The sequence below is a fragment of the Streptopelia decaocto genome, assembly GCF_964273445.1.
Source record: "Streptopelia decaocto genome assembly, chromosome: 7".
Taxonomy (NCBI): Eukaryota; Metazoa; Chordata; class Aves; order Columbiformes; family Columbidae; genus Streptopelia; species Streptopelia decaocto.
Window position 1 is genome coordinate 13,911,462 of NC_138661.1, and position 144,179 is coordinate 14,055,640.

General features: G+C 42.3%; 1 protein-coding gene across 4 annotated transcripts; it reads left to right on the forward strand.

The window, feature by feature from the left end:
* Positions 1 to 7,568: 7,568 nt before the first annotated feature.
* Positions 7,569 to 97,391, forward strand: BCL11B (BCL11 transcription factor B; the record flags this gene model as incomplete). 4 transcript variants are annotated; one of them, XM_082058044.1, is made up of 4 exons in its annotated part: positions 7,569 to 7,723; positions 21,335 to 21,703; positions 49,304 to 49,519; positions 95,380 to 97,391. In XM_082058044.1, exons 1-4 carry the CDS (start codon positions 7,666 to 7,668, stop codon positions 97,389 to 97,391), a joined length of 2,655 nt encoding a protein of 884 aa, XP_081914170.1. In that variant the 5' UTR covers positions 7,569 to 7,665. The 4 variants fall into 4 exon arrangements, with proteins under 4 accessions (XP_081914170.1, XP_081914169.1, XP_081914172.1 ...); XM_082058043.1 differs by having other exon boundaries at positions 21,338 to 21,703; XM_082058046.1 differs by lacking the exon at positions 49,304 to 49,519.
* Between the last annotated feature and the right edge of the window lie 46,788 nt (positions 97,392 to 144,179).

Genomic DNA, 144,179 nt, shown 5'->3' on the forward strand with positions numbered 1-144,179 from the left:
ACATACAAAAAGGAAATATTATTTTTATTATTTATTTTGTGCCATGTATACCATAGGAAGAAAAAATAGTTAAAATCACTTCAGTACCGCTGTGTTTTTCATTACAAAGTTATTACATATAGAAATTACTCCAAATTATCTGAAATGAATGGAAATTATGAGGTTTAAATTCCCCAGGTTACTGCAAGCACAGCACTGGAAATTTATTTTGTCATCTTGCTGAACATAATTGCTACAACAAAATTTCTTCCATTTTACAACCACAGCATAACTTATTTATACCAGTGTTGTTGTAATTTTACATCAATAAGTTGCATGGGAAGGAGTACACAGGTGGTAATTGAAAACAATAATTTGTAGTGGGGTCCAGGTGGAACAGTTGGCTCAGAAAAGACTTCATTTGCTGCTCCGTAAATGCTTTGCATCTCTGTGGCTTTTGACTAGGGTGCTATCAAACCTCTAGTTTACCCAGCGCTGAGGTGGCCTGATCATCCTAAATTATGTTTCAAAGTGTCAGTGGAGGTGAGAGGAACAACCCCTCTGTCACTGTGGCACCGACCTGCAGCTCACACGCAGAAGCAAAAGAGAGATGCCTGGGGAGAAAGCGAAACCAGACCTGGGAAAGTGGTGAGCATGATCCTGGAGACAGAAGCAGCATCCTTGAAGGAACCAAGGTGGAAGGAAACACAATCTGGGTCTGGGGGATGTGTGTGAGCACACATGCATGTGCTCTCAGGGTGTTAGGGCCGACACTGGCTGTTTCCCCTGGCTTTTCTGCTCGACCACCTTCCATGAGCGTGACAATACATTGTCATTTGTTTGTCGAAGGGAATGCTGTTATTTGATCATTTTCAATTAAGATGTGAGTAGTTGCCTGAGACATGAGCAATGACATTCACATTCATACTTTGCTCCAGTCTTTATGAACAGGAATGTGTAATTTGGGTGCAATACACAGGCGCTCCCAGGCCAGGCATCCACACTTCTATGATCCGTAATTGTCAACAGGAATAATGAAACTGCAGAGGCTGGTACTGAATCCAGAAACTGATAAATTTCCCTGTTTGAGTTTCGTTGCCCAAGTTAAAATAATGTAAAATAATAATAATAACAATGCTAATAGGTTACTATGGATATACTCTATTTAAATAAAATAAAGAAGGAAGAACGTAGAGGAATAAAGAACAAGGATGAATGAGGTGCTGTTCTCTTCTGATGTTCAGATTTGGATTTTCATGATTCATAAGAGACAGGCTGGAACATTTCTGTCATGAGTTCAAGCTGAAGATTTCATTGCCATGTTCCAAGCTTAGAGGTCTTTGTTATTTTAAACAATCCAAAGATTTCAAATCCTCTTAAAATAATCTGTGAAAGGAAAGGGAATAAATTGGTTGAAACTTGCACTTGAAAGCAGCAGAGAGCTGTACAGATCCCAAATTTCAGGTTGTATAAGTTCTGAAGAGCACCTATGGAGGAGGGGTTCTTTGTCCCTTCCACATGCAAACCAATATATATATATATATATATATATATTTTTTTTTTTTACAGCGAAACTAGTGTTGGTTCATAAAACTCAGCCTTTTGTACCAATCAGTGATGGCATTTGTTTTCTGAAGACACAAACAATCCTTGGGTTTAATTCATCTGGGAATACGTACCAGCAAGAGAGGAATTTACCCATTTTTTTTCTTTTTTCTTTTTTTTTCTTTTCTTTTTTTTCTAACCCAGGTGTTAAGTGGATGCCCGAGTAGCATTCTTAGTGGGTTTGAGCATATGTAGCAAATGGCATGTTTGTCTCCTGCTTACTCTGGATGCTTGTAAAGCGTTTTCCCTCTTTCTTTCTCTGTCAGCATGTGCACCCAGATGCAGGCAGTGAACACAGGATGAGAGAGGTGCTGGAGAGAATTGTTACCTGACTTCTAGAGAGATCCTCAAGTAACAAATGTAGGGGCATGTCTTTCACTGCAGTCCCTGAGGGTCCTGCAAGTGATTTCAGTGGGGACACCACTGAATTTCTACTGTCGGAAGGGCTGAAGTTTAAACAGACCAAATTCTGCCTTTAGGAATTCACCTTTTAAACTGAAGAAGGAAAACAATCCTGTGTTTTATCTGAAAAAAAAAAAAAAAAAAAAAAAGTGTTTTGTCTTCTGCTCTGGCTTGCTGGTTCCATGATTTTTTGTGGGGTGAAGGGAGAGGTATTGTTTTGATTTTGTTTATTTTAATTGAAAAAAGGTGTGGAAGAAAACTGGGCCCCAGCATTTGGACTGTTATCAAATATTTTTAACACTTGGGTAGAGTTGGAAAAATTATGGACTCTGCAGGAAAACAAACAAACAAACAAAAATCACAAACCAAACAAACAAACAAACCCCACAGACCATTGAATAAGCAGGGGACTCTGGGGAAGGTTTAGAATGTAAATGTTGAGGAAATCTCATTTTCTAAATTCATTCCTGGAAACATCAGGAAGTGACAGCCACCAAAAATAAGGGGACACAAAATATCTTGAAAACACAGCAAAACCTGCACTACTTTTGCCTCTGTCCAAAAAGTCTTGGGAATGGGGCAGGGGATAATACATTATCTGCTTAAGCCTTCGTTTCACTGCACTCTCAAATATACCAGTGTCATGGAAAAGAAAATCAAGTGAATAAACATTGCAATTTATATATATTTGAATAGATAACAAGAACAATTTTACTGTTTGCCATAAATGAAAACCCCCACCAAATCATCCCTCTGATTGAGGCTCTGAAGCTCTGTTTATGGCTGCAAAGTGATTTGATACAAAAAAAAAATACACATTTTGAGTTATTATATCACCCAGAAATTTGATGCCACTTAACTATGTAATTTTCAGAAATGATATAAAACCACTGCAGAAAAATATTCAGGGAAGCCCAAAAGACCTCTTTTTATCTTTTTTTATGGGTCTAAAATGAGAACTCGCAGAGATCCTTGCACTGTATGTGAAGGCTGAACTGCCACCTCGGGAGCTTTATTAATATGTATGTAAATATGATCTGGTTAGATCCTGTGTTTCTGTGTCTTTTCACAAGGTGGAGCGGAGTGACTAACTAAACCGATCAGATCAACTCCCCATCTTTATGCTTTTCCCCCCCCCCAAGTAGTAACATTTAAAGATTCAAAGAGAATAAGGACAACAGCCTCATTTATGTCAAGATCGTCTCAAACCTCCTTCCTTCCTTTCTTCCTCCCCTCTCTTCTCCCCACCCCCCACTCTCAGATCTGTATCAAAAACAATTTACTTCTAACTTAGCATGAGCTTTCTCAGTAAAGACTGGGAAGAAACTAAAATCACATCACACTGAATCTGCAGCTCCAATTTTTCTTCCACTGAAAAGTTATTTGAGCAAATGGGGAGAAAGTGGAAATGCCTTCAAAATGTGTCCAAGTGACACATCAAGCTTATCCTCCATGAGGATACTGGGACTTCCTCTTTATATTGAAGCTACTGTTATTTATGTACATATATCTGTGCCAAATTTTAGCTAAAGAGATGGTATGATAAAAAAAAAAAAAAGAAAGAAAGAAACACAGAAGCTGAACTTGTGTGTGCAGAGAGTTCTTGACTCAGCATGCCTCGTTGTCTATGGCATAAAACAGAATATTTAACATCATATTAGCTTTGTTTCCCCTATGATAAGGACAGTATTTCTAGAAAAGAACTCCTCAAATCCCTGGTTTATTATGAAAACAGAAATTATGATTACCTTAATACAAGATATCTTGTGCATAAGCGTGCTTCCCCCCCTAATTTAAACCAAGGGACTATAGCACCTTTAGAGATAGTGAAAAGCTTATTCTGTTATTGCAGATTATGCTCCCGGTTTGCCTGCCTTTTTTTTATTTATTTGGGGGATGTTTTCGTTGTTGTTGCTTTGTGGCTTTTTGTTGTTCCGGGTAGCTGCGGCTCCAGGTTTGCAGGACGGTGGCGGGAGGCCGGTGCTGTGTCATAGACCCTGGACGGCAGAGCAGGGGCAGGGGCTACAGGCCCCCTTACCCAGCTGCGGGAGCCCGCCACGGCCGCACAGCCCGGGACAAAGCGGGGCGATGTCGGGGGCCGCCGCCGCCGCCCGGGGCAGCCCCCGGGGACCCCGGCCTCTCTGGCGGGGCGGCTGCCACCGGCTGCTGCGGGAGGGGGGGGACGACACCAGCGCGGGGCCAGCTGCAGATGGAGGCGGGTCGAGGGATAGGTCAAGGTTAGAAAGAGCCTGGTATTGATCTGGCTTTGAAAGCGAGACAGGGAGAGCAGAGAGACTAAAGGGGGAGCTGTGAGACAAGACATTAACAGCTTTCAGTGCTAATGATCACAAGTGCCAGACAGGGGAGGAAAGAGGAGACTGAGAAATCACTTTGGATTTTTTTTTTTCTTCCCTATTGGGATGTATTTTCGGAGAAGGAGGAGGAGGAGGCAGGCTGGGGTTTCACCCCCCGCAGTCCTGCCCGCAGCCAGCGAGGCGGTGCGGGCTGAGGGGTCTCCGGCGGCCCCGCCGCCCCAGGCAGCCGGGGCGCCCGCCTGGTCAATCATTGCCGGCCCTTATCTCCTGCGCTCAGTGCCCACTGGAAGACACTGGTTAATCAACAGATGATGCCCAGTAACTTCCCGATAAGCCGCGCTCCGAAGGGGTGCAGCTTCCTGCAGCTTGCTGAGAAACGGCCGCAGCCGCTGCGAGACGGACTTTGCACCCCCGAGAGTGGAAATTCACCCCCACAACCCCCCGTGACCGCGGCCGCAGCCCCGTGGAGTGGCCCTGGGGCCGGGCCGCGCTTTGTACGGCAGGCACAGCCACACAAAGCCTCTCGGCCTCGCCAGCCAGGAGGAGAGGAAGGATCAAAGCAGGGAGAGCAGTGAGGGCAGCCCCCATCCCCGCTGACCTGCCCGGGCCCTCTTCCCCGTAGGTGCGCAGGTCGGCAGAGGGGACCCCCTTCCCTCTGCTGCCCCGCGAGGGTGCCCGCACCCCGGCCCCCGCAGTTCAGACACCGCTGCCCCACAGGGCCAGCCCCAGGGGTGCACCCGCGCGGCGGGGGGGCCGCGGCTCCTTCCCTCCCCTGCCCGGCGGCGCGTAGCCTCTGCCATCACCACGCTCGTTTTTGTGTGCAGGACCCTGCGAAACAAACCAAAACACACGGAGAAGAATCTAAACAGCTTAAGCGCCGTTAAATGTCTTTTACGTGTTTGCCGTGCGTTAATAAAGGCGGAGGGCTGAGTCGGGGCAGAGTAGGGCACCGCAAGGCTGGCCTGACGCCCACTGCCCGGCCTGGGAGCTGGTGGGGGGCCCGGCTGCCCTCGGCGTTCCGTCGGGCCGGGCTTCGGGGGCTGGCAGCGCCGAAATGCGGGCTGTGAGCGGGCGGGCGGGTGTGGGGAGGAAAAGGCAGATTTGCTGTAGGAGGCGAGAGTGTTGCTGTTTAGCCAAATTCTACTCAAAGCTGATTAAGGGCACCGAGATGAATTCTGTTCCCCTCAAGGCTCTCATGCGATTTAATACAAAAAAATATCAATTTAAAGTGGAAAGTAAATGACACGACTGCAGAGCGGCTCTCCGAGCGTGCTCCGGGTGGAGGCTAGGTTTCTTGGGTTTCTGCTCCATCTGCCTTCAAGCCCCCAGTCCTCCCCCTCTCGCCGTTCCCTTCGCCCTGTCCAGACCTGGTGCTGAAAATCTATTTGCACCTAAAAATGTCCTTGTCTTGGGGGGCAGAGAGAGAAGACAAATAATCGCAGGACATGGGCTGAGAGAGAGGAGGTAGGGGGGGAAAAGTTGGTTTCCAAGAATCTCGCAAGTTAGAAGCGCACGCAGTTGTGGGCATTTACCTGCGTGTGAAATAGAAGGACAAGTGCACTGAGATGCGGTCCCTGGGAACCCGGCGTCTCTCGATTCGTGGCTAAGACTTAATTCCTCCAAGGAAAATACTCTTTGCCAGTATTTTAAGGGAATGGGGTGGGGGAGAGTGAGAGAAGAAGGTCGGAGCATGTGTGCGTGTGCGGATCGGCTGTGCGCGCGTGTCCCGCTACCATCACACTTCGGGTAGGGAGAGAGGAGGAAAAAAAAAAACAACAAACCACCACCACTCTCCCCAACCCACACAGATATTTGTGTTGTTGTAAAACTGTTCGAAAGAAATGCAGGGGAAACGCGCTCACCGCCGAGGAGCTGCGGCGGCACCGGGAGGGAAGAGCAGCCCGAGACCCCTCGGGAGCTGCCGCTCCCGGGCACGGACGGCGGAGAGCACGACCCAGCGCCGGGCCCGGACGGCGGAGATCAGCCGCCGCAATGAGTAACGGCGAGGCGGCGGCACCGGCGGGCAGCGCTCCGCAGACCCGCGCCTCCCTCCGCCGCCGGGCGCGGAGCAGCGCGGCCTCCGGCAGCCGCCCCCGCCCCGAGCGTGGCCGGGCCGGGCCGCCGCCCCCGCCCGAGCCGCCCCCGCTGCGGCCGGCGCCGGGCGCGGGGAAGTTTGGCCGTGCGTGAGGAAGCGGATTGATTCCTTCCCCCCCCCCCCGCGCTTTCCTTCGCTGCCGGCGCTTCGCGTACCCGAGCGAGCAGCGCTGCACAAAGCCCGGAGCGGCTCCCGAGCCCGGCATGTGCTGTAGTTTGTGTGTGTGTGTGCGGGTGCGTGCGGTGTGTGCGAGTGGCGTTTCTTGTTCTCTTGCAGGGTACAATGTTAAAAAGCCACCGCTAGTCGCCCCCAGTGCTCCTACTCTCTGGGTCTTTTTGTCTCTAGTGCAGATTAAACGTCACGTCCGCACTTGAACTTGAATTTTATCCCATTGTACAGAGGCAGCCCCAGCCATAGAGAGACAGAGCGCTCCCAGAGAACCAGGACTCCGCCATCTTCACATTGCAATATATAATAGTAATAGCCAGCACCAGCCCAGCTGCACTGGGGGCTTCCTTCCTTCCAGTCCCAGTGCCAGGCGAGGGGGGAAGAGTGCAAAGTGGTGCAGGAGCACTGGCAATCCAAAAGCACCAGGGCAGAGCAGTGCCACTTGAACTGGGAAAGAGGAGACACAGTTTTGGCTACCCCTTTTCAAAAAAATTCTCTCTATATATCTACCCAGCAAGGGTCAAGCTCTGAATATTTTTTTTTTGGCAATTTTTTTGTCTGGGCAATCCCAATTCTAGTACTTTTTAAATATACATTCCTGCCTTTTTTTTTTCCCTTTTTTTTTAAAAAAAATTTATTTTTTCTTTTATTTTTTTTTTTTTTTTTTTCTTTTTTACCCTCCTGTTGGAAAAGCGCACTTGCCAATTTGCGAAGCACTCTGGAAAGAGGGAAAGAGAAAAGTGTCACTGGCGGTGCTATCCTCCTAAGTTCAAGAAGAGATCTGGAAGTCCAAGTGCCAGAAGCAGTGGAGAAAAGACAGAGTGTGTGAAAGAGAGAAAAAAAAAGAGCGAGAAAGCTTTTCCTGATGATGATGATGATTTTTAATTGAGAGAGGATCCCATCCAGTGCACCACAGCAGCAACAAAAAGGAGGCTTTTTTTCCCTTTTTTTTTTTTTTTTTTTCCAAGAAGAAGAACTCGATAAAGAAGAAGAAGAAAGAGGAAAAAAATAAAAAAAGAAAGAGGAGGAGGATCGCCCCCCCAACACATCACCCCAAACCAGTGCAGCTCTCCAGGCGATGCCAGTGTAAATGCCAGGGCAATGTCCCGTCGCAAGCAGGGAAACCCGCAGCACTTGTCACAAAGAGAGATTATCACACGTAAGTTTGAACTTGGAACCAGACTGAGCCGAAATCGAGAAGCAAAATTAGGGAAGGGGAGGAAGCGGCTGGGGGGGGGGGAGACTCCAAGAGCAACCAAAGCTGGTAAATGACTTCAGAGAGAGGGAGAGGAGAAGGGAATTAAAGAGGGGAGGGGGGTGTGTGGCTAGGGGGGATGGGCTGAGGGTGGAGGGGGGGAGAAGCCCGAAGTTTGCCGTGCGTTTTTGCAGCGGTGCGGAGGTGAGGCGGTCAGGCAGGCGGCGTGGAGCGGGAAAGGCGCTGCCGGCGGGGAGAGCGCGGCGTGGCGTGGAGCGGCGCGGGGCTCCTCCGGGGAGCGGGTGCGTGTGCGGGGGGCGGCGGAGCCGGGCGCGCAGCTGCGGGCCGGGCCATCCAGCCGGGGCTCCGCCGCTCGCCCCCGGCCCCGCTCCTCGTTCCGCGCTCCTCGGGCAGCGCGGAGCGGTGGGAAAAGTTGGCCGAGCGCCTCGCTTCGGCGTGACAGCCGGGCCGGGGCGGGGGGGGCGGCGGATCAAGGTGGGCAGCGAGCAGGGGTGAAGCCGAGCGGCCGGGGGGGGTCTTAACGGGAAGCACATGGAGGCGGTGGGCCGGACGGAGCGGCCGCCGAGCCCCCCGGCGCGGGGAGCGGGGGCAGGTAGATGGGCAGGCTGAACCCTGCCCGCCCCAAATGCATCGCCGGCGGGGGGAGATAACTCTCCTCCAAAGTGGGGGGGAAGGCAGGAGAAGCTTGTTTGAGGCTAGAGCCAGGGCAAGGGGTGCAGAGGGGCCGGGGGCGGGAGGAGGTGTCTGTCGGAGACATGGAGCGCGGGAGAGACAAGGTGGAGGACAGGGCTGGAGGGCACGAAATGAGGACCAGGCAGCGGCACCAGCTAGGGTGCCGGGGCAGGAGCGGATGCTGCACTTTGCTGCACTTTGTCGAAGCTCCCATTGTGAAATGAAAACACACACATACCCGCCCGCCGCGCGCCCCCCCCCCCCCCCCCCCGCAAAAAAAAAAAAAAAAAAAAAAAAAGAGAAGGAAAAGATAAAGCGAGGGGAGGGAAGGAGGCATTCCCCTCCAGCTCCAGCATCCCCCTTCCTCCCCGTTTCCACCCCTAAAGCCCCGGGAGAAGGGCGAGCGCCTGCAGGCACGGTCGGGGGCAGGTCTCCGCGCCGGGCGCCCCGCTCCGCTGCTCCGCCGCTCCCGTCCCCGCGGGGCTTGTGCCGCGTGGGGGGGGGAGAGGAGTGGGGGCTCCCCCCGGCGCGCGGGGCCACCAGCGCTCCCCACTTCTCCTCTACCACCGGGGCACGGCGGGGGGGTCAAGGAGGTCCCCATTTCCCTCCTGTAGCATGGGACCCGTTTGGGGGGGTTGGTAGAAAATTCCCGGCACACCGTGGCGAGGTTCGGGGGAGCGGAGGCCGGGATGGGGCCCAGCACCCCGCCGGGAAGGCCGGCCGGACACCCCTTTCCTGTAAGAGGAGTCCGCAAGTTGCTGTGCTGCGGGGGGCGGCGGCGCACACCGAGCCAGCCCGGGGCTGAGCCGGAGCCGCGGTGGATTCGAATATTTATGTTGAGATTTTAAAGAATTTAAATAAATAAATAAAATATTCCCCCGGCTTCTCTCCCTCCCCTGAAAGCCAAGAATAGGAGCCATCTGCCAGGAGCATTTGGTGCTTGCGAGCTCCTCTTTCTTTGTTACCGGTGATAAATTTCTGTTTGTAAGATTTCCTTGGGAATCGAGATATCTATGTGTTTATCATTTTTCCACCTCCTGTGAGATTTTTTTTCTTCTCGTATCGGAGGGGTTTAGGGGGGGAGGCGGTTTGAGTCCCGAAATTTCAATTTCTTAGTCTCTTTTTTTTTTTTTTTTTGTGTACCTTTATTTTTTAACCCGTTCCTCCCTCTCCCCCCCCCGCCTCCCAGCCCATCAGCTGGTGGAACACAAATGAAGATGCATCTAATATTAAGTTATTTCTGGGGGGGTTGTTTTTAATTCATTGTTATTTTGGAGCCAGATTGGCATCACCATAAAAGGTGGATTCCTTCCCCCCCCAGCTTCCTCCCCTTCGTTAATTGCATTTTTGTTTTTAACCATCCGGTTTGGAAAATGCATTTCCTTTTTATTGGTGGCTTCTTAATTTTTTATTTTATTCTTTTTTAAGAAAAAGCATCAACAACCTAACCCCTCTAAATCGCCCTGTGAAATTTCTCCCACTTTTCTGTTTCAGTTCCGAGGATATGTGTGGTGTTGAAAGGGGGTGTGCGGAAAATCTGGTTTGTTGCGCACGTTTGAATTTGTTTAAAGGGGTGAAACATTTATTTTCTCGCTGATGTTGCTGGTGGTGGGGGGAGGTGGGGTGGAGAAGAGAGACAGGTAGGTTTGTTATTCCAGTTTGATCTCCTTTTCTGATCGCTTTACTTGAAAGTAAATAATGAGGCAGGAGAGCATGAGAAGGTGCCGAGGAGCTGCGTGTACAATGGGTTTAGCGAGGAGGCTGGGGAGGAATGGAGAGCAGAGCGGTACGCAGATTCCCTCCCTCCCCTCCTGTATTTATCTGTCTCTCCATCCTGAGGAAGCTGGCGGAGAAATCAGGCTGCATACTGAACAGTGGCAGAAAAAAATGAAGGTATTCAGGGGAGGAGGAGGTGGGAGCCGGGGAGGGGGGGCGCGCTGCGGCTGGGGCTGGGGGGAGCAGGGAGCGCAGGCATTTCAGCGCACAGGCGCGGAGCCTCAGCTGCAGGCTTGCAGGAGGAGGTTTCGCAATCCCCGCACTCCCCGGGAAGGTGTCATTCTTTGGGGAAATAGCAGCTAGGGAGACTGTCCTCTGCAAGGGAGAGTTTGGAAAGTAGCGGGCGACAGAATGGGAAACCAAAACACTTACAACAAAATAAAGACAACCCCAAGCCAAGCCCCCAAAGCTGGGATGGTTTGATACTATTTTCTGAAATCTTGCATTTATGTCAAGTTCAGCTTGGGCTCACTCTCCCTTTTTGGCATCTGTCAGGAAAGTTGCATGTCAGGATGGATTGGAGGTCTCTGCCAGGCAAGGAAAGAGAGATTGGGAGAGAGATGGGGGGAGAGAGAGAGAAGGGTTTTCTGACACTGTTCAGCTGGAGTTTATTTGGTTTCATGCTCTTGGTGTTCAGAGAAACATTTAGATCCTGTGTAAGACAAACAACACAAAAAGCAGAGGGGCTGAAATGTAGTCGTGCTCCAGAGTTGCAGTGTATCCTTAGCACAGTGGTCTTTAAAACTGCAAAACAGGGTGGCCTGTTTGTCCTTGCCAGGCTCACCCAGGCAGCCCCGTAACAGATGCATTTGCAGGGCAAAAAGAAGGAAAACACTTAGAGAAGAGCAGCTCTGGACCTTTATTCAGCCGTGGTGGACAGAACAAACTTGGTAGTCGAGCTCAGTTAGATGAGTGGACAAAGCCAAAGAGGCAATTATGTAAAGAGGAGGCTGAGCTGTTGAGCTGCTCTATGCAAATAAACGTTATTTTGGTTTGATTCAAATTGCTGATTTTCCAGCTAAACATCTTTTTTTAACTCGAGAAATCTGTTTTCAAACTAGTCCTGCATTTTGTATTTGAAGGAAATGTGAAAGGCGAGAGCATGTAAAAAGCTTGCTGATAGCAGTTTTGCAGAAGGCGGCAAAGCAAGAACATTTCTGTACAGCAGAAGTAAAGACTGGGAGGGAAAGGTTCAGTAAAATCATACAATTCCAGGTAGAAAGCCAGGTTTCCCAAGGAGGCTTTTCAGTACCTGGTCAACAGGTTCCCTAGGAAAAGTAATAATTTCCTTTATTGCTTTGTATTTGTACGTAGTCATTAGCAATAATAATAAAAAAACCCTACAAGTTTTTGCATGTCAAAGTTTTCCAAATTGCTTCAAGGAGCTTCTCTTAAAATGCATTTAGATTTAGTGCAATTAATGCACTTTTTCCTACAGAAAAACAAAAAAAAAAACCCAAAAAACAACAAAACACACCAAGGTAATAAATTCTAATACAAAGAGAATGTAAGCTGTGACTAAAGAATTAGAGAGGAAATTATTATTATTTTGGAGGCAGCTGACTTTTTCATAATACCTGCATAGTTGTGCACAGAAAAGCTTAACATATTTTTAAAAGGCATTACATGTGTTGGCTTTAAATAGGACAGGAAAAAAAAAGGTTGCATGTTGTTGACTTTCACTTGCCGTTCATTTGAATGTATTTGTACCAGACTTGCGAGATTAAAAAAAAAATACTGGCACATTTTAATAGTTTCTGGTATTTTAAAATGTTTTTTAAAAACTGTTGCAGCGTAGCTAGATTGAGGATCTAGGTTGTTCTGTCATTTTTTTTTGATGTGCTCAGTGGCTTAAATAGATATACAGCGGGTGAGAAATCATTTTGCATTTTATGTTATTTGCTGGTCGGCAGATGCAGAGCATATTTTGTCAGGCTTATTTAAATATTGAGAAATAAAAGTCTTCAAGATTTTACAACCTGGCTGCCTTTAATAGGAGTGGTTGGAGCCCTTGTCTTGCGCAAAATGTATGTTTCTCTGGAGAACAAAGGGTTGTCTTGTGGCATATTTGACAATAATTAGGACTTACAGGAGTGTGCGCTTGTAGAAGTAGTACAAATTATTGATACCGGTTACCGACTCCAGTTGACACCTCTTCAGCGGCTCTTCCCGGGGCTGAGCTTCCTGCTGGCAAATCTTTTCGCTTAAAAATTGCCTCTGTGCGAGACTTTTGCTTCCCTTCCGCGTTTCCTACCTGGATCGCTTTGCGCTCCGTGCTGTTTGTTGATGGAAAAACACTTTCCAAAATAAACTTTGCTGGCTTCTTTTTTGCTCGCCTCCCGAGCCTGCCTGGTGGCCCGGCTGCCAGTGGCGGGAGATGACGACTAGGGGGAGCTCCCGGCCCGCGGCACGGCGGGGCCGCTGCCCGGGACGGGATGCGCTGCCCGGGGAAATCACAGCCGCGGCTCAGGCAGTTTACGGTGTTGCAAAATGTTTTCGGTGTAAAGTTGTGGTATTGATTTTCATGCGAAGATCTATACAGCACTAGCTGAGAGGGGCTGTGAGCGAGACAAATCTATTTTTAGCTAAATTGTGGCTGAGTAATGGGCTCGGGCAGGCAGGAATTTTTAATTCAAATTATTTTTTAACGATGCCTTTTATCGTCAACGTACGATGTTTAAATTCTCAATTTGTTGTTGTCAGATAGCAATCAGGCTAATTATACCTGTACATGAGTGAGTCTCTGTGCGTGGGGGGAAAAAAACCCACAGAGACCCATTTGTTTGTTCCAGTGGACATAAAAACACAGAGCGGGGAAACTGGAGTTCTAGGGGAAGGTGTGTAGAGCAATAAAGCAGACATACATGTACGTAATTTGGTGTTGATTACATGTCAGAAAGCCACATGTATCCCTGCCGAGAGGATTTAACATTAGATAGTTTACCTTACTTTCATCATCAGACCCTTATAGCAAAAAAAATCTGCAGTTCCTGCAAACAAAAATAAGCTTTTTTTTTTTTTTTTTTCTAGAGAAATAAGCACAAAATCACATCTGTCATGCAGAAGTTGCTGCTGAGCAGCTCACAGGCTGCTCTGCTGGTCTTGTGCTGTTCTCTGCTGCAGTCGGCTTGTGCTTCATGGATGGACTTTAGCGGGACGCTTTCTTGCCCAAACATATAATTTTGTGGCGTACACATGGGAAGCTTTGATCGGTGAATGTTTATTTCACCCAACCCTAGAAATTCATCAGGTTATGGTATTGCTAACATAGCACAAGCATCTTCTTATTTTTATGGCACAATATGTGGATGGAGGTTATCCTGTGACAGGAAAGTGCACTTTATTCTAACCTGAAAGAGAAGTAAATTAGGTCAGACAAAAGATCAGGGCTGTCATCAGCTGTACAAAACCCCTTCACTCTTGGGTAGTGAGGGCCAGCAATTTATCTGATGATTTCTCTACTTCATTTATGTTTGAATTGAGCTAGTTGGAAGCATATAGACAGCAGCCAGCTCGTTTGACAGACTGATAAGCTGAAGAGCACAGTGCCCAGGCCGCTGCTGATGCTGGCATTCCCCAGTCGAGGGAGAAACCTTCCCTTCTCCCCTCCTGAAAAATCAAACTTTTCTGACGATGGCTTTCCTTCCATTCCACGACTGTTAACTTTCACCAAGAGAAACAGCAATCTCCCTCTCCTCCTCCCCGTTGCCTCTGCCCACCCAGCACACGCACAACCACACTCCCCTTCGTCCTGCTCCCTCCTCTGCCTCCCACCCGTCCCACTCCCCCAGGTTGAAACCTGGTAGAAAAGTCTCCCCACAGAGACCTGCTACCCGAAAATGGCTCTCTGCTTCACTGATGGAGCTTTTCCTTCTTTTCGATCGCAGTTTTGTTTCTCCAGGGTTGTGTTGCAGTGGTCGGTTGAATTTGGTCTCCCCTCGGTAGCCTCTAGAGAAAGCAGGCGGAAAAATAAATGAGGGCTGGGGGTTACCGCCTGCTTTAAAGTTAGTGGTACCATAAAAGTGCTTGGTGAAGCATCAGCATTGGCTGTAGATGGATTTATATATATGTATCTTTTTAACGAGGGAGGGAAACGACAGCAATAACTGCGTGCATTGATAAATGCATGATTCATTCAGCTGCTCTTACTACGGCACCTTCCTCCTTCATGTTTATTTACTTTCTTAAAATGTATCTGGGCAGGCTGCACATCGTTCCTCGGCACCCACGGTTACAGCCTCAGAAGCAGCTGTGTGTTCAGCTCCCGAACATCGGTTAAATTTGCTCGCTGTCCCCCTCCCTCCCAAAATGCTGTTTCTTGCTCAGTACTGTAGACCCTTGTTGGAGCTTTAAGTAGTAGCCTCTTTCTCTTTCTTTTTTCGTTTCTTTTTCTTTTTTTTTTTTTTTTTCAAAGGATATATAAAAATGCCTAAAGCAGGCTATTCAAAAACAAATTAAAGCAGAGGGACACACTTCATGCGTTGCAGGCACACGCCAGTAGAAGCAGGTTAGAGAATATCATGATTTTACTGGCAAAAGTGACACCAGATCGGGGATTTGATTAATGGTGCAGCATTCACGGGGACATAGTTCTGTATTTTTGACATATGCAAGTCTTTTGTGTAGTTGCCTCAGTGCAAGGAATTCCTTTTTTTTAAAATTTTTTTTATTCCTGGAGCAGCTGATAATTTGTGTGTGTGCTGGATATGCCCAAGGTACTTTCCAAAGACTAAGCACTAGGCAGCACAGTATAAAAAAGGAATCCAAAGTTAAGGGAGAGGAAAAAAACACGCTGGTTTACTTAACTTTTTTATGACCCCTTTTACTAAGCCACTGGAAGAAGCCATAAATTCGCTGAATGTTATAATGAATATGTTTCAATGAAAGTAAAAAAAAAGGCTTAAGAAAATTGCATATGAGCAACAGTGTGCCGTACACAATTGAGAAACACAGTTGCTTTTGAGCCTGATATTTAAGAAGAGAACAGAGCTGTTGTGTGTTTAATACATGTTCGAAACTAATTACTCAATTTTGACCATGCCTTTAAAATCCTTGGGTAAGAATCTGTGCTTCCAATATCCATTTCTATGCCAGTTAAAAGCTTGCACCCAAATACTGCTCCTTCTCCTTTTGTGGCACCGAGCGCTCCTTTCTCTCCTTGGTTGTCATTTAGTTTTAAATAAAACAAATGTATTCACTGGGGAACAAAGCATGCTTTTATATCACATCATCACATCCCATTTTATCTGTGGAGATTTACAGCTGCTGCAGTCTATAGAAGAGCCTATGCATTTTACACTTTCTAAAGCAATAAATATTTTTTATGAACGTATAGTTTACTTAAGAGGAGAGACATCACTGCCTTCTTTACCACTGTATATAGTTTCTGATAAAATAACATGTGACAAGTGTTGGGGGTTTGTGTAGATCCTCGGATATTCTTGGCTTTTGTCCTGTTTGGGTCCAGTGTGGTTATTGTGTTGTTTTCCTTCTTCGTTTCCCTAAACCCTGATGCCTTGCCTGGCTCTTTGTGGGGGTGCTTGGGCTTGCTCTGTCTCAGGTGTGTACGGAGGGTTAAACTGCTTTCCCAGGGATTTGGGATACTTCTGCAAAAGGTGTCTGATGTACCGGTGTTGCAGGAGAACCCTCTCACTCACAGCTGTGCACGGGCTCACGCAGGTGCTAGAGTGAAACCGGTTATTTCCCGCCCCACACCACAGGGTCCTGCTCCACTTGGTGCTGGTAACCAACAAGGGAAGCTCCAGGGGCTCCATCCTGCTGCTGCAGGCCAGTGTCAGTGCCCAGCCTGCCCCAGCCACCATTGCCACCACCGGACAGGGACACAGTGGCTGGTGTGTGGCAGCAGGGACCGGACAGCAGCGGCTCGACAGCTGCACCGGGGCCACACACGGCACAGCAGACGGAGGTTTGCCGCTGCTCCTGCCGCCTTTGTGCACTTGGCACATGCCTGGGAGCCGCTCGCAAAGAGCGGCAGAGCTATGGGCCCTGGTGTTTCTAGGGCTTCCCCATCAAGTTGTCTCTTTTGGCCAACTCGGGCTCAGACTTTAATTAAAAAAAAAACAAAAACAACACAACAAAAACCAACACTCTGAACAATTGTTTTTCAGTCCTCAGAAAAAAATTTAAAATTGGTGGCAGATAAGCAGTGCCTAGCACCACTGAGCACGATGCTGATGCAACATATAGGCATAAGCTCAACACTGCACCTTGAAGCTGCAGGGAGCTGCAGGAAGGCTCTAGAAACAGGTTATTGATAAACTTAGATGGTGAGGAGCCCCGTCGCCTGCTTCGAGCAGCCGTTAGTCTTTGTGCAGCGAGGATCCTGACACCGATCTCGGCGATAACCCAGCTAGAGAGCGTGTGATCTGAGCTATTTCCGTTAAGCATGTTGATGTTACAGTAAATGTGACATGTGGGTGTTGATTGAAGGGACATCATTTTCAGGCCTGCTTTGGGCCAACACCCTGAAGAGCAAGTCACTTCTTTGTGCTTGCTCCCAACTAGGCTGAGCTCTTTCTGGATGTGCCTTCAAGACAGCAGTGCCTGTGTGTGGAGAACGGCATGCTCCGCACACTGCGGCAGGCTTGCGGGTGGTTCCCATGCCTGCGCACCAGAAGCTGTGTCACCATGGCAGACCTCAAGCAGCCCCAGCTTGTCCCGAAGGCAGGTGACCCCTGAGGTAGCTCAAGCTTTGCCCCCCGCTGGGCAGAAGGTTGGGCAGTGGCTGTGGCGGAGTGCCCGGGCAGGCAGGGCACTCACCCACCATCTGCAGCAAAGGCACTGGCAGTGCTTGCCTTAACCCTCCGTTATCGATTTGTGCAGAAGCCGACCGCGGAAGGGAGGTTTGACATGCAATGCTTTGGCCCGGCACCAAACTGTTCCCCCTTCCCCCTTCCTCTGCCTCCTCTTGATACCGTGGGACAGGAAAAATACAGAAGAGAATAGGCTGGCAACTTTTAGAGCTGTTCTTACCTTGGTTCTGCAGTGCAATAAATTACTGCTGCCTGGACCCAGCCTCACCCAAACCCCGTAAACAAGCATCCACGGTTTTGTCCTTTGAGGCCTTGGAAATGATTTTTAGTAACTCAGTCTTTTTCACTATTAATGGGTACAATTTTGAGACATCTGACAGGCAGAAAGTAGTAAGCATGTGCATTTGCTTTAATATTGGGCACGAGAGTATTGTTTGTATGGGGCACATATGCTCTAATGATGTCACCACACAGAAGTAGGAGCGCTGGTGGTTTTGCGACAGTGCCTTTATGAAATTAAAGAGTTTGTCCACTGTATTTTGGCATGTTAGGCAGCCAGCGAGCTTGGAGATGCTGCTTAGACTCCAGACAGCAAGTGTAATGCTTTTCAAAGCAAAGCAAATGATTTAGATTGTCCGATTGCATTAATTTCCTGTAGCCATCGGATAACAGCAGTGTCAATCACGTCCCCACAGATCACCCGTCCGTGGCTCGCCGTGCTCCCTCGGCAGGCAATGCCAAGGCAATCCTCTTTGGAGGAGTCTTTGGGTGCAGGGAAAATGCTGGGCACACCTTAGTGCACCTGGAAGAACCAGGGCACGATTCCTGGCTGGGAATAACTCCTTTGCATTTTTTTTTTTCCCCTTTTCCCCCGTAAGGGAGTTTTTTTTTGTTTGTTTGTTTGTTTTTCTGTGTGGATTGATTTCTCCTTCTTAAAAAAAATAATTAAAAATAAATACTTGTGAGGAAACACCCTCCTTCCCCCAAACCCAGCTACCAACAAACAGCAATAAAACCACAGAGTTAAATTCAAATAATGTGAAGCGACTTATTGGAAACCCACAGACACCAGTGGAGTCAGAACTTTAGATTGAGACCGGCCTAAATTGCCGCATTGGTATTAAAGGACTCCTTAAACAGCCTAAGATCTTGGCTGTTGTATTAACTAGGCATGACCCGATGTGTTATGGGCTGGACTTGTAGGCTTTTTTCTCTTTTCCTTTGTGGGTTTTAAATCTCTCCTGTAATGTTACTTGAATATAGGTTTTTAATGGCTTAATTGAGTTGTCAATAGGAAGCCTTTTTTCCTTTTCTTTTTTTTTTTTTTTTTTCCTTATTCTGAGTGAAAAAAAATGCAAATTGACATGGATAAAATGCATTTGAAGATCTATTCAGTATTTTGTTTTTCATTCTGTCTGTTTTCTTTGTTACAAATAAGGGGATGTCATATAGCTTCTGTATTGTTGGGTATATGGCTGGTCTCATGCTTGATGATTTGCATTAAGCTCAAATCAGAAATAGAGCTGAGTAAAAAAATCTTTTGACAGTTTGAAACCCAATTACTACTGATCATGAGGGCTCGGCATACCAAGAAAACGAAAAGCTGATTTTTGGTAATGCGATGACTGCCAAAACATGAAGGAATACCAGATGCAATTTTAAAAAAGTGCCATTGCAGAGTCCTTGGAAAGAGAGAGTGAGCGAGCGTAAGTGAATAGGCATATCTGGATTTAACTAATATTCAAATGAAGTTTAGGACAGAAAAGAAAGAATTCGCAACAGTTTAGCTGTTTAAACCTCCTTCGTGTTTTGCAGGCACCTGGTCAATACCCTTATCAAATGCAGCAGTTTTGCTACATTTTCTGAAGAGCACAATTTAAATCATAGGCAAAAAAAAAAATAAAAATCCTCACATCAAAAAGATAATAAAGTTGAGATCTGTGCTTCTCTTTTTATTTGTTATATGTACAAAAATGCCAAAATTCAGCCTTTGTAATTTGAGAGACGGACTTTAATCTAAAGGCTTTACAGGAATGCTAGGTGGAACTAGTTGCAAGCATTTTCCCCCTTTGTCACCTTTCTTTCCTTACGACCCTTGGTTCAGTTCCTATTTTCATGTTGTCTTTTCCAGCTCTTTGTCCCATGTCATGTGTGTGCATCTGCGTGACTGTGCCTCTGTGTGTGCATGCTTTTTTTTAATATTTTGACGCTCTACTCCCCCTTAATAGGAATTCTTCCTAGAAATAGCGTGCACATTTCTAAAGGACCCTTTTTACAGTCCTTTTCTTTTGGCTCTAAAACAATGTATTTGTAATTGGTAATTAAAGGTGCAAGCTCTCTTCAATATAAACAATATTGCTCAATGTTGGACCATTAAAGGGAACTGCAGCACTAAATAATTAACTTTTACACCATGACATGGTGTTTGCAGGCATCCGCTGCCTTCCCAGCAGTCCCTGTTCAGTGCAGGGTTATGGTTACATTTTCGCTAAGGCAAGGAGGCATCTTTTCACGATATAAATTGGTGAACTAATTACATAGCACTGTCTTCAAACTCCTTTTAAAATTAGATTAAGGGGAAAAGGTAATTAATGTTTTCCAGAATGAGCATTGCGCTGTGTATTTGGTAAGCCTGGTGTGGTTTAGGAAAATGAAGCCTTTCTGTGCCCATCGTCTGCTCTGGCAGGACAGCCCGTGCTGGGGCACTTCGCTGGGGTCTCAGTCCTGCTGCTGCCGCTGGTGCTGCGGCTGCTCTCTGCTTCGCCGTCTGTGAGCTCCGGTGCACCCTGTCATACATCTGGTAGAGACACCGATCAATTATTTATTCTGGAAGGCAAAAAGAGGGGGTGATTCTTTTTCTAAACTGCCTTTTTCAAGGCTCAACGATTTTTGTATCCAGGTAATACATTTCACCTTCTACCCCTTGTCCCTTTAATACTTTTTTTTTTTTTTTTCCCCCCAATTTTCTGAAAAGTAGGACGAAACTCCTTTTGTTTTTGATCAGGAGGAGAATCCAGATCTGAATTGTAACATCTGTTTATCTCAGTCCCACTTCTCTGAGATATTTGTGTGACTTGCTTTCCCCAGGAAATCCATAAGCAAACCACTCAGGCTAATAGAGAACATTTTTCCTCCTTTTCCTTTAATCCTGATTCGATTAGAGGTCTCACTTGCTGATTTACATACTGTTGGTTCCTCTGTTTTGTTCAGCCCAAATCCTATAGTCCTTGCAGAGGCAAAACAGCCTTAGGCAAAAGTCAGTGGAAATTTTCCCCGAGTAAAGCCCAAGGTTTGTGTGATTTGGCAGTTACATGGCAGAACAAGAGAAAACAAACCAAAAAAGCACGTTTTGCCCTAGAAATGGATTGTGATCTGTAATTATTTTATAATGTAAGAATTATCTCTAAAATGCTCATTAAAAATGCGCTGTTTTATTAATTATGAAATGAGAAGTTACTTATTTCTTAGAAACTGATGCAGCTCACTCAGAAATGCTTTCACAGTCTTTGGGGGTAATGGTATGAAATCCATCAGGTCCGTGTACAAGATTAAAACAAAAAACTTTTATTAATCTATATAGCAACTGCAGATGTATCTGACATCAGTATGAGTCGAAGATTTCAGGCTCAGCTAATATTCCAGTACATTAAATAAGTGCCTAATTCTCTTTCTCACTGCGCACACTTTTGAAACCCCTTAACTTCTCATGAGACCATATCCTGCTTACCTTAGTCTTGCAGTTGTGTTAACGGGTGGTTGTTTAACCTTGCCAGTATCTTTGTAATGGAGCAAAGTGGTACTCATTTCATATGCCACAGGTAGCCCAATCCTGCTTGTTTGGAGCACACAAGCACTTCCCTCCTTGCTTTCTCCCCCTCTGAAATAGGAGGAGAGGTTCAGGTGCATAACATTTGCTGGATGGGGCCTTAGCCAGATGGCTGGGAGATATGGTGGGAATGAGAAGGTGGGATAAAAAGAGAGGAACTATTTCAGAAAGTGACTTGGGGCTTGAACATTTGTGAAATGGCTCTTTGCTGATATTCTTGCAGTGCTGGCAGCAGTGGGAAAGAGCTGTCAGAAAAGCTATGCCAGGTCAGCCTTTCCATTTTTTTTTTCAGGCAGGGTTTGGTTGCAAAATATATTGAAATCATTCTGGGAGAGCAGAAAAACTGAGAAATAAAAGAAAGATCTAATCAGGCTTGGCTTCTTTGGGAGGGCGGGGGGAGGCTGGGCCTCTCATGATGCATCCTTCAGAGTGTGTGAACATTCAAAGCAATCTCTTTCTCTTCTCCCCTCATCCCTTTCCTCCCTCTTTCTCCTTGTCCATGTAAAGCAGAGGCTGACCATGTGGAACCGGCACTCGCCGACGAGGATGAGAGCCTGGCAATAGCAGAGCCGGGTGGCATCAGCATCGCCGCAGGTGGGACAGACCCCGACTTGTTAACCTGTGGACAGTGTCAGATGAACTTCCCGCTGGGAGACATCTTGGTTTTTATAGAGCACAAGAGAAAACAGTGCAATGGCACTGTTGGTGCCTGCTATGAAAAGAGCATGGATAAGAGCAGCCCTCCCCCCTCCTCACGCGCCGAGCTCAGGAAAGTGTCAGAGCCAGTGGAAATCGGGATCCAAGTCACACCCGATGAAGAAGACCGTCTTCTCACGCCTACAAAAGGAATTTGCCCCAAGCAGGAGAACATTGCAGGTACAGCATGTTTTACACTCAATCAACTGCCTAGGTAATCTTTTAACGAGAGCCCTCTAGAAAGTGCCATGAAACAGAAGCTTCAGTAACAGATCTTTATAGGAACCAGCGGTCTGGAGGATCTTCACAGCTCCGCAGGGCTCAGCAGGGCTGTCCATCCCACACTTCATTCAGCGTAGCTGTCTGCCAGGGCCAGCTCCTGGAGGGAGGGAACTCTTAATCTCCCCAGAGAGCTCAGGGGCAACCTGTACACATAGGAAAAAGCAGAAGATGGTGGTGAGAAACCATTTCAGGAGCATCTTTAAAGAGGTAGCAGTGGTGGAGGGATAAGTGATTTTGGTGAGATGCTCAATTCAGTCCAGTTCAGACACTTTGTAATATGCAGACCCACTGGGAAGGACCAAATCCTGACTCCACTGAAGACAGTGGAATAATCCTCTTCCCACTGTCCGCACTGCCTGCAATGGGAAGAAGATTTTGTTGCTAGAGCAGGGGTTTATTAAATCCTTGCTTGTCCCCTTGATGGGGATAGACATCAGCTTCTGGTCTGCATTGCTGACTGTGCTGCCTGTCCTGGGTCTCTGCAGCTGTCTGGAGTTGGGTGGGCGACACCTGCATTCACATGCACACCCCAAATGGGGCTTTTGAATGAAGAGACTAGAGCACAGGCTGGCCCAGATGAGTGAATTACAGGCATGTCTTTTTCTAAAACACTGTGCAGTTAACGTTTGCTCTGCGGACCCCTCCAGCTCAGAGGCGGGTAGTTGGGTGATGGAACCCACCTGGTCAAGCTGCTGTGCAGCGGGTCCTGCAGAGCACCCAGCGTGGGGCTGCTTCCGACATGCTGGGCGTTTCTTCTCTCTGCAGCCGTGTGTTCCTCTGCAGCAGTGAAAGGAAGGCTCTGCTCCCTGCTAGTGTGTAGGAGTTTCAGGTTACACAGCAGGATCTTTCCTCAAACGGGCCTTTTTTGTTCGAATCAGCGGTATTCCATACAGGAAGCCAGTGGCAAATTGTCATTGTTGCCACTATTCCAGTTTCTCTAGGAATTGTCCTATGGGATTAGATCTGACTGTCCAGGATTCTGCCTGTAGTAGAGATGTTCCCATTAGGGTGTCCCCAAAAGACTTGTGGGAGGCTCCTATTTTTACAACTGAAGATTCAGAGTGTCCCGCTTTTTGTACTGGAGGTCTCTGAGTCAGTCCCCAGCATACCTGCTGGGCTTGGCCATCATATAAATGAAGATGGGGGCTTTGAACTGCTTCAGTCTTCACATCTCCAGATGATCTATAGGCACATGCCACCCATTGAGTACCTTGTTGATTTCTAGGAATCTTTTATGGGTGCAGTCACCATCTTAGCAAGGTAGTTTTGGGGGCATTAGCAGTGGCAGCCTGCTCTGTAGTGTTGTAAGCAACCCTGCTGTAAGACCTGACCTTGTCCTTTCACCATCCTTTTTCAACTTTCCCCATCCTTTTGCAGTTGTGAATAGCTACCTCATGTTGTAGCAGATTTGAGGGCTATATTTCCTTCCCTTTTGGTGGGAGCAGCAGAGACGCATTCAGGACCTTCTTTTCCAGTCTGCTGAAGGCTTCCTGAATGGTGCTGAGCTCTCTCAATAGCTGATGGTGCTCAGCCCCTTGCAGAGAGTACCCAGTGCTTAGTAAGATTGGTCCAGGAGACCCACGCTGTTGTTGCTGTCCAGATCTCACATTTTACTAATCTATGCCCAAGTTCAGTCCACAGCAAGATACCTCAATGGCTTTACCCAGTGCAGAGGTTGCTGTCCCATCCCAGCTTCTGGGGGTCAGCATCAATATAACTAACGCTTTTGCCATGGAGAAAATCTGCTGGGGGAGGGGGTGATGGGGGTGTTCACACATGGAGAAAGCATGAAAAAAAAATTTAAAAGCCAATCTGCAGCACCTAATCTCTTTCAGACGAAACTGAATATCAAATGAAAATATGTAGGAAAGATTTTGAATTGAGAAAAATAAAAGGATTTATCATTTGACTGGCATTTTCTCAGCAGTGCACGGAGATAGGGACATCCACTAAATAGTGCAGTAAGAATGCTTTCTCAATTAGGAGCCCAGCTCCGAGATAAAAAGGTGCAGTGTCCTTCCATATTTTTTTAATAGCAGCGGATAGTTTTCAATAGTAGGATAAAAGCCTCACATTACAGCCATGGAGGGTAGCCATGAAAAACCCACAGAAGTCATTCACTGGAAAGGCTTTAGTGGGATATACCAAACCCCTTATTTATATTTCAATAGAAAGGCTTTCTGCATTAGCCAAGAAAATCAGAATCTGCATTTAACATTAAAGGTATTTCCCAGTGAGCGGCTGTAGAGCATTGTTGTTAGATTTGTTAAAAAAAGAGACTAAATACGATTTCATAAAAGGGAAACTTAATCTCTAAGGCAGCTTTCTCCCACCCCGCCACCCCCTCTCTTTATTTTTTTATTTTTTTGGTAATAATGCAACAGCCTACAGTATTTTTACTTTATATGTGACGAAAGATATTCTTAGCCTTTCTGTACTGCGACAGGAAGAATGAATTTCTTTATTCCACCAAGAAATATGTAAAATAATCCCTTAGAAGTATGGGGAGATATGTTTGTTCAAAGCATTTAAAATGTTATTTTAATCAAAGGCACAAAACACTTCTACATGCTGTGTCAGCTAAAGGAGACCATTACATTTTAACAGCAAATCATGCTCTTTTTCCCCCTCCTAGCCAGCCCCCCTACTTTGAAACTAACTTTTTTTTTTTTTATTAAATAAAAAGGGGAAAAAGATTAAAGAATAAAAAAAAACTTCAGTGGCTCAAATGTACAAAGTAATTTAATATGGTGGAAGCATTAATTATTTTAGCTTAATTGAATTCTGAGGACTGCAGTAGTTGCATTTTTGTAGACAAGCTCTGTTTATTATTTCTTTGTGTAGATTAACAGTAAAGGAAACATAGATAACTTTCAGTTATTTATTGTAAAATAAATGTGTCAATTCATGTGTAAAGCAAGCTGTTCAAAGATAATTGAGTCTTTATATTTGAAGAGGGAAACCAGAAATCACCCACTTGCCACTCCGGCTCCCTGAAATATGCTGCCACTGCTGCTGCCCTCAAATAGGTTTCAGCTCCTCTCCTTGATCTTCTGTTATTTTTGTAGACCTTCTTATTTGGTCGAAATGATTTGTGTGGCCTTCTGCGGTGTGACTAAGCAGCCAAACTGTACAGCTTACCATGGCTGAGTGTACGGAGGGTATGTCAAGCACTGAGCTTGGCTCTGCCATTGTACCTCTCTTCCCTCTGGGCGTGAGGATGCTGGGATGCAGCACCATGCCGAGTGTTCGCCCTGATGCAGGATGCTTCGGAATGTAGACGTCTTTCCTCCTTGCTTGCTTTTTTTGCTTTCTTTCTTTCTTTCTTGGTAACTCTGTTTGCTGTGGTCACTGAATGTCTCTTGGCCACACAACAGGCCTTGTGCTGTTTCAAGGGAGGCAGGTAGAACTCAGGAGTCTGCAGGAATTTGCATGCTTGCAACACAAATCCCAACTGACATTTCTAGGTATCAGTAGAGACAAAGGCAACTTTATCTTTGCAATCAGCTTTTAAAGACCTCCTGATAATGAAGTCTGTCATCTTTTCCTGACTGGCAACTTGCAAATTCAAGCTTTTCAATGTGCTTTCATTTAGTTACGGCTGTTCCTGAGGTGTATGGTAGTACGTTACTGGCACTGGAAGGATGTGACTTGCTTAGGAGCAGTCTGTCCTGTAAAGTTTCTGGTTTTTTTTGTTTTGTTTTAAATTGGCTGACCTTTTTGAAAATCAGTTCTACCTCTTGTACAGAGGGTGTGATAGTATCAAACAGATGTACCAGATTGTTGCACAGCAAAACACAGGCAGGCCAATGGGTTGGCTAGGAGTTATCAGTTACTGCTGCTTTCATTTCACCGCTGGCAGGTATTTTGGAAACAATTAGACCACTGTTGTATTTTATACTTCTTTTTATCTTTCATATTTATCAGATCTTGGGCATAACCAGGTGACCTGTCCTGGCTGAAGAAGGTCCCGGGGAGGTAGCTCATGTTGTCCTTTTATTGATGTTATCTCCTTTCCTCCTCATGGCCCTGCTGCGCTCATGGGCCATCAGGCTGTTTCTTACCAGGGCTCTTTGAAATGATCCAAATTAAAGAAAAAGTAATGTACAGCTTGTTTTTAATGCTGGACGGTTTCAGAGAACCCCAGCAGAGAGGAGATAGCCTCCATGGGCCAGGCACCGCTTGGACCAGACCTTCTCCAGCTTCGCTTGCTGGTCCACATGTTCGAGACAGCATACCCTTGCAGACAGATAACCATACCAGAAGCAGAGGTTCATTAAGACAGGATAGTTAATTTCTGCAAAGATGGTGGTAGGAATGGGGAGGGGGTTGGCTGGAATTCCTCGCGCATCCCATCCCGGCCACCAGTGCTGGCCTCCGTACACTGTGTACTTGAACTCGATGTGCATCGAGAAAAAAGGCTCCCTGTCAGAGGCAGGATTTAACTGCAACCCCTGCTCCATGAATGTTCATTTCAGGCTTTTGAATGGTAAAACTGCCAGTGAGAGAAACTAAATAACTCGCATGTGCTGGAAGCCAGAGATAAACACCGCCGCAGGTTCCCATGAAATAGGCTATTTGATATATTTAGAATTGTTATTTTTTTCCAAATTAAGATTAGTTAAATCCATGTGTGTTGTGTGAGTGATTGTTAACTCAATGGCATGGATTATCCTTTTTTCAAATCATGACAGCTAATTATTATTGCTGTCTACCCTGAGACATTCACTTACAATGTACCATTATGGACCTGCGCACCCATATTAACTGTAGGATTCAGACAGCCATCGTGATGCCTTCACACGTGAGGGGAGGAAAACGTGAGCTGAAACAACCCGAGGCTGGTGGCAACAATGTCGGTGTCAGGCAGGTTGGGAAGAGATGTCCTGAGCAGCATCGAGCCAGCACAGGGCTCGGAGGCCAGAAGCTGCCACAGCACAAGGTCCTGCTGCCAGCACCTCTTTAGGGCCGTGGGTGTTGCAGGAATGACTTGTCAAAGCCAGGCCAGGGAAAACACTCCTTGAGGAAGAAGAGGCTTCCAGAAGTGTGTGGTAACAGTGCCTGAGAAACTTGGGTTGTAGCTGCAATCTTTTTCATGAGGCTTTTCCAGGCATGTTTCTTCCCTCGCATCTGCCATGCTTTCCCTGAACACAGATTAGTTACCTGGCCTCCTCCTTCTCCTCCTCTGCAGCTTTACCAGGTATTTAGCATTGTGTTTTGCTAGTTGGTGTGGCTGAGCAGCTTGGTGGGGAGACACACACGGAAGGTGTCAGCTGCAGCTCTGTGAGAGCAGGGCTAACAAGCAAGTCTCCTGCCCCCGGGGACCTCGGCTGAGGTCCTGGCTTAGGTTCTGGGTAGAAAAACAAGCCGTGTGATCTCACCCAGCGCCCTGTCTGCACCCAGGGAGGGTGGGGGCATGCTGGGGGAGCCTGGCTCTCCTCTGAGGGACAGGACTCTTGCAGCTGCTTTCCCCTGGCTCACTGCAGCTTCAGGCATGACGGCGGGCTGCTGAAATATTGACAGCTTGAAGTTTTAAGGGTGACGGTGAGGCCAGGTGGAGGCATTCCAGAGGATGTTATCCATATTTTTAGGGGTTTTTAGTGGGGCTGGTGCAGAGGGTGCTCAGTGGTGGCTTGGCAGCCCACCATTCTCGGCATGGCCCCCAGTTGGCACTGAGAGAGGGCAGGGCTGCGGCTGTTGGTACTGCCAAGGCAGCGGTAAGCACCCTGCTGATCCCAGCAAGAGTTAAAGGGGAGAAACCTGCAATTATGAAACCCTTTCTTCCCCTTGCTTGAACTTCACCGCACCCATGTGGCGTGGCTCCAGCAGCCTCTGCTCAGCCCGGCCCAGGGGCCACCAGCCACGTTCTCCCCTCACCCATCTCAGTTTGCCCCCAGCCGTGTCCTTCCCAGGGTGTGGCCCCACCAGGCACTGAGGTTTTCCCAGCATCCGTCAGAGTCAAGTGTGAAATTAATCACACCAGGCTTTAAAAGCAGACCAAAAAACCGCTGAGGAATATCATGCCCTCAATTCTCCCTGCTGGTTTCAGCCTCTTGTTTTGTTCCTCTCGCCATCCTGTTTTTCAAAGTTATTTTCTGTGCCCTGTGTGTGATGAGCTGGACTCCCTTGAGGCCAGGACAGCAGGTGACGATGCCAGAGGAGCAGCAAGTGGTCGAGCCCGGTTTCACCTGGGGTAACTCCCCTGAAACTGGTGGTGCCATGCCACACGGATGGGGTGGCACAAGCTGGGACCTGCCCCCTAATGTGCGAGGTACCAAACTGTGAAACAGGAGCTTGCTGCTGTTATTTTCTCTCTCTAATCACTCTTAGTTACAGTCATCTTTGGTTTTACATGTGACAATGCTAGATAAAACTCTTTCGACAGAAGTGCCATTTTGCAGGCTGATGAGAGGGGATTTAAGAAGGTCATTCAATAAACGTGGCCAGAGCCTTCTCGCTCCGGGGTGGATATGTACCGGGAGTCACTCTGTTAAGAGCGAAACTTGCTTGTTTGCACCAGCTTGGCATTACCGTTTCCCTCTTTTAATTTAGTGGAAGGACTCTGGACTTCCTCAGAGGTAGAGCCTAGACAAAATGTCACCCAATAAAGCGTTTTTTTTTCCTTTATTTGGGTCCTCTTGTGAAATTAGTTGGGTCATGTGTGGGAGACCAGAAACTGCGTATATCTCCGCTTAGTATTAGCACGGAAAGACTGGTAGATTTTTTAGACAACAGTAATGGTAAATGATGAAAAGGCACTGGTCAGCTAGTCATTACTCATTTTGCTTGACAACTTTGTGAGCAACTGTTAGGAGTAAAGTAAAAGTAGTGCCCAACCATCCTATATACTGCTTTGGCATCTGCTTTGGTGTGACTAATAGCAATAGGCTTGTGCTCAGTGGAGTATTGACTGCAAGAGAGGAATTTGTGTGCATTCGCAGGGGAATTTTGCACTGGGATGTAACCGAAGGAAAGCCAGTTCCATAGAAGTACTATAAAACAGGAAAGCTCCTATATAGATAGAAGAAGTTGCTGTTCCTCTCCTGTGGTGAATAAATACATAAAGGCACAGAAATTGTTCCTTTGCTTCAGCAGGACAGAAGTGCTGCTATAGCATGAGGCTGCCTCCCTTCATGTCTTTTCAATAGATTGTTTTTCTGTCTCAGCCCGTGTTTGAACTGTGCTGCCTATATACACAGTGACCAAATCGGCTGTGACATAAAGGTTGAACCTTTCTAGGGTTTTTTGGAGATTGGAACATTTTTCTATCATAACTGGAGAAAAAACCTTGTGAAGTAATCATACTTTTTGTACAAGAAAGGCTTGGATTTCTATGTCATGTCACATAACTTCAAAGGGCATAGATTTGGGGCTGAGTTTCAGCGCTGGCTTCAGTGGCTGAGTGGGAAGATGGGAGCCCAGAGGGTGAGAAATAGAGGAGGGAGGCCAGGCATAGCAATAAAACTATGTTTCTCAGCAGAGAGCCCTGGAAACCTGGAGAAACTGGGTAGCTCTCAGCCGGGGAGATGTAGGCACTCGCTCCAGCGAGAGCATCCTTTTCAGCATGGTTCCTTCTCCCTGATCCCTCCCACCCTCCAAATGGTAATTGGTGGGCTGTGCAGTATAAATGTTATAAAAAAAAAAAAAAAAAAAAAGAAGAAGAAAAAGTGGGTGGGTGGGGTATCTAGGGATTTGGTGTCTAAGCTCAGGAGTTAAGCCGGAAATCCCAGAGATGTAATGAAAACAAAACGGACTTTTCACTTGCGCTGTGGCATTCTGGCAGTGAGAACGCTTTCGTGAGCCAATGTTTTCATTGTAGGTTTTCTCGAGAGAAGTAGTGGAAACGAATCGTTAACCCCTTAACAGGAATGAATGTGGTTACTGCAGCGGGGAAAGGAGATCTGTCTTGGCTTCTAGTTGCCATGTTGGAGAGCTTGGGGGTGTGTGTATGTTTGTGTGTAGTGGGGAAGGTGGGGTAGATACCGCTTGTAAGGAGTTTAATAATCTTACTGGCAGATGTGAAGTGGTTACTTAGCGGTTGTTTTTTCCTCTTTGTATGTATGCCTTTGCAGAAAGGTTCGAGCACGATCAACACAAACCACTGTTAAGCCCAACGGCTCTTAAACTTGCTCTTTCTTCTGGCATTAAGTAGTGTATTTCTCGAATGAGAAAAAGGGGACACTGCTCACTGGTCCCTCAGCAGGGTTATAAAAGCTGCAGATGGAAAAGACCTACCAAGCAGCAGATCCCAGTTTTCTTGGAAAGCCGAAGTACAGGATATGTGTCTGTCGCAGGCTTGTTACACATATAGCTTTAAATGTCCAGCAGCTTTGGATGGCGTTCAGCCTTACAGGAGTAAGCCCCTTCATTAAAAACAAGGGAGTTTGGGGAGGAAAGGAGGTGGGAGTGATTAATCTAATTTACCTTAACAACCACTTTTGGTGAAGAGATTGTCTATCCCTGTCCTCCATGCTCTGATTAGGCTGCATTTTATTTCGATGTTTTATTTCACCTTTTGATCATATCTGGCACTCACCATGTTTCTCTCTCCACTCTCTCATTAGGGTATTGTATCTGCATGTATTCTTGCAAGCAGCATAGAGCAGCAGCCCCCTGCTCTAGCTAAAGAGCATCTCATCTACCCTTTAAGCATCTCGGAAGAGCAATTAAAATCATTATACCCCTTCTTCCAGCTGCCCTAGATCCTCTGGTCCAACCCTTGCGTGCAGGTTGTGGGACTCTCGGTGCTGTGCAGAGTTTGGATGTAATTGCATTGCTGCTGCACAGGGCTGTGTCTCAGCAGCTGACCTTGCTCTGCGTGTCTGGCCCCTGAATAGATGTTTGCTTTCTTTCTTCCCACTCTGACAGCTCCCCCCCTCCACAATCTAGCTCCTCACTCTGCCCCAGCCCATTCCTTGTCTGTTCAAGCTGGAAAAGCACCACGGTAGCAAGGTATTTGTGGCTGAAACTGTCTTGGCAATGAGCAGAGGCTGAGGAGAGCGTTGGTTCTCCCACATGCCTCTGTTTAAAGAGGGGAAAAATAAGAAAGGAAAGAGATGCTGCTGAATAAATGATGGTTTTACATGTTTTTTTATACCACGCTGCTTGTGTAATGGTCATTTAAACAAGGTGGAGTAGTGGGGGAGGAGAGAACAAGATGAGACTGCAGTCAGGTATTAAACAGCTCTCTTCTTCTTTTAAGACATTTATTATTTTCAGAGTCAAACCTGTAACTGTAAAAGTCTCCTTTGAATTATTGGCGAGGCGCTCAGAAGTCTTCTATTATAGCTGATGTACTTGTGCACAGGCAAAATCCAGATTTCATATTAGCACCTACTTGTTTTATTTTCTTTACTAAACCAACTCCCAGCTCATTTTTTCCTTTCAATACCCGCTTTTCGTTTCCTATTTTCTAGAGTGCCCTATTACTAGCTCATAAAAAGAGTTAGAAGCTGAAGGGAAGTTTCCTGAGCAAGAAGGAATTTTCTTTTTTGGCCTTTTTTTTTTTTTTCCTTATGGCTTGGCCTGGAGCCAACCTGTCTTTCAACAAGTAGAGAGCCATTCCAAGTTGAAATTTATAGAGCAGAGTCCAGGTTCAAGGGCTGAAGCCCGCCAACAGCTCCAGCCTCTTTGTTACTGATTAATTCTGCAAGCGGTTCAGCTGGTTTGCTCACTTCTGCCTGCTCTTCACAGCACCGCAGCACTTCCGAGCGGCTGCCGCTGCCTCCCGCTCCGCTTGCCTCCTTCACTGTAGTGCAAGCCCCCAAAATCATTTTAACCCCGTGCAGTCCAAGCTGCGCCACCTTGACTTTATGGTAAAATTATGAAAAAACTTTTCCTTAATTTTTTTTTTTTCCCCCCCTACAGCTAATTTTAAACATCTGGAGCTTCCCATTTCACTTCAGCTTATATTAACAATTGTTTCTTCGCATTGTTTGGAACCCAAGTTCCCAGATTTTAATTAGTTTACTCAAATGCACGCAGCAGGGCAAAGTAGTTTCTTTCAGCTTTACCTGCAAAGAACGTTTCCCGTCTCAGCGAGGGGGGTTTCCCTTGCCGAGGGATTTGAAAGGTAGAAGTTTTCAAGTGGTCTCAATATGGGGCCCCACAAGAGTGAGTGTGGGAGGTGAGGGGGAGAAACAGCAGGAAGGAAAAAAAGGAGAAAAAAAACCCAAACCAAAACAAAAAAGAGTTTGGGAAAGTACCTTGAAATGAGGATGGTCCCAATCCTGTAACAGACTGGATGTCAAAGCACAACCTTATTGACGTCAATGGGGGTTTTGCCACTGGCTTTAGTGAGGGCAGGATTTCATCCCTGGCTGGCGCCGAGCTGTAGGTACGCCAGCCGTCCTCGCAGTCAGCGGGATTACTGATGTGCAGAAAGTTAAGCATGTCTGTAAGCGTTGGCAGGATTAAGATCTGTGCTGGTATTTTCAGACCAAGTGAAATGCATGTGGGAGGTTTTTAAAGAAGAAAGCGCATGGGAGTTTTAAAAAAAGGAGCGGATAGCCGAGCCTGCCATTTTTAAGTGCCTTGGGGAAAAACCTAGGTTGCTATTAAAAATATCGGAGGACTAATGTGTTACTAATTGTGACACAATTAACTTCTTAAAAGTATTTGATTGTGCGTCCCAAGAAAATAAAAAGATGAGGATAAATAACTAGAAATTCAGGCCTGCATTTCAGTTTAAACATTTCTTTTTTATTAACTAGTAATTAAAGCAAGCCTAGAGGTTCACTTTACCGTGCATATTGGTTACTCTGCTCCTAGAAGTCTACTTCAGAGTAGGTTATTTAAAGAATTAAAAAGGACAACAACAAAGAAGCTCAAACCCAGTAGCTGTCTGAGACCCCTATATGTGGCTTTACCACAAAGCTCTTAAACTCTTGTTTAAACATTTCTCCAGAGCTGTTACTTGAGAAATAAAAAATGTGTGCTGTTTGTCTATAGCAGATTAAAAGTTTACCTTTAATGTGACAGCTTCTCAAACCTAGTGTCGGAAACATGCCTCTATTTTATGGTATTATAAAACAGGTCTGGAGCAGAGACAATGTATTTAACTAAGAAAGAACGAGACAGAATTTGTGGGTTTCTTTCTTTAATGATTTATAACTAGAAACCTTTTCTGTGTCTGTCTCTGAAACTTTTGTGCATACAAGTGGCCAGCACATGTAAACCACACTTTGAAATTTAACAGTTAACTTTAAAAAATTTTAAGTTCAGCAAAATGGCGTTATTTTTTTAGTCTACGGACAGCTCTTTGTAATGATCTGGCAGAGGAACCTAAAGTTGTTTATTTTGCTCCAAAATATTCATAATTTCAGCAGTAGAAAAGTGAAGCACACCCGAGCTCTGAGAAGGCTCTCTCACATCTGCCTCTGCCTGTGTGCCGATTCCCTGGGGTCCCATTTATAACAATCTAACAAGATAGAATCTGCCTTTGAGTATCAGTAAATATGGCTAAAGATCACAAAACTGTACTCATAATTGTTCAAGACTAAAAGGCAGAATATAGTGTTTGATTAATGTTTATGGTACAGGGATTTCTTGCAGAAAGAAGTTAAAACAGTCACCCCCAGGCCTTCCTAGAAAAATCCCTGAGCCTCCCCTTTGGTCACCTCAGACTCCACGGAAGGATGCTATCTCATTGTGCAAAGTTTATAATTTAAGATGATGCACTTTATTTTTGCTTTTGAAACTGATCAAGCATACCTGATCAGAGCCGTTTCTTGAAAGAGATGTACAAGGTAGTTTTCTGTTAGCAGCATTGTACACAGGAGTGAAGGACGTCTTTACTAACCACCATGTGCACCCATCGCTCAGGTCGGGGGCTTTTGACCATGCATTGTCTTGGACTGGCCTCATCCTTATCATGTTTGCTCTGTGGATGAGGAAAAACATTCAGTCCTCAGTGGTCCCTATCTGATAATGAACGTTCATTAGAAATATTTAAGCAGAGGGAGGTTATGAGGGACCCCTAGCAAAGGCTTGTGTTGGAAGGACTGATGAGCTGGACTGATGAGGTGTCCTTTGGCACTGGAGCCTTGCTGATGCTCTGGCTGGGGTTTGTGCCGGGCAACCAGCAGCTTGTGGCAGGCGTTACCTGGGTGGGGTTGTACACGGGGGTGGCTTGTCCTCACTCCCTCCAAGGGGAGCTTGGGAACTCCTATTGTCTTCGCTACAGGGAGATTTCCCTGCTGTCTGGAAAGGTTTATTTTTTATAGTGATAGTGGGTAGAGAATTCCATACAGATGGATCTATTTCTCTTTCATTAGCTCTTTTAAGATGCTTGTTTAAATGTGTTTGCTTTGCTTTTCAAATGGTAAATGTCAGTGTTTCAAATATCACTGTTAGTAAAAAAAAAATATTAAAAAAAATAGGTCTTTGAAAAAGCACAGGCCAGGACTTCATTCAAATGCTGGTCTAAAAATGGCAAAGGTGACTCTGGGTGTGTACGAAGAGGGGAAGATGCGGAGAAGAGTCGGGGTTAGTTTACATTCAGGACAGGTCCCTCTCCTGCCAGGGCGCAGCCCAGAGTGGGTCCTGCAGAGGGGGCAGTGGCAGGGGAGAGCTGTGAGTAGGGCTGGGTGCTGGTGAGGGTGCCCTGACTTCTGCAGTGAAAAAAAACATGCTTTTGGGAACAGGGTAAGGGTACAGAGGCAAAACCCTGAGGGACAGACTTGTGTATGCTCCTGCGGAGTTTGTTTCTTACTGAGGAAACAGTGGCCTTGGGGGTGAAACACTGACTGGTCTGGGCAGAGCGCTGTGCTAGCAGAAATACTACTCCAGTGTGCCATCACGGAAGAACCTTGGCGCTTCCAATACCCTTTAATACTTCTGTTTCCCACCCTTCTGTCCCTACACTTCACCCAGTCCTGACTGTGTGATGGCAGTGCTGAGCAGAGCCTAAACCCTGTCCTCCGTAACCCTTCTCTAGGTCTGTGTGGCTTGGTGGGTAAAGCACAGGAGACCATGAGCGCTTCTCTAACCCTGCAAACCCACCTTTGTTCCTGGGAGTGGAGCAAGTCCAGGAATATTTAGTGCTCATTGCTGTTGGTTTTAACCCTCCCATCTCTTTGCCAGCGCCAGCTTTAAACCGCCCACAGGAGATATGCAGATAGGCACTCTCATTTCTCAGATGATGCAGAAAAGATGTGAATGGCTTGGTTTTCCAAAGTGCCTGGCTGTATCCGGCAGGGGCTCAGGGCAGCCTGCCGTGCTCAGCACCCGTTTGGATGAGGCCACAAGCACTACCGTCCAAAATGACAGCAGGGAGCGGGTGATGGCAGCGGGGCTATCGCTGGGAGAGCTTGCCCTCTGCTTCACTGCTTGCAGCCCTACCCTTTTGTGCGTGCATTGATGTTTTTGAACAAGCCAAATCCCTCCGGGTCTTCATGCTGTTAGCATGTTTCCCCCTTCCCCAAATTACTCAGTAAAAAGGTTTGATTAAACAAATGTGAAATCACCAGCAGGACACTGGGGGGTGGGGGTACGGCCATCTCACCTGTCCTGATCTCACGCTCTCGCAGCCCGCCCGTGGCTGGGGATGAACAGTGGATGGGGAGGCTTCGTACCATTTCCCGGAGCTGCGGCAGCAGTGCCACCATGGGCATAGCGCCAGAAGATAGCTTTTGCCTTGTAACTGAAAAAGAATCTAAGGAAATTTAGCTTGCAAGTGTACGATAGGGCCCTTCTGTGTGGGGGGAGATGGGAGCCCCAGAGCCGGGTGTCTCGGGTGAGATTCTGTCTGAGTTTGGCTGGGTGGATGAGGATGCGTGTCCTCGCTGCTGTGAGTGCCAGTCCCAAGAGGAGCTGGGACTCATTCGCACTGCATCTCTGAAATGGGGTGCTGAGGAAGAGGAGGAGGCAGGGAGGAAGAGCGGGGGGGAGAGGAAAAAAATAAAAGATCTCTGACAAAATCATGCGACACCCACGTAAATATTGTTTGTATGAATTGGGTCCTTCATCTTTTGTTAGCAGCAGCTTGTTAATTAACAGCAGATTAGTGCTGCTTTCTTCTGACACATGAATATATTTTGGGCTAGAAAATACTTGTACTCAATAAAACTGTGTGACTGAACAATTCAGAAAGTACCAGCAGAGCGCCGTAATGGATTCCCTTTTCATCCCCTCCCCCCGCCTTCTCCTCCTCCTGCTCTAAATGCAAGCAGATTTCTGCAGTCTAGTGCAGAAGAGACATGTTAAACACAGCTAAATAAATCATGTTTACTCTTGGCGTTCTTGGTAGTGAAAAATCTGTTGGCTGTTTTTACTTCCTTATTTCTCAGCATTTGCTTCCTACCTGTTTTTGAGCCTGTGCCCAGAAATAGTAGTTTTGTCAAACGAGTGGATTATGCCAACCAGCAGTTCCCTCTGCCAAGGAAGCTGCTGGATCGCAAAACCTGGTGACTTCTTTCTTACAGTGACACTGAGATTCTCCCCCTTCCTCCCTCCCATATTAGAATATAAAATAAAAGTATTAAAATATGGAGAGGGAGAAAATGTAACCAGATCCTGGCAGTTTAAGAGCCCAGATTAAGGAAAGTTAAACTTCTGTTCCAGAAGCACTCCCTTAAGCTGTTTGTGGAAGCGAAAGCACTGCAGATAGCAATAATAGGAACCAGACATTTTCCCTTTCTTGTTATCATTCCTTGTCCCACTCCCCCCGCCCCAAATGGATGTGGGTTTTGTTTCAGTGTTATTATTATTATTTTTTTTCCCCCTCTACAGAGAGCTTTACGGCTGGGAGGGAGAGTTAACTAAGCCTTTATTTTAACCAAGTCTTCTCATGAGGTCTGCTATTGTAGGCACTGGGTGAACTCTGGCTACCAAAGCCAAATTCTAGGCAGCCCCATAAAGCTCCGGCTGCCGGAGGGGCTGAGCTCCCATTGCAAGGTGGGCTGAATGTCGATGTGACAAAACTGTGCACAGCTATATGTGCATGTGTAGTTATAGATATGTTTGTATATACATATATGGCACACCTACTGTTGTCTGCAGAGCCACATCAAGTGGAGGGAAGTGTAGCCCCAAAGGTAACTAATTCCATTTTCATGCAAACCTGGGTATTAAGTGCTCCTCTTTGACCTCAGGTGGCAACTTTTTAGCCTGGACCCATCCTCCTTGCTGCTGTTAATCCCAGACACCAGTGATCCTAAATGTGACTGTAACATGGATTACGAGGCTGGTGGACTCTCCCTGTTTGGTTTTAAAATTAGAAAAAAGATCCTTTTTCCCATCAGAGCTTTGCATGTATTTACTCTTTGATCACATTGGAAGGGCCTTATCCTGTCTCCAGAGAAGCTTTAGTTCAGCTTTCAGTGGTAACAGGGATCTGGCCCAGGCTGAATATTAGCATTTTAATGGCTTACTTAAAACCCTGTTGCTGGTTCGCTCACAGGGCTCCCGGCAGGAGGAAAGTCCAGCTCTGGGGTTTTGCACAGCGCTGTTGCAGGCTGCAATGCCTGCTGAAAGAGAGGAGCAGGGATGGCCCATTTGTCATAGATTATTAGTATTGTCAATAATAACATGTCTACAGAAGGCAAATTAATTCCTTCTTCCACTTTACTAAGTCCAAGAAATGTCAGATCAGTTTCAGAACAAGGGAAAAAATAAACAGAATCAAAGTTTGTATGTTATGATTCCTCTGAATTTCTGGTGGGAATACTCTGCGATAGAAATGATATTTCCATAGAGGCATTGGCTGCCAGTTTGCTTAATTACATTAAGTAGCGGTATAAACCTCGGCAGAACATAAACCTCTGTTACAGTCAGTCATTAGAATATTGAATCACAAGGAATAATGATACCAGTGCTAACCTGTTATAACAGTCTTTATTATATTAGTGATTGAAGTGTTATTTAAAAAATAAGGTTTGTTGTAGTGGTTTAGGTGTGCATGCATATTTTCTCTGATCACCTATTAAGAGACCGAAGACTGGATTTGAATTTATTATAGAGAAATAAAAGGCTTGCTTAGAGAAAGACCTATTAGATCGTTGCTTATGATTTTACAATTTGATTCCGCTTGTCCTTAAGGAAGGTTCATAATGCTTACTTTGGAAATGCTATCTACATCTAGAAAATTAGGGTTAAAAGGACTACTTTGTTGAAACTAATTACAGGCTAGTTCAGTTTTTTAGTTGGTGACATTTTAGAGATTTTGCTTGTAATGCAAGAGGATATAGAAAGATTTGGTTGGACCGTGTTATACAGCAGGAAGCTGCTGTTTGAGTATATTGACATTTTCATCTGAAATGAAACAAAAACCCACTAGCCTTTATTTTACTGGGGTGATAAGTATGAATTTAGTATCGCTTCCTCATCCTAATCATGAATGTTTGAAGAAGTTATTTTGATTCACCTTGGTTTGCACAGTATCTCTATTTTTTTTTATTATTTTTTTTTATTTTATTTTATTTTATTTTTTTTTGAATACGCTTTCTTAGGTAATCAACTTCAGCTTTCATTTCAAGCAGATTTGATAATCAAAAGCCTTTTTGTGTCTTATACTTTTATGGAGAAACATGCCATTCTGTACAAATAAATGGATGAACTGGGAGTTATGTGGGAAAAAATATACCTCAGAAAAAATGTCATGTGTGCAGAATGGTTTTTGGTTTCTTGTCTTTGCTCTCAGTTTTGTGTCATACTGAAAAGACTTAAGGGATTATTTTTATACTGCGTTTGTGTTTTACTTCTCCTGGTGTAGGGTTCAGTTATCCTGTCTAATTAGTACGTGTGACTGGCCAAATTCTGCTTGGATCCAAGTCTTTGGGTGAAACTTTTCATTGTCCTATTTAGCAGCAGGATTGGGCACAGGCTCGCAACATGCTTCCTTGTGCAAATGAAACGTCGGTTTATTATTTCCTTTTTTTAACCTACATTATAGTCTGAACTAGATTCCTCATTGCTGGTTTATTTGTCTGCTTTCTTTCATTATTGAAAAGATGGTTAATTTTCTAACCTCTTTTCCATTCAGAGAGCATTATTTACTCAGTTGTGGTGGTGTCCAGTAAATTGAAGACTGAAGCTTTAGATCTTCAGGGTTCCCCTCAGTTGGTAGATTGTTTTACCATCTACAGCTGATTGCTCTGCTCATTTAATTTGACAGATTCAGTTATCAGACTTGGACCCACTTGCACACACGCAGCTGGATTGATTTTCCCCTGAGAGATCCAAAACTCAAAGGAAATCCTCATTTAAAAAATCTCTGTTGCTTTCCACCTCACCATGGTTGCTCGCCCTGTTTTGCTTATTTAAGTTTGCTTGGTGTTAGTGAAATGCTCCGCTGAGCGTGAATGTCCTCCGTGCATGGGAAAAATTTGCAAATTATAAACGTGCATGTTAATGGGACCCCCCAACACTGTTAGTGTATATTACTGTGTAATATATGCATTCATGCTAGGCAGGTAAACTGTTTTTCACATTGAAATTCAGCACTTATAAAGTGCCTACACTTATATTGCTTTTGGCAAGGAGTGAGCCAAAAAAGCAGGAGCTGTGATTCTCTCCCAGAGCTAATTGTGTCTGTGTATTAAGTTTGTCCATCTGTGCTTTGCAGGGCCATCAGCATCACCTGGTAGTCCTTCACATTTCCAGCAGTGAAGCAGTTAACAGTGCTGCTGCTTGGAACATTGCTTTTACAGACTCTTTTCAGCTCCCAGGTCATTTAATGAAATCAGGTGGATGTCATTAGCTGGTTTTCACAGATGGGGAGACTGAGGCACGGAGAGGCAGGGTGACTTCATCTACCCCTCTTTCCCCAAGTACCCCTCCCTTCCAGGAATTGTTTTTGCTACCGAACAGCTGAAGAGCTGCTAAAGCCTCAGCCTGCCTAATTCTACCAGTGATTCTGCCACTCAGTTTGCTGCTGCTACTGACTCTTGCCTATCTGGGGCTCTTCCCTGGCCACTTCATTTACCGCATTTTAGCACTCTTGACCATGCTTTTATGGTCAAACCCTCAGATTATTTGTAGTGGTATTTCTCTCTCTAGCTGCCTGTCTGTATATATTTTGCCCTTTGGAAACGGCTCTTTCCATCCACTGAGTTCCTTTATTAATTTGAGGGCCTGTTAAATTGTTGCAATCGTCTATGGGGGTGGTTTCAATTACATCAGGAATATTTGCTGGTATATAGAAACACGGTATAATCAGGACTAAAAATTTTAATCCCCACAAGGATTTTTATAACCATTGAAACTCCCCAGGACTTAATTACAAGGGTTGGGGAACAAACTTGGGAAAATTGATGAACTGTTTACTGTCAACCCTTTATGCCTTTGGAAAACGAACTCCACAGATCAGGGTGATTATTGTTATTTGTTAGTTTATTGCGGTAGCTTCTGGACATTGCAGCTCAGATCAGGGCACCATTGTGTGAGACACTCTGCACCCCTGGAGCGAGAGCTGGGCTCTGCTTGGAAGCGTTTGGGGCAGAACAAACCAGACACAGAGAGGGTGGAAAGGGGAAAGCTGAGCTCTGGGGGGGACGTGCCAAACCCCCTGTGGCTCCTGCCCTGGGGTGTGTGCCCTGACCCCTTTCCCAGCCCAGAGCCCTGTCTGCAAGACCACCATCCTGAGACGACAAAATGCTCTGGTTCCCTGTATCACATCTGTTCATATGCTGTATTTACTTATCCCTCATGATGTTTTAAGCTCGGTCCTGCCCTTGTTTCCCGTCCTCTTGCTCCCGGTTGCTCTCGCAGCAGAGGAGCAAAGCCTTGCGTCACTGGGGTGGGCAGAAGGCACGGCAGGAGGACGCGATGAATGCAGCCTTGGGGGAGGCACGAGCCCTTTTTCTTGTGTGTTTAATGGGGGTGAGGCAAGGTGCTTCAGTTTTCCCCTTAGCTTCCTGTTCAAAGCACAGACAAGGATCTGGGAGCAGGTTTGGATGAGCATCAGGTGGGAGGGGTGATAGCTGGTCCTGCAGGAGTCCTCGCAGGGTCCCGGCTTGTGGTGGAGCTGCCGATGCTGCCACGTGGCACCTGGACACCCCCACAGGCCACCCACTCCAGCCCTTGAGCAGGCCCAGTGACAACCCACACCCCCATTTCCTAAAAGATGAGTTTTGGCACTGCATAAGCAGTCTCGTAGGCGTAGTGTGGGCTGCTTCTGGGGATCCACATGGTCTTTTAGGTAAGTAAAAATCTCCACAGTTTGTCCTCAACATCTGAGCCTCCAAAATGCCATGTGCAAATATGTGGACAACATAAAATGTAGATTTCTACACAGTGAGAAGACTTGCATGCTCAAAACAGGATATTTAGATATATTAGGATATGTATTAACCGCACGGGGTGTTCCAAGCTCCGTTTATTTATCTTTGTAAAGTGCTTCCAGATCTTTGCATGGAAGGCACTAGAGAAATGAAAGGCATATTATTATTATTATTGTTATTATTGTTGTTGTTGTTGTTATTATTATTATTACAGCATCTAACTACTGACAGGCAACCACAGCTGCACGCTCAATTCAAGCCACTTAAATTTAGAGGCTGACTTTTACAATATTGACTCGTAATACCTTTTCCTATTGACTCCATATGCTGAAATGTGTGTTCACCTGCCCTGCTGAAGTATCATTATTCTCCAGAAATATGTAAATGGGGTTCTTTTAAAGAAAGGGAGAAAATGTGGCATAAATATTAAGTATTCACATTTATGTGCTAGAACTCAACTGCCATTTAAGACGGGCTTCAAAGCAACCAACTGTATGAGCTGGTAGTTGCTTCTCTGTCATTAAAAAAAGAAAATGCATTGATTAAAATAAAGCCAAGGCATCTCATAGAAAAAGGATAACATTTATAGCATTCAAGGGTCTGACAGGAGCTATGAAGAGCCCAGGAAATGGAGAGCTGAGTTTCACAGTCAAGCGCTTGCATCAGTGCGGTTGTGCACAGCCGCTGCCGCCTGTGCGCGTTATGTAATGTCACACCTCACCCGCCCACACACACCTCAAGACAACAGGCATCTTCCAAAGGGCTTGGCATATTCGGAGGAAAGACTCCCAGCAATACCCCTGCATGGTGTTTAACCTTATCTTTACTTAGGGTTAGGTGTTTCTTTTTTTTTTTTTCTTTTTTTTTTTTTCCTGTTTTTCTCCTTCACTTCTCTCTCTCTCTATTTTTTTTTTCTTTGCCTTTTTTCATTTTATTTCCTGTGGAATGTAAGTAGTGGGTTTTTTTGTATCTCCAAAAAAAGGAGCAGATATGTGGGAAAAATCCCATTAGCTCCATGATGTGTTTTCACGGCAGCTCTGAAGGTTCTGGTCATGGCCGTTTTGTGTGTTTTGTAGCATTGTCCTCATGCTGTTATTCTTACTATTATTTTTCTTTTTTTTCTTTTTTTTTTTTTTTTTAAGTAGAGTTGAAATGTTACATTCTGAAAACACCAGCTAATTATTAAATGGCACTTAGACTATGCTTTCTTTAGATTTTAAAATAGGAAATAATTAACCAGAGGTTTTAAAGATCTGCAGAAAAGCCAAACAGGCCTGTGAAACCACAGGATCTAATAAAAAAAAGGTGAGTCGGTTTTCCAATGCCTTAAGAGTTTGAAGACATCCTAACTCTGTCTTTTGAGTAACAGAAAGAGCTCAACCACATTTCATCCTCGTATAAGGTAGCCCTGAAGTTAACTGCTTTTCAAAAAAAGACAAAAAAAATAAAAGGATGTTGCTGGCTGCTAATTAGAAGTATTTTAACTGCAAAATCATTTTAGCAGCTAATATTGTTATTATGTGCTTCAGTGTGAATCCCTAGTTGAGCTGTGAAACTGTGAGAGCCGGAACTTATCAGACATTTTGTAACATGGCTGGATTTTTGCATCATTGTTAAGAAACCTGTGAGGAGTGGAGGACCTTTCTGGCTCAGACACGGAAAACACATTTCTTACCAACTGATTACCAGAGTGGGCAGCTGAGACCTCCTTAACCCTCCTTTTGCACTTTTTTTTTTTCTTTTCCCCCGACAATAATATTTCTTCTTTCTGTTGCACTCCCTCACTCCTCTCCCAGACAGTGGTCAAACCCCATGATGCACCATCTAGATGAGGAAAGGGATTTAACGGCAGGGACTGGCCTTGGTTATTTCGAGATACTTTTGACTCCTGCCTGTCGTATACAAGAAGTTGGCGCTGCTCAGTAGCCCTTAGGCTCTCAGCATCAGGCAGGCTCCTGCTTTTGAAAAGCAATAGCCCACAGCAGACAGTGGACTTAGCCATCATTTTCCTATCGCTTTCTCACCCAGGATTCTTACTTTGTAATTGCTGGGTTGGGTTTCTCAGGGTTTGGGCTTCCCCCCCTGCCCCGCATCTTATTGCATTAGTTGCTTTTATTCTCCTTCGCATTCTAAAACAAAGTGACTGATACAATATTCAAACTGATGAAAAAGAAGGGGATTTTTTCCCCGTTATTTGCTCAGATTTGAATTGGGTTATCTGCCTATCTTGTTTATAAAATTTTGTGCTGTCTTTTCTGCACAGACTGTGACTCCCAAATCTTCCACAGCTCCATTTCCATATTCCTGCGTGCTTGTTCTTTGTTAATCACTTGGCAAGCGCTTATTTGAATATTAAAAATTTCTTTAATCATCAAAGGCAGGAGCACAGCTTCATGAATATTCATATTTTTTTCCTCCTCAGACTGGATTCTAGTTCATTACCCTGCAGTAAAGCCAAACAGTCATCAATCGCGCTCATTACAGCCGCTGGCGTTTTGATTGGCTGCCTGCTGCTGGTAGCCCGCGTCCCCCATCCTCCCGCTCTCCTCCATGAGCTGTCGTGTACCTGCCAACAACAACAACACAAAAAATATATCAACAATGCAAGAATAAATTTCTCCGGTTGAAAAACAACTTTGCAAACTTGTCAAACAGTCCTTGTCACTTTTTTTTTTTTTTTTTGGTTTTACACCAAAAAATTAAAAAAAAAAAAATTAGAAGGGAGAAACTTGAGCTTTAGAGATGAATATTTGTCAAGAGAGTTGACGTAAGTTTCATTTGCATAATGACTTTGTACTTCTGCATTAATAAAATTTGCATATGAAGCCATGTTAATTACTCCTGATCATGCTTTTTGCATTCATGCATAGTAATTTTCTCCGACTTGTGAGAATTAATGTCTTGGCATGGGGGGAGGAAGGGGGGGAGTTGGGGTACTGTCAAATTTCTGTACCAGTGCCCCTCACTCATACTCTTTCTCCTTCTTGCTCACCATGTCGCTGTTCTTGATCTATGACTTATTTATGCATTATCATTTGAAATTCTTGGGAGAAAGAAATTTATCAATTCAAAGGGAATCCTTGTCTGCCAAAACAACAACAACAAAAATCCCTGTGCAAAATATAACAAGAAATCCCTTCCCTACCCTCCTTCTTTCCCCAATGCAGCCTTTCTATTTCCAGCTTGAACAAAGTTTTAGGCTTAGCATCATAAGTTGGTGCAGGGGAACGGCTCCAAAACTGCCATGTGTATATGTGTGTGTGCTGGGGGCAGAGGTGAAGGCTGGTGTGCAGGTGTGTCTGGTTGAGCACTGGGCTCCACGCATGTGTACTGTGGCATGTCTGCCGATGCCATTGTGTCCTTCTGCCTTTCCTGGGGGATGCTGTGTATGTCTGCCACTTGCAGGGTGTGCACGCCTTGCTCTGCTGGTTGCTGTTGGAAATGTTTGTGCATCTATGTCTCTGTGCACGGTGTGTGTGTACACGTGCGTGTATGTGCACATTTGCTTTGTCAGCCCTGTTGGTATCTGTATAAAAAGCCATGATAGAAAGATAACAATATCAGGTGGGAAGTCAGTATAAGGGGGTGTAACACAGATGAGACAAATTCTTTTAAGAAAAGCTTGGAAAAAAATCTCTTGGAAAGATTAGTGAATATATGTGTCTTTCACTTTTGGATATGTCTGCTCAAGGCTGCTGCAATGGTACATGTAAAACCCATCTCAAAACATCTGCAGTACTCTCCTTGAACACGATGGGCACAGGGCAGGGATGAGGCTGCAGTCTGCACTCCGCATTTGTAGCTGCACACTGAACAGATGTTTTTCTTTTCATTGAAAGTGAGATTTTTAATAATGAAACTGAGCTTTAGTCTCTAACCAGCTATTGATTGATTTTCCATCACCAGACAGGCACAGAGAAACACACAGAAAAACTTGGTTCGTGCCCTGTTAAGTGGCTCACATGTCTGCCTGTGCTCCCGCCCATCTGCCTGTGCACAGACACACACCCCAGCAAGCACACAACACCCCCAGGGATGCACCAGCTACATAGCTACTTGTGGCTGCATTTACACGCGACACGAGACATAAAGCAAGATCTATTAAATTATAAAGATCAGGTCCCCTGGTCTGAACCATGCTGAGGTGGGACATTGTGAATGCTGCTTGTGGCTCCATCTTTGTGCTTTGCTCAGGGACTTTTCTGCAGATGTGCCAGAGGAGCATGGTGCTTTACATATACCATATCGTATGGCCAGTCATGCCTAGGCTTAGGGAGAGGGACAACAAAAGGATGCAATTTATGCCTTGATTGTGGCTTTTGTTGTGTTCATCTGGGCTCTTATACTCATTTCCATTTTCTAGGGTCATGTCCAATTTACCTTATTTTCTTCTTTGCAAGTTTAAAAATAGCAGAGAGCATGGTGCCTGGAAGTCAACATAACCTGTGAGCTACTGCCATGTACAGGCACTGAGTATACACCGAACCTGCTTAAAGCGTAAGGACAAAAATCCTCCTTTATTGTCAGTAATGCAGATCTTTTATTTACATGGTGACAGTCCCTGTGCATGTTTCACACTCATGCTACGTGCAAAACTCCCCTTCGCATCCGTGCAGAATGAATGCAGAATATATAATTGAGATCTGCAGTGCAGGTGAGTGATTTCCCAGTGCTGGCCAAGGAAGAAAATCCAGCCTCACCCATCATGTCAGTGATGTCCGAGTGACACAGAACTGTGTGTTTGTGTCTGCTCACCACATCCAGATGGAATATTTGCCTCTCAGACAGCAGCACAATTCTTGTGATCTGCTTTCCCTGAGTGCTGTTTGTGGCTATGCCCTTTGTGGCAGTCAGGGGCTTGCAGGAGTGTTTAGTTTTTGAAACCTTTGTGCAACATGATGTGGTTGATTTGCCATAGGATTCCAGAAACTGGCTCCCCTCCCTCACCTGGTGCTGGGTGCATTGAGCAGAAAACTCTCAGCACCACTTTAGGATACCGTCTGTCTATTTACCTGTATCTCTTTTTCTTTTCATCTGTTTGTTCATTTTTGTTTGTCCATCACCTGTAGCAGTTAAGTTGAAGAATGATAGAGCCTCTGTCTTAATTTTCAGCTTTAAATATTTTCAGCTTTAAATAGTTTCAGCTTTAAATATGGCAAAAAATCCCATTGGAGAAGAGTTGGAGAGGTAAAACATGGGCATGTTCCTAGCAAACACAGGCTGAGCATTTCTGAGCACCACTGTTACTCTTTCTATAGATATGAAGAGGTATCACGTACCTAATGTGATGCCTTTCCTTGAGGCCAGTGGATATGATTTTCCTCTTCATGATTTGTCACTTGACCTGACTCTATAAGACTGTCCTGATTTGTGACAAAGAAACAAACTAGATTTAAAGTGGTAGCAAAGAGGAGGAGGTATCACCTGATTTGACTTTGCTTGTTGGGGCAGACTCAGTCTCCTGGTCTGGTAGACCTACAATCTTTTTCTCTTAGCACTGGACTCAGGAGTGGTGGTTGGACTCCATTAGCATCTGCCAGAGTCTCTCTTTGTCCATTCTTCCTCTCCCTTACCAACCCTTTCCTTTCTGACAATAGGTTAGAACTTTTTAGATTTCTTCATATACACATCAAAAAATAGAAAAAAGACCTGACTGACGTGTTCAGTTCCATCCACTTACCAGCAACTGGTTCATATAGTTCATATAGTTCATTTGTTAGGCACCTTGTTAAAGTGGATTGCTGGTTTGTCCCAGTGCCTCTGTTGGAAAGCTCTTGAGGATCCCTTTGCCCAAATAGTTAGATACCTCCTGTTTGAAATCTTAATTTCCTTTCCACTGGAGAGGAGACGTATTAGATAAGAGCAGGGAGGGCCTCCTTGTACCCACTTGGTGAGCTCTTAGCATCTTCTCAGATTCCTCAGGGCTGTGCAAATTGTATCAAGTTAATTGTCAAACAAAAGGTAGGACCCACCAGGACTAGAAGAGAGGCTATTGCTCTCAGGGTAGCATTGTGTGCTAGGATCCATGCACCTCTGCATTAAAACCCCATGCCATTTTGAGGGATTGTACCCTTGATGGACTTCATATAGTTTGTCTGTGTGATGAGCTCCTTCAAAACCTGTAGTATGGTACCAAGATGTGCAGAGGGCCAAGCGACTGCAGGACTTGTGCCCTTAGTTATGTTAGGGCTACAGAACTGTCTAGATGTGACCTGAGAGGTAGCTGTCCTATGGCCCTACTCTAAATCCTGATTTCAAGCTCACAGCTTTCCCAGCAAGGGTCCAGGCAGCTCAACATAGCCTATGATAACCTAGTTATTTTAATAAGATTAGAAATACAAGAGACAATTGTTAGGTCATTTCAGGGAATCTTTGTTACTTTGTGCTTGTTCCCTGAAAAAAACCAAACTTGTCATTCATATATGTTACGGTGGCAGTAGGGTGGTTCATATACACATAGAAATCCATGTCTGACATCAGATTCCACATGCCTGGCACACAGTCCTGCCCAAAATGTAACATAGGTATAATGTGGATAGTAGTTACCATTACCTGCTTGTGTAGTACTTCCAGGAAGATCAAACTGTTACAAAAGCCAAAGAAATGAGCGCTCCCCCGCCCCGCCAATAATCCTTCCTCGTCCCACAAGCCACAGAGATGGCTTCTATTGAAAACCAGTCCTCAAAAAAGAGCACAAATTTTATCCTTGATGCTTGAAGCTTAAGTATTTACACAGGGAATTTAGACTCTTCACTTGTGGTTTTGGCAAAAGCTTCACACAAATGTTTTGCACTGGTGGTCTCTTAGCCATTTAAGATAAATGACAAAATCAAATGCAGTCCTTGTAGACTGGAGTGCTGGATGCTGTGCCAAGGATGAAGTAGCCCCGTTTACCTCACATGTTAAACTGTCAGATCAACATGCAGGCCTTGTTTCCTAACTGGGACTCCCAAGGTGGAGAGTCTTCCTTAGAAAATATTACTTTTCTAGAATTGGAGGGAGCACAGATAAATATTCCTCATTGCTGCCATGGTGTTTTTGTGTGTCTGCAAGGTGCACGTGCACGCACAGACAGAATTGCCACCATTAAAAAAAAAGAGCATTTGCCAGAAGTTACCCCACAATTAACACACATATTTCCTGATCTAAATACAGGGGGAAACTGTGGTTTCTGATCTACCACTGTGTGGTAACTGTTGGCAAATGGCAGCTTTTTAATGGTGACCACTCCACCACATATCTTCATTTGGGAACAGCCCTCGATTAGTAGCTGCCCTTAATTTAATAATTAAGTGGCAAGCATAGTTTTAAATGAAGGGATGGGGTTCTTGGTGGATGTAAAGTGGTGCTATTCACTCAACTTCCCTTTAAACTCTGCCAATTTCCGCCAGCCAAAAATGCGGCTCCTACCCGATTCTGCATGTGTGTATGTTTGTGTGTATCTGTATCTGTGCAGGTGTATATCGATATTTAAGACTTGCATCTTAGTTTTTTCAAAGCTGCGGAGCTCGGTTTGGACTAGTGCCAGGAGGAGCAAGCGTTTCCAATGGAGCAGGAGAAAACGCTTAAATACAGCTCTTAAATGGCAGGTGATTCCTAGAGGGGTTGAAAATAAATAATACTGTTGGAGGTTACAATGTCATCTTCTAGCTACCAGGAAAAAGGTTGTTCCCTTCTTTACAGGCTCAACAGGGAAGCAGCCTGGCTAATCGGGGCATGCAAAATGCACAACTGGCCGCAGCTCAAGTGGGAAGGCAGCACAGCGGCCGCCAACGCTGCTTCTGGGAGCTCGGCTCCTGGCACCTCGCTGAAGCCATTTGAGCTCTAAGTCACAGCATTTTGTCCGGGCTGGTGTGTGCAGCCCGCTTCAGAGGCGGCTGGGCAGAAAGCCTGCCCAGTGTTGTGTCGGCTCAATTCACTAACACAGCCGTAAAACAATAATCCTCCTTTTGATTTGGTCCCTGAGCAAGTGCCGGTGGCGATGTCCACTGCCTCTGGCTCTGCTCCATGCCAGGGCCGGCCATCTCAGCCCTCCTCACCCCTCTCTGTGCCTCTGCAGGCCCCAAGCTCAGGTTCATGGGTCCCCCAGGTCTCTTCTTGCTCTTCTCCCACCCGGCGTGAGCCCACCAGCCTCAGCCAGACCCAGAGAGGGGATGAGACCAAGCGTGTTGCGCATTAGGCAGCCAGCCCCCGCCTCGCCTGTTTCCCCTGATGATGCCTCCTCTGTCCCTTCAAACTTAGATACGACTGACAGTTTTTTCTATTGTTTTTTCTCCAGGGCCGTCCAGGCCTGCAAACCTGCCGGGGGCTCCCATAGCTGCCTCCTCCCACCCTCACACATCCGTGATCACGTCACCTCTCCGCGCACTGGCCTCCCTCCCGCCCTGCCTTAGCCTGCCCTGCTGTGGTGCACGTGCAGTCTCAGTTGGCGGGACTCAGACTGAGATTCAGACTGAGACGTCAGGCACATTTGGATGTCATTGTCAGTTGTCAGGTAATAGAAACATTTTTTTTTTTTTGTTGCTATCTGAAGGTCAGTAGTGCTGCCAAGTGATGCCATCTTTGCTGTGGGAGAGCTGCCTTTGCTGGGTTGCTTGGGGAAGGCAGAGAAAATGCCTTAGGCCACCCCCCTCCTCTTCCTCCTTCCCCCTCCATGCTGGCGGAGGATGGGGAGCAGGAAACGGCCTGCGACTCCATCCATTTCCCCATCCCTGCCCTCCTGCCTGCCCACCTTCAGCTGTCACCAGCAGCCGCTGCTGGGCTACTTGTGCCATGTTGTAAACAAACATCTGAGACTCCTCACAGAATGATACCCTGGTATCAAGATTTCATCTCTCTGAGCCGTGTATTTCAAGCTTAATTGGATAACATTTAACAACTGAGGTTTTTTTTTTTTTTCCTCCCTCCTTTCTCCCCCCCCAATAATTCGTATTAAAGGCTCTCCTCCATGTCCATGTGCACACAGGATGTATGTGCTCCATGCCATTTTCTCCCTTGCTTTGAGAAAATGGTCCTTGGTAACTTGCCACGCATCCCTTGCCTCTCCCTTGTCAGCATTTCTTTTCTTTTATTCCTTTTGGGTGCCTGACTTTTGTCACCACGAGGAGGGGAAAGTGATGTGGAAATGAGGGCAAACAGACTTAGCCAAAGAGGATATGGACATATTGTTGCCAGACTCCATCATTTCAGACCCAGCGATCTCTTTGAAATCAGTGGGTGTTTCTGAGCATGGCTCAATTGCAAGATTTGGTCTATGATGAACTGCAGGTTGGAGAGGTGAAAACGGGGAGGGCTTGAAAGAAAATGCAGCTGTGGCAAAATCCGCAAACGTTTATGGAGCCTCACTGTGGTGGGCCAAACCCTGCAGCCCTCATTCATGCTAACGTGCATGGAGTTTTAATAGGAGTTCTCAGAATGATGTGTGGGTACCAGAGGATTTAGAAAGACAGTAACAACTGTCGTGGGTAAAGCCTTCGGGAAATGTCTCCTCATGTCCCTCTGAAGCTCACAAAACTTTGCTGAGCTCAGCTTTTTCCTTCTACAAACAGTGGTACCACCTGGCTGCAGTATGCTATATCTCGTGAAAATGTCCCTGTACATCTCTCATTGTTGTAATAAAGCAAGACAAAAAGTTTTGCAAGAAATTTAAATTTGCGTCTTGGAAACTCTCAGTCTTGAAAGACAGAATAAATTCAGTAGGAGGCTGTGAGTCCTCCACATGGTCCTGTTTCGACCCTGGGTGAGGCTCAGGGTGTATGTGTAAGTCTCCTGTATGGCCTGGGAGAGGCTTAGCCTGTGCCCAGGAACCGGGCTTGCAGCGATGTGCTGCATGGTGCACTGCAGCATATCCAGGGGATTTGGTCAGGCTTCCTATTCGAGCTGAGGTACACAGCATGGAGGGGATGATCTTATAATCTGGCTCTGCTTCATCAACCTCAGCACATTGACCAACTGGCTTGAGACAGGTACACATGGGCTCTTCTGAATGGTGAGTGCTGGGTCAAGAAGTCTCCTGCCTCCCTGCTTTCCTCTTGCATGTAACCAGTAAACCAAACTGGAACTGATCTCATGTTTTACTGTTCTCTCTCTTTGCTGGTGCAGTATGCAGGCAGGTGCCTTTGGTAGGTAGCTATACCAGTGAACTGAATGCCCTGGTTCCCTGTTGCTTCTGATGCCAGCAGCTAGTGGGGAGGGAAGCAAGTACAACTAAATATAGAAAAGGAAGGAAGGAAGGAATAATTTATTAAAGAACGTGGGAAGGCGAGGCTTTTGTACTTTGTGTACTTTTGAGTTCTCACTTTGGAGTTGTGTGCTGTGAGTTTTCAGAATTGCCTGTTTGCTGGGAGAGTGATGCCAGCTCTGCGGCGAGAGAGACCTGTTATCATGGCTTCCTGTAATTACTGCTGCAGTCTGTGGCACTTAGAGAATAGGTTATATCAAAGTGCATGCTACATGTTTATGACAGTAGTTGGTCAAGTCCTGCGTGAAGGAAACATTTTCTTGCCTTGAAAAAGGAGATTATGTCTACTTAACCCTTTCTTAGCTCCCGTAATATTCACTGTATATTCACTGGGCATGGTTTAAACCATGTAGCAAGGGTTACGGGATCTTTCTGGCTCCCGAAATGTTCTGTGGAAATGAAAGAAAAGTGAGTTCTTTGTGTTGACTAATAATCTAGTGATGATCCCTGCATCATGCCCTCTTTTTTTAATACAGACATTTACAACACTCGCTACAGCTTCAGAAATCTGCTTGTCTCTCTGACTTGATTAGCCTTTTATTCTGTCAGCCTGTTCTTGCTTCTGAGGAATTGTTTCCTTCTTTGAACAAAAGCCATCAACAGTTCCCTCCTCTCCTCCTCCTTCATAATTTCTTACCTTTCCTGTTTTTCAGCATTCGTTTAAGTCAGGACCTGGAGCTTTTCTGTGCAGTTCTCGAGCAGGCTGCGACTCTAGAGGCTCGAAGTTGCAGGTACTCCAGATCTCTGCTAGGCACTCACAAACTCAAGAGTTCCAGCAGTTTTTTGTGGGAGAACCTAAACTTCTGGCTGCCAATGGGATTTGGGCACGCATGTGTGAAAACTGCATTTGTAGATCTCCAACCTAGATAAGAGCGATCACCCAGTGGTATTTGGTCATGCACAGGGGGAGTTAGCCTGCCTCAGCCAGAGCTATTTGCGATCTTCAGAAGACATACTGCTGAGAGTAGTTTCAATCACAGTAAATGATGCTGGGAAGTCTGCTTGGGTGTCCACTGCGTTGCTTGGCTGATGCTGGTCATTGTTGCCTCTCTCTTTGTTCAATTCTTTGTGTTCAGGGCACTACAGGATGAGGAATTTGCAAGTCAAGGCCTGTGTTTTTCCATGTGATTAAAAAAAAAAATCCACCACTGGAGCAATCTCTCATTCTCTTTATTTATTTATTTTTGCCTCAGAGGCTGCTGTCTACTCAACTGGCTTCTCCTGTTTAAATGTTTTTAGTGCCTATTTAATTAGAAGTTGGAATAGAGTCATGAAATTCACAGGGTTGTGTAGCTTGCATCTAAAATATAAATGGGCAAAGCATTCATTTTGCTTTACCCCTTGCCAGATTAGGGTGCTTTTTTGAGCCTGCTTTTTATTTCTTTTCAATGAATTGCAACTGCTCAGAGTAACTGTAAAACGCACACAGGTTTTTTTTTTTTTGCATAACAGAGACATGCAAATGGTTGTTGAGAGACGTAATTATGTAAAGAAAAGTATATGCCCATATGCATGCACACATACATGGCAATACTTTTTGTGGGGTTACTTTTTCACAATACATCTTCATAAGGCTCTTTTTATAATGGTGATTTATTAATATTGTACATTAAGGCTTAAATTGTCAAAGCTGCCTAAGAGATTTGGATGCCCATTTCCCATTAAAGTTAACGAGAAATGAGCTTTGAAAATCTCAGCACAGAAGTGCATGGCATTTTACAATGTGCTCTCCAAAGAAAAAAGTCTCTGCCCTGAAGATCCTGCAGTGCAAAAGCCCCAGAAATGGAATTATAATCGGGATAAGACAAAGTGGGTTGTAATGGCACAGATAATAATTTATCCCCTAAGCCTGCATTCAGATATATACCTGATCCAAAAATCTTTGGACCTGGGCCCATGAGTGAGGGTTTTATATACCTCCATAAAGATAATTAAATCTGTCCAATACACATATATTCAGCTAACCAGCGAAACTGCTTCCTTCCCACATATAGGTTGATGGAACGAAGTGGAAAGCAATTACGATACTTAGTTGCGTATATAAAAACAGCAAGTGGGCATGGACAGCAGTGATTAATGGACAGGGCTGTGAAGTTTAAGGTCTAAAATAGAGGAAAGCATGGGGCTATAGCTCAGAAGACTGGAACAAGCTCCCGTTAATTCAAGGAATCAGCTGTATTAGTCATTAGGACATTCTGAAAATCACACAGTCGTAAAGTTAGTATAAATTTACCTGGTTACTGAAATTCTACTTCCTGCATCATTTAACTAGCCTGGTGTTTTCTTGGCGAAAGTTAAGGTGACAGTAAAGATAAAAGAAGTACCTGTAAGTAAATAACAGGTTTTAAAAGAATACTTTCCCCTCATTCAATTATATCACCATATTCATTTTGTGTTGGCTTTATAACTGTAGTCAGCCAGTAAGGAGAGAAAGATTAGACCACCCTGCTGTAAAAAGCTTGATGCAATTAATAGAGTCTGTCTAGAAAGCAGTACTATTTCAAAAACTTTTATGTTAATGATATGGTATGCACTCGGCGCATTTCTTGCTAGAACAAGAAGCAAGCTTTTGTTCACTCCAGACTGAGTTTTGTTAACACAGGAAGATCAATGGAAAAAAAAAAACCAACAAAAAACCCAAAAAAGCCCAACAGTAATAAGAGCGGAGAATGCAAACTCAACCAGCAAAAACCTAACTCATCAAGTCCCAGGACAATGACTGATACTCTACTCTTCACTTTTTGTTGAGTATAATCTCTCACACGCAAAAAAATCTACTAAAACTTGATGTCTGATCAGCAGTGGGTGCTTTTTTGAGAAAGAGGAATTTGGTCTATGTGTCTGAGGGTAGACAAAGACCTATAGTTTCCCTGAGACCCTTTGTAAATGTATCTTTTTTATTTTGCTGCATAAAGAAGAGGTTTGCATTAAGTACTGGCTAGAATTCAGGGGAGATGTCCCCATTAGTCATGGTTACATGTATTTATTTATTTTAGTGAAATATTTAATGCATGCTATACTAGCATTGACTTTGTGGACAGTACTTACAGAGTGCAGGGATGTGTGAGAGATGTATATACTGAAAACGGTAATGCATCAGTCTGAGTGTATGCATCCATCTTTTCATCTGTCTATCAATCTATGTGTTCATCCATCTATCCAAGTATTAAAATCATATGTGACCTGTCTGTCTATGCAGATCTCTGTCTCACTAGATATTAAAATCAGATCCAAACTCAAAATAGATGGATCTGATCATGAACTGATTTTCTGACTGAACGGTGTGTTTGTCAAGAGGCAGCAGAGACCTGAAGGCAGCAAAGGGTGGCTAAAACCAGGGTGCTGCATGGGGCAGCAGCGCTGGCAATTTGAGCGTGGCTGAGGCTTTGTTCTAGACAGACACCCAATTGCTATAACTTTGTAAGTCCTAATTATGTCAAGTTAAGAACCAGCAGGAGCAATAGTGATATTTAAAGGTGCTTTAAAGTGGATACCTGTCATTTCCAGACATGGCAGGAAAAAAGAAAAGCCCTTAATTGCAATATTAATGGGTGGAACCAAATCTGGTAGTCTTGGGACAAAAGGGTTCAAGGCAACATTGCCTGCAGTAAAGACAATGGCTCCAACATTGAGAGAGTTAACTCGATCGCATACCACTATGCTGAGCCTGAGAGTCTGAACTCTTCAAACGCTCCAAATGGAGAGCTAAATCAAAGAATCCTGTTTCAAATCCATCCAAGATGTTGCTGTTTTTCTCCTCTGACAGGAGAAGCATTTGGAAGTGCAGTTTCTTTCTTTTTTTATAGCTGTCTTAAAAAGGAGTTTGGATGTTTAGCACAGCTGGTGCTCATTACATTATGCACTATCAATAAAATAGCATGTGTAATTAATTTTTAATGCAGTGCTGTATGCAGCGCTTTAAAGCAGTTACTGTGTGGGGAGAGCCGACACCGGTCACTGACATCAGAAATATTGAAATAGAGGGCTAGATTTTGCATTTTTAAAGGGTGTATGTGTGAGTGGGGGAAGGGTAATTCCCAGCCAGCAATTCTCTAGCCACAATCAAATTTAAAAATATAGGAACAAGATGGATGAAGGTGATTTTATAATTTGCTTATTGGAATGAATGAATTTATTTCCTTTTAGAGTTTGCTGAGTGATGGCTGGGTTAGGAGCAGGTGACTTCAGAGTATAGGTAAGCACCAGGGAACTGCACAGCAAGTGATCCATCTTTGTTAAAGCACAAACAGGCTTTGGTGGTATCAGGTGGGAGATGAGGCAAAAGGGGAGGTTACAAGAAAGCAAAGGAAGGACATTTCTGTTTCATCTCATTGGGGATTTTTTTTTTTTTTTACAGGGCTTCTTTCTTGTTGTTCCCATTAATAATAAACCCCATTTCCCCACCTTGATTCAGTAAATATTTGGGAGCTATCAATAGTTTGGAAGGGAGAGAGTAGCTTGGTTACAAAAAGGTACCACTGATGGCAAGTTGCCTGCTGCTCTGACAGAAGACCCAAACAAATCACAGAGTCTTCCTTTTCATGGCATTTGTGCAATACTTTCCAGGAGACACCAGCACAAATAAATACTGCTTTCATGGGGTGCAGTCGGCAGGGTGTGGGCACCACCATAGCTTTTGGCAGCTATTATGTACAAAAACACCTTGGTTGTCCGGAAGAGGAGCAAAGCTATTTTTGAAACTGTAGTGTGGTGCATGTTCATATTCAGCAAAAGGATGGGAATGGCTTCCATGTTTCTGCAGCAGAGTAGCCACCAGGGATGGTTTGCAGGATAGGATCAGCTTCTCCCTGCTGCCACCTCCTTCCCAGCCTTTTCAGGGAGCTGAATGCCTCTTGGTGAACACTTCCCAAGAGAAGAATTCAACTGCAGGAAGGAAGGAAGCAATCACCTACAAAGCGACAAAATTAGGGGTAGTGTTTGTCAGGTGCCTTGCCTTTCGGTTGGGCAATGCACCAGCTTTCGAAGAGCTGATTTTTTTTTTTTATACACATGCACGAGGCATAAATGTTTGCAATTATTCTTTCAGTAAATTGCCATTCATTTGTACATAGCATATGCTAAACGGTTCACTTGTACAGCCTCACCTGGCATATTCAGGATGGAGTTTTCTCCTGCCCCTTCAGTAGTAGTTTTTTGTCATCACTTTTCTTCTCGCTTTCTGTCAGACATGTGCGGATGCGTTTGTGTGTCTGAGCCAGGAAGTGAATTGGGCTGTTCAGTTTGTGAGAACAGAGATAAATCTCTAGTGCACAAATATGATGTTCAGCGTCAAAGGAAGTAGGGCGAGCCATGGGGTATGGTGTAGGTAGTTGCGATAAGAACCGCTCTTGAATTCACAAGCCAGTGGGAAAGGTGGAAAAAACAGTGAAGTGTTGTACATTTTTTAGTGAAATAGCTTTATTTTATTTTAATTTTTAAAGGAATTGGTTCACATATTGCTGGGGTGTCTTAGGTTTAGGCCAGAGAACTGCAAAAAAATTACCTTATGTCCCTCCAGAACTGCCTAATTCAGAGGACCTGGATTCTTTTTTCTTTTCTGAGTGCTTCATAAAAATAGATGAAAGGAAGGGTTCTGTGCTCAGATGGGATGCTTTATGTTCAGAAAGGAATTTGAGTCAAAGAAGCCATGCTGATGCACCTCGCATGTGCCCCACTGGGCTCCCGTGTGCTGCATGTTGGTCTGTCTTTCTGCTAAGCAGTAAACAGTTGAGCAACTGTTAGCAACATACGCTTTTATGCTGTTTGCTTTCTTTTGGACAGGTTTTTTCCAAGCCTTTTTGCAGCACGTACAGGAATCTGGTAGGGTAGAGTATGGTATGTGCCTTTGACATCCTTATTTCCCTCTTACTTTTTTCTTAATCCATTGCTATGGGTTCCTACTCCAGCTAACGCAACCTGCTGTGGCACAAACTGGAGAAGTCAGGTTCTATGAGTCAGTAAAACGTGCGCTTGGAATGAAACAGGCAAAAATCCCACATAGCGAGGGCTTACATTTCTTAGGAATTTAGCTGTAAGAGTCAGAGGTCCTGGGACTTCTGGAATGAGGTTAACTCAGGCACTAAGCAAGGCAGTGGGGAGACATAGGCACTGGAATCATGCCATGAAACAATGCTTTCTAAATTTTTGTCTTTGCTATTGACATAAGGAATCTCTGGTTGGAGAGAGGCCAGTTTGCAGAGCATACCTGCAGCTTTTATGCTTGTTTAAATGTCACTTGGCTACTTGGAGCCTATTGTGAACTCATTATTTTCAGTCCATCCCCTGGCAATGGGAGGGGAGCATCTTACCCTTTTTGTGTGTCAGATGGTCTCCTTACCTCTCTTGTATTGACCTAGACTACTTTACTTGAGGCCCAGGTCTAAACCTGATCCTTACGTCTCTTCCATGGCTGTGTGACAAGCGTGGTTCTTCCAGGGCATGCTGTACCATGCCAGCAGTCCACTGACGGATGGGTTAGGGACTGCCGAGGGATGCTTAGCTGAGCACCTCTCTAGGAGCTGCTTTCTGACTTCAGTGGTGTTGTACTCTTATACCAGCTGTGAACATGATCTATGGAATTCAGGGATGTACGGAAATTTAAGGAAGAATCAGAGTATTGTCAGGAAAGATGTACCGTTTAAAACTGTCCATGGTGTTCAGTGAGAAAAACAAAAAATCAATGGGACATAGTAAGACCTCAACATGGCAGCAGCACCCTTTGCCTGTGGGGGACCTATTTTTTTTCAGTTTGCATCTCCTAACAGAGACTGGGGTTATTTTCTCTCTTCAGGTTGGACAGGGAGACAGTAAGTTCATTTATTGTGGCACAGACAGTCTTATAATGCAAAGTCTGTCTAAAAATTATGTTTGAGTGTTTACGGATTGATTAATCAAAAACCTTTATAAAAATGTGTGAACCATCAATTCAACTGGGAATAGGATCATTGTGGTTTTGGCTACGGAGAGGACAAGATTACTGAGTAAGTTTACCTTTCTGCAAAACTTTATAAAATATAATTTTAAAATAATACATTCTTTCTGTATTTTTTCTATGTTCTCCTGAAACTGTATTAATACCTCCATTGTAAAGTCGAGGTAGCATCTTAAAAACTCTGTAGCCTACTGAAGCCAAACCCTTCTCTATCATTATCAAGAAATACGTAGCATAGTTGCACAAAATCTTGTGAAATCGCTGTAAACTCCCTCCCAATTTCCTTCGTACTTTCTCTGCACATTTTCCATGCAGAGCAGTGTGAAAGCTCCAGTGATGCTGGCCCCTGCCTTCACCACCACTGTCAGCGTTCATTAGTGCAGTCGAGCACACTCATAAATGTCTTCCCATATTTAGAACCCTCTAGCCAGAAAATCTTCCCTTCTCTTCTCCCTGTTTCGAGTTAAAAACTGATGGTCAGGGTTTGAGGTTGGCACCTGTGGTTTAATTTTAATTCTGATATCATCAGAGCTGTAAGGGAGAATGAGGATGTGTGGGAGACAGTACTATCACTGTTAAATAATTTGCTCCTTGCCCTTTCCTGTTAAGTTTGCCAGGCCATATTTTGTGATTGTAAGCTGGGACATCTTAAATTTGTTTTCTCCTTAATAGGTAAAGATGAGTGAATGTTGTTTCTCACTTTCTCCTCACTCTTTTTGTGCAGATGTCTCTACTCTCTGGGGCTGGCTGGGGCTGCTGAGGAGGTGTTAACCAGGGGATTGCATTGTCCGTGGTTAGATTTGCTCCCCTCCCTGGCAGCACGGGGGCTGTATTGCATAGAGCTCCCTCCCAGCAAGGCCCAGTGAGTCAGCATCCCGCTTGCTGGGCTGGCTGATAGGAACAGGCTGCTCTGTCCTTGGCCACCTTGACCATGGAGTTTCTCCCCACCCACACCTTTCCCTTCCCCTGCTCTGCCTCAACTTCTTTCTTTTTTTTAATATATAATTTCAACTTTGCCATCAGGTAGGTCCTTCATTCATTGCTGTCTCTGCCAGTGGTCCCTGCAGTAATAATTACAGCATTTTTTCTAAAAATCAAGTGCATTTTGCACTTTTTCTTTTTTTTTTTTTTTTTAAGTGGAAGTGGCTGCTGAAAGTTAACACAGCTTGCAACATGCAGACTTATTGGGCCGGCATGAATTTCCTTAATAAGCTGGGGTATGTGACAGTGCGTGCACATGTGCCTGTGTGCTTTTTCCCCTAAACTCTGGAATAAGAGTCCTGTCTCTTTAAATCCTAACTCCAACTTTACTGGCGATTTTACAGAGCCTGGTTTCATTTATAGTGGAGCCAGACTTGCTGTGTGAGAGCCGTCCGCATGCTGGAATTAGTCTTAAGCTCGCTTCTGTGGCGTTGCCAAATTCCATGTTTGTGTTTTATTTAGAATTCTTTTCACGGCCAGTCGAATCTGTTCAGGCACACATAGGCAGTGTTGCGCCCCATGGAGAAAATAAGCAAGTTTGCGTTTTCTTTGGCATAGGCCATGGCCACAAAAGACTGCGGTCTAAAAAAACATTTTTTAAAAGCTATTTTAACCCATAACAGATGTATAAAGTAGGCACATGCATGCCAGCTTCCTTAGTTTTAATTAAAAAATAATTACAGCTTTAATGGGATGCTAGTGACAAATTTGGATGAATGGTGGGTGACATTATCTCAAGGCTTACTTCAACTAATAAATTAGTGCATTTCGCTTGGCCAGTGGTAGAGATGAAATTAAATGAAGGAGCAGATTAATATTTCTTAAAGTTACATCGAACCAAACGAAAAACCAAATAAAATAAAAACCCAAGACCCCTTCCTCCCTCTCTCACTCAGATTCCCGTTTGCATGAGATCACAGAGCATGGAGGAAAGGTTATTTTCCCTGGCTGATAAATGATCTGGCCAATGATAAACTGGTCTTAGCTTTGCAAGGTACCTGCACCTTTCGTAATTTGACATCGGTAGCCACATCACCAAATTATTGTGATTAATGTCAGCAGGCACTTCTATTTATAAATACATCTAACTAGCCAACACAGTACCTCCGAGCCAGGAAATCTTAAATATAAAACCATCCCTAGGTGCTGCATGTTGCAATGGTTCTCTCTTCATACCTCAGCTAACTGGCTGCCTTTTGCGCCACGATGCTGGCTGTGATTCTTCACATCTTTAGGCTATTTTCAATTTGAGGCTTTTAAGGCTCACCAGAACTGGGCTAGATGCACAGCCTTGCACAGGTAACAACAGTTTATATTTATTAAGAAATAAACAAAGGAGTAATAAACATGCAATGAGCTAACCCCAGATGGTATCTCTCCTGTTATTACAGTCAGGTATATGCGGCGCTGGGGAAGGGAGAGGGAAGGATCAGCATGGGAGGCTGTGGATGTCGAAGGAAGAGGAGGAGAGGTCTGACACGTTCACTGGAAAAGTGTCTTCCTCCTTCCCATGCAAGCCTCCATCCCACCCATGGACAACCTGAATAGGTGCTCAGAGGAGAAGTGATGAAGCAACTAATTTTTTCATGGTGTCCAGTAGAACCTCATTTCCTCTGGACTTGCTTGTCCCACCCTGGCACTTTCCAGCAGCAAAGGCAGCCCAGAGTGGGATGGGGCTTTCTGGATGTGAGCAGACGATTGGTTTCATGATCTCTGGCACAGGCAGATGAGTATCATTTGTGTGTGGATGGCCAAACCCTGCTCACCATTCTCAGATGTATTCTTGCATGAAACTTCTCATCTGCTTAACATTTAGCACCTCCTTATAAAAAGGCTCTGAAATGCTGCTGATACATGTAATCTAGATTGTGAGAGCTCTTCAGCTGGGAATTGCCAGTTTTCTGTAGCAAGCACGCTATCTTGTTTCCTCGTTAAAAACTATAAGCAATTTTTGGAAAAAGCAATTGAAGGAAAGATAGAAAAAGGAATTATCAGGTGTTTGGTGGATAGCTACGTAACTTCTCCTAGACCAGTCCAGATTTGTCTTGTGATCTACAAATGGTTTGCTACTAATCTCCATGCAAATATGTCAGTGTCCCCCAACTTGTCCGCTGAAAGCTGTCTGCCATGTGAAGCTGGGGAAACACAGTGTAACGAAGCAACTCTGCTTGGTTCAAGCTAGTCTGGAGAATCTGAGCTCCTCAGCACGATCTGCTTGATCCCTCAGGGAGGGCAGTGTCTACCCTTGGTGTGCAGGGGGTTCATTGCCTGACGACGAATCAAGCCAGACTCTCCAAAGACAAGATTCTTAGCCTTTGTTTAACTGCAGTGAAAGAGAAAGATATTTTCCTTTGTCGTCTGAATGAGGATTTCTGTGGTAATATTTCCCTGAGCTCGAATTCCTCATGAGTGAAAATGAAGTTCCAGCATTAAAAACATGAGTCACACAGTGCAGATGAGAGTAATTTTTGCATTCCTGGAATTTTTGGAAGGGAAACATTACATTTGCATTAATCCTTTCAATTATACCTTATTGCTAAAATAAGCCATGAGGCATTCTGCAGTAGAGCCCTTTGCTATTTGGTTTCAGCTGAGGCTTTGAAACTAGCACCTGAAAGCTTTTAGACTTCTGTGTGTCAGTATCTTAATTTTCTTTTTATGTTGCTGCACACAGGATGGTCTGGTATCTTTTTTATTTACTCCTTAGGATTATTTTGTTTAATAAATAAGGGTAATTTGATTTGTTCTGATCTGTCTCAAGTATCTAATTGCTGCTGTAAAGAATGATTAATGTCCAGTTGAAAGGATTCCACATCTATAAATGAGAATTGAAAGCAGATGTTAGTTTGATGAACGTGTGCTGCCCATTCCTTGTCTGCACTGGCTCAGAGAGAAGGCTGCTAAGATATTGCTATTTATCAAAAGAGAGATGTTAGATGCCAAATACAGTTCAGAGTCACACACCTATCACGAGCCAAGTGAACAGTTAACAAATAATGTATCCCAGGTAGTATTTTTCTCTGCTTGTGAAATATCTGTACACAAGACAGCATTACCCTCAAATTGTCAGAAATACTTGACAAACTCCAGTTCAAGAGAGTGTACTGTGAGTTGATTATAACCAGGACTTTGTGTCTCAGTTCTTACTCGGGGAGTATGTCGTCCGAGGGCAGGTAAGTTCAGTTTCCAGAGCTATTGCCTGCACAATGCTGATTCTGAAGTTAATTCAACCCATAAAAAGAATTACGAAGCTGATACTGTTCTCTTTTCTATTTGTGGACTGGCTAGGTGCTCAAGCATTTCTGGCAAGCCAGGCCAAATGCTTTTCAGAGTTTGCTAGCTTGAGTTCATGCAGAACTGTGGAGAGCAGACAGTAAAACGACCAAAAGACTGAATTGCCTGGGCACAAGATCAGTTTTTGTAACATCCTGCCAACTTTGACGTACACTCGCACACAGTAAGTGCAAGAGCTTTTATATAAAAGCAGGTACCAACAGAATCTTTTCACGTGGGCTCTTCAGTTTAGTAATGCATGATGCTGTACAGTCCTTTCACACGTGGTGCTCTCTTGGCCGTCAGAGTTTGCCTTCCCAGCCAGTATGTAACAGCAGGTTAGCAGCCAGCGCATGTCAGAGTGGAGGAGGAGAAATTCTGGCCAAGGGCAGGCATTTCTGACAATGGCAATAGGATTGTGAGTGTTTCCAAAAAACCAAGAGATCTTTCTTTTTTAAAACCTCTCTTAAAAATCTTTCCTGGACTCTTTAAATGTTCACCAGTATGACTGTGGACAAAAGAAAAAAAATAGATTAATAGATTTAGTTACTTTGGGTTTTTTTTTTGGCGAAATGGTCTTTGCATTTTTATTTTTTGTTAAATCATCATTCAGATAATACCAAGACTAGCAAAGTATCTCACAGGTGGACAGATGGAAATGTAAGGACCAACACAAATCTTCCTTGCTGTCTATAAATCAGGCCGATTTGCGATATGTGTGTATGGCAAGAGAGAGAGAAGAGAGGAGAAGGACAAAAAAAGGTACAGAGAAAGGACCTGGAGTGATGGAGAAGGACAGGTACTGGCATCCCAGAGCTCTGGCTATGTCAGCTTCTGTGCTGCAGTCGTGTAAAAATGACAACAGAGTACTGTCAGCAGGACCTTCCATTCCTCTCGTACCTGAATAGGACTCTGTATCCAGTAGTCAGGTGAGAACAGAGGAGAGCTTGGTTTTACATTTATCTGTCTTTTCCATTTAGGGGCTAACTATAACAACATTAATTTCAAATAAAATTGTTTCTTAAAATCCTTGGCTTTTGTTTTGTGGACAGTACTGAACTGAGGAGTTAGACAATTAAAGTAACTACTGGGGTAAAACCTGGCCTTTTAGATTGTTTCTGATGATTTTTCCTGACCTATATCTACCTGACTCTGCTATAATGTCAACAGTTTCCAACTGATATACCTCACAAAATGACTGGAAATCTGAAATTGTACCAAAATAAAATAAATGGTATCTCTCTTCCTATAAGATCATACTTTAAAGTTATTAAAACCCCAAACCTGATTTTTGCCTTTCTTTACTTGTCTTTCTCCACTCTCTTCTTAGCTTAGTTTTCTTATAGGGAAGAAATGTAATTGATGCAAATACAACTATCCTAAATTAAGCTGGAAAGATACTCATGTGTGTGATATCATCACTGGTCAGCCTGTAGTGCATGGTAAACCTCATTTCTGTGGAGGAGAGCTAGGACTGAAGTCAAGAGATGGTGCACAGCTTACAGTGCAGTCAGCAAAACATGTCAGAGTTTCTCTTGGTGTAGTCTCCTGACTGGTTGTTCCTATATCCTTATGTGGGGTAGGAGAAAACACCCTTGAGAAAGTGTGTGAAGGAAGCTATCCTTTGTAACATGGTGGCTTTCCTCATTGCAATGAATCCAGACTGCTGAATGAGCTGTGAATGTGTAATTTTTGCAGGACAAGGCTTGTCCACAGTATTTTATTGTTTCTGGAAGTGGTCACTTGAGCAAGTACACATGTGTTCTGACTCAGTGTTGATTTGCTTTGGCTGCTTCTTAGCAGGTTTTCCTGTGAATAAAGGTGTGTCTGGCCCTGAGCAAATTGTGGAACTCCCTTGTGTTGGCAGTGCAAAGGTGTAAAGGGGTTGGGAAGCACATAGCTCAACGTACATCAGAGGCTTAGCATCAGGAATCTCATGTTTTCTCTGCATGGGCAGATACTCTGTTGGCCTTACACAACTGAGGGCACGGCCCTAAGTTTTAATCATGCGTCTAAAATCAAAGGAGAACACCACATAGGCAGTGTTCCTTAGAAAAGGCAGCTTTATGAGAGCAACAACAGGCTTGCTTTACAGCTGGGAGAAAAGAAAGCATTCCTGTCCAGGGCTCCCCAATGATAACAATGAAAGGACCCTGTATTTGGCTAAAAAAGGAAAATATAGATTGAAAAATATTAAGAGTGGATTTCAGAATTTGTTGTATGCTTTTATTGCTATCCAGTGAAAAGTATTAATAAGAGAAGGAGATTCTTGTATCTCATGTTCTATTCCCTATGGTTTGGGAAAACTAACTCCAAGCCTTGTTTCTCTTGTTGTATTTTCCCTGTGATCTTTGAAAAGTCCTTTAATTTCTTCATGTAAAGTCTCTGACCAATTCAGTAAGGAATTCCAAGTCTTCACTCTCTGATGGGAGTATTATGAGGGTGAAGATATGAAAGTTTCAGAGGTGTTCAAATACTGAGATAATAAAAAGCTACAGAACTATATAAAATGGGTAAAAACAATTTAGACTAATTTTTGAGGAATTGCTCATCCTGGTTTTTATTGAATGTGATGGAAATGAGACTGAGAGCCAGTGATGGTGACTGATGTTTGTCCAGCTGTTACTGTATTTAAAATACTCACAAGTGTGTAAGAGGTACTGCTGTTACTCCTCTCTGTGAAAACGGTGGATAAAATTGTGCTCTCAGGTACAGCAGCTCGAGACCATTGCAAATTAGGCCATTGGAAATCAATGGGGTTGCACATTTGTAACTGAGATCAGAATTTGGCTTGGCCTTGTGTGGTGCTCTGTGTGTTAATTCTAGCATCTAAACCTGGAAGAAATGGCTTTTTTATTGCAGCAGTGCTTGAGGAGACCCCAGGAAAGTAAGGTGTAAATATTAGAGGCTGCCAGCAGCTAGTGGCAGTTTCGGCCTAATAAACTGGAAGTAAATAACTTGGTGATTAGCTGGAATTGGCAGGCCACTTAAGCACAGGGCTGACTGGGTACATGATTTTCCCTATTCACACCTTAGTACTGTATAAGAGCAGGGATAGATGCCTGGAAGATATATGATTCTCAGCAGAACTTGTTCTGAATCTACCTTGACACTTCTATTTGAGAATAATCTTAATGATACCAACATCAACAATATATACTTAGCTTGAACCTTCCATCCTAAGGAGCCCAGAGTCCTTCTAATTTGAAGAGTGAACAAACAATACACAATAAAATAGAGCTCATTACAGCAAGGATAGTTTTGTGGCTCAAATGCCAAACCGAGAAGCCAGTGGAAACTGAGGTTTCTTGCTGCTGCCCTCACCACACAGCCTCTCTGTGAACCTGACCAACTCCCTTTCCCCCCAGTGTAGCTCTGCAGTGGGGACGTGGAAGGGCTAATAACATGAGAGTCTCAAGTAAAAAGGTATGTGGATAAAGCAAGCAGGGCAAGAACCTAAACAGAATTATTGTGAATAGACCTGTATGTTCAGAGAAATTCAACCCTTGGAGATCCACTCTAAGAAGAAATACGATCAAATAGTTAGGGAACAAATGAACTCTTTCAGGGCAGGACATAGATGAAGTCCACGGGAGTTATCAGAAAAATCAATTGCTATTGATTCTGTGAGCATTAGATCAGGCTTCTTGCTCCCTGACTGCCATTAAGTTGTATTTCAGGAGACAACAGGGCATTTTGGCAAGGATAGTAAGAGCATGTTTGGCACAGTCCACTCACTTTTGCCGTTGCCATGCTCCTGTCTCACTTGCCTCTCTTTTTATATCTGTGAACTGTAAGTGGCAGGAGAAGATTCTGGTTCAGTTGTCATTTGCTGCCTTTCTGAGTCCCACTTTAAGCTCTAATACACAGGCTTGCTTTAACATTTTGTTGTTCCTCTGGATGACTTTACTTTTTCCTTTGCAGCAATGAAGTTCCTGCTGCAAGAAGGAATTCCCCTCTCCTCTGTAATGAAATGACCAGACTGGGTTGGCATTGTGTTCCCAAAGAAAAAAGGTTATAAAACACTCAAACAGTGCCAGGCTTCCTGACAGAATTAATACTTCACAGTATTGTGTCACTCCTGTAGTCTCTGCTTTTCAGTTACCCATCCCTCTTAGTCATTTCATTAGTCATTATTTTTGGCAATAGGTGTAGTGATCTGATTTGATTGGAAAGCACCAGGGCACAGTGGCCAGGATTGTTACTTATGTATAGTGGCCATTTCATGGACATGTAGATTCCTAAGAATTTAAGCTGTGTAGAGGGGTCAAGGAGTGTAGTTTTCTTGATGCCTCTGCTCTCTGAAGTGTAGTCTTTTGGTGGCTTAGAAATGCGGCAATAATCCTTAAAAATGCTGCAGCTTGCCTGAGATTGTACAGCATAGTTCCTCTTTGTGGTTTCTCCTATTCAGCTCTCCCAGGTGAGTATGACCATTTTACAGGCATGAAAGAAAAAAGGGCTTGGGCACAGACTTGGTTAGTAAGTTCCTGATCTCTAGAAATCTGGTCTGGTCATGTCACTACATGAACAACAGGCATAAAATGAATGTACAACGGAAAGTGATTTGTTTTGGGTTTGGATTAGTCCCATCATCCAGTTCAGCAGTTATCAAGTTGTCTTGCAGAAGATAAGAGTATTTTGGCCCAAGGTAGTCAGAATTGAATTGTATGACAAAAGTACATTTAAAATTCCTGCTTAGGAGGGCTAAAATATATGCATGGAGATACTGGAGCATTTCTGGTGCAATAATGGCATCTGCTACACTTTTAACTTTTACTGTAACTGAGAACAGGAAAAATAAATTTTTAAAAAGAGGGCACCTGAAAGATTTAAATACGACTAATTTTATCTTCTTGAGGTTGAGTACTTGATACATGGAGCCTGCAAGGAAAGCAAACCAGGGTTGGCTCTACAGGGTGAATCTTTGGGTTTTGAAGAAGCCAAGAATCCAGAGTGGCTGCTTTATGTGGGATTTCTTCGTTTCTTCACCCTCTTGGGTGAAAGTCAGAGCTATGTGAAGGTAGGTGTGTGCGGTATTTTGCAAGCAGACATGAGCTTGTTCTGCCCATGCTTCAAGCCAACTGGACAGAAGCCAGCCCTGCTCCGGAAGCCGTTCAGCTGCTTGGTGAGGATGTGGAGCCCCAGCCCCGTCTCTCTGCAGGGCTTGTTCGCTCGGGTTTGGGGTTGTGCTAACCACAGCTACATGTCCTCTGCATCAGTGCTGGCTTGTGTCTGGCCAGGTTGGAGTGCAGGCAGGGTGAGCCTTTGTCAGCCTGCCAGATACCATGCAGACATACCCTTCCTCACCCTAGGTAGCAGTTTCTCAGGCACTTCATTTTCGTTGAAGTCAGCATGAACAAACATTAGTCATCTTGAGAAGCGGTTGCCAAAGGAGGTCCTTTGTGTAATGCATAGATTTAGCAATCTAGGCATTGACTTTGCATTACTAATATTTGGTCTGCTTTCTCCCAGGCCTTTCCACTCTCTTGGTCACTGTCAATCCCCTTCACTACTAGCTGCTCCAGTCCATAATTGCATCTGACTGCAGTGATACAGTTGTCAGCCCTGGAAAAGTCTCTAGACTTTGTCACTACCCTCCCTCAGGCAATGCAGTTTACCACCAGCCCTGAGTTGGTTTGGAACCTCTTGAAATTGTTGAGATCTCAACAGTGCCTTATGGTGATATTGGCCTTTCTTTTCACCTTGAAGAAAGGAGTGGCAATTCAGCCACAAGAGAATGAGTGACTTTAGCAAGCTGGTGTTTCTTCTTTATGGAGTATAAAAAGGTTTCACCCTAGAGGGTACAAAGTATGCTTCACAGAGTAAAACAAAAAGAGCAAAAAAGAAGTTATTGGCTTGTGTTTCTGAGAGGTCTGAGCTTTGATTGGTTTCTCTAACTCAAGGAATTAAAGCAGTACATTTTACATTTCCTTTTATTGTATGTTAATAATGCACTTGTATTCCTTCCTACTTGGCTTCTAGCTGAGGAAACTTGAAGTTCATAGTGATATGAAAGCTTGAAATGGCCCAGAAAAGTTCAATTTCCTTCACTTTTCATGTGCTAGCACTCATGTTCTGAAAAACACTCCACACAATCTAAGTGCGAAACTGTGGTCTGTTCAACCCACTAGTAACTTCATAGTGACTTCTGTCAGGTTTCTCATAGGGATTTGCATCATGAGCATTAAGAAGAATAGCAAATGTTCATTTTGCAACAATATTGAAGTTTCAAATTGTGTTTTTCTTCTGACTGGATTTAAACCCAAATGTAAAGAATTCTGAGAAAAGGAATTTTGTTTTCATTTTTTTAGGCAAAACCATTATATTTTGGTTCAAACCCAATGGCTTCTGGGTCAGTATCAATGTTGTTTCAGCATCTTTCAGATAATTTGCAGGCTGACAAACAGAGTTGAATATGGGTCTCATGACTACCAGGGCAGGTCCATATCTCTTCCACAGTCTTCCTAATGAAATTTCACTGAAACTCAGCTCTTAACACAGGTCATCTTAACTGTCAAGAATCTTTGGTAAAAGTGTTCTGAGCAGCTCCAATCCATAGTCTTAAAACTTGTTTCGACTTTAACCATGTAAGTCAAATCTGTAATATAGGGTCTGTGGTCTCCTGTGAAAAGGAATGGGCTTTATACATTGACAACATTGCTGGCCTGGAACAGTTACCCTCCAAGAGCTTTTTTTAATGGGATAGACGTAAGAAAAGCCTTCTAATTATCTCTTCCATGCCCTGCATTTCCCAGCTAGGTTCCAATAGGATCTGAAAGTCCAGACATGGGTCACTCAGTCCTGGGGTGTTACAGATGCCCTCTTAGACCTGGGAGGAAAGCAGGGGAAACATACCTTGTAGAGTGGATGCGCTTCACGGTTGGAGAGATGTAACCTCATTTGTCAGCTATCACAAAACACTCATTTCATTTCCATTACTGCAGTTTTGGCTAGAACTGTTCAAACCCCGCAGGGTTCAGTTCACAAGGTTGTATGTGAACTGAACCCTGCTCTCGGGTTGAGGAAGGGTGGGTGGAGAATCAAACCTTTCAAGTTTGCTTAGAGGGATGAGTCTGAGAAATTCACACCTTCAGAACTCCTCGTCCTCTTCCTCTACTCACACGTGCACTGAGCCCTTTAGTATTCTTTACTCAAGACTATATAGTGATCCTGGTAATATTTTAGTTGTGTTTCTGGTTTTCTCCGCTGAGTCACCCAAAGCTCTATACACGGCTTTCCTCTCCTGCAGGGCTCTAGATGCTGCCACTGATGAGCTGTTACGTTGTTATAAAGAACATTCAGGAGCTGTCCTGCACTGTAGGTTACCTCGTTGCAGATTTGATCTTCCCTTGGTAATTCACAACTGCAATCTGTCTCTCTACCCAAGTTCAGGAGAAGTGTGGTTTATAATCAGTAGAAAATATGGTAGGGATACAGTTATGCTCAAGCTACTGAGAACAAACACCAATGCAATATTGTGGCTTGTTAAGGCTATTTGCCTATTTCCACATCCAAAAAAAAACCCAACCCAAAATCCAGTAGGCAAAATCTTATTTATGTTCTACAGCCTTGATATGGCACATGCAAGGACTCAGTGACATTTTTAATTCACAGTTGTTGTGTCCCTATCAGCGTCCCCCTTCTCGATCATTCATATTAATCCCAGCTCCATTTTGACGTGTTGGCTGAATTCTGCTGTTGCTTACACCTAGTTGCTTACCAGGGATTAAATACTTGTAGTGGCAAAAGATGAGACAATAAAAGAACAGGATTTCGTGTACGCTCCCAATTACCTTAATGAGTATATATATATTTACTTTGACTGCAGAGATGTTTTAATGTGGCTCCTCAACTTGGCACAAAGTAACTTCCTTTCTTGCTACTTTCCGCAGGTATCCTAAGAATGAATAATGCAAGCTTGTGAGCGATTTAGCTGCATGGTCCTCCTCACTTTTCTCACTGACAGTATAATTTCCCTGTTTAAGTGCAGTACAGAAGATGTGGCTTTGAACGTGTGGATTTCGGTGGAAGACAAACAGATTCCCTCTCCCTTTGACGCTAGAAATAGCAATAGCGCTGAGCAGTCAAAATATTTCAGTCTCTCATTCTAACTGTATTTGAGTGTGCCTGTGTTTCATGCCCTGTTATCATTGCAGAAAAGAATTCCCCATCCTTGATAGCTTTTTTTGGTGCTTTTTGCAAACACGAGAGTGAAGAAGTAAGGGGGAGCTCTTCCACAACAAATATCACTGCATGCTCTGGGATCTTTTGGAAACAAACCTTTTTTTTTTTTTTTTTTTTTTTTTTTTTACAAATTTATCTTCCAATGGTCCTTATTATTAAGATATACATTCTTATGAAGAGATGTTAAATAATTAAGCCCCTGGAAGGGGCAACATCAACAAATGCTGGAATATATTTAAATAATAAAAAACATCTTTAATTTTTACATGTAAAATAATTGTGGGCCGATGGCAGGTTAAGCATTCATATTTATTAAAATGCACTTGCCTCTCTTTTATAGGAAGAAGGTTGTTGTTTCCTATACTTTCCCTCAGCCTGAGCCACTTCAAGGCTTCTTTCTCTTCAATCAAAAAGAATCAATTATGCTTTGTGGTTGCTTTCCCCCAAAATACTTTGATTGCCTCATTTTGTTTTAGCTGAGAGAGCTCAAGTCATTCCTTTTCTATACAGGAGGGATGAGGGATGTAGAAATTACCCAGTCTGTAACCAAATAACCTGGCCTTTAGTGCGGATTCCTACTGACTCAGAATATTGACAGCAATCAGGAGTCTCAGGCTGTTGAAACTTCCCCTCTAATTGAACTGGGAAAGGTAAACCAGTTTCAGTGCTCCACACGCTGTAATTGCAATAATTTAATTTAGCTATTTAACCTGTAATTCAGTGGTATTTATTAAAGAGCATAGGAGAAAATGAGGCCATTAGGAGCCAGAGATGAATACATTGAAATGAAAATGAACACTTCTAACTGCTAGTTGACCTTCGTTTTGTAGCAGTTTTTATTAGGCTGGTCACGGTAATTACTGGGACGTGAATCATGGAGAAAAGTGAATAATTCTGTAATGAACATTTTTATTCATTATCTCACATTTTCAGGAACCAGAAAAGTATCATGTAAAAGTATCTCCAGCATTCTCCTTTTGTTTGTTTTTTGACGAATAATGGTTTGTGGACAATAGCCTGGTGCAAAACATCACTCCACTGTGAGAATTTGTGTCATGCTAAATTGATGGGCCCATGATGCTCGGCATGCAGTGTGCGGGGTGCGCTCAGGGAGACAGAGCAGTTTGTAAATCAAGCAGAAATCTAATAGTAGATGTAGGATATGCTGGTCACCTGTGATAAGAGTTAAGAAGCCACACTTTGGGACAAAAGCTGGGGTATTAAAATTTTCCAGTGACTTATGCTGGGCTCTCTGGACTTGAGTTCTTTCATCCTGGCTGCTGCCAAGGAGCAGTTTCTTTGTGAATAGGTCTTCCTGACCATCAGCAAGCTGTTTCGGGGAGAAAAGTCAGCATCCATGGAGGCTTCTGAATGGTTTTTGTAAGGCAAGAGTGAGGCCTCTCCCAACACCACTGTGTAAGCAGTAGAGTCCTCTGTTCCTCTCCTGTTTCAGCACACACCAGCGTTGCCAGCACCAGCCTAGCTCTGGAGTGCACGAGCCGCATCCCTGGGGTTTGCTCCAGAGGAGAATGGTGGAGGGAAAGCAGGGGTGGGTGGATTTGTGGCTCTGCCTCATGCATGGTTGCTCTGGGACGGCCATCTCGCTGGGGACCAGGGGAGGGAATCAGCACCCTGTGAGGAGGTGGGAGCCCACGTGCTGCCCTGCACTGGTGCTTGTGCATCGTGTAGCATGGTCTGCCGGGCGTCCTGTCACTGCAAACCTTCCAGCCACGTTGTTTCATTAAATCTGCTCCTTTGCTGTAGCAAATTGTTTGGAGTTAGTGTCTCGGCAAGGAGGAGAACGGGCAGCGTTTTGACAGTTGCGCTGTGATTGATATTCTGTTCGCTGCTCTTGAACACTCTGACACTCTGATCGTTCTTTTTACCACTCTTGTTTTCTTACTAGTGTTATTAAACCAGCCAGACTCTACAGGGACCTGGCCTCCTGCACTCCCATAGTTCACAAGATCTGAAGGGCTTTTTCTTTTGCTTTTGTGGTCTATTTTTTTTAAGTCTTTTTTTGTTTTGTTAATTACTGCACAATGTAATGAAATTTTAGTTGAGTGAGAGCAGTGCTGTGAGGAGGGTTACTCCCCATGCTCCCACATATCTGCACTATCCCTGGCCACAGTAATTCTAAGATGGATGAAGAGGGTGAATTTATTATTTGTAATTATTCACCCTAAAGAGGATATTAACAGTTCCAGGTTCGAAACTCTGCATGCTGGAGTTGATCTTTGCTAGGCATTCTTTTCTCTACTTAAAGTGGCCAATAAACCTACACCAAGCAGCAGTGATGAAAAACTCCAGCTGCACTAACCTCTTAATTTCCAAAAGTGTGTGTTTGCTTACTTGAAGCTAATTTTCAGCCTGACTTTGAAAAGGAACATAGGTCTCATTTAGCTTTAAAGTGTCTCAGTGTTGCACATTCCCCAGATAGCCTTCCTAATTTCTTTTACTGTCTCCACTTTGAGGCACAACTCGGTCCCTCTGGCAAATCTCTCATGGAGACTGCCATGAACTTGAGGTTGGGTATTCAAATGGATGAGGCTGTATTCTGTGGGTTTAAGGTGGTAAAAAACAAATGGAGTTCTAAGTGGTAAGGTGTGAATATTTTCAGCATTCACCTGGGGTCATAATTTGACATGACTTGAAATCTAAAACTGTCTCTGCTTATGCAGAGACACCAAGGAGCTGGGCTGAAAAAAGGGTATGTGATATTTTCCAGTTGACTGATTTTCCGGCCATATCCCTTTACCTGCAAGTTACCTCTTACGGCGCAGCCTAGAATCCCAGCCTGGTAAAGATGCCACTGTTTGCACTTATTTTCTCTACCTGATACTGATTCAACCTCTACCTTGCCAAAGAGTCTAACCAGAATGCTTGCTGGGGATTGGAAAGCACTCACGCCACTTTGGAATTTGGCAGCGTGATCTCTTGGTGGCATGCCAAGTTTTTTGTGGGGGGTTTAGTTACCTGTGACTAGTTTTCTTTAGCATACTGCCACATTTGTCTCGGCCCCTGTTGCTAAATGGAGATGTACAAATGCATGTCTGACCACCCCATTCAGCAATCAGCCAGAAAACTTAATCTTAGGTCAACCTGATAGGGTTGACTTTTATTACTAACAGGTTTCATCTGCGGTGGCTAGTTAACAATTACGGCTGATATGTGAATGCTGACTCAGTATTGCCAGGGTACTAAAGGGTTTGAGAAGGCTTATTATAGCTCAGAGTTTAAAAACAATTAGAAGATTCTGAGTTGCATTTCTTTTAAAGACATTTATTTGCCTTGTTCATTCAAATTGGTAGAACTGAGTGTCCTTACTATAGCCATGCTCTTTGTAATGCAAGAGTTAAAAATCCTTGCTATACATTTTTCTACATCTACATCAAATATACTGTAGTGGTGAGGGTTACAGGCATACCTGTACAAACAAGTATACATTAAATATATTCCTTTTATATTTAATATATATTTTATACACACATGTATCAGCACATATAGGTGGATAGGCAATAAACAATTTTATCATTAAACTTTTGTTTGGAAACAAATGCCAGTCTGTGGTAAATGGTATTCTTTTTCTAGCATAGGATCTTTTTAAGCCATAGACTTTGCCACTGGGGACTGTAGTATGAGATAATTGACCTCCACGTGAGTTATGTGTCCTGAGTCTAAAGCAAGGGCGCACGTGGTGGCATCAAAATCAATTATCTCACAATTCATCCCCCAGTGGAAAGGGCTACTACAGCTAGAATAGACCCACAAAAAAGATTTAGATATTTTAAAATGTTTTCAGTGACTTAATTATTACAAATAATGTTATTGCATTATGCAAAGAAATAGAATAATGGTGGTGGATTAAACTGTGCTATGTGCACCTACCGATGTATGAGCACTCACTAGCTGGAGATGAAATCTCATTGGGGTATCAATGATGGAGTATCATCAAGGCTGAATTAACCTGGCTACCTCCATTGCTGTCATGCAGGTGACTGTCAAGTAGATGCATCTTCATTTCCTCTGTGGTCATTGTTTGCTTCTGTGTGTCAGGGGGCAGCACAAGTAATGGACAGAGCTTCTAAGCTCTGAGGACAAAATTCTACCTCCATCAACCGTTGCAAACCTTTATGAGGGTAAAACTACCTGGAGACAGCAAAGGTATTTAACTCCGGGATGGCGTCTCCACTCAAAGCCCTATCACCCAAATGATCACAGCTAAACTATCATGTACTGGAACTATGAAACTCTTCAGTTGCCCAGTTGCTTGGTTACAGGATCATTTGTCATCTATTCTGGTAGCAGGGTGAGAGGTGGGGGAACTGGAGGAAAGGGGGGAGAAGATTACATGTGCTGTTGAAAATGCAATGAGCACATCCGATCATATCTAATTCCCATTTATATTACTGTGGACATCCCTACTGCCCAGCTGCCCTCTCAAAGACTCAGAGCTATGGGACTTTTTGATGCATGAATGAAGACTGGGAAGAGGGCCAGCATGCTGTTCATAGGCTTCTTCATCATTTATTACCTTCTAGTTTTAATTGTTTTCCTGCTTCTCTTGAGATATTTATCTAGGAGGAATTGTACTATGCAATGCAGACATGCGAGGTGGCAAGTGAAGATTGCTTGTTAGCTCAGTGCACTGTACGGTAGATGGATCTTAATAAAATAGAGAAGACTATTTACATTAATAGAAGAGGCCCATTTGTAAACCTTTTATTACTTAAGTGCACAAGTTTGACTCCTGTTTGTCAGTTATAGAGGTGTGGGCTATATAATAATCACCACATTGTCTGAATCCTTATAGTAATGAAAATCAGGTCTCTCCATATGCCTCTGCATTGTGCCCTATTGTGTTTGCAGGGCTACATTTATCTCTGGTAAAAGGCTCTGGTAAATTTACAATAGGGCAAAATTTGGTCTGCTTAATTTCTGACTAGTATCATTTCAGCAGTGGAAAAACTAAACAGAAGCCACCAGAAGAGAGCTTGATGACAGAAGGTAAAACAAAGGGGATGTTGGCAAAGGAGGGAAGGATAATCAGTGAGGAAAATATAGGAATGCAGTGTGTGTATCATAAAATAAGATTTGAAGAGGCGAGTTCAGATCTCTGGCTCCCTTTAACTTCAATGGAGCTTCACCATCCTTTTCTGTGGGCAGCTTTCAGATGTCACCCACGCTGCCATTTGAATTCCCATGTCAGAGCCCAGTGGCTTTGTCGCAGGCAATACCTCTGATTACCTTTCATGATTCCCATGCTACATTTATAAATATGTATCATATGTATTTCCTTGCCCCATCCTGCTGAAGCTGTGCGTGCCATGGCCACAGCCTTTCTTCCTGCAAGAACTGGCGATGGCTGTGAGGGGGGCAGCACATGGCCAAGGTGTAGAGGAACTTGGTTGGTGCTCAGTCAGCCTCCAGCTCCAAGACCTGACACAAACACATTGGTGTACCTACGGGAAAGAGTGAGTAGCTGTGTGAAATACAGCTCCAGCCTTGGCCTTTTGGTGCTTTGTGTTTCCAGAGCACCGCACACTGTTCCAGAGATGAGATAAATCACTCTGAAGCTCCAAGGAAGGTCAAGCCCATAGGCTGAAACAGTAGTGACCACTTTGACTGAAGTTCTCTTTGATTTGAAGAATAAAAAGATGCAAGTCCCTTGTCATGCTTTGAGGGCTAGAGAATTAGGGGACCTTTCATGCCTTTGTCCCATTTCAGTCTTCAGGAAGACAAGGTTTATGCATTACTCCAATTTATTTTTTCAAACACAAGAGTGCACTTGAGAACAATGGTGTGTGCTTTGGGGCTTGGAAGAATTAAAAGCTACTAAATGTAGATCTTTCTCAGTGGAGGAAGTGGCTCTAGAAACTGGCATTTTTTAATTGATACCTCAAAAATCAGTTTACTATTTCTCCCAAAACTTCAGTGACCTTGAGTGCTTTTCTCACCTCTTGGAGGAGTGGATAGAGCTGCTCATTCCATCATCATGAAAGTTCATGTCATTCACTGAAGCAGTCAGGACTTCTCTGTTTATCTGGTACCTAGCAGTCACTATTAGTTAATTGGGAGAGTATTTGTTGACTTTGGTCTGCTGAGCAGAGTCCATGTTGCCAATTTCAGTAGACTAAGCATATACACCAGATTTATCCATTCCTCATCCATCTTGACAAAGGGATAAATATTGACTCAAGTGTTTGGTCTTGTTTCTCTCCCACCTCTCCTCCCAGCAAAACCCAATGAACATGTTTTATGGATAGACCAGATGACCAAGCTTAGACAAAAATACCTTGTGCTTGAAGATACAAAATGCTAGTCTGAGTAACAGGTCATCTTGCCTGAGAAAGCACACATCATTAGGTCTAGAAAGATGATAATATGTAATTTATAAATATGTATCATATGTATTTCCTAATGACTTAGGAAAAACCTTTATCCGTCATATATTTTTAATTGTATAATGAACATTAAAGAATGTGAATCAGCTTGATTTAAAAATACAAAAGAGCTGAAGTACCCTAATAATAAATCCGTAGGTGTGTGTTAGGAAAGAGATGCAGTTCGCGTGACTGATGAGATATTAACAGTTTTGACCTGATCTCTTGGTGACTGATATTGATAACACTCATTTCTAGAGCACACCGAGGCTCCCATATGGCACAGCCTCCGTTGAGGTTGGAGGGGGTGTGTGCAGCTCACGCTGAGTCCAGAGTTTCTAAATGGGGTACTTGGAGCAACCTGATTCATTTTTGTGAATCACGGCTGTAAATTTAGAAAGCAGAAAATGCTTGGTTCATAATGCTGCCCTGACTCTGGCAATGCAACATTATTTTTGCCATGTACCCTCGAGTGCTCCTTCTTGTCTGAGACGCCACTGGCTTGGGGCTTCTCTTAAGGATTTGCTAGCCTCAGAGTTAGGAAATGTTTTCCTGATAATCAGCCTACACAGTCACTGGCCCTATTAAATCCCATTACTTCTTGTTATACCCCAGTGGAATCCCCCAAACAATTCCTTGGCATCCTCACTGTCTGTCCTGTCAGACACTCCTGGATGCTTATCTGGAGCCTCCTGCTAAACCCTGGTTACAAGTCAGCCTGGTTGCCCTCTTCTGTGCATGTCAAGGGCCCTTCTTCTTCTTTGCATCCCATATCCCTCAATTCCATTTATTTTGTAAATCTGACATGCCATGGTGTTTTGGTTAGAAAATAACTTCTCAGAGTTAAGCATCTGCCTGAGATTGATGAAGGCAAAACAGTCCAGACTGATGGTTGTCAATTAATCCCTGTCACCCAGCTCTGTCTGCTGGCCTCAGGGGTTGTAGAGCAGGGAAGGTTCTTGATCACTGTCCAGGGACAATGACAATGAGCTGTGGAAAATGCCCTTACTTCTCAATTTGTACACTTCAGTCAGCCTTTGTTATGCACATGGGCCAAATTCAGTCCTCAGTTTCACCATCCCAGGGTGTTCTTGAAGTCAGATTCTGATACATAGCAAGACTAAATGGGAAACTATTTTCCACCGAACAATAACCCAAGACTGTGTATAATTCTGTGCACCTTGCTAATTGGAGAGTGTTGTCAAATTGGAAGTAATTCAGAGAAGAATAACAAAAGCGATTAAAATGTTGACAGGATTGTTTCTTAGGGAAAGATGAAAAGAACTAAAAATATATGAGCAAGTTAAACAAGGAGCAGGTAGAGGGAATATGATTCAAGTAACAAGGAACATTGGGGGTGATTCAGTAGTGTGACACCCCCTCCAGCCCCCCATTTCCAGAAGGTTTGAAGTTATGAAGTTCATGAAGCTAATGGGGCCTCACCATCTGTTTGATGCTACGCACCAGGTGCATTTTCAGAATGAGAGCTACAGCCATGAATAATAGGTAAACTGAACTATGTGTGAAATGAGCGTTAGGAAAAACTTCCAGACCATGACTGATTTTCAGGTTGTAGAGTGTTCTTAAGAGGTAGAAAAATGCCAAGTTTCAGCGAAGTACTCCTAAACCCATCTCCCAGCGTTTGGTGAATACACCTCTTTCGGTTGAGACACTTAAACCTATGTTAGACATTAAACCTAGACTAGGAACAGAACAAGAAACTATTCAGTCGATCAGAAATCAAGAGCAAACGAACTAAAGGAAGGATGGTTTGGGAAAGAGTTGCCATATCTGACTTGTGCCCAATTTTGAAGTTTTCCATTAGCTGTTAGTTAGAAGACAGTCTCCTGTGGAACTGGTAAGGATTTGGCTGAGGTAAGAATTGTGTGAAAGCAGAGAGCCTGATTTTGCTGTCCATATCTCTAGGGAGTATGGCAGCGATGGGCTGCTGCTGTGACACACTCAGGTTGCACTTGGCAGTACAAGTGTCCCCGTTAAGTGCACCGTGAGTTAGGCAGCAGATCTAAAGCAGGCAGATGTAGTTTCTCGCTCCAAGTGGATGAGGTGTGGAATTCATTGCTGCAGGATATCACGAAGGCTAAAAGTAACAAATGGGTTCAGAAAAGGATTAGGCAAAATCCAGGAGACAGGTTGGTGAGTGGTTAATAAAAATGCTAATCTGGTCTGGGTCAACCCCTGGCACTGAAAGACTCTAAATCATTGATTGCTAGGAGCTGGGACGTCTGGATAGGGTCAATTGTGAACTTTTTTCAACCTTGATTCACATGCTCTTTGCCTACACTTCTGCTGGTGGCCATGATTGAAAATGGGGTCCTGCACATGGGCCTGACCCAAGGATTTTATGTTCTTACGTGAGCAAGAGCGGTAGCATCTGGCTGGTGGGGGTCCCACTGATTTCACTCTGTCCTGAAAGAGACCTGGAGGTTCCAGCCCAGGATGCCATCATTTCCTTCACAGGCTTCCTGTGTGAAGCCAGTGCAGCAGTTGGGGCTGGCCTGAGTATCCTTTTCCACTAGTTTAACTAAAGCGGTCTTTCAGACAGATAATCCAGAATACTTCAGGGTATAGATTGTTTTAACTGATTGCCACCCTATTTTATCTGACCTGCTTTAGCATACCTATAAAAATTTACAGTGAGGAATTTACTGATACAGCCAGTTTTAAGCTGACAGAAATAGAGGCTACACTGGGGTTTGTATTGGTTAAAGGGAGTAATTTTGATTAAACTGGTGCCAAATTCTGTGTGGACAAATCCTCATATTGTACGAAACCCACAGATTCTCCCTTTCCTCTGACAATCATATCAGGCTGGTGAGTCCTGTGGACCCAGTCTAATAGAAATGAATTTTTTACCATGCAAATCTTATTATCTAAAGTGCCAATGAAACTAATGGGATTTTGGATAGTAAAAAATGCTCTGTATGTGATACATAGTTTGGAATATCAATTCATTGAGGGGTAGAATGTCAGGAAAAGGAGCTGTTATTGCATGCGATCCTTTGTGACTTTTGAGGACCTGTTCCTCCCAACAACCCTCAGCTCCCCCTCGATTTCAGTGGGACCAAAGTGGTGTTTAGCACCCTGCTGAAAACACTAGCTCCTTGCAGAGTTTGGTTTTCAAAATACACAACTAAGTGTCTATTTGCTTTAAAATTCATTTGAGGGAGGGGAACAGAAAAAAAGATCTCAAACACTCCACTCCAAGGACAGACATCTAAAGGAATATGTATTTTTCCAAAGGGAACCATTTTTGCCGTGGAGGTCGGCTGAATGCCTCAAAACCACAGCATTTGGATATATTTTGACAAACCCTGTATTAAGAAAAAAGGAAAAGACTGAATCTATTTAGATAACATTTTAATTTATATTTAGATAACATTTTAATTTACACTCTTCCCCAAATATGCACACACATCTATATATATATATATATATATAGATATATATATAGTGTGTGTTATATAAATGCTAGCATGCTCAGGCTGCCAACCGGTGTGACAACTCTCAGGCTGAGGGCAGTGTCAGCAGATAGATCCAAAGTTAATAACTGAAGTGCTACAAACACTACAGCCTTTAAAACTGTCTCCTATAATTCCTATATGTTGTGGTAACACAGCACAACTTGCAGAGGGTTAAGCACCCGTTGCCGTTGGTTGTGGAGAATTCCTGCCAACTTCTCTGGGAGCTTAGTTTATGTGTATGTTCAAGCCTAAAATGTTTTAAAGTAAAATCTTTTTAATAACAGCATTGTGCTGTTTCGATGATGATGCTGATTACTTGGTCTCCTGTCACCTTGGAAGCAAAGATGCAATAAACGATACCTTTATTTTTCTATTTATTTTAATGAAACACACAGAAAAGGCACTTTAGAAAAGTGGAGGAAAGAGGAGGTCAGATAAAAACAACTGCAGTCTGATGTTCGTTTTTGTGGCGTTGATAGTTATTATTCCCAAAGAAAATAATGTCCTTTTTTATTTGCTTTTAACATTTCGCCCTTGGCATCTGTTCCATCCATTGTGGACTAACCTAGACTGTTCTCTGACGATGGGTTAAAGCGAGCACTTACTGAAAAGCATTCTCTACTTAATTACTTTTCCTTCTTCTGGAAGCTATTTTTTTTATAGTCACATGTTAATTGTCTATTAGTAGGCCTTTCTGATTAGTTGAAAACATAATGAAACCTTTGTAAACAACGAGGAGAAAGAGGGAGAGGGAGGGAGGGAGCGGGAAGTGGGGAGAAAGGGACAGGGAGAAATAGAGGTGTGAAGTGGGGACTGGGGGGGAAGGTCGATGAATTTTGAAAGGCAGCAATAATGCCAGTGGAAGTTTCTGGGTTTTTTTTTGTGTGTGGTTTTTTTTTTTTTTTGGTGTGTGTGTGGGGGTGTTTTTTTTTTTTTTTTGAACGACAACTTCCCTCGCCCAAATTAATCAACTTACTTAACGAGAAATGAGATGCATGGAGATGCAAATTGCTGCCGATCTCCAAAAGCCGGGTGGCAAAGGCAGCAAGTTGGAATGGCATGGAGGGGGGCTGAGCCGCAGCTGTCCACTAACAAGTCACTCCTATTTGTAAAGGGCACGGAGCTGAATAACGGTTTTGTTATTGGCTTTCTCTCTCCCTCTCAGCCTTAGGTAGAAATGCTGCATTTGTTTCCTGCAACCATTTCAGTGAGATAGATGTCCTCTTTCGTCTCGCCTGCAGGTTTGATTCTCACAGCGGAGCCCTGTGCTCCCCGTGCACCCCAGCCTCCTCCGACGGGGTGGGAAATTGGGATGCACGAGGACCATGGGCTCAGGTGCAGGGTCTCAAACACGCAAGGTAATACCAGGAGTTATTAAGTTATCTGCACACCCCTCAGAAGGGGAGGATTTTTTTTTTTTTTTAAAAAGAAAATAAGCGGTACTTAGGACCCAATTCAATGATGCTCAGAGCCCAGCCAGAGCGGATCACATTCAGTGAATCAGCTGAATTGGGCCCTCTTCTCGGAGATGTTTTTTTTTTCGTTTCCTGGAAAGCTGCTTCTTAAACACAATTCACATTGGTTGTTTTTAAAAGGACTATGCTCTGTTTGCAGCGCTGGATTTTGAACGGGCAGAGTCCCCCCGCCCCGCTCCCCTCCTCCGCCCCCACCCCCTTCTGTTGCTGCTTTAAAGAGCTGTGCTTACAGGGATTTTGCAGCTCTCCGTGTGTTATTAGAAAACGTGTGGCTGGGACGGTTAAAATGGGAGTGCTACTGTATGCAAGAGCAATGTTCACTGTAAGCAATCCAAGGAAATCCTGCCAAGGCAGTATATGAACAGCAGCCAAACAAAACACAGGCGCCTTTCCAGTGAAAACCAGCACACTTCTGCAAATAGAGGAAAAATTGACTTTCTGATTTGGAGTGTTTCTACAACTAAGAAGAATTACTACAGCGATTGTTCTAAAAATATTTTTCGGCAGCACATTCTCAATGGGGTTGGGATGCTTAGCATTGTTTAATTATGCTTCTCTTAGGTGATCAGTCTGGATTGTATAGAAATAAAATACAAAGTTTTTAGGATTTTCCTTTAAGCCAACATTGGCATTATTTTCTGCAACATTATAGTGGCATAAAACACCACCTATTTAAGGAGCAAAAATCGTATTTTTATTTTTGCACTTCAGGAGGTATGATTGGAAATTAATCTTTAGCAACTTCATAGTAATAGATTGCAATGCAACTGCTTAATCTAGAGCAAACCCCAAGATCCTTCTGTAACTGACAGGTTTTATTTTTCATATGAAGTATTTTATACCTTCCTCCTACTCTTATTCCCCCCGTGCCCCGTATTTAGACTTTTAATGCTTCTGCTCATTTTGCTGCTTCATTCACCCAGTCTGGGATTTTCCTTTACAGGACTTTTGAATCCTGTATGAACCCTTTAGTATGTGTCCGCAGACATTCTGGCATTCAAAAAATTGCCATAATGATGGAAATTGAATGGGATTCCACAAACTTGTTTGTTGCCAAGAATAAATATGTTACTAAAAAAATAATTTTACTAGCCTCAGCTACATTTTTTTCAAAGAATTCTTAATAACAGAGTTTAAGAATGCAGTCAATTTATCTAAAGTGAGTTAATGAAATAGGATAGATCTATGGAGAATTATTATTATATTTTTTTCCTTCCAAAATCCAACATAATATCAGCATAAGGAAAAGCAACAAAGATTGTCAAAGATTAATTTCAGTAGTGTGCTTATCCTATTTCAACTGTTTTTCTTTTAACTAAAGAGACAAAAGGTGCTTTACTAGATATATCTCCATTTATTCTTCTAAAATATTTACAGCTTACTTCTTTAGGCATATAGCTGCTGTGAACTCACTTCTCTTCTTTTAGCTACACCACGACAAACCAGATTTATCCCTACATTGAAGACAGTGCCTTGAGATTAACAAATCCCAGTGTGGAAGAAGACCCTAATCCAGAGCCCACTGAAGGCAGTGAAAAGATTCATATTGACTTTGTTGGGCTTTGTATTGGGATATCAAACTTTCATTTCATCTTCTTCTTTTGAATTTAACTACTAATTTTCAGGGTGAGATACTCTCTACTTTAGAGAAATATTACAGTTATTCTAATTTATTATACTAAATTAACTGGTGGTGTATTTACCATTCAGGCAAAACTCAAAACTGTTATATATGATTCTCCCAAGATAGGATTGTGTTTTTAAAGGTCCAGTTGGAATAGCTAAGGAAGTACAGACCTCTGCTCTATACTCAGCCCCCTTTCTCCTTTGTTCATAGTGCTGTGTTCACAGCCAGTCTTTACAGAGAGCAAAAAGTGTATATGTATATATATATATACACACACACAGATACTTATATATGTATATATATAAAAATAAAGCTTGAAAAGGTAAGCATTTCTGCCTTGAATGTGAGAGATGTCATCTGCTGTGTTTAAATTAGGACATGGAAGTTATGGCATATGCCATGTCAAGGCACAGCAGCGCAGTTCTGTATCTTTAAATGTTGATGCATAACAGTGAAAGCAGGTGAGATCTGGCCCCAGGTGCTGGCTGCTGCATGCATTGCTGAACAATTTTTAAAGGATACAGATTGGGTGGTTGGAGGAGGAAAAAGTAGGTCTTTTCCTAAATAGACTTTTTTTTTTTTTTAATATATTTTAGATTTAATGCAATTATTAAAAAATGATCAAATTAGGCTTCGTGCATTCCTCTAATAGCAGCTCAGTATAATCCAGTCCTGACCTGGCTCCCCCTGACGTGCAGTGTTAGTTATCCTGGAGCCCCAGTTGTGCCAAACAGGGGGAAGATATTGTTGAGACCATGAAACTCATTTCACTGGTGACTTTACACAAATGCTGAATTAATAGTCCTTCACAGAATTACTCTGAAGGGAAAGTTTGGATGCTGAAGAGGTTTCCAAGGATTGCTTCTGCTTTCCCTGTCTGCACATTGAGAGCCCACATGGCTTGAAAAACAGCTCCGCGGCAAAGTTTTTACCTTCATTCCTTTCAATGTAAATCCAGTTTTCAATCATTTTACCTTCAAATTCCTAGGTTCAAATTCTGCAGTCACTAGAGATGAGACATCAAGGTAAATTTGCAGATAATTTGGATAGTGGTCTGTGCTGAAGGTATGTAGCTTCTAAACCTAATTAGAGGTGTAGTTTGTTGCAGGCAAAAATTATTGATACACAAGGAAGGTTTTATTTAGAGACATCTGTAGGTTGGCAGCTGTGCCAGCCATGTCTGTTCTTCTAAGTAACGGAAGCCATGCAGCTGGGAACAGCAGTGTTGTGCTGACAAGTGTTGGGAATGTTGGTTGAACTGCAATATGAAAATATTTTCATTATTTTTATTATTATTATTCTGCAAGAAGACTTGAGATGTGTGCCTGCCTATGTCTCTGTGTGAGAGCAGATGAGGTAGAGAGAGAGGGCTGTTACTTTTATTTTTTTTCAGTTGCAACTCCTTAGCATTTTGTACATATCAGCATTCTAGCAGAGCTATTTGCTAATTGCACTGGAAGACCCACTTTAAATTCAGGAATACTGAAACTTTGAAACTGTAACATTTTGACTGGCGAGAATGACCAGTCTTCTTTTCTGTTTCGCAGTGAGCTAGTTGAAGGAAGCTGGCATTGTCGCAGAGTGAAAGCTCTGCAGAAGTGCCGCAGGTTTTTCATATGGAAATGTGAAATAATGGGGTGATTAAATAGAGCTGTATATTAAAGTACATCTGACATTAGAATTAGCATAATGTGCTCTAGCCCTAGGCTGAGTACTTTATTTGCCATCTGCGTCGGACCAAAATCCCCTGGGGAAGCGCTAAAATATTCTGAATAAACTCAGCCCGAGTTCTTATTGAGAGTAAAATACCATTTGTGGCACGTCGTATTGATTCGTCTTAATTGCGGTGCAGAAAAGAACATTCAGTTGCTGATGACTTTTGTACTCTGTGACAAGTCGGCTGGAGTTATTCTAACACTGCAGTTGGTTAACCTGAACAGACTGTTGTGCTCAGAGAAGGAGAAAACCTTATCTTCAGTAGCATAAACTACAGTATCATCTCCTGGCTTCACTCCTTTCTATCTCGATGCAGAATTTTTTTTTTAATTATTATTATTATTATTTCCTGAAAACAGCAGCCGATGAACTGAAGGCGAAATGAGGCTGCATTGAATCAGTCCAAGAAAATTCACGTTCTTACCTAGTTACTCCCCAGTCTCCCTCCCCACACTCACCCCCACATCTTCTTAAAAAAAAAAATCCAGAAACATCTGATCAGCTTTCATCCAAGGGAGTGAAAATCAGTGGAACTTGTCCTTGAGGATCCATCTCCGGAACCATTAGTTCAAGAGATTTATTATGTATATTTTGTAAAAAGCTGTGGCTTCTCCTGTGCATAAGCCCACAGTCTTAGTCGGTTGTAATGGTTTGATTTTTGTCAACCCTCCACTCAAATAGGTTGCTGAATACCTTTGAAAAAGTGCTTATAACATGCATAAAAGATAAATATTTCATCTGAAGGAAAATACTTTGATGCTCCATGCAATTCTGTAACATTCATAAGGTCCAGTTTTTACCCTATAATTGCCTATCATTATACACAATTTACATATTCAAACATTCTCTACAAACCTTAGTCTAGCATGTTTTTATTACAAATTCAGATCAAGGGAATAACCTTTAACTTCAGAGACAAATGAGACAAATTTACAAGTGCATGTCTGCTGTTTTCTTGTGTTTTATAAATCCCTGCAGACCCGAACACTTTTGCTATAACGCCACTCAGAACAATATACATATATTACTACTTGTTTGTAGTGCTTCGGTAATGAGTCCCCTTTGTATTAGATAACCTATATAATTCAGCATCTAGGCTCTCCATAACGTCAATTATCTCCTCATAGCTAAATGTACATTCCATTAAAACAAGATTTACAGCCTTTATAATACTTCTTAGGACTGAACGTGGAGATTTTGTGGATTTAAAGAAGCAGAGATGGGAGTTAGCATTTGTTAAAGAAGTAATGAATTAAAACAAAAATGCTATTTCATTTACTAGCTATGAATAGGCACCTAATACCCTTAAGAAATAGTTGCAGTAAAACAGACTGAAGTACTCCTGGGGAAAAAAAAGCAGGAAAATTTGTTTTCACCCCTTGGCTTTTTTATTATTTCCTAATTTACTCTTTATTTTTCCATTATATGACATGGACAATTTCCTTTATGTATCCTCTTTTAAGTTCCTATTCAGATACTGATAATTCTTGCTTGTAAGATGAGAAAATGGCACCTTAAAAAAGTCGGTGGGGAAAAAAAAACACACAGCACTTGCCAGTTTTCAAACAAAACTGCTTACAGGAAACCGATTTAAAGGGAAGCTGCTGGCATATTTCATATGTTGTAGAAAAGACTGACATTATTTCAAATGCATTTGAATACTGTATGCAAAGAAAAGGCCTAAAAGTGTCCTTGAGCAGTACAAGGGTTTTTCGTGAATGCTGTAAGTAGGATCCTATGTATTAAACCACCAGCCATGGGTAGTCCTATGGTCTTTTCATCTCATGAATGGGTACATTTCCCCCCCCCTCCATTAAATACCCCATTTTTGCTGATAGTTTTCACAATTTTATGCAGCAGGTTTGTAAAACATCCTTTCAGTCTCCTAGCTGATGTCTTAGGTTTAGAGAAACTAATAGACACAAAGCTGTTTAGATGCTAAAGGTGGAGTCAATTGAAACTGTTGTATCACAAAGGGCTAATTTAAAAGTTAACTCATTCACTATTGATCTTTCAATATTGATTTTCCTGTTTGTTCTTTACTTTTCACACTTCACCCTTTCTCTGATTTATAAATTGCCTTTGTATTTTAGAATTTAACACCAATTAGAAGAAGGTGTTCAGAGATGACAAGCCTGTATTTTATCTCCCATTCTAACAGTGTTTCTGGGTCAAAATCACTGTGTCGTGGGTTCTATTTTTTGCTATGCTTTTTTCTTTATTTTCTGCACTAAGTAAAAGCACTTCTTATACTTCTGTAGGCTGAACATTAACTTGCAGTAAGCCACAGGCTCTTTTAAGGAATGAGAAATTGGACATCCAGAAGGAAGTTGCCCAAAATGACTATTGACATTTTATACCTAAAAATATAATATTGCCATTTTGTAATGCACTAGAAATTAAACTGAGCTGTGCATTTGGCTCGTTTATGTGAATCTGGCAGTACAGATCTGAGGTATGATTAAGTCTCACAGAAAATGGGACTATTGAACACAAGCTACATCTTCAGCCAAAGGTCGCCTGTGTCCATTAAGAAGCAGGAAGCATCTGTTTGTGTTATGCATGGCTGTAGTCTGCCTACAGTCTCCTTTTTAAGTATAAATGCCAGAGAGGACGTATAAAATGCTTCTGGGGAAAGTTTAATGAAAAAAATTCACAACTTGGTATATTTGTATAAGTCAAGATCCTTCTTTGTCATAACCTGGTATAGCTTATCTGGAAAGATTTGAAGTCCGCAATGGTGGTCATCGGAGCTACTTCGAATTCCTAGCAGGTTAATTCAAATCAGAGTTTGGCTAAGAGTATGATTTTAAGGTATCAAGTTGATATCTCTGAAGTCTTTCAAGGATTTATGCTCTTTGTTCTTGGAATTATGAAAGGATTGACTGTAGACAGACAGCATGACAGTCTGACTTCTCAGCTTTGTGAATGGTAATTAATCTGTTTGTTTTCCACTTGTATGATAGATAGTTCATTTGACAAATAATGTATTTATTATTAAAAGTATGATAAACAGACAATTCAGAGTCCTGCCTGATGGAAAAGGAACACTGCTGAAAAGCTTCGGAAAATAAAATAGGCTCCCAAATGGGGCAGCATTTAATCCACCAAAGGCAGAGTTTGGCAGTTGTCTTTAGCAAAGAAAGAATTAAGAGTACATTACTAACAATAGTGTAATAATATACTTTAATATCAGTGTCAACCAGTGCTATTGTAGATCTTTTTCAACAGGTAGAAAATGCTGTTGAGAATATTTGCATCATTAATTGTAATCAGTGCTGGGAGTGAGAGTGTCTTGGGGGGTTGTAGGTTCTCTTGGTATAAAGCTTCTTGCAGAATCTCTGCAGAGAACTTGCAGTCTCAAAGTAGAAACAAGATGAGGAAAGCTGTAAAACATGCAGGCAGTGTGTAGGAGAAGAATATTGCATGAGGTCGAGATTTTTCTTCTGTTTGAAGATGGCACTGGAGGAGATAGGCTATTCAAGAGGTGAAGTAGAAAAAGAGAACCGGGCCTAGAATTGGAGGAAACAGCATTCTGTTACTGAGGAGTAACACTGCACTGGAGGTGCTTATATTGTGAGACTGCGAGCACCTTGCTAAGCCATAAAACACCAAGTTTAGTTGCCAGTTGATGCTTACTTTATGAATTGGTAGGGATAGTCCTGGTCACCCTCAGCAAGATGTGCTGCAGGATTCTTTTGAGCCCTTTCTTTAGACATGGCAGTGCAGGGATGGATGCACTGTCTTAGCTCTGGGTATTGATAGAAGCACTGTGCTTGTTTTACATCTTCAACTTGTGCTGCCATCAAAACAAAATTAAAATGAAGAGAGGTATGAAGTGAAATGGTTCCTTTGCATTTGGTGTTTAAAGCTAGTGACTGGCATTGGACTGGCAGTGGTGATCCTCACACAAGCTTAAACCCTACTTCACACTTCTTTCTTTTTTATTGAGATTGTCAGTCCTTCTGAAATCGAGGTAGCGGCACTTCCAATCACCCCAGAGAGGGTAAAACTATTGATATTGGGTGTGTTCAGCATATATTTATTCAGTTATAAACATACATAAGTAAATATTCTTGCTAACTTGGATAATTTAGAGTGGTAACACAGCTTATAAAACTTCTTCAGCAGAAATACCTATATTCAAAATATTTTTGCATACCAAATCCAGCATCGGGTATGAACCGGTGTAGTTCACACTGCAGATCCACACTGCAGACACCTGGAAAGTATTTGGCCCTTGTCTAGGTGACCTGTCAAACCACGTATAACCATATATTTTCTTCACTATGAAACACTAAATCTTTCCAGTATTTAATGCCCTTCTATTTAATGTCAGCTGGTCTTATAAGGAGACTTGTTAAACTAGTGTTCTCAATTATGGCATTTTAATTTAATAATAATTCAATTAAAGTTGTGTTTTTTATGGAGCATCCATGCTACCTTTATTGGTATTATTAGAGTAACCATCATAATAACAAGGGGTAATTATTTAAATGCTCATTAAAAACCAAGCGGTGGAGAAGAGAGTAACATTGGTAGAAAGATTGTAGGAACGTGATACATGTCTGTTCCTGAGCACTACAATAAAAGGTGTCCTTTCTTTAAAGCTTGCAAGTTTCTACTTTTCCTGGACTTCTAAGGGTGCAGTAAAGCAGCATTAAAATTCCTTTACATTTTTATTGCTGCTGTTGTAACTTTGTAACGGGAACCAGAAACATTATCTGGAAAGTATTGCTAGGGGTAAAGAATGGCAGTGGTTATGTGGACCTGACTGCAGATCCTCACCGCAGTCCTGGCGGGGGTTGTGGGTGGGTGATTAAAAAGGGAGAGAGTTCATTCTCTGTTACAGCTAATGGAATTATTCAGGCATGCTGAGGGGAGGATTCGTAAGGCACTGGATGTCACTGTAGCCCAGTAGAAAATAATGAATTCTCAACAGTTATCTCACACTGATTATTGTCTGATGGTATCCAGAATAACTGAGGATATTTTGAGGAAAATTTATCTCCAGGGCAAAGGCGCTCGGCATTCAGGGTATACAGAAACTCGTGTATCAACTGGGCCAGGAAGAGCTGCGTATCACTAAATGATACAAGTCAGACTGCAGAGGACAGATAAGTCAGGGGATTCAGGCTGCCTGGTGCGGCAGGATGAATGTCCACAGACCCAGGCTGCTCTTGGTCTGGGCTGGGTAAACGGAACTGTCTTTAGTCACTGCCCACTGTGAGGGCACAATTTGGGAGGCAGGATCTGAATTTAGCTTTGTTTTGTGCTGTTCATGAAAGAGAAAAAAGCTTATTATTGCTCTGACATTTTGAGTGGAACATAATCTGTCATACAGTAATGGAGGGAACACATTTTAATATTTCTGGAAAAGACCATCGTTTGTCATAATACACAAAACCAGCAAGAGTGTTCAATAAGTTCATAGTTTATAATTACCTGGTTATTGAGAAGATACTAGAGAGATTTTTAATCCACCATTTAAAAACATAACAAGATCTAATGGTTGGCAGTTGAACTCGGCAATTTGAATCAAACAGAAGACAGGTTTTTTGACACTGAAGGTAGTCAGCCATTGCCACAGACTGCTGCTATACATTGTGAATTCTCTCTCACTTGGCATTTCCAAATCAAGCTGGGAAGAGCATGCTAAAAGACATTAAGTGGATCAACTGCAAATCACTGGGCTGGATGATATCTGGATGTGAGGTGTGGATTTAAATTGTTTCCTGTGTTTTTCATGTATATGTAGACAGGAGAAAATATTACGATCTTAAGTTGCAGGAAGAAAGATTTATATTAGCATTTGGGGAACCTTTATGATGGTAAATGAGAGAAGGAATGAGGTAGATTTTGGGGAGGTTGTCGACTCTCTGTCTGGGTGGACTTTGAAGTAGGATAATGGAGCATCTGCCGTAGTTATGAATAGATGCATCGATACAGACATCCCTTAGGTCAGGAATTGGACAAAGGCAACTCTTAAGATTTATCCCAGTCCTCTCATTCTTTAATTTCACAGTCCTTCCTCTCCTTCACATCTATACTTCTGAACCTATGAGCCTGTGTCTCAGTAGGATCCAGGCCTACAAACCTATCTCATGTCTGAACTCCAGTGGCAGTATCTGGCTTTAGTGCAACCTTGAATCTACCGTTGACTGCCCGGGGCTTGTGGCCTGGATGTCTCACCTCAGTATGTACACCGTATCTACCAACTAATGTAAAGATAAAAAATTACGCTTGAGCCATCAGCCCCCAAAATCATGCCTAGTGACAGATTGTAGGGTTGAATCCATATGCAGTTCATTAAAGAGTATTAATGAAGTCTCAGCTTGTGCTTAACTCTAAGCACATGAATAATTTCATCACTATCCAACAGAGCACTTCAGCCCATGCTTAAGTTTCACGGATTTTGATTACTCACATGCTCGAAGTCAAGCACATGCTAAAGTGATAAAGACTACATATGGCAAAGCCTATATAGCTAGTTGTCATAAAGTGGGTATTTAGACAGACTTCATGCAGGTGGCAAGGGATTAAGATAGCCATATATCAAAAGTAGTCTTATAACAAAGAGTTTTATAGTGTAGGTGCACTGCATTATTAAATATAAGGATCATTCTTGAGCAATATGTGGCTGTTTCTGGGCATGTTTAAAATATTTAGCAAGTTTTTGAATATAAAAATGTTCGGAGTGGATCTTCAAAGACTTTTTGACATTGTTCTGTTCTTAAAAGTGAGCGTCTACACTGCTCAGGGCAACTTCCAGGCAAGATAACCATGAAGTGATAATGTGATAATGTGGAAAAGAACATTTTATTTTACTTTTTTTTTTTTTTTTTTTTTAATGGAGAGTCTGGGGAGAGTCTTTGAGGGTTGTGAAAGTTTATATATGTATACATATATATGCATATATATACACATATACACAAGCATGCACACACAAACACTTGTGAAGCAGTCAGAGACTGGTAGCCAGGTAGCCTGCAGTTAATTTTACTGTTGTGTTGGGGTCTCCTGAAGAGGAGTGTTAAGGAGCACAAAAGCTAAACAAAACAGAAGAGAATACTGCTAGCTTGTAAATTTTAGATCACTAATAGCACTAATTTGCTCCATTTGAAAGAAAACTAAAAAGGAGGAGGATTTACTGTTCTCACTTGAATTTCACAGAGGTGAAGTTTTGGAGAACAAAACAAAACAAAACATCTCAGTTCCATGTAACATGTAGGAGCAAGCATCCAGCCAGCTGCCATTTTGAGGGTAATTTTTTTAATCAGCCATTTCAGTTTTAGATTGGCCTTGATCCTCAGCCTGCTCAGGAATTTTTCTCCTTGCATATGTGCTTTTGCTGAAGTAAATGTGTTGCTGTTGTTATCATTGTCGTCTAATACACAGCTGCTTTCTTCCTCCTGTCAACTCGAGCTAAGCAGGGAGAATGCGCGCGCGCGCACACACACACACACACACACACACTTAATTTTTTTAAAGAAAAAAACCCACAACAAAAAAGAATGCATGCTGTGACTTTAAAAATGAAAGAATTGAACAGCTGTGGGTAATAAATCGATTAATTAGAGTGGATAAAATGAAGGTGAAGGGTGCAGAGAACTCTTTAATTTGAAGATATATGACCTTGTAAGATCCTGCACTTCATTGGCTATTAGATCACACTTCAGAAGGGGCTTTATTAAAATCTATTCTAGGGTGAGCTGAGGTAAAACATATTGTTAAAAAAAGCTTTTGACAGAGTATGTTATATACTTTAGTCTGCTTCAGTGATTTCTGTCACTTTTTATACTACACATGTTGCCACGCAAGAAGTTAAAGGTCTAGACATTTTCATAATATTTCTGTTTGAAACAGAAATTTAAATATTTGAAGTAATAATGGGAGCATTTACTGTTGCTTTGGCTGCAAAGCTGACATAAAACTCCCTAACTGCCTCAGTGCTGAGTAGATTTTTTAAGGGATAATGTATCAATTCCTTTCTGTGTTTGTATGTGGCTTTCGTTAATGTCAATAACAGTTACGGGCACTTTTTCCAAGCTGAGTACAGTTCCCAAACTTGTGTTTTTTCCAATAGTGGTTGTTAGAGATTTATCAAAGCAACGTCCTGCACGATGCAGTGTGCAGGGCTGGGGCGCGGGGCCTGTGTCAGCCAGGCAGAAACCCCTGCTGTGTTATGAACATTTTTTCTTGGCTGTGGAGAGCCAGCTTCTCTAAAACAGGGGTCTGAAGCTGCTGCTCACAGAAATAGCCTTACTAAATCAATAGGAGTGTGAGGAGCTGCACGACATTTATCACCTACCTTTGTAAATAAGTCTTAATCTGATAGATGCTCTTTCCTTTACACTTTTATGGATGTTCATTGGGTGATAAGATTAGATAGACTGACAGGCTGATAGGTAGGCAGATAATCTTCTAGCCTTCTTGTCTAAGTTTCTGTAGGTTTTGTTAGCAGCAGCCATTCCTGCAACAGCCAGAAGAGGGGAATTCAGTCAGCAAGGATCCTGCTTTGCCTGCTGTGCCTGAGCTGATTTTTTTTTTTCTTTTCTTTTCTTTTTTTCTTTTTTTTTTTTTTTTTGACTGCTATGAGTCATTCCTCTTTACAAAGTTAGTTTCAATAATATGATTCAATTCACCTTATAAGCTCTTTAGTTTCAAGCTCAAGTAACAGTCTTTTGTGAATTGCAGTTCCCCCCATCTAGAAAGGGGTTGTGTAGTTCAGCTGTGGAACTGAGCCCTGTGGATGGGCTGGGATTGGGCTTCGTTTGGGTCATTACGCAGGTACGGGTCAGGTGGGAAGCTTGGTGCAGGCTTTGAACTTGCAGGAAGTTTAGTGCCTTTAGGTGCAGTGGGGCCCTCTCTAGCCAAAATATGTGCTTTCATAAACAAACAAACAAGCAAGAAATTACTTTTAGATTTTCCAAAATGGGTAGGACTTTTTTTTGTTTTTTGTTTTTTTTTGAGGAAACCTCCCCCTCTTTTAAAAACAAGAACAAAACAAATCCTGGATCATGATTTTCAAGTTGACACATATTGATGAATTTATCAGAGTCTTGCAGAGGCATTGAAAAAAGGAGGTGGGGGGGAAGTGCTTTTTGAAGGTAGCACATAGTTTATATTGTGCCCAGGACTGGAATTTTCTAGCTAGCAAAATTATGACTGTAGTGCAGACTTGTTCACACGTGTCCTTTATGTAAAACTGAATCAAGGTTAAAGGAATGCTTTCCACCTTTATGCAGCCGCTCAAAGAGGCTAGAAAGGCAAACAGAACAATGTTTTTGGCTCCGGTGAGCATTTCTGCATTGGAGGGCAGGCTCAGGCTCAGAAATTCTTGGGACTCAGTTCAAGCATGGCCCGACATTTGTTACTGTTAATTGCAACTGTGTTGTCGGCTTTGATTATCGGATGTTTCATTTGAGTGGCTTTTTGGTGTTTTGGCAAAAAGAATGTCAAAGTGGTTTATGCAAGGGCACGTTTTCCAAGCTCCTGTTGACTTGAATAGGACTTGGGCAGCTAAATACCTACATAGTATTTCAAAAATGGAAGTGCTGGCATGACTGAAACATGTATAAATTAAATTCAGCAAGATCTCAGAGGACTACTACATGGAGTATTTAAAAATATAAAATGAAAGAGTGAAAATGACACTGAAGCTCCTTGCAGGTGCCTTGTAAAACCTACCACACTGCATTTTCCTCAGTTTTTGTCTGTAGTCATAAATCCCTTGAAACAAATTCCTTTTTGCAGAATAAATGTGTGAAAGTATTTGGATCCTTATGAGTCATAAAGGAAGGTTTTATTTGCGAGTTAAAGGATATAAACCTATATGGCACCAATGCATATGTGTGATATTTGTCATACATGTTAAGTGAGTAAGTGTGGTGAGTAAATGTACTGTTCAACAATTTATATCAGTCAATACATTGCAATTAAGTTCTTCTTTCAGAAATGCCAAGGAGGAAATGTGTTAGCAAAATAAAGCACATGCCAACTGTATTTAAATGTTCTTCACTATATTATTTTTTGAGTGCTCTTTCTGTTTTTCTTTTCTAGGTAAAGATGAGCCTTCAAGCTATATTTGCACAACATGCAAGCAGCCTTTTAATAGTGCTTGGTTCTTGCTTCAGCATGCCCAGAACACACATGGATTCCGCATCTACCTGGAAACAAGCCCTTCAAACAGTTCCCTTACTCCACGCATCACCATCCCTCCTCCTCTGGGACCGGAGACTGTTGCACAGTCCCCGCTGATGAATTTCCTTGGAGACAACAACCCATTCAATCTTTTGCGGATGACAGGACCCATCTTGCGTGAACACCCTGGCTTTGGTGAGGGTCGGCTCCCAAACACGCCTCCGCTGTTCAGTCCACCGCCTCGTCATCATCTGGATCCACATCGCCTTAGTGCCGAAGAAATGGGGTTAGTTGCCCAGCATCCCAGTGCCTTTGACAGAGTTATGCGTTTAAACCCCATGGCAATTGAGTCCCCAGCGATGGATTTCTCCAGAAGGCTTCGAGAGCTGGCAGGAAACAGTTCCACCCCTCCTCCAGTCTCGCCCAGTCGCACCAACCCTATGCATCGCCTATTGAATCCTTTCCAGCCGAGTCCTAAATCACCTTTTTTGAGCACCCCACCACTGCCCCCCATGCCCCCCAGCAGCACTACGCCTCCCCAGCCTCAGGCCAAGAGCAAGTCCTGTGAATTTTGTGGGAAAACGTTCAAGTTCCAGAGTAACCTTATTGTGCACCGACGCAGTCACACAGGAGAAAAGCCCTACAAGTGTCAGCTCTGTGACCATGCTTGCTCCCAGGCCAGCAAGCTAAAACGCCACATGAAAACGCATATGCATAAAGCTGGCTCCATGACGGGCAGGTCAGACGATGGGCTGTCCACCACCAGTTCCCCTGAGCCGGGCACAAGTGAGCTCACTGGAGAGGGACTGAAATCCAGTGAGGCAGATTTCAGGAATGAGAGCGATCCTTCCCTGGGCCATGACAATGAAGAGGAGGAAGAGGAGGAGGAGGAGGAGGAGGAGCTTGAAAATGAGAGCCGTCCAGAGTCGAGCTTCAGTATGGACTCAGAGCTGAGTCGTAACCGAGAAAATGGCTCCAAGTCGCTGCCGGATGAGAAATCCCTTGTGCTGGGAAAAGTAATTGAGAATGTAAGTCTAGGTGCCATCCAGCAATATAATGACATGCTAGCTGAAAAACAGAAGAGGAGTAGCTTCATGAAAAGGTCTTCTGACCAGCGAGACTTGTGTCCTCGAGACCTCTGTCAGAGAGATCCAGGTGATGAAGACTCAGTGGTAGGAGAGCTAGACCGCACCGAGGAAGGGACAGTCAATGGAAGAAACTTTGGCCCAGGTGAACCCTTCCCAAACCTGTTCCCTCGCAAGCCAACGCCTATCACGAGCCCCGGTTTAAACAATTCCTCTAAAAGAATAAAGGTAGAGAAAGATTTGGACTTGCCACCAGCAACGATAATACCTTCCGAAAACGTTTACTCCCAGTGGCTGGTAGGGTATGCAGCGTCGCGGCACTTCATGAAGGATCCGTTCCTCGGATTCACAGACTCCCGACAATCCCCCTTTGCGACCTCTTCCGAGCACTCATCGGAGAACGGGAGCCTGCGTTTCTCCACCCCGCCGGGGGACATGCTGGACGGGGGGCTCTCAGGGCGCAGCGGCACGGCCAGCGGAGGCAGCACCCCCCACATCAGCGGTCCCGGCCCCGGGCGACCCAGTTCGAAGGAAGGGCGCAGGAGCGATACATGTGAGTACTGTGGCAAGGTCTTTAAGAACTGCAGCAATTTGACGGTGCACCGTCGGAGCCACACTGGAGAGCGGCCTTACAAATGCGAGCTCTGCAACTATGCATGTGCCCAGAGCAGTAAGCTGACGCGCCATATGAAAACGCATGGCCAGATAGGGAAGGAGGTCTACCGCTGCGACATTTGCCAGATGCCCTTCAGTGTTTACAGCACCCTGGAGAAACACATGAAAAAGTGGCATGGAGAACATTTGCTGACAAATGACGTCAAAATTGAGCAGGCAGAAAGAAGCTAAGGCCCCCCTCCCCTCCCTGCCCCAGCTAGGTTAAATTTCAGGGGTCTAGGTAACATTTTATTTGTACAGTTTAACTATTGCCAACTGAGAGAAGATGACCTAACTTGCCTCCGTAAACATAACTTAGCATAACTATGGTAGGTGCCAGACTTGGGCACTTAAAATATAACCTGTGTCTACAAAGTTCTATTAAACCCGAGGGTTGATTAAGGCAGTAAAAATTGTGGAGCCTTTTAACTGTGCAATAATTTCTGTATTTATTGGGTTTTTGTAATTTTTTGGCATGTGCAGGTACTTTTTTTTATTCTGTTTAAATTTCTTTTAAATTTTGTTGGGTATCCCTTTTTAATTTTACCCAGTTGTAGCCTGAGATTACTTGCATTGTAGAGGAGAGAAACATATCTTTTTAAATTATGATTTTTGGGCCGCTGCTTTGTTGAAATTTAAGCTAAGCATGTGTAATTTCTTGTGAAGAAGCCAACAGTTGAACAGAAATATTCCTTTGTTTTAAATGTTTTTTTTCCTCTTCTAAAATAATCTTGAAGATTAGGGAAAACAAAATTGTACAGCGGATAACAATCTTTAAAATGAGCACTTTCTTTTGGAATTGGATTGAATATGTAGCACTGACAATGTCGCTGACGATAGAGGCCTTTTCTAAATGGATTTAATCACTAAAGTTATGGCAACAAGAAAGACATAGGTGCAGAAGGCAGCTACATTAAAAAGAAGAAACATTCTTAATTGTGCATTACTATTCGATAATTTCTTCCTCTTGTTAAAAACTATGGCAACATAATGGTGCTATTTTGTCACTTTTTGGGGTGTCATTCCTTCTCTCTTCCCCTCCTGCCACTCTTCCCAGAGACAATAACAGTACATCTTGAGTATTGTAGTATTTTTTTCGAACCTCAAAACAGCAAAATGCCATCTTTTTTATTTTTAAACTGCAAAATCATAAATCTGAGTTCAGGATATCTACTTCAGTCCAGATTTGCCGTAGTTAAAATAATTACTAGAGGATGAGAAAGTGTGAATTTCTCAATGAAAAGCCTCAACTCATAGGCATTTGGTTTATGAATGGAGATATTTTAACTATCTTATGTGATGTATAATGATGCTATTATAAGGAAGGGAAAAATAAATTCTAGTTGATTTACCTGTCTTGGCAACATTCTGCTTCTACTGAAGTCACTAAGAGTTTTCCCCTTGACTTAATTAGGAATAAAATGGAATTGTATTCAGAGAAAAACATTAGACAGAAAAAAAGTAAAGAAAAATGCACCTGCTCTACTTTCAAATTCCAAATTTTTAAAGCCCTTTATGACTAATATTAACAAACAGTGGGCAATTATGGTTAGAGATTTTAATTATGTTGACCCGCACTTTAAATCTTTTGTTTATTGTTAAGAGTGAAATGGCTTCTCAACAAGAAATTACATCATATTCGTCTACTTGGCCCAAAGGTGGGTTAAACTGTAAGGGAACAGCTGAGATTAAGTGTCAGTGTTGCTAAGCATGGCATTCACAATACTGGCACTATAAAGAAAAATAAATAAAAATAATTTATTGGACAGTTTTTCTACTGCCATTCAATTTGACGTGAGTGCCTTGAAAACTGATCTTCCTATTTGAGTCTCTTGAGACAAATGCAAAATGTTTTTGTGAAATGAAAAGACTTTAAAAAAAAAAGTAAAACAAGAAAAGTACATTCTTTAGAAAAAAAGAGCCACATTTACTTAAAAAAAAATTACTGGTTGAAGATAGTGGACATGAAAATGCCATAAGACCCAATCAAATGAAGATGTATACCCAGCACAACTTCGGACATCCATTAGCTGAATTATTCTCAGCCTTTTTTTTTTTTTCAGGACAACGCTGCTTAGGAAATGGAATGGAAATGATTTACTGCTGAATTAAAACTCAAATGACACAAATTACAAGTTGTTATCATTGAATGAGAAAAACAATTCAGGAACAACGGCTAATTTTTTTAAAAGTTAAATTTAGTGCACTCTGTCTTAAAATACGTTTACAGTATTGAATACATACAAGGGTAAAAAAGAAATTGTGTGTATGTGTGTTTGAGCAATCTTTTTTTTTTTTCAAAGTTTGCTTAATAGGTTATTAAAAAAAATGCCATAATGGCCATGTGTATATTGTTTTCTTTTGGTGACGGGGTTTTAGTATATATTATATATATTAAAATTTCTTGATTACTGTAAAAGTGGACCAGTATTTGTAATAATGGAGAATGCCTGGGCATTTTACAAAACCAGAAAGAAAAAAAAAAATACCTTTTCTTTTTTCCTTGAAAATGTTGCAGTAAAATTTAAATGGTGGGTCTATAAATTTGTTCTTGTCACTGTAACTGTAAAGTCTTGAGTTTTAGTAAATTTTTTTCTGCCTTGGGTGTTGAATTTTTATTTCAAAAAATGTATAGAATCTCGTATTGGGGGATTAAAAGGTGATTGCTACACCATGTAGAAAAAGTATGTAGAAAAAAGTGCTTAATATTGTTATTGCTTTGCAGAAAAAAAAAATCACGTTTCTGACCTGTACCTATTTTTCTCTTTTTTTCTCCCCTTCCCCCTTCCTTTACCCTTCTGGAATGGATATTGATATTGGTTGATTCATATGATGTAGGCACTTGCTGTATTTTTACTGAAGCTTGTAATTTTTTAACTGTACGCTTGTCCTTTTAAAGGGATTTAATGTACCTTTTTGTTAGTGAATTTGGAAATAAAAATAAAAACAAACAAACAGGCTGCCATAATATATTTTTTTAATTTGGCAGGATAAAATATTGCAAAAATAAAAAAAAAAATTTGTATGTGAAGTCCTTATTGTACAGGAAAAAAGGGGGTTGTTAGACGACCTTTGAGTAAAAGAAACAAAACAAAATAATTAAGTGCTTTTTTATTTTTAATTTTTGCTGTTGTTGTTCACAAATAATTTTAGTTGTATATATATTTTTTTTTGTCAGAAATGGCCTACAAAAAAGTGCTGTTCCCACAGGGCCCTATATAACTTCAAAGTTGCCTGGACCCCTTGCATCAAGGTTTTACCAGGTATGGTTGAACCAGGCTGGATGGTTATTGCCTATTTGTGTGAAATGAAATTCAGTTCCTGTAAAAGTGTCTGGGGTGACATCCTGCAACTTCTCCACAGATTTGAGAGAGGAGGAGACTTTTTCCCCCTTCCAGACAAGAAGATGTCCAACACATCTTCCCTCTCCTGGCCACCCCCTACTCACTGCTCCCCGCACCCTGCCAGTGTCTTCCTCTGGAAGAAAGTAGTTTTTATAGCAAACAGTGAGAGCTGTTGCATCCACCTTGAGAAAAATGGTACAATGGGCTGCTGGTGGTACAGCTGTAACTAGGTTGAAGTAAAATTGGTCCAGGCACAGCCCTCCTCTTCCCTGTCAGAACAGGACCTATTCTGTGTACAGGTCTTGCCAGTCCATGTTATTAGCTGCTTTGCTGCTGTTCACTCCTAATTGTACATTCCATAAATTTCTGAATGTTTGAGGGACTGGGATGAAATCCTGTGCCTTTTGATTTCTCTCTTCTTTGCTGTTCTTTCTCTCTCTCTCTTTCTCATGCTCTCTCCCTTTTGGGTCGAGGGGAAGACAGGTGGCAGAAGAGGCACTGATGCTCTAGTGAAGGGGAGAAGGAGAAAATGCTCACCGCTCTTGCAGGAAATGACGGTAAAACTTAAACACAAACAACAAAATTAATACTGCCATGCCAAATTCTTCTGCTACTTTCATTGGTGCAGAACTGCTGGAGCATTTCGAGAGGCTTGGATGTGACAACAGGGAGAATTTTGTCCAGCTACATAACAGATAGATATATGTCTTCCTGGCTTGAACAATGTACACTTAAGACTTCTGGACAAATTCTGGATCTCAATTAAACTGATATAAATCAGGAATTATTCATCGCACTCAGTCCAGGATTACTCTGGCATAGCTGAGTCTGGAATGTGGCTCTTTAAAGGCACATTTTAAATTTGGTGAAAATGCAGATCTCTGGCATTCATATAAATCCAGAATCATGTCACAGAACTCAGCAGAATCCCTTGGACATGCATTGGTGTAACGAAGATCAGAAGTTAACCACATACTTTCAGTCCACAATTCATTGATTTAAGAAAGAATTTTAGCTTTCATTTTAGTGTAAGTTGCTTAGGTTCTCCAGTTTTCTTGTTGTTTTTAATTATCCAGGATAGCTAACACCAGCAGTTGTCTAATTTTGTGACTTGAATCACTGAAACTAACAGTAAGTCACCTAAAAGCACAAGGGTTGTGTTTCTGCGGACTGTAGTGATAATGAAATGGCCCTCCTTTTCTTCTTGCTTAGAAGAACTGTAGTTTACTAGGCCATAAGCACAATATAACATAGATATAAAATAGCTAGAATGCTGCCATATTTCTCTTCACAATTAAAACAGGTTTTTTTGTTATTATTTTAGGGTTGAATTTATTACTTCCATAGTGTCTAGTCCTGCTGCCTTTGAAGTCCAGAGGAAAACTCTGGTTGACTGCCTTGGCAACAGAACAGGTCCAAGAAACTAGTTTTAGAAAGAAAAATACCATTTTTTTTAAGGAAAGGGTCAAAAAATCAGCATTTCATCCCAGTCCTATGTAAAAGACAGTCCAAGGTTTTGTTTATCACAGGCAAACTCATTTTTATGGTGCTCTTTGTATTTTAGAACTGCAAAGCAAAGTAACGTTGATTTAAGTTGTTTGCATTTGTACCGGCAAGGCAAAATATTTTTATTACCTTTTTCTATTACTTATTGTATGAGCTTTTGTTGTTTACTTGGAGGTTTTGTCTTTTACTACAAGTTTGGAACTATTTATTATTGCTTGGTATTTGTGCTCTGTTTAAAAAACGAGAGCACTTTTTTTTTAATTATGGATAAAATGTTGAGATGGCTGGAGGTCATTTCAATATGGCTTAGTGAAATATTTATTGTTCCTTTTATTCTCTGTACAAGATTTTTGGCCTCTTTTTTTCCCTTATTGTCACAATGTTGAGTTCAGCATGTGTCTACCATTTCATTTGTACGCTCGTTCAAAACAACGTTTGTTCCAGTTTCAAGTTATAAAAATAAATTGGACATTTGACTTGATCTCCAAATCTTGTCTTTCCTGTTTTTTTGAAATGAATGGGTGGGAAGGGGACAAAAGAAGGGAGTGAGGAGTTGAAGCTTCAGTACAGATGATAGAGCTTGTGCCATATTTTCTGTCAGTTCTTGTGGGAGCCAGTCGAGGGAGAATGTTTCTTTGAGGAGGACACAGGAGCACCTGCACGATACTAGGCAGATGCTCAAGTCCTGATAACATTCCTTGTATGTAAAGTATTTCCTCAGTTGGGGTCTTCAGACGAAATGGTAGAATAATGCTCAAAACGGTCAAATTTCTTATACAAAATTGTGTGACGTTTGGGGCGATTAGCACAGTTTTCTGAAGACAGTGAGGAGAATGCTTTTGTGTTTCTTTCCATCCCCATTAACTTAACTGTGTGCTGCATGAACCTAAGTTTGTTAATGTGTTTTGCTTCTTGGATGAAAGTGCAAACAGGGAGAGCACTTACCAGTTAAACCAGGAGCTGAATTTGGGCCACAGACTATGTATTATTATGTGAGAAGGACCAAAATGTAGCTGCAGCTAAACATCTGCTCCTCCTCCTCAGCTAGGGACAAAGGCATGCACAGTTAGAGGCAGAATTTTATACAATTTGCAGTCTGAGGATAAGAGCTGACAGCTACAGACAGTGCACTGGGGCCTGATACTCTATCAAACCAACCTGTTAGCAAATGCTTGGAAATCTTAAATGAGAGAATTGTTATTCAAACCATTTTGGAAAGCTCAGGAAAAATTTGGAGTGTTGGAGACCAGATTCTGATTTCCTGGAGGCCCTGGTCCAACAAACCATGTAACAGGCTTGTGATTCAAAGCAGGTGGGTGATTGAAATTCGTTTCAAAGGAACTGCTCCTGGACTTTAAAGTATTTGGCTCAACTCAGAAGTCAGGAGGGGAAGCTAAGTGGTTTGTGCTACAGAAGAGCTTCTACAGATGGTCCCTTCCTGATCTCAGGCTCCCTGAATCTGCAGTCTAAATTTAGGTACGTGTGTAAGTGTTTTGCTGGATCGAGGCTTCAGAGTGATATAAAAGTTACAGGCTTTGAAAAGTTGCACTCATGAAAAACCAGTGAAAATTAAATCAGAACCCGATGCTGACAATTATATTGGGCAATAGTTCACACTGTAATTCCCAAAATGCCACATTCATTTTGAATGCCTTCTGCAGTGATCTGTAAAGGCTGTTACATTTTACTTCTAAATTTTGTACAGTTTGCATTTGAATGGGGTGGTTTTTGGCACCCCATAAACATGACTTCACTCTAGTGGAGCTTTACACTGCTGTGTCATTTTGTCAGCCTGAAAGGCGTTGCAGGCCTTGCAGATGTTGATGTGGTGTTTGAAGATTTAGCGGCAGCAGCCGCTGCTGTGCATCCTGGCTTGTGGCCGCAAGGATCTGGAGGGATGAGAAGACTTTCCATGCATTGCTTCTGCAAGAGGAGGTGGTATCTGCCTGGCAAGGAGAAGCATGGACCTCCTGGAAGTGACAATGCCTTAACTCATCACTTCTGGATCTGCTAGAGCTTGTCTGTCAGAGCTGTGATTACTCACACAAGTTGGCATGAGGGAAAAAGAAGGATTAGGCCCTTTTGACAGGGGAAATGTGAGAAATCACACAAACAAGGCTGCAAACAACTGAATCTAAATAAGCCTCTTTGCAGCAACCTCGGGTTGAATACTCCTGTTTCACACATGCTTGTGTAATCCAAGAAGAATTCTATTAAAATCAGTAAAGGAAAAAAGTTCAGAAAAATCTTTGTGAAAACCAAATGTAACCAATCGACTTCAAACTTCGGTATGAATTGAGAAGTACTTTAAGTCAATGTTGTAATTATTATAATGAAGAAATATTATAAAGGTGATTTAATTTCTCAAGGGCCTTATTCCTCGCACTGATTCTACACCATATTACTTCTTTACATTCAACAGATTTACTCCTGATTTACTTAAGTATTCCATGGGATGGAATTTGACTTAGTGGTTTTACATACAAAACATGTACATAAAAGATAAGAACATATAACAGAATAGCAGTGGCCATTGAACTCTAACTCCATAATCGAGATGTTTCCACCAGAAAGTGGAGTCAAAGAGTTACGTTTACCCTAAGGACAGAAAAACAACATGTGATCTGTATGTCCAATTAAAACAGCTTGTAAACTGAGCGCTCAAAATGAAAGGCTTGTGAACAGACCAATAATTATACACCAAAATCATTCAGGAAATAATTCTGAATAATGAACATATTTGAGAAAATTGTGATCTATTTGCAGACAACTTGTAAGCAAAAAAGAGGCAACATTTGCCTAATAGTTGATTTGCTCTGAATTATTCTCCCAGCTCAGCTAAACACTGACCTTTAGCTACTCAATGACAACATGCATTTCACTGTCTGACAGATGACAGACCGTTCTCTGGGATAGACTCATAGAATCATTTTGGTTGGAAGAGACCCTCATGATCATCAAGTCCAACTGTTAACCTAACATTGGCACTAAACCATGTCCCTATGATCTGCATCTACGGGGATCACACGTGTTAGAGATGGAAGACCTATTCATTCTTTTTGCCCATCCTGTGGGACTACTAATACAAGACTATTTCTTTCAGTACATTTCCTAAGCAGGACATTATGCAAGACATTATGCAGATCATTATCAAATATAATTTTATACCTACCAATTGAAAAAAAAAATTGGCTTGTAAGTAAAGATTCTTCATCCGGTTTTGTCACTGTCCATTTCCCCATGGGTTTAATCACAGGATATAACGATATGGTGCTACACTTATTAAGAACTGACACATGCTTTGGGGCTTAGTTGGACTGTAGTTTGAGGGTGAGGATAGTTCCAAAAAATGTTCTAATTCTTCTGTTTCCCGTACTAATCAGGAGCCCATTGTGTTATACAGACAATGCACTGATTTACATATTACTTTTTCTGCACAAAAGTTACATGTAGGTTTCCTTTCATGTGTATCTATATATTTATTGCTTATTCTGTCAGGATATCTGTGAAATACCTCCTGGGCAAGTGAAAACCACTTACATGTTTTCATGTGCAGTTGGCAAGTGCCCGTGCTGATTATGGTAGAAGTCAGAGGTATCATCAGAGAACATAAAAACTAATGAAAATGTGAAGGGAAACAATCATGTTCTAGTGATTCCTATAAACTGTCTAGGGATTGCAATAATACAAAAATACACATGGCTCTTCAAACATGTTTTAAGCATAAAGAATGGATGTCCAATGACTAAAAAGCTGTATACATGTGAGTGCGCAAAAATTATGTATGCATCTCTGTGTACGTAACTTAGATACAAATTTCAAGTGTACTTCTAGAAAGCTAGAATATAGTATTGATTTCATTTGAATTTCTCCTAATTAACAGACAAGTGTAACTGAGCTTATTTCAGACCGCAGCACTGTAACCTTAAGACTGTCAGTTACTTTAGCAAGGCTGATTTAAAATGGATATTGCAATGATAAATGAAGACCCCTTGCTTCCTCTCTAGAAATCTCAACTGGAGTAGCCATTGCATATGGGCAATGTCCATATAACATTCTAGTAGACACTATTAAAATTCCTAGGAAGCTGTTTTTTACTGGAAACCAATAGATCATAAAGTTCAGTGACTAGCCAGACTAATTCAGGGCATGCAGAATTTCCACAGTACCTAAGTACTGCTAGGAGGTATGTTTAGAGTTCTTCTCTCACTATAATTATTAATTTATATGAAAAGATTGATATAACTACCTGTGTGTTTGGGGGATGTGGGTCTTCACTTATTATGGTGCACAGGTCTTCCAGCCGGAGTGAGATGTGGAGAGATGAGTGAAACTAAGATATATTACAAAAGCTGAACAGACATGGAAACACTCCAGAACAAACTCTTATCATTTAACTCTCTGTGGTGTAATGGTGAGAGCAATTTTCAGAGTGGAGGGGTCTGGAGGAGTAAAGTCTTCATATGATATATTCCCAATGTGAACCATCTGCAAAAACAGGGAAAATTGATATTGATAGCAATAGTAGTTTCTATTCAGGAAGTGGCTGCAGCAATCTAATCAGAAACCGGGTACTTATCACAGAATACTTTGAATTCTTAGCAATGATGTAACATAATGCAGCTTCACTGAGAAAAGCATCATTCCTGCAAAATACCCCCAAATAACTGACCTAATGAAATGATACAATTACAGAATTAGAAGAGGAGAGGGAAGAAGATGTTAAGAGATATAAACAAGGGAGAAAATCATGTTTCACGTGTTAATAATGTTCAGATGAAAGGAATGTGTTGGAGAATCATTGATGAATCAAGCCTGTTAGACATTTCAAAATACCTAAGTGAAATGGGAATTTAAATCCCATTTTAGATGTACCTTGAGTTCTATGACCCACTGATTTTTAACAAGCTTTGCATTGTCAAATGACTTTTTGAAAATAAGGCAGTGGTTCAAAGTTATTTTAGCAAAAATCTCGTGTCATAGATACTATTCTGCTTATATTCCAATGGCTTAAATTACTACTTTAAATACCTGAACACTTTTGAACATAGAGAAATTGGAATGGCAGATTCACGCTGTCTCAGTTTGTGACTTGGTCACATTTTTACTAAAGAGAGACACAACTCCTAACTCCCCATATTTCAGGTCTAGAAACTCATCACTGTACGCAACAGAGAGCAGAAATTCAGGGCAAACAGCACACGGCCAAGACAGCGGTCTAACCATTTCACTAGGTATGAAAACTGCAGTATCATTTCCAGATCAATACATCTCATGAGTGTTCTAGTAGTCCTATGGAGAAACTCTTGGAATGACACCCTAGTGGAAATCTATCTACAGAAGGTTCAAATTTAGCTCTATAATTTGGCACATTGCAAAGACTCTTGAAGTAATAGTATGAAATCATTGCTATTTAAAATGCCAAAACTACCAGCAACTAACAACATGAACTTTCTTGTTCAGGAAAACACATTTTGAGTCAAAAATCATGTCTCTGTATAACAAATGTTCACTGATGAAAATGTTTCTATGTATGTACCAGTTTTGAAGTTTGATATGTGAAGCATTTGCATTTTTCTCCTCTGCCATCGTTTATCCTTTCTACAAAAGAGTTTCAGGACAGATAACATGGGTACTCCTCATCTACTCTAGTGCAAAGTCAGGTAGATCAACCAGTTCTCTGCTGACAGATCAGGCTAGTCTGACTAGAGGAGAGTATCTCAGCAGTGCAATTTCAATTGGCACATCTTGTTCTACAATGGATGTTTGACCATGGCTGTAGAATGTCTTGTCCACCCATGGTGCTATGGTGTTCCAAAGCAGACAAGTGCAGAACAGGGGTAGCAAACAGTGAAAATGGGAATATGTCTATGAAGATGGATTCTCTTCCCCAATGTGGATATGAAATCATATTTCTTTTTTTAGTAGCAAGTTAGAGAAATGTATTTTCTAGTTCTGCTTTGTGGGGGAAACAATCTAAAATGAGACATTTCCTGATGTAAGTCAGCATTGCTCTGTTGTGACATAGCAGATAGGCTTACTTATCACCTGAGAGTTAATTTCAAATCTGTGATACCCACCCCAGCTTGGTAAATGGCTTTAATATCTGATATATTTTTCAAAATGTCTAACATGTTTCTCACATTTTTTAAAGCAAGAAATGTCTTAAACCAAATTACCTTGATTGCTTTGTGATCCTGAGTGTGACTTCCCCAGTAAGTCAATCCTCAAAAGGATTGTAGTAGAAAGTAGTAACTCTTGGTAAATTAGGTAGACTGTGCATGTCAGTAGGGACTTCTCTGATGTATTTGAATGACCAGCCAGCAGAATGAAGTTGCTTTTTTGTCATTTCAGTCTGACATAATCTCTGAAGCAACTTTTCCAAGAAGTATGTACTTGTCTTGATATGCAGAAACTCTGGCCACAGAGCTCACGTGATTTTCCGTACTTGGAGACTGTTTCTTTTGTTAGCTGCTATTGAGATGTGATTTCATGTTACCACTTTAATCCTGGTGATGAGTGATTCCTCAATGTGAAATCAGTATGTTTCTCTTCACCATGCTGTTTTCCCACAGATGAGGCTTTGGTCATTTGTCCTCTGGCCAAGCAAGACTTGACATTGGCTTCCCCTGAGCTGTTAATGTGAACTAATTTGTACAGGTGATTGTGCCTCAAGGGAAGTTTCTTGGTTCCTGTGAAACACTCCTGGCCCAGAGGACTGGTGGTCTGTTTCTGCAGTTCTCCCACACCGCAGCTGCATAAGCAAAATAGGAGCTTAAGCAAAAATGAATTCAGATCCTCTGGGTACAAAGGACACTAGAACAACCTGCATAACTACAAGTAAAGTGTTGCATGGCTTGCCTCTGTGCCTACCAACCACACATCATATTTCGGTTTGTTTGAATTCCTATATGCTTCTGATTTTCTCTTCAGGGTACCTTTTCTGTTCAGGGAGAGAAAGAGACATACAGCCTGAGGGGAACAAAGCCATCTTGGAGAAGCCACTCTCAAAATGCAACAGGTTTTAAGAGGTCAGTACTGGGAGCAGTTATGTGCAATGTTCCATGTTGGCCTGGAGATAGCACTTATTATATTTGCATATCAAACCAAGCTGGGAGAGATCAAAAGTATGTCGAAGGTTGGTGGTGGTATTCAAAGCGATTTTAATATCTCACTAAGTTCACTAAACAGCTGTTAGTCAGAAAAAAAAAAACCAAAAAACAACAGGATATGAAGGATCACAAGTGACAAGAAGACAACACCACACTGTTGCAAAAAAAGGCAGATGTGGGATGACAGTGCGGGATGTATCAACAAGAGAGTAGGCTGCAAATGATGTAATGTAGTCTGCCCACTCTGGCCAGCATCGGTGAGGACTTTAGATGTCCATTTGTAAGTTCAGTTCTTATGATTCAAGAAAAACACAGGGCAGTTGGAAGGTTGTCCTGAAGGGAGAAAATAAAATGATTAGGAGTCTACAGTGTATGTTTGATGAGGAAACATTGAAATAATTTGGATAGTTTATCAAAGAAAAAGAGCAGAAGAAGGAGCCGAAGTGAAGGAGGGAGATAACTCTTCTCAAGTAGGAGAAAACATGTTGTAAAGATGTTCTCCCCCTCATGGTTTCATATGCCTCCATGGTACCTGGAAGAAGAAATGTACCCACTTCACTTTCACAAGAAATTTCACCATATGCCACTCTCAAATCCTTTCCTTGGAAAACCATTCCTTTCCTCACAAATCAGTGGTCATGGCTCCCTTGACTGGCATCTTAAAAGAGGAAAGATTCTTTAAAAATGTTTACTAAACAAGGGAGTTCAATGGCAACACTTGCCTTCACCCAGGATTTATCAGACAGACTTGTGGACCATATTCAGACCTGGTGTAAGCTAGTACAGCATAAGCTTTGAAAGAGTTCCTCCTTCTTCCACCAGACCCAAATTTAGACCTTAATTTAACTCACAGAAAAATGCAAATTAGCCTAATTAAACATACAGTTCAAGCAATCAGGATACTGGTTTTATACTATATTGATCTATTTTAAAATATCAACATAGGACAGTTAAAAGTAAAGGGGGCAATTAATGTCGTTCCCTGGAAAGGTGTGAAAGGTACCTGTCAGGTTTCATTAAGTGTATTTATTCTTTCCTTTCAAATTGTCTCTCATTTTAGCAGACCGCTCTTCTGGGTTAATGGTGACAGAAGACAGCAGCACTGCTGTAAGCATCCTACACAGCAAATGCAGCTTATTAGTGAAAGACAGAGAATCCTGAAAAGGAAATACTTTATTGTTGATGCTTCTGAAATACCCCGTATGCCTGTACATGTCTCAGAAAAGCAACAGTAGAGCTTGCTACCTCCAGCTTTGTGAGAGACTTAATATCTTTGGGCAGGACATATAAACAGTAAGAGAAAACAATTTATTATAGTAGCCTTGTGAATGGGGATCTGAAGCATAGAATAGTTAAGTTACCTATTCAAGGCTATACAAAAACTTCTGTGAAGTAACCAGAAGTTTTGTGCAGATCTCCTGAGTCCAACTCTGGTGGATTTTGATCCTGTTCCTCACTCCTAAAGGAACATCCATCCTTTGGTAGATTTGTTGTTATGGCAAGCAACATCTGAAGGTGTAAGAAAATCTGTTTTTTCTATACAAGGTTCACCCAGAGTTTATCCAAGTCATTGAAAAATCTCCCACTGGTTTCAATGGGTCAGCTAAAATCTGCAAAGGGCAAGGCCATTTTCCCATTTCGGGGTGACCCCAGCATGACTGTGTTGGACCACGATGTCCTGCCTGACCTCAGCCACCCAATACACCTGTCCATTACTGGGAGAGCCTGACCTGCCATGGAGAGCGAGAAGGAGCTGGGGGCAGTTTTCCTACTGGACTTGCTGCAGTCGGAGGAGAAGACGTGATGGACAAGGAGGATCTTCCTGTATTCCCTGGAAAACCTGCACTGTGCTTTGTGTGTATTTGTGTGAGTTCCTCTGGAGTGAGTACTGCAGGGCTGTGATCACAGCCGTACAGTTTGCAAATAACCAACAAATGTGAACAGCCGTAAGTGTCTGAGTTATGACCTTTGATGGTGGAATAGATTTCCCTCATGATGCTGAAATTCTTTGACAGCTGAACCTGACTCCAAGTTTACATGTTCTGTCAGGCCAGCATCTCTCAGGGTTTGTGGTTAGGGTGGCCTTGGTGACAGTCACTGTTTTCAGTTCAGGCCATGAAAGAGATTCTGGGCCACAGCAACAATTCTTCAGACATTTCTCCAGCTGAAAATATGCACATCTCTGAGCCTGACATTTTCTTCTCAGTAGTTTTTAATGTTACACAGATTTTTAAGAAGTATAATTTATGCCAGTGATGTTTAATGATGCACCTTTAAACAAAGATAAAATACTACCCCTGTTGCTTCTGATTTAGCCTTTTTGGCCTGGTTGCTGCAGATCATTTTAGCAAGGGAAAGGTTGTCTGCAGTATGAATCCCCCAACCAGTGAAACTACTTTGTCTTAATTACCTCAGGACGAGCGAGTGCCCCTGAAGCAATCATCTTTGTTTGTTAACACACCCTATTCGCTGCACTACTCCCCATAAATAAAACATGACCAAGATTACAATGTCATGTTCCTGTGGACTCCAGACCCTGGTAACTGCTCAAGTAGAATGCACAAAAACATCCCACAGCAACCCAGTGCGTATCGAAGGGCATATCGAAGGGATGTTTCTCATTCCTAAGCAACCACATGCATACGGGCTTCTAATATTAAACATGATGCTTGCTTGAATGCTAACAGGACGTATAAGACATACTCTTTCTCGCCTTTGTCGTGGGTAAACAGCAGATCCCATGCCACATCTTTAGCTGCTAAAAATCAGCAGAAGCTCCAAGATCTGGCCTAAGTGTTTACCCTCTGTAGATTGCCTAATTGGAGCCCATACCCACACTACCAGCAATTACCCTTGGCATTTGTGAGAGAGAGTTGTAGGTGATGTTAAAGAAGATATAAGAATTTGCAAGTGTTTTGTCTTGTTTTTCTCTTGTTTTTCTCTGTAATTGTCCATTAGTGTTCTGCTAGTGTTGCTGTGCTCCCCAGGCAGGATAGCCCTTGATTGCTTAGGCTAGGACAAATTAATGTTATAAACAAATAGTCTGGCCTCTTAAATATCTGGGAGAGTGAAGTAACAGGTATCAGCTGTGAAACAGTTTCCCAGGCTTTGATTCTTAGAGGCAAAAATAGAGGGTTGTGTCACTTTTGGACTGAATAGTGTCTTAATCTGTGGTTGATCTCTATTAAAATTAAGGGTCACTGTAGGGTTAAAGGTGGTTTAATGGAGGTTAAGACAAGGGCAGTGCAAAATCACCTCCCCTGAGTATAATTTAACATTAGAGTAAGAGGAGCCCAGTTAGCTCTGAAATGCTCTCCTGCTCATTAGAAAGAAGACATATTTTGCTGCCATCCTTAAGGGGATTTGGCTATTGGTGCAGTGGCAACCTGGGCCAGTGTGGTAAGACAGAAGGGAAGAAGGGCTGGTCTGACATCTGGCACCTTCTGCCTGGTCTGCTGGGCTGCTTCAGAGACATGTGACTTCAAGAGGCTTGAGGAGAGCTCTTCTGACCTTCTTGTTATACAGGTCACTTCTATTACAAAAATACTACATTACACCTGCATTGCATATCTGCACATGTGTTGGGCCCAAAAAAGTTAATTTAAATGTACTCTCAACTCTCACCTGCCCTCTTTTCTTAAAGAAATAATGTTTTCCATTCTACTCTCATCTATCTCTAAAAAACCCCCTATTAATCCTGATATGAAATTGTCTTCTGTTGGTTCACAGATTATCTACAAAGACCATTGTTGTTACTTGTTTTTTCAAGTGGTTTAGCATGGTTCTTATTTGGAGAAGGTTTCCAGGGGAGATTTAAGATATGGAAAGAGGACAATTAAGAAAAGGTCTCTTCAGACTGTGAAAGAGATATCTGAAGTCTCAAATTGTGTGGGTGGATAGGGATGGATGAAATGATGCTGGCTGGGGAAGGTCAGAAGTGGTTTTCCATATAGTGTGCAGGTAAGCTGCAGAACTCCTTGCTGTATATTTCTAAAGGTTTATGTGCCTCAAAGGAGATGTTTTGCAAGCTTGTAGAAGAGAAACCTCCTGAGGATTCTGGAATATACAGAAACCACCTCTGGCCTAGGAAAGTGTTGAACCACAAGGGGCTGGAGGTTGAAAGGTGATTCAGAGAAATGTTGTACATATTGCCTTGATTTTAGCTGCTTCAGATGCACCTGTGTTCAGGCACTATTGGAGAAAGAAGATACAGACCTTTGTTCTGATCCCACACATTGCTCCTACGGTCATACTCAGAGGATGACAGGAAAATCCATATGGCTGGTGTTACAGACTGGTGTATGCATTTCATGGCACCATTCTAAAGTTTTCTGAAACAATCTTCAAAAGCTCTCCTAGTTGAGGACATCTTGTATGTTTGCAACTGTGATGCTGTATTTGTTCATTTAGAATATCTCTGTTTCTGTGGTCCACATTACACACACACACACAGAAACATGCTCTATGTCCAGTCTCAGCACCTCTGCTCAAAAAATCAGTTGTGCCAACTGCCCTGGTGATTTCTGTGAGAAAGACAAACAGCTCCTGCAAGGGGAACCGACATCTCCTTTTATACAGGACACTAAACAGACATCAGAGAGGGCACACTGCTGTCTGACAGGCTGTTCCACGGACTATCAAAGGCAATTGCCTGCCAGTGCCTTGACCTACTGTACACTTTAGTCAGGCCACGCATTTCATTCATTTGTGATTTCAGAGGTGCTTTTTTGAAGGCAAAAACCTCTTTTCTTGGCTAGTTGCTCTAAACGCGGGACTCTCAGTCTCTGTAGAATACTCCAGTTCTTTTAATGATTTGTGCCCTGTCACTTACAGAGTTCTGTCTTTTTCCCAGCACTGCAATAAAATGATATTTGCCTCTCTTGTGCTTTCTTCCTACTACTGTACTTTCAAGTTTTGTTTTGTTTGTTCAGTGTTGTCTTGATAAATTCAATATTGTTCTTCCTGGTTTCCTCTCTCATCTTTGTCTTTATATCATTGTCCTGATTTACAAAAATCTGTTTTATTTCTTGAGCTTAAATCTCTATATCTGCCTTCTTATCTCTTGCAGTTGCCTTGTTTCCTCAAATACATCCCTGGCTTTTATCTGGCATCTTTCAGCTTCTCTTGGCAACTTTCTGCTAAGTGTCTTCTATTTCTTCATTTGTAGCATCATTATTCAAGTGGGTTTTACTTGGAGATTTGCTGGCTTTCATCAGTCAGGATGGCACACTGAAAGTTATGTAAGCACTGAATGTTTTTATTTAAAAGCTACCAGGTTAAAATGTGTAAAAAAGAAGGGCGTGAAAAAGAAGTTTGATGGCCAAAGCAATAGAAAAAAAGAAAAAGAGCAAATCTCCATATTGCATTGAATCTGTATGTCTTTAAATATCCCCAGCTGAGGGTTTGGCCCTGGCTGTTAATTCATTTATCTTGCTCAGAGACCTATCATCTGTGGAATATTTCAGTCATTTTGCAGCTGGGGAGAGAAACCTGTTGGGGCAGATTTATGTGTCCGTGCAGAGGAGTCAGGATACTGTGAACCTGCCTGTGCCCAGGTGTGCAGCGCTGCGGGTGGAGCTCCTCAGCTGCTTCCCTCTCCCACAGGCAGGTGTGTGGGCAGTGGCTCGGAGGGACGGCTGTTCCGCCAGGGGAAGGGCTACGGGCTGCTGCTGGGAGAAGCTGGTGGCAGACAGCACTTTCTGCCCTGGAGAAGAGGCAGGAGAGGGGCTGTGTGCTGGTGGGGCTGTCTCTGAGCTCCTCAGCCTCCCAGGGCTGCTTCTGGGCTGACTTGCCACCATCAGCTACTGCTCTCCGGGGGCTGCACCTGGAGGTGTGATCTGAGCCGTAATTTGTTGATGAAAGGGTCTCATAATGCAAAAAGTCTGAGTTACTGACCTCTAGGTCCTGTTAATTAAAGGCTTGTAATCCAGGAGGAAGGAGGGACCTGAAAAATCACATTTTGTTCTACATGAGTGTTGGTTATCAGAGGCCACTGCTTTCACATGCTGACACTAGGGGAGACTCCAGACAGACCAGCAGAGTTAACAGACAGAAACCAGCCTTGTAAATCTGAACTGCCAGTTTTTGCAACAATGAACAAAAATGTAATTGTTTAACCAAATGTATGTGTCATAACTTGGTGACCTCAGTGAATACGCTTTAATTAAGTCCTTTTGTTACTTTTCACCCTTTTCCCCCCAAGCAATTCCAAGTTTTTGAAAACAGCCAAACAAAGTCTGTTGTGGTTATTATGTATCTGACAGAACTGTGAATGACCCACAACTATAAAAACACAATACACAAGCTCCCGTCTTTGGCTTTTAGGCAGGACTAGTCGTAGCCATTGCTTCCAGTGTGATGTGCTACAGTCCTAGGGCAAAGCTGTGTATGAGCTGCTCAGCTACTCTGAGCCTGCACATTTCTCCTGAAATCAGGGGGGATGAGCTGATGCATATCAGTTCAGGATTTGGCCCAAAGACTTTTGCTTTTGCCTTGAGAAAGGGACAGTCTGTAACTGTATCATTCATGTTGGAAACCTGGCCTAAAGGCATGAAGCAAAGGAGATTATAGGAGCTGCAGGTGGGATGGAGCTATGGAAGCCCTTCAGACAGGTTTGAAGAAAAGGTTCAGGTGATGTGGAAGATGCAAAATAGGGGTTAGAACAAAAGAAGCAAGGAGAGAATGAGGAATGCATGGGAAAGAAATCCAGGCCAGGGAAATGGGAAGGCGGTGGGAAAGAGCATGGCTTTGTGGGAGGTGAGGGTTAGCAGAGTGGTTAGGTGGGTTTCAGTGCTGGGCATTAGAGCAGAAAGTGGGAAAAGGTTTGAAAACTGGAATTACTCATTTCCCAGGTGGGATCGTAAGGCATAAGAACACCAGGAGGTCCCAGCAAGGTGGAAAGTGGTATGATCTGAGGCAAAGGGCTGAGTGATGTGTGTTTGAGTGGCATTGGTGAAGTGTGTTTGAATTTTCATTGTAGAAGCAGGTGCAGGAAGGATCTTGATTGAACAGGTAATTATTCTGCTTTTGCAGACCTATGAAGAATTTTCTAAACTCCAAAGAGGATCACAGAGAGGCAGACCATTGAAAATAACTAAGTGGATGATCTCATTCCATTATTTTTGACTCCATATACCATTGATAATTAATTTGTCTGACACCATATTGATTTTCTGTCTCTAGTTTCATTGTCAGTGTTTTGTTTGCAATATATAACTGGTAAAGATACAATTAACCCTTATTGCCCTGTTCAAACATATCTGTGCATGGTTAGAAGCACAACATGAATATGATGCCTTGAAATGGTGCTTGCAATGTACAGTAAAATGTTCATGCCCATATAAATGAAAAAAAAAACACTACAAGAGGGGTGCTAGCATGGATGAAGGTAGAGCCCCCCTGTTTGGGGAACACAGTACATACCTTATAGTGACTTTATTCCTGTTTCACCCATATCTAGGACAAAAGAACTGTACAAAGTATTTCACTGTAGATTTTTTTACCTAACTGATTAGCATTTCTAAGGGAATACTTGTGTTCAAGCCAAATCAGGATACTTTGCATTTCTTGAAAGAACTTCCCTTCTGATAACATGAAAAACCTTGATATGCATATGCTAAACATGTGATTCTATGTTTTTTCTTGGTGGCCTGACACTGTTTTCATTGTCTTAAATGTAAGCTTTCTTGCTTCTAGAAAAATTAATTCTGTTTTGAATCTCCAGGATAGCTCCCTTTGACTGAGGTTTTCACTCCCACACTACGAACCTCAGCCATCAGGAACACCAGTTCTTTTGAGTAATTTCCAACAGAATAACCAAAACGCTAAACCCAAACAAGTAGCAATGACCTCCTGTGCACCTTCTCCTCTGCACTGTCAGTTCTTCATGGCAGAATGGCTTTGCTTTGCCATCAAAACACACAGAGTCAACTGGAAACAGTCCCAGAGAAGCACCTTCCAGCCATGATGAGAGTGCTCACAATCCTCTTCTCCTCCAGCTGTTCATTCTCCTGTAACTCAGACACCCGGACCTTCCAAAATGTTTAATCCATCTGCAATTTCTCTGACAACTGCCCAAAACCGTCCTTCCTGGCTGCCAACAGCTATCAATATATCCTGGACAAGCTGACTAAACATCCTCCTTCCTCTCATGATACATGCCAGCAATCATGGCCATGAGGTGTTGTCACATCTTGAGACTGCTCCTCCTAGTTTTTACATAACATTATGGTCTGGAGGGAATGGAGTCCTTCACTTCATTCTTATTTGTGAGTAGTTCTGTGGTTAGTGTTGGTGTGATTTGTGTTCATGCTGGTATGAGGAAACTGACATAAGAGCCTGGGCATCTGGGAGGAAGAGCAGGCTCCTAGCTCTGAACCTCCAGCCCCTGAACACATGGGAGTTCAGTCTTAGTCACCAAAGCTCTCTCCTGAAATTAAATGGTCTGTACTTTTGTTGCAGAGGTTGCTTCGGGTGTTATATAAAGCTACTGTACCTATATTTTCTCTTGTTGTCATGGTTCATAGTATGAGGATCATTAGGTTTAGTAATTTCTAATCAGAAATGGACACAAGACACAACTCCTCACTTGAATTCTCTAGGGGACACCTGGGTTTTATCCACTGAAGTTTGTGGAAAGCTACATAAATGACATTCTGGTAGTGGACACTGATAATTTTGCTCTTCTGGCTCAAGAAAGCGCTCTTCCATTTGGGTAAAGCTTGTCTGTGAAGGAAACACAGCCTTATGAAATATCTCCATCAATTAAAATAAAATCCTATGAAGCTAAGGACCATCACAAGCCTTACAGTCTTCCACTCCAAGTGTGAGACATGCTTTGTGACCTTGCTTTATCCAGTATGCAGCAACATGTGCAGACAAAACCAGAAAAAAAATCCCTAGGAAAACAAGAGGCCTGGCGCCACATACTCCTTCTCCATGGGGAGATGATGAGAGAACAAAGAACATGTGATGGATGTGAGACACATCTCATAACGTGATGTCCTCAGATACTGAGATGGGCAAGTATCCAAGTTTTGACAGGACAGAAAGACACCTGAATTTCTGCGATGGATTTCAATGGAGAGCGAAGATGATGGGGTGAGTGTTTTGGTGCCACGATGTTCTTGCATTGAATGTTCATGGATCATCAAATTTAGTGGTTAGTATAGACATGTTCTCTTCTGGACATCTCATGGCATTCCTGCCTTTATTAAAATCATGTGTTGTACTGCTGTGCTTTTTTTTTTTTAATTTTATTCTTCCTTGTATGTAGAATGTCCTAGTTTGACTGCTGGTCCGGTGGCTATTTTCCAGGAAAACTGTTTTGTAACAGCTGGCGCATGTTCCTTGACGTTGGCTCATAGACTATCAGAGTTGAAAGTCTGCCTGTAATCATGTAATGGAGACAGGGCATGTTTTTAACTTACATAGCAAGGCTGAAGCTATGACAGCAAATATCACTTTCCCTACAGAGAAAGCGATAGATAGGCAGAAAGAAAAAATAATTGTGACCAAAGGAAGAAATTCTTCAGTTCTGTTTCCACACTGAGTGTCTTGAAGTCTGTTGGTACCTGATGTGACTACTTGCCTGTGGGAGATAATTTTCACATAGAAGGATTAATAATAACCAATTCCAATACTTCCCAAAATTAGGAGCTGTTTTCAGCAGGGAAAACAAGTTTCTTTGTTGATTTTTAGAAGTGGAGCTTTGAAGAGAATCCTCCTAGAAATTAAACTTCAGACAACAAACAGCCATCATTTAATACAGTCTCATGTAAATCACTCAGGGAGAACTGAAATGATAAAGGGTTTTTGGAATTTTCTGCCCATAACCATCAAATCCATCAGATCTAATCTTCAGCTATTGTAGTACTGTAGGGATGGTGGAATGTGATACTTTTTACAGGTTCTGAAAACCTGACTTTGTGATTTTTCAGGGTGTACAGGAGAGAGTAGTTCACTGGACAAGTGACATATTCAGGGGAAAAACAATTGATGGATTTCTTTGTCCCTCTGAGTCTTGCCTCAGTTGCTGGGGTTTGTGGAGATGTGTAATGGGAAGGCCGGGAAGGGTTGTTGGTTAGCACAGGAGCTGCCTGTATCCTTCCTTTCCTCATCTGATCCTTCTCACATGATTTACATTGTTCTAAAAGGACAGGCCAACTATTCAGGACACAGCAGCTTCCTTGTTTATCTTTTTGAATTTCAGTTGAGAGAGGGCAAGTTCTGGCCTCAGAAGGCTGAGCCTAGCTCTAGTTGCTTTCCCATTGCAAGCTGTCCTTGCAGTCTGAGGCTGAGAATCAGAGGCTCAGCTCACCAGAACACTGCTGGACAGGCATGTCCTGCATATCCAAATCTGCTCATCACATTTGCTTGTATGGGCATCCTCAGCCCATCAGTTTTGTTCTCTTGTGTTTCATCCTCCCCTGCAGAAGACAGCTGGCTTTCTGGGTGACATCTTCAACTAGATACCTGCTGAAGTGAGACATGCTGTTCTAGCAAAGATCCAGTCTGCCTAGTGTAAAGATTCAATCTGGAAAGTGGACTCTAAGGCACATAATTAAAAAGGAAGTTGAAAATTATTTAAACACGAGTCTTAGCAGGGGAAAGCTGTAATGTGAATGTGTGTTTTAGCTCACTGCAAATATTTAGTGGCTGTAGATATATGGAACGAATCCGTTGGCTTGGCTTCCTCTTGGAGGTGGGTGCCTTGATATGGTGCGTGAGCTGCACACTCATTTGACATGTAGGAGGACGTAACCCTGCTGAGCTGCAAAAAATGGGACATGGTAAGCAGTGGGATAGTCGCCTGCCTTCTTGCAGTCAGCATATTTGGGTTCATTATCAGCTGGGCTTATTATGTCAGGTTTAATGTTTTGCTAACTGCAGCTGACTGGAGTGTGGCTGGCTTAGCAGGCTGGCAGAGTGTTCATGTCTACCCACATACAGCATATAGACATGCTGCATGATTGTTCCTATGCTGTGAGGAGGTTGGTCTCAACAGCAAAGTTAATTCAAAATATTGGAATTTTCAGTTGTAGATAATAAGAAATGAAAGTGTTAGATTTTGTGTCACAGTGTACAAAAACACTATGGGAAAAACATCCTGCATTGTTCCTGCAGATAAAAACAAAATAAACAACAAAACAAAGGCCTGCAGAAGCCAAAGGAGCTGCTGGAGAAAAATGTGAGATCCACTTTAAAGAGAAAAAAAACCCAATAAGTCAGTACAGCACTAACAGATAACACAGAAGGTGGCAAGTAACATTTCTCTTCAGAACCCCAGACAATGCCTTCTCTTTTAGAGCTGTTGTCATTTCATTTGAAGGACATTAGTACCTTCATCTTTACTGCACTCATGGGAAGAAAGGAGAATAGGCAGCACCTAGAAGTTATATTTCCCTGAAAGGAAGTATTAAGGTTTATCAGGTAAGCTAAAAAGGTGAACTAAGAGTGAAGTGATGTCCTTGGTGTTTGATGTTCAAGCACAAAAAAGAGAGCGAGCCAAAGCAGTGCATAGTTCAGGTTTTAATCCTTCCTACACATACTGTGTCTTTCCTAATGTGCTTTTTGCTGTACTTAGCATAGCAACATTAAATGTGGTTAGCAGAATTTTCTTATAAGCTTAAAATTCTCATCAATTATATAACTTAACACTGCTTCATACCAAGTTCTTTCTTTTATAGTTTTTGTGAGCTTCCAACTTGCTTGGAGAATTAAGGTGTTTTCCTCTGGGTTTAAGAGTTACTTTTTTCATGCCAGTATTGTACAAAGTCTTGTGTTTACCTTGCAGGCATCTTGATGTTGGTGCCAATGCAATTTATTCTTGTGATGATAAGAGACTGGCTTGTACGTGGTTCTTCTGTTAGCAGGGTGTTTTGAAACTCTGTTCTGATGTTAACTGGTTGGTTGTCTGCTATGTGCCTTTCCACATCCTGCTGACTGAGTCTCAGTACCACCTTCATGTTAATGTCCTGAGTTTGTAATAAGTGTGTATCTGTGATATTTGTGAATAATATACCCAGCCACTGCTGTGCTACATGATTGAAGCTTTATCTGATCAACACACGCATCTTCCTCACAAATATATTATTTCTCCTGAGATTACATTTGATCCCAACAGGGTCTCCTGATGGTAGTTTTGAGATGATGCTAGTTCATCAGCTATTGTGTGCTTTGAACTTTGGAATTCTCAATTTTTTGTCTTACTTATCCTTTTACTGTGGGTTCTAATAAAGCTTTTACAACCAAGGGACTATAGGCATGCATCCATGCATTTAGATATCAGCCTAGTAAGATCTTACGTGGGAGACAACTTCTCTGTCTTTTCTTTTCTCATTGAGGTTTTCTGTAATAGGATGGAAATTTTTTCCTTTCTCTACTTGACCAGCTTTCACATTTCCTGCTAAGTTGCACAAACTCATTGCGAACAAACTAGTGTCTATTGTCTGAAATTACACAGCGTGGGATAATATCCATGATGAAATGCTTTACTGCTTTGTTTGGGATGGTCACTGTGGTTGTGTCTGACAGTTTGTCTCATTTCCAGGAGGAGGGTTTTATATTAAACAGTTTAGCATGAGCGTATCCCTTGTTTTGACCCAATCGCTTTTTCTCAAGATGCTGCTCTCTGCAGTGCCCTGGCCAGACTCCAAGTCAGGGAATAATTTTCTGTCTATAAAAATCCCTCTTGAAGTTACAAATAATCAAGTCCTAAAGGCTCCCAAATTCAATTTGTCAGGTTGAGGAAATATCAGCTTAAGATAAGAAGGAGAAAGCCTGAGATGTTTATTCCTTTTTATTATTCTTCTAAATTTTGATGAAATAGAACTTTGTTTTTTATTTAAAAAATGGAAAATGTTTTGGAATGCTGAATATGTTTCTCCTGTTTTTTTGATATATCCTATGTTTCAGGCAGCTGTTGGGGTGTGTATCTCACAAATCAATCTGTATTTCTATAATGAAAAAAGATGTTATGATATTGAACTCTTACACCATCCTTTAATGAATTATCAATTTAAAATAACTTTGTTTGTTTAATTGACATTTTGATCAAAAGTTCTTTTTTTTTTTTAAGTATTGATCTAAAGACGAAAATACTCACTTCTCATTTCTTCAGTTTTCACCAATCGAAATGAGATTTTGTTTCCATGCAAATCCTTTAAAAATAAGATTTTATCAGTTTAGTTGTTGCATAACTAAAATTGCCCAATCATCCCCAATATTCAAGTAAAATATTTGCAAAATGTCTGCAATGAAGAAGGAAGGTATGATTTATCAGCAACATTTGGCTTGTATTTGAGCAAAGATGCCTGTTTATCCAGACTGCATGGAATCCCAAGTCACTGGGGAAAAAAAGAAATAGACACACACACACAAAACCCCACAACACAACAAAAAACCTGAAACAAATGCACATTGGCAGTTTCATGAGAATGAAAAGGGAAGTAGGAAATTTAAGTATGTATCATACTGTATGGAACAAAATAGTTAAAGGTTGACATGTTATTTTTTGGAACAAGAAGAATGGAATTAGTGACAAGTCCCTTTGAGATCCTTTGGGATGGAAGATGGCACATAGTGGCAGGATGCACATTATTTGCTGTATTATTATAATCTTTCTAATTGTTCAGAGAAATAAAATGTACTTTGCTTGCCATCCTGTCCCTCAAATTTCCATGCCCTCTTAGAATATGCATTTGAACAGTATAAAATGATGTTTTGGCAAGCCCTGTTGAAGATAATTACACAGACACTTTATTTAGGTCAAAGCAACTGGGACTACAGTTTCTTCTTCCAAGTTCCTAGAGATTGTTATTTTTGCAGAGGGGTCATCTACATAACTTAGAAATGAAGAGGCCCTTGCATTGTATATTAGGCTTTTTATTTTTTTCTTCCTCTTTGCCTTTGATCTGCATAGAATGGGGAAAACCTCCTCCAGTTTGAATTTCAGAATTACATGAATTCTGAGTTTAGAGAATCACAGTGTGCTGGGAAGAAAAGGGAGAGCTGGTTTATCTTCTATAATGCTTTCTATACAAAAGGAAGGAAATATCTTAACAGCATGTTGCAACAACAAGTGCGTTGTGCGTGCGTGTGCACATGTGTGTATGAGTGCACGTGTGCTCATGCCTCCAAGTTTGTGGTTGGAGTTGGAACATCGAGACCAACTAATAAATAAAGCTCTGACGGGTTGTGTTAATCATTGCTACTCTTGGAAAACCACTTTCATAGGTTATAATTTGTAAATCTCATGCCTTACTTAGATGTTTAAAGCTCTCCTTCTGGGGAAACATTTTGTAAACCACATGTGTCATTTATTTTCTGTAAACAGAGGAGGAGAACCTAATTTTGGGGTTCTCCACATTTACAAGGTAAATTTTCAAATTTGCAAAAGCCAGTTCCAGGCTATGGACTAAAAGTTGCAATTACTGATGCATCCTAAATAGAGCATGAGGCTTGGTTTAAAATAAAATTGCCAGTAAAGTAGAAAACTTGTGTAATGTGCAAGCATAGTAAAAGCTACAGCAATTCACACATCATCCAATTCAGTGATGTTCCAGAAGTGGTGGATTTGGCTCACACCTTTTCCATGGTAAAGTATTGGCTCAAGAGTGATGGGATGTCATATGTGCTGATAGTTTCCAAATAAATTAGAGAACTACGATCTCTTCACGTGTTTCCACTAGCTGCCTATCTGATGTGTTCCATATAAAATTATAAACTAGCAGGACATCATGGGCATAACTCCCTTAGTGCCTGACATTACAGTAGATAATTTCCCTTATTTTTATATAGGCCTTATAGAATACCTGTATACTTAGTCGTATCTATAAGAGCATAACTGTATATTTTATGTGTATGTTACTACTTCTGTATTTGTAAAAATAATGTATTTATATGTTAGCTTGGAATATTTCTTTATAAATATAAAACATCAGAAAAGCTTCTGTTGTCTTGAGAGTACAAGTAGAAAACATTTTTTTTTTTTAATTGCCACAGAACTCCAAAAATCCTTCTGTAAAACTGCAGCTGTGTGGTGCTCTTTGGCTGATAGCCTGTGCTATGGAGGGATGGCAGCAGGCTCCTGCTGTTACATGCTAAATGAGTCCTTCCTTGGCTCAGTGCTGGAAGAATATTCTCCTTCAGTTTTATATATACATGTATATATATCTTCATTTTTGGAAAAGAATGGAAGCTTTCTTTATTCAGAAGCAGAGAAATGTAGCATATTAGCAATTAACTTCCTTCTCCAAGTGATAGAGGAGCCAATAAGCAGAGGTGTTATGCTGGGCCTTGTTCTCACCAACAAGGAGAGACTGATGGGGAATGTGAAACTCAAGGGCATCCTTGGCTGCAATGACCATGAAATGGTGGAGTTCAAGATCCCTAGGGCAGCAAGGAGGTTGCACAACAAGCTCACTACCCTGGACTTCAAGAGAGCAGACTTTGGCCTCCTCAGGGATCTGCCTGCTAGAGTACCATGGGATAAAGCCCTGCAGGGAAGAGGAGCCCAAGAAAGCTGGTTAATATTCAATGACCAGCTCCTCCAAGCTGTGGAGTGGTGCATCCCAACTAAGAGGAAGTCAGGGAAAAATGCCAGGAGGCCTGCATGGTTGAGCAAAGATCTCTTGGACAAATTCAGACACAAAAAGGAAGTCTACACAGGGTGAAAGCAAGAACAGGTAGCCTGAAAGGAATACAGAGAAATTGTATGAGCAGCCAGGGATCAAGTTAGGAAAGCTAAAGCCCTGGTAGAAATAAATCTGGCCAGGGATGTGAAGGGCAATAAGATTCTATAGTTATGCTGGTGCTAAAAGGAAGACTAAGGAAAATGCGGGCCCTCTCCAGAAAGAAATCAGAGACCTGGTTACTTGGGATAGAGAGAAGACTGAGGTACTCGATATAATTAATTAAGGATATCTTGGTGTGCTTTTTTTGAAAATACATGTACCACAGGAATGCTGAGTTCTATAACGTCTCATGTTACTTGTCTTCAGAATTGCTTTCCATTCTTTATTTCCTACCTTATGATAGATGTAGAAGCAGAGGGATCATCTACGACCAAAAGGAAAAGAAGAAAAGGAAAAAACTTTGCTAAGATGAAGGAAGTCGGTACAGTCCTTTATTTACTCAATCAGAGGACTATATGGCTGTCCTGTGAAGTGGAATCATTTAATTAGGAGATGGTACAAGTATTCAACCGAAGTGCTGCAGTTAAGTTCTGTAATTGCCACATGGAGCATCAACTGTGTCTTCTTGTATGCTGTCTGCTCCTATAAGATTACATCAGTATGATCTATTGTGCCATCAATATTACTTCGCATTTTCAATGGGAACTCCAGTGAGACTCTGCAACCTTGTCAGACTACTGAATGACTTGGAGTTGGTTACAATAGTATCAATTATTATAAAGGAAAATTATTAAAAGTTTTATCTGCCAAAATTAACTTTGGACCATCATTCAATTAGTAGCTTTGATTGAAGTACCCCAGGATCCAGAGAGACTGTGTTTTAAGTGGGCAAATGAAATTCCGTGGTGGTAGCTGCAAAGTAGTTGTATAAAGAAGGAATCCCCTGTGAAATCCTTGTCTGTTGATGTCCATATATCTATGGACAGGATGGCAAAGGCAACCAGAAATATTTAAATAATTTGCGAGAGTCGTTGAAAAAGATCAGCTCAAGGAAGATAAAGGGAATATTAGGAACAATTAGGTAAATAGTAGAGGAAAAAAATCCTGCATGTTCATGACATTTCTGTGTCTTAAATACAGAATGCAGTTATGGTTATCCTGTCTCAAAAGGGACAAAGATACCTGGAAGTGGTAGTGAGGAATGTGATGTGTTTTACCAGATGCAAGAATGCCTTCCATACTCTGTAGAATGGAAAGGGAAATAGTTGGAAGTTTTAGCTTGGAAAAGAACTCAAGGGATATGACAGAAGTCTATAATATAACTAACGTTGCAGAGAATGTGATTAGGAAAGGATTAGGCTCTGTTTTTCACAATCCAGTGGAATTATTAGGTTTAAAACAAATAAAACTTCAATTTTTGTACAGTGCATAATCAAAACAGAGAATAGAAAAAGTAAAATATAAAGTAAAATAGTAAAAAGTAAAAATGAGTTAATAAAAGAATTAGACATATTCATTGAAGTCCAGTGGTGGTTGTTAAACCATATGTTTCAGAAGCAAACTGCTTCACAGGGTCTTTAAAACTGGTTGAGGGAAGCTGGGAAGGTAAACCGGAGACAAGGCCCAGCCTGGAGCTTCTGGAGCATCCCTGATGCTTGTCCAAACATGCATCACTGGGCACAGTCTGGGTAGATTGTCATCTATACCAGGACAGGATTTGTGTTCTTATGTGTCTGGTGTTTAGAAATCTTATACTAGATTTATGTTATCATTTTTATTAATTTTTTTTTTTACCACTTTGAGACCTTTTGTGTACTGCTTTTCCCACCATCTTAGGTCCAGTCGAACAAATCTGGGAGACAGCCCCTGTGCTAATGGGGTTTCAGTATAAAAACAAGCTGTGGGAAAGACCACGGCTATCTGGAGAAGTGACTTGCCCTTGCTCACACAAGCACTGAGTGCTAGTCAGGAATAACTTTATCTATCTGTGGTGAATTCTTGATCTTTTTAAAATTAATGTAATAAAAATCTTTGTTTCCAAAAAGAGTTAGCTCTTCACCCTTTGTAATGAAAATTCTGTAGACATTAGTTAGTACACTGTATTCTGAATTATGATATATATTAGAATAGGCTAGTCCAGGCTAGAAAAGCAATTAGAGACTGCTCTTTCCAATTAATGGAAGCCTATTTACCTTACCTTCAGAAACTCTGAACTGCTTCCATCACTGTGCATGATACTTATCACAAGCTGCCTTGGTGATTATCCAGTAAGGAGCTGCAACTTTGAACTCACAGAGAGCTCTGAGAACCCAGGAGATGTAGGAGACAGCGCATCTAGCAAAATCAGTTTTAAAATGAGTTAATCCATTTTTCAGGTATGCAGATTCCTGTCCTATATGTTGGTGCTCCAAGTCTCACTGTGTCTAAATCTTCTACCTGCACAAGTTAACTTCAGTATGGAAAACCCCTGGGGAATATAGCAGTGCCTGTGAAAGGGGGACCTGGATGTTCTTGATTATGAGATGTATATCTCAGATCGAGTACGCATGGTTTTAATCCAGATTATGACATTTGTATTCTTTTAAAGTTAGCCTGCATAAGGGAAAATTTATTAGCATCCCAAATCTATGGTCCAAAAATTATTTTCTATATTAAGATTAAAATCTTCAAGTTAATTTTATTTTTTTTTTCCTTGGTTTGCTTATTCTTTATATTTCTCTTGTCCCAGTGCATTTAATGAATAATAATCTTAAGTCTTCAAAATAACAATAGCACTTGAATTTTCTTACACATTAACTGGACTACATTTTTTGGACACATGCTAGAGATTTGCAGCCATATCCTTGTGAAAACTCAATCAAAGGAGCTTTGTTGATTTACACAGTCTGAAGATTTTCGTTGTGTTCTGGGCTTTGCTGCTAGCCCCAGATTTCATGCTACAAGAAACCATGAGAGTTTCCGCCATCACTGTATAACTGGCTCTGTGCTTCCAAAAGCCAGGGGAAGGAGAAATACAAATGATCTGGAGAATATTAGTAGTAGAAATTGGTCATACAAAGTGCAAAGTACTTCACTTAGGACACAATAACAAGAATTTCTGCCAGAAAAAGGAGACTCATTTAGACAGAAGATGTGTCTACATCTCAGACATTGCAGACTAACACAAAGAGATCTACCTGAGCCATTGGCAATGATGTGGCTGTGAAAAAGGCAAATGAAATCCCAGGTAAGACATACCTAGTAAAATAGCAAAATATTATCAATACTGCATCTGGAACAGGATGTACAATGCAGTTCTGTGCACTCTTCCTGAGTAAAGAAAGATTAATTTAAATGGGGGGAAATTGTATGAGTGAATCTACTGGGAAGAAGACAGGGAAGCAATCTGTCTCAGGAAAAGAGATGGAAAGAACTTGTCAAGAGAAGCTGCTGTCCTGACTCAGCCCACTTTCCTGAGAGCATTCTAACTTCTCAGGCAAAAATTATATCGGTATCACCCAGACCACCATTCTGTGTTCAAACAATGGCTGAGAGCTACGTGTAGACCCTTAAAACAATCACTTCTCAAGTCCTTTGATATTTCACAGCTTGCTTTCTCACAGATGAATTTTAATACATCTGTCAGTCTTCTTTAGGTAGGAAAAGTAGCATACAGTATGCAACACTGAAAGTATTTCCTACCCGCTCTCCATATGGATGCCGTCAGAGTAAGCTGCTTCACTTAAAGATATTCTTAGTGGGAGCATAACAGCATCCGCGTGAAGATCGAACATGGGATTAATTCTCCCCAACGGTAGGTGCCTAAGGTGCTTCACATACAAGCCTAGTTGTATCCAGAGGGCAATCAGATCTTAGGTGGATTGAAACACCCTGGAGGGATGTCTCTCTCTTGACTAAGCAGTGTGATTTGGCACTCGGGGTTGGTGTCTCAGATGGTGTCTCTGTAATATCTCATAGGTGAATCTCTCTCCCTTTCGTGCAGAATTGTTGGTGTGCTGCAAATTCTTACCTCAATGTGAAGCAATGTTAAGATGAAGACGAGGCCAGCATCAAAGAACAAAATCAGTGGTTGCCTTGTCACTGATTTGAAGGCAAGAGGATTTGGTTTAAATTAACATTCCTACCCAGAGCATGGCTGCTTAAAATGTATACCTTACCACGAATCCCTTCCTCTCAGGGCAAGAAGATGGTAGTTAACTGGTTCTAAGTTTGTTTACTGGTCGCTTCTACATGATTAATTCAAGCCTCTGAGGAAGAATTACTTCCAGGTTGACTTTTCCACTGGTTGGAATCTCTCCTGTCAGGATTATGAAGCTGTCTCCCACACAATTTAAAAATCTCTTTGATGTAACCTGTATCTTGCTTTAGCTGCACTGCAAATATCTGGGAAATTAAACTCTCCGATGGGGAGAGTATCCTGTGGTTACAAGTATCTTGAGAGCTGGTCCAAGAATTATAATTCTTGCTTTCCTCCAGTCTTGGTGATCTATAGCATTTACCTCCTGTAGATTCCTCTTTGATTTTCATTCCTTTTGTCTTTATCCAAGAATTTCACTACCTTATTCTCCATTTTCATATTGTCGTCTGCTGGCATTGGAGAAGTTTTTCACATACAAAACCATCCCTCCTCTGTCTCTTCCCATTGTATCTTTTCTATATAAATTGAACCTGTCTGTACTGATATTCCAGTTATGAGAATTATTTTACAAGGTTTCACTTGCACTCATATTTTCAATTCTTTAGTGATATTTCTAGTTATTCTTGCTTGTTTCCCATACAGAATTTCCATTCACATAAAGCCACTTTATGACTTTAGTACTTTTATTATTCATCTTCTATTTCAGAGCCTCAACTTCTGTCTTATTTTGCGTGTTGAAAGCACACTCTGGGTTCCTTGGGTTAAGTAAAAGCTTTTCATTTCAGCTTATTTTTAAACCAACATAACAAACCAATTTTGCACCTGAGAAGTTGTCACTCTATCTGTTTTACCAGAGACCATCTAAGCAAAGAAGCCATCTCTCATCACAGAAGATGGCTGAATACCCTTTGATTCTAAAATCTTCGTGCTGTGGGAGAATATAGTGATTGGTGTCTCATATCTGTCTTCACTTTTCTTTGTCAGTGCATTCTATTGGAAGACTCTGAGAAAAAATCACCTGGGTTGATTTCAGCTTCATTTCTTTCCCTGTTTCTTTTCCTTGATCTCTGAGGAGGTCTTTCATCCTCCCTAAACAAAATTATAGCTGTTCCTTAAGTCAGAGATTGCTTATCAGGAAAAAAAAACACACACACACCTCTCTTATAAAGAAATAAATAAATAGAATAAAACTAGATGCATATGGAACAAATGTTTCACATTTCTTCAGTTATCAGTATGCTAATGTCCATGCTCTGCAGAACGCTGTGGAAATACTGCAGTATTACTGTGGAAACAGTGATGTGGGTTATTAAAAGAGATGATCCACTGTCAAATGACTGCCAAAAAAAAAAGAGGGGTCAATTTCTTTATGATTCTTCCTATTAAAAAGAACAGCAGAAAACTGAAAGTCCAAGCTGATTCAAATTGCTGCAGATTTTGAAGGCTGAGCTCACAGCATCATAATAAAATTGCAGCCCCAGCACTCCGGGAAACATTCTTGGGCTGTGTAGGATCGCTGAAGGGATAAGCAGAAATATTATTTGTATTTTAACAGATAAATGTCAGTTAGCTGCTTTCCTGTTTTAACAGGGAATTTGAATTATGATTCCTGAGTTTTTGTGAGGTTGGTTCACTTAGCAGCACTCTTTGATATTTGTGAAATGCCAGCTTTCTATGAATATAGGAGTTTGGCAAAGAACGAGAGAACTATTCATTAAAATTCAAAAGTACATAAATGACAAATAAGGAAGTAATTTAGAGGATGTATTTGGCATGTGGGGTATGGAAACTAACCAAGTAGCCTACTGCAACTTTGACTATATTTGAAGTTCTGTGTTTAACTCATCCTTCTGATCCCAGGCTGCCTGGAGTCTGCAGAGGAAGTGTTTCCAGTCCTGTGAGAGGCACCAGGTGTGCTTTGTACCCAGGTCAAGGGATGGCCTCTAGACATTCATGAGGCCATGGGAAAGGCTGAAGAGCTGGGCCATCTGCTGCCTGTGCTCCATGGGCTTGATGGAAAGTGACAACACTGACGTAACCAAATGACAAATAAGGTAAATATAAGTGATGTAACTAAGAGCTTTATTTTTTGTATCTATTGCCACATGAGGCCAGGAATGGGAGTTGTCCAACTGATGGCAATTTTTTCTCAAGAAGGGACAAAGGCAATACAATGTTGTATTTCCACAAGGATTAGAAGAGCTTGCTCTGTCTCTGCTGTGCTTAGAGCTGACCTGGCTTTGGAGATCATCTTGAGCAGGCCAACTTAAGGAGGGTTTTTGCCTTACCTGAGCTAGAAGTCCAGGATGTTGAACATTCATTGCTATTTGTACTTGGAATAGATAGATGAAACCTATATTGGGATCACCTGCATGTGTCAACTGCGCTGTTGACATGTGGAAACAGTGATTTGTACTCAAACTCATGTAGTCTACCAGGCAAAAAGCATCTCAGAGACATCAAAACTTCCTTTGCACGAGCAATTATCTTTGCATGCCACAATGATTGTGCCGACTGCATCTCAGAGCTGTGTTGCTGCCTGGAGTTTGCAAACATGCCTTAGCTCCCTTTTCACAGGCAGTTGCTTTCATGGGAAAAAGCTAATGAGTTCAGAGGCAAGGTTTGAAAATATGCAGTACCATGAAAAAATATTGCAGAAGACAGCAACCCTAATCACAAAGAAAGTGAAATATCAATCTATTATTACTTCTGATAAGCTCATTGGTACACACTAAAGTCAGGAATTACCTTTACTTGCTTGCATGCCATTTTAGGGTACACAGACTGCACGGTAACTTCATTGTTCACAATGGTAATTAAGTCACTACATTATCTCATCACAGTGAGTCACTTAACTGGCATCACTGTTGCAAGATGGGAAAATTTACCAAGCTGGAAAATTATGGGTCAGATTAACTCCTAGTGTAACATTCAGAAGTATTATGCCCTGAATACATTTGGCCCACCCTTTATAAATGAGATTGTGTTTAATGTGCTTCGGAGAGGAGATGAATCAGACGGCCTGTTTGAAACAGAAAAAAAAAAGAAAACGAAGAAAAAACCTGTCTCATGCTTTTAGTTTGCCCATTCCTTAGGGGAAATGGCTCTTGAAGTTGTGGAAATAATCCCTTGTTTTTCCAGAAAAGGCCTACCTGCAGCTTCAGCAGTAGATCACCAAGAGAATGTATCTTCTGTACCAGGTCATAGGAGTTCAGTGCAGAGTTGTACAGTAGAAAGAGCATGCCTGCAGTCTCTGAAAGACATCAGACTGCTGCAAGTCAGCCATGCACATGGCCCTGAAGGGATATCTACAAGGTACTTAGAGCTATAACATCACTTGCAAAGGTCTGAGATGGGAATCGAGTCTAAAATATACAATTACATTTGAGACATGTTTTAAAACAGGCCATGAATATCTGCTTTTGAACCCCACCATGACTGAATTTTCCTTTTAACTGTTAAAAATCTTTTTAAGAAGAAGGAAAACAGAAACTGTTGATACTGTAATATCTTTTACTGATGACTTGCGTTATCCCTGAGTGACAGCTCCTTAATTCAGTTGCTGGAAAATATGGACATCATGCCCAGGTAAACATTCATTAACTTTTCTTGACAGCCCTTTTTAAATTAAAGAAAAAAAAAAAAGGCACTGCAAGTGGCTGCCAAATTTGGCAGCTCTGATCTTGTCCTGACTCTCAGCCCAAGGGGCGTTTACCAGATTTGGTTTCCGAGGACACTGGTGTGCTCAAAGCAAAGCGGGTGCTGCTGTCCCTGGCAGGATGGGGGCTCTGGTGGCCACCACCATGGTGGTGTTCCCAGGTGGGAAACATGTGGAGCAAAACCCCTGGGTGGGTGCAGAGTGGTGCTCTTGGGTTTGAGTTTTGTGGAAAGAGTTAAGTGTTCAAAGACGAGGGTTCAGGGAAGGAGAGTCTGAGCCTGTTGAACTTGTTTTTCTCTCCCCCAGAGCTGCCCAAGTTTACAGTCTGTGGCGCTATCTGTAGAGCTTCAGACAGCCATAAAAGGGAGGCAGAGAGGTTCCCTGACAAAAGCCTGAAACCCTGGTATCTCTTTTGTTTTCACCCTCGTCTATGGCCACTGACACTACTCCCTTACACCACGGATGGATAATAAGCCCCCTTCTCAGGAATAGAAAAGCTCTTATACATTTTAATGTGACCTTAGACAGTGCTTTTCAGAAATCACAGGCACATCTGACTACACTTGAGGTTGAATTGAGCTAATGGCATTCACCTCATCTTTAGATGCAAAATTGGAAGATAAAAAGACCTTGATGTGAAAAGGAAAGGGGGGTTGTGGGGAGCAGGGGTGGGGGGAAGAGAAGCAGATTAGAGATATTGCTTAAAAATCTTATGATTGCTAGCTGATAACGAAATGTCTCCTTCTCTTTCTAAAAACCCTATGGGCTTGCAAGATGTCCTTGCACTTTTATTTTTAATGATAGAATCTTTTTATTCCCTGGCCAAGGAAATTTCAATGTTGCTGCATATGTGGCCAGGAGATATGTTGACCTTTAGCAAATCTTATTTTTAAAATCAGATGGAACAGTTATTGCAATATTCCAGCCCTGTAAGATTAAAAAAGAGCTTTCTTCCTCTGTAATCAGACGTGGATTAAATTTATTAAAGGTGCAGTATCTCTTTTTTAAATGACACTTGCCAGTCATACTGAATTCTAATAAGCCATTTGAAGATTTTGTATCCTCCTGCCTTTTTTTTTTTTTTTTAAAGCTGAGACCACAGCATTATAAAAAGAGTGGGATAACTTATTTGGCTAGCAAAGAAACTTGATGTTAACAGGAGAAGGGCAGCACACAAAAGAAAGCAGCTGAAACATTAATGAATGATAATGCTGAGCAATGAAACATGCAAAGGAGCATGCAATGAGGAAATTCAATGAGGAAAACACAATTGAAAGACCAAAGTAACTCTACTCAGTGAAAAGGTGCAACTAGCACAGAAAAAAGGCTTAAAAAATCAAGTGGTGAGTTGGTTATAATAATTTTAGCACTATTCCTGAGCAGAACTGTCTGCCTATTCGGTGCATATGCCCATTTGAGAATGCGAGACCAGTCAGTCCTATTTGAATGTGTTTGTTAAGTACAAAGGGTTGCTCTGGGTTGTCCAAAATATAAGTAAAGCTACAATCCTTTCTCTTAGAAGTGTACAGACTGACTAGATGGGTTCCTTGGCACTGCTGAAATTTTCAAAGCAAATTTAGGCAGTTATTCAGCAGCTTCTATTGAAATGAATCTATTTTGAGTCTTCCTTGAAAATCTTAACCTCTAAGTGCGGGTGCAAAAACACGGATGGCACAGGAAATATGAAGTGTACAAGGACACTCAGCAGAAGTTTCTTGTTAAGCATATACATCCTTTCAAAATAATTAGTAGAGCCCTAATTAGGGACCTGATCTATGCTCTTTGATTGTGCCTATCAAGGAAGTCTTTCTGTCTGACCTTCCCAGTCCTACTTAGCCAAAATCTTTGATGGTTCTGAGCTTCTTTTGCAGAATCCATACGGATGTGTGATAATCACGGTGGCCATCCTCATGGCCAAAAAGGAAAATTCCAGTTTTGCACCACTGTGTGCAGAGCCCTGTGTTGCTGGAAGTGGTGCAGCCCAGGGCTCTGACAGGCGTCTCGTTCAGGACGGAGCTGCAAGTGCACCAGTGTCACTGTCCCTTCTGCAGCAGCCTGAGGAGAAGCCGTCCAGTGCCAGGTGCTGTCAAAACACCTTCTAGTATCCCACTCGAAACTTCCCAGCTCTCTTTCTGGTTTCTATCGCTTATTACCCAGGAGATGCCCATTATTGGAATTATATATGATAGCGTGATACATAGAGCCAAATGTATCCCCAGGGTAACTTTGCTGACACTAGTAGATTAGCATGTGTGATAAATTTGGCCATTCCCGTGGTGCAAAACCTCTTCTTTTTATCCTTAAATAAACATTAATTAAAAACTTTACATACATAAAATATATGAAAGGAAAAAACATGCCCAACTGCTCCTGCATTAACATCAAGAATATCACAACAGCAAAAGTTAAAAAATTAAGTAATTCAAGCTAGTCTGGAAAACTGAAGCATCAATACCAGCTAACAGGAGATGAGAATTAACTACCTGAATGCAATTTGTTAGTCCTATTATTCCCTTATGATTTTTGTTATACATAGGAAAACAGTTCTACTTAAATTGTGTGATTTTTTTGAACCCAGATGCTTTAGGAGCCTTAAAACTTTAAATCAAAATATTTTCCTTTCCTTTCCTTTCCTTTCCTTTCCTTTCCTTTCCTTTCCTTTCCTTTCCTTTCCTTTCCTTTCCTTTCCTTTCCTTTCCTTTCCTTTCCTTTCCTTTCCTTTCCTTTCCTTTCCTTTCCTTTCCTTTCCTTTCCTTTCCTTTCCTTTCCTTTCCTTTCCTTTCCTTTCCTTTCCTTTCCTTTCCTTTCCTTTCCTTTCCTTTCCTTTCCTTTCCTTTCCTTTCCTTTCCTTCCTCCCTCCCTTCCTCCCTTCCTCTCTTCCTCTCTCTCTTTCCCTCTTTCTCTCTCTCTTTCTCTCTTTCTCTCTTTCTCTCTTTCTCTTTCTTTCTTTCTCTCTTTCTCTCTTTCTCTTTCTCTCTCTCTTTCTCTCTCTCTCTTTCTCTCTTTCTCTCTTTCTCTCTTTCTCTCTTTCTCTTTCTTTCTCTCTCTCTTTCTCTCTCTCTTCCTTCCTTCCTCTTTCTCTCTTTTTCTCTCTCTTTCTCTTCCTCTCCTCTCTAACTCCTCTCCTCTCCTCTCCTCTCCTCTCCTCTCCTCTCCTCTCCTCTCCTCTCCTCTCCTCTCCTCTCCTCTCCTCTCCTCTCCTCTCCTCTCCTCTCCTCTCCTCTCCTCTCCTCTCCTCTCCCTCTCCTCCTCTTTTTCCCTTCTTTCTCCTTTTTTCTTTTCCACTCTGTTGTAGCAGATGGGAATGCCTAACATTAGGCCCATGTTCTTGTCATAATTTTCTAAATAAAAATTATTATTATTAGAGGGTGGTCCATTATTTCCTATATTTTAAAATGTATTTTAAGTGGCTTTTATGATATTGTACAAGGCCCCAAGCACTTCAGTGGGTGAGCACTTTATAAATAAAATTATTATTATTATTATGCTTAGTGCACATGTCAGCAAGTGTTCATAAGAAATAAGTGACTGGTACCCTTGCCCTCCAGAGACTGAGAGCCTTATTTCTTTAACTTGACTTTCACCGGCCTGAAGTCTGGGTAAGAATTAGAGTCACTTCTAATCTTGTTCTTCCTATTGGCACAAGAAAATGAGCTGTCATTGAGTAGCACTGGCAATGAAGGGCCATTTTTATAATTCCTCTACATCATATGCTATAACCACATTCCCCTTTTTTAATTTCAGGATGTAAAGTTGTCAAATGGGAAAAAAGATCTCTTTAAAATTTCAGTGGGACCTTCTGGAAGATTCGTGTGTGTTGTGTGCACGGAAGGGTGGATGGACTGGCAGAAAGGCAGAAATAATCTTAGATTGTATTAATGTTAAAGCTTAACAAGCAATTTGGTGCAGTATATGGAGGAGGTGTTGGTCATAAGTTCTGATTGTGTAGTTTATGAAATCTGCAATTCTTTAATAGATGATTTTTTTCCTTTAGATGAACCTAACAGAGAAATGATAATGTAAGCACTGCTAGTTACTCTAGGTTGGGATTTAAGATTACAGCATTTAGTAAGATTATATATTTGATGAACAAGGCGAGGTGGTGTGTGTCAGCCTTTGAAGGGGTTACCTCGCTTAGGAAGTGAGTATTAGCAGCATCTCAGCCCTACCAAGATTAATGTCAGTGGAATCAAAACTGGCATTAGCAGAGCACTGTTGTCAGGAAGCTCGCGACAGTTCAATAACTTTAACACACTGGGTAGATTTCAGTGTGTGTGTCAAAGACTAGTACTGCTTAAAAAGGCATGTGGCAAGTGGGAAGTTTTAATATAAAGATCATAAAAGATTTGAATACCAAATGTACAAGTGTTGAGTATTACTTGTGGGTACTTGAAAAGAAAACAACTTTTTTTTTTTTTCCTCTTTTTTTTTTTTCTTCTTCTTTTTTTTTTTTGGTTTTACATGGGGATTCCCATCCATGAAGAACTGGTGCAGGAGCTTAATACAAACTGTATATCTAATATCTTACATACATACATAACTGTAGATGAACCCAATAAAAAATGTGGTTTGTTAGCTAATTATAATAGGAAGGATATGTAAGGGAGGATGAAAAGTGCTTTTGATGGGTTTGTTAAACATGATGCTATATGCCTTGGGTTTTATTTTCACTTTTATGTTTCTTTACTTTTTCTGTGGCAATATTAAGGAGTCCAAGCACCATAAAAAAACTAACTGTAAGTGACCTTTTACTGACCTTTGAAGCCAGAGGAACAACGATGAAAGCCGGTGATAAGTGTTTATAAATATATTTTTAGGGGCACTTAAAGAATTACACACGAGGCCCATCCTCTTGTCCCCCTCCGTTCCTGGAGGAAGAAACAAAACAAGCCCAAGCTTCCCGTTAGCAGCGACCCAAAGGCGGGTGCCACTCCGCTGGTGCTGCAGAGAAGCGGGAGGAGCGGGGCCGGGGGGGAGCCCGGAGCGCGGCCGCGGGCAGCCGGTTCTGCCCGTCCGCGTCCCCCACCCCGCCTCGGAGGGTCCTCCCGCTGCCGGCTCTGCCCGCGTCCCCCCACCGCTGTGCCGGCTCTGCCCGCCCGTGCCCCCCACTCCCCCTTGGCGGGTCGCCCCCGCTGCCGCCCCGCGCCCTCCACCGCGCCTCAGGAGGTGGCAAACGGGGACAGGGATTTGTTTTCGAACCGACTGAGAAGCTGCTCTCCTCTCGCCCCCTGCAGCGCATCCGAGAGTGGGGTTGCCTGGGTTTAGGAGTGATGTAAACTAGGAAATATTTTATTTTTTCGGCTTGCTTTGTCAGACCTTTTGAGCTGAAAGCAGAAGGCTGTGGTCTATGCAGTGTCTCGGTCCAGCTCTGGTTTGTGTACGTGTGCGCATTGTGTGATTCTTATTCTGAATTGGGAGCTGCGATTTGACACAGATATTAGTGCTTCTTAGGAGGAACTCGGGATTAATTTCTATGAAACAGATAGCAGTTTAGTTTACAAGTCAAATATAGATAATATGTTGTGCCGTGTAAATTTGTAGGAGTGATAAGTTTGGGGATGTTTTTTTCTGTCTTTGGGAAAGGAAGAAAAATATATATTCATTTGGGGAGGGGGATTTATTGTTACTGTCCTTCCATTAATTTGTCTAACTAAAATATGAAATCTTATAAAGCTAAAATGAAATAATATAAAGACTATAGTGTGCTTGTTTGCTTCTGCTATAGGCTTTTTACAAATAAAGGATTTTGGCTGCAAATGGTCTGAAGTGATATTTTAGCACAAGCCTTAAACCGTGCACTATTATTACCCATTCCCATACTTGTCTCTATGTATCTACAGATATTTTTGCTGTCCTTGCCACTGTGGAAACACAGTCCTTTTCACAGCTTTCTTTTCTGTAAGTTACTGGGATTTGAAAACCTAAATCTGACTTCTGGTTCCTCCTGATTCTTTAATAGCTGCCTCTGCTCTGCAGTTTGGTACTGAAAATCCAGAACTACTGGGAAGGCAAGATAAATAAATAAAGAAAAAATTTATTTGCTTTAAATGTGTGAAGTGTTCCAATAATTTTAAACAGTTTAATTTAAATTTTAAACTGCAAATCTTCAACCTCTAATCACTTCTAAACTGAAGTGGTTTTAACCAAATGTGAAGTGCTGCAGAGTTTGAAATGATTAAGCCTGGAGTAGATGACTGTAAAGTTTGGAGAGGGTTTCAAACTATATTTTTTTTTAAAAACAAGCACTTGCAGAGCATTGAACTATTCTGAAGAAGGCGGGGGACTGAGGGAGAAACTCTATTAATATTGCAAGACCAAAACAGTGAAGAGATCGAAGCATTTGAATGTTTTCGGCAGTACAATGCTCAACATCAGGCCGAGGCAAACCTAGAAAGCCCTTCCCATCCCGAGAACCCTGGTAGGGCCGGGGGTGTGCTGGGCGGCGGGTGCGAGGCAGGGTGGGTGCGGGGTCTGCAGTGCCCGGGCTCCCGAGCTGCGGGCAGGCGAGCCTCGGCGGGGCTCTGTGGAGAGGAAGGTATGTGTGCAGCGGGGGGATGGATAACACTTCCAAATTCGCAGCTATGTTTTTAGGACTCTTTCCAGCATTAGTTTCTCTTCAACATTTTTATTTTAGGGCTTTCAGTCTTTGCATTATGTGTTTTTCCTGTTTGAGAGAGGGAGTAAGAAACTTAAACTAGAATTCAGAAGCTGGTCCAGGACTCTGCTCCAGCTGGAAAAACACATGTGCTGGCATTCAGCTCCTGTAAGCTCCTTTCTGACTATTTTGAATGCTGGCATTGTTACAATAGGCAGGGGAACAGCCATGATAGCCCAGGGTGACAAATTGCTCGGTCTTGTGCATATATGTTTTTGCCTGGCTGGTTTTTATTAACATGTAAGCATCGTCTGCGGACTGCACGTTCTTTCCCTTTCATTTTCCTGACCCCGTCCAGTTCAGACGACTGACAGATTCACTATGTGATTTCCAGCTTTTGATGATTAACTTTTTGACAGCAGTCCTTATCTTTTATTTAATATTATTGTGATGATTATAACAAAGGGCTGCATGTTGGGCAATGTGGAAATCAGACTGGTGCTGCCTCCTTAACTCCAGTGATAACTTTGTGTTAATTTAACAACAAAACAGAACACAAATTTATGAGTTAAATGAGGAAAAAAGGGAAAACTGCCAAATATGATTGTTTGTGTTACTGCAATAGGCAGCTATTTTATGTCAATAGGTAGCTATTTTATGCCCTGCTCCTTCAAGGACTTGGGTATTTATTTAACTTTCCTCAGGCGAGTAATCCCATTGATTTAAGTGAGACTACACATATGTGTGTAAGGGCCAGAGCCTTATTATGCAGAGAGGATGTAAATAAACATCAACTTTTCCCCCTTTGGTTAAATGGAGACTCTTGTAAATGAATGAAGCCAAATGAACAAACAGAAAACAGATGAAAGAGAAAACATCCCTTCTTCCTGAAAGAAAAAGGTTACATGCATCACTTCAGATTTGGCAGCTTCTTGTCTCTTGCAGACTCTGGTTTTGTTTGCTTAGAGATGGCTGAATTACTATTTTTGATACTTCTTAGGACCATGTGCTAGAAAAGGGTTCTCGTCAAAGCTTCCCAGTGGGGCTGGACAAGATCTCTCTAGCACGCTCTGTGCTCTCCAGCAGGGACAATAGGGGAAAGCGGTGAGGGGTAATATTTGCTGTGCAGCCCCTCTTTTGCATAGGAATTTGCATGAAAGATGTAAACACACTTTGCGTGTGCAAATCAGAAATAGCTGCTTGTTGGGCACTTGCCAAGGAGAAAGGCTTTGACTTTGCAGCTTGCTTTCACTGCTGGTCCAAGAGCTTAAATCTCTTGTCCTCTAGGGTTATTAAATTATCCATGTCTGTTGCTCTATGCTATTTTTGTTCAGTGTTGCTGTCTTTCCTAAGGGTAGATGCTGGTAGAAGGACTCTAGATGCAGAAGAACAATTTCCTTTCTACTCCAGGATCTGCTTGGTAGAAGACTGACTCCTCGATTTCTCAGCCATCCTTTCCCCAAGTGAGTTAGATGCTGCTTTGTTGCTTTGATTTGAAACAGCTTCTAAGGGGATCTTTACCACTGAGATTTTGGTGACAAAATGGAGATTGCATCCTCAAACACCCTGACAGACATGTCTCCTTCCTTCCATGCCTTGCAGGGAAGAAGGTGAGGTTAGCATTAGGAAATGCCTCTGGGGGTCTTATGGTAGTAGAAAATATTCCTTTGCTTTGGGAATTCAATACTGGCAAGCAATGGAGGCATGATATCCCCTTTTCACCACTGAAGTGGAGTGAAGGGGTCGAGTCAGGGCAGAATCCTGTTTCCCTGTTTAGCAGATGTTCTTCTTTTGTGCATTGAGATTTTTCCAATCAGTACATCTTATGATTGGACTCAAGCAATACAAGATAAAATCAGTCCTTTTAGTGGGTGGAAAAACAGTCATGAATGTGTGAAAACTGTCTGGGAACATCCACGCTCTTCATTAAGGTCTTTGAGTACACTGAGGCTGATGGAAAACCTCCTGCCATCTTCTCTGAACTTCGAATCAGGCTTGTACATGTATTTCAGTGATCAGCAGAGGTCTTGTTACACATTGATGTCTTGGCTAAATGCTGGAGGTTGACCTCTAAAGGTACAAGGTCTGAGCTGTGACAGCACAAATTAAGAAACTGGGCTTTTATTTTTCTGGCTAAAGCAGACTCATATCGTATAGAGTGACTGCTGAGGAGGACGTTTAACAGACTGCTCCTCTGTGAATCTGGTCAAAGCTTTTGTGCTGAAACATTTCTTCTGTTAAAAACACACTTGTTGGCACTGAGACATTTCAAAAGAACAGGCCTGTTCTGACATATCTTCCAAATGATTTCAAAACTGGACAGCGAAGCAGATTTCCATCAAAACCAGCCTGGCTCCTGTTCCCTCTCTGCTGTCCACCCCGTGGGCTGTCTGGGCTGGAGTGGTCCCAGACGTTGTCACTGCTGCTGGTGTGACCCTCCTGCAGCCCCATGGTGCCCTTGCAGCTCCCCATGCTGGGCACACCTCTGTGGCAACAGAGGCCATAGCCGAGACAGAGGTGTCTGTGCTTTCACTTCCCTGCACTTCTAACCAAAGCATTTCAATAATTTACAGTAGCTTGAATTTTCCTTTCCATATCCAACTTTGAAACCTCCACTTGTCACTTTGATGTGGATTTTCGGTTCTTTCAATACTGCAAACTTTCCCTCAGAAAGATCACTTTGGAAGCCAGCTCTGGTCATTTTGTGCACCTGGCTAACATAGCCTTAGAAGATAAAGGGAGCAAAATCGACTGGCACACTGATAGGGGGATTTTCTGGTGTCAAAAAATAGGTAAATAGTGCCTCACTCTGCAAACACTTACCATGAAGTGCTTATTTTTGGGGGCACTCTGAACACCTAAACGAGCCTGTGCCCTGGGAATAAGTGTTGGACTTTGGCCACCACATTGTGTATGTCAACATTGCTGCCTTTGGGTAAACAGAGTAATGAACTTGTGGTGGATCTGGCTCTCTATTTTGTGGGAGGCTTTTGCAGAAAGTGGCCTGCATTGAAGCTTTGTCCCTTGTTTAGGGGATGCACCAGCAACACGTCATCTCCTCTTGGCTTCTATTCAGGCAAAAAATTGGATGAAACCATCATTGGGTTCAGCGGGGCTCAAGAAGCTGGTGTCGGAGAGGCACAGTGGGCAGGGACAGCTTTCAGGAGCATGGCAAAGGCTTTGGCACTTTCCATCGCTGTGCTTTTCCGTCAGGGAGACTGAGTTTAATTTGCTGGTTAATCTCTGGTGGTGAAATTCATTTCTGCTCTGTCTGTTTAGATTGCAGTGACACCCGCCCATGCCGACATCCGCTGCACCCTTTGGCTGCCAGGTGCTCCGGTGCAGAGGAGCGAGGCGGAGTCCTGGCTGCTGGTGGCTGCTCTCCCGCATTTGGCCCTCATGCGACATAAAGAGACTGGGGTCTGATCAGAAATCCCTGCTCCTCATGCAGAGCCCTCATAAACGCATCACAGTGCAAGCATCCATAATATTGAAGGCCTGAGATCACTTGAATTTTGTCTCTCTCTTTGTGGGTTTTAGCACTTAAATCAATGTGATTGTCCTAGTGCCTGTCTTTTTTTGTTTTGTTTTATTTTTCATCATATAATTTTCTCATGTTGGTTAGGGGAGGAATACAAATGGAAGAATAGAAAGGAAAGGGTGGAAGTTTTCTGCTTCTGCTTACATGGGGCAACATTTCAAAACTTTTATATCTTCCTCAGCATTTTGGCTCTGGTTTTAATAACTTTTAATCACTTTGTTCATTAGCCTGATTGTTCATTTTTCAACATACACTTTTAACTACTTATATACCTCACAAAGAATAGTGCAGAGAAAGCAAATGAATTTATTAGAAAAGCAGAACCACATGGCATTCCATATTGGGCAGATTTGTGATGAGCAATTAATTATTTCTATTTTCTTCCCTCTTGGTTTAAATACAGTTTAAGTTGTTGATGTTAATATTATCGAACCAACATTTTTATATCATTCGCCAGGCTTGACAGAATTAAGTGGATTTCTTTAAGTGATAATAGACATAATTAATTTGGTGTATAAGTTGCTTTGTTGCCTTTGAAGTTAAGTAAAAAATGAGATGTTAAGACTGAATTACTGATATTTAATTGGAAACCATTACAGAAAATAAACTACATAAATGGTAGTTCCATGAAATAGAAAAGAAAGAGTGTATGTATAACTGCAGAAATTAACAATCTGTGGTTCAATGTTTTGCTTTAATAGCTTTAAGGGAGGCAGCAATGATTGCAAGCACAATGGGGAGAAGGCAGAGTGACATAGAAAGGGCAGGGCTGAGCTATTTGGACATGATTGACAAGAATAGTTACGTGAAATTTCTTTATAGGTCATGCAAACAGACAGAGTGAAACCATTGCTCTTGGAGATAGTGCAAGTGTTTCATTTTCCTTATTTCATCTTTTGTAGTCCTGTAATAAATAGTGGTTATATGCAACATTAATACCTTGCAAAGGGTGTTAGGTTCAGCCATGTACCCCTGCACCTGTCTCAGTAGATATTTGGAAGATAGAAGAAGATGTTAGCATGTTTATTGGCTTTTAACATACAGTACTGCTTATCAGGAGCTATTCTGAAAAATGACGTGCCAGAGATGTGGCATTCTCCTGTGCATCAACTGGACAGCCTGGAAAATCTAATCTGTGATACCAGTATTATAAATTAGATATTACTCTCAGATATTATCAACTGATTATCAGCTCAGTCCTGTGTAAAGTTAAATTTGGTTGTTTATTAAAATGACTGGGTTTCTGGCCTGCCTTTTCTCTCAGAAATAGCCTAATTTAAAACTTAAGCTGTTAAAAGAAAATTCTGTTGATTTTCACCCATGAGGATAAAGCAGTTGTGGCAGGAGAATATGTGGAAGGAGAAAGGAAGGAGATGACTTCCCTCAAGTGGAACAGGCCAGCCTAGTAAAACCAGTAATTCTGCCCCAATAATAGTGGTTTAGGCAAGGTA